This window comes from Rana temporaria, chromosome 3, assembly GCF_905171775.1.
Source record: "Rana temporaria chromosome 3, aRanTem1.1, whole genome shotgun sequence".
NCBI lineage: Eukaryota > Metazoa > Chordata > Amphibia > Anura > Ranidae > Rana > Rana temporaria.
The window spans coordinates 372,105,160-372,249,338 of NC_053491.1; the positions used below are offsets into that span (position 1 = coordinate 372,105,160).

General features: G+C 43.8%; 4 protein-coding genes across 5 annotated transcripts; 1 reads left to right on the plus strand and 3 right to left on the minus strand.

Annotated features, from left to right (window-relative positions):
- The first annotated feature begins 7,080 nt into the window (after positions 1-7,080).
- SLC15A5 (solute carrier family 15 member 5) lies at positions 7,081-46,088 on the plus strand. Of its 2 annotated transcripts, XM_040345501.1 has the most exons (10): positions 7,081-7,685; positions 10,423-10,645; positions 20,465-20,634; positions 31,621-31,841; positions 36,154-36,340; positions 40,084-40,272; positions 40,386-40,517; positions 42,251-42,359; positions 44,324-44,485; positions 46,004-46,088. In XM_040345501.1, exons 1-9 carry the CDS (start codon positions 7,325-7,327, stop codon positions 44,469-44,471), a joined length of 1,740 nt encoding a protein of 579 aa, XP_040201435.1. In that variant the 5' UTR covers positions 7,081-7,324; the 3' UTR covers positions 44,472-44,485; positions 46,004-46,088. The 2 variants fall into 2 exon arrangements, with proteins under 2 accessions (XP_040201435.1, XP_040201434.1); XM_040345500.1 differs by lacking the exon at positions 46,004-46,088 and having other exon boundaries at positions 44,324-44,491.
- Positions 46,089-46,339: 251 nt separating this feature from the next.
- LOC120932794 lies at positions 46,340-67,253 on the minus strand. Its single transcript, XM_040345502.1, has 2 exons — positions 67,042-67,253; positions 46,340-47,373 (listed from the first exon to the last, which is right to left on the minus strand). Exon 2 carries the CDS (start codon positions 47,369-47,371, stop codon positions 46,358-46,360), a length of 1,014 nt encoding a protein of 337 aa, XP_040201436.1. The 5' UTR covers positions 47,372-47,373; positions 67,042-67,253; the 3' UTR covers positions 46,340-46,357.
- Positions 67,254-75,367: 8,114 nt separating this feature from the next.
- DERA (deoxyribose-phosphate aldolase) lies at positions 75,368-108,924 on the minus strand. The gene is made up of 9 exons (XM_040345503.1): positions 108,814-108,924; positions 103,975-104,072; positions 103,670-103,817; positions 97,020-97,115; positions 96,146-96,280; positions 95,661-95,789; positions 77,959-78,071; positions 76,400-76,549; positions 75,368-76,218 (listed from the first exon to the last, which is right to left on the minus strand). The coding sequence occupies exons 1-9, from the start codon at positions 108,845-108,847 to the stop codon at positions 76,162-76,164; spliced, it is 960 nt and encodes a 319-aa protein (XP_040201437.1). The 5' UTR covers positions 108,848-108,924; the 3' UTR covers positions 75,368-76,161.
- Positions 108,925-133,950: 25,026 nt separating this feature from the next.
- LOC120932798 (serine/threonine kinase receptor associated protein) lies at positions 133,951-141,788 on the minus strand. The gene is made up of 9 exons (XM_040345524.1): positions 141,590-141,788; positions 140,888-141,023; positions 137,362-137,443; positions 137,110-137,182; positions 136,790-136,889; positions 136,271-136,408; positions 135,361-135,497; positions 134,671-134,820; positions 133,951-134,296 (listed from the first exon to the last, which is right to left on the minus strand). The coding sequence occupies exons 1-9, from the start codon at positions 141,699-141,701 to the stop codon at positions 134,235-134,237; spliced, it is 990 nt and encodes a 329-aa protein (XP_040201458.1). The 5' UTR covers positions 141,702-141,788; the 3' UTR covers positions 133,951-134,234.
- Between the last annotated feature and the right edge of the window lie 2,391 nt (positions 141,789-144,179).

Here is a 144,179-nt window from a genome sequence, read left to right on the forward strand (position 1 = left end):
GGTACAAAAGAGACTATAACGTATCCTTTCCTCCATTCTCATATTTTTGCAGGTTCATCAGTGAACAAGCCTGGATGAGAAATGATCCCAGCTTCAGCTTCAGTGAACCCAACTTGCCTGCTTCATCACCATCTCCAAGGTATGACAACACAGCAGCTAAACACAGAGACTTTCATAGAGCAATATCTGTTAAAAGGACAGACATCTCACCACCCGTATCCTCTCATGCATACCAGAGTGATTCGAGTGATAAAGATAAAGATCCTAATCGTCAGTGCCCTATTCACAAGAAGCCTCACCCTCTTAAGAAATGCCGAGAGCTGAGAGCAAAGACTTTACAAGAGCGCAGGGAGATTCTCCAGAAACTTGGAGTATGCTACAGGTGCTGTGCTTCTTATAGTCATTTTGCCAAGGACTGTAAAGTTGTCATCAAGTGCACAGAATGCAGCAGCGAAAGACATGTGACAGCTATGCATCCTACCCCACTTACAGACAGCCCACAGCAGCTACCTACCTCCACCCCTCTCTCAAATCATGGCGGGGAGCAACAAAGCCACGCTCTAGCCCAGGAGAATGTTTCTTCTTCATGCACAGAAGTCTGTGGAGAAGGTTTAGATCACAAGTGCTGTGCCAAGATATGCCTTGTTAAGGTATACCCAGAGGGTCAACCTGAAAAAGCTGCCAGGATGTATGCCATAATAGATGAACAGAGCAACAGATCCCTGGTCAAGCCTAAATTCTTTGAGATCTTTGGCATTGAGGGTCATGCCACACCGTATACTCTCAGAACCTGTTCTGGTCGCGTAGAGACTTTCGGCAGAAGGGTCGATGGGTTCATGGTGTCTCATATCGAAGGGAAAGAGGGCATACTCCTACCAACATTAGTCGAGTGTGACCAGATACCAGACGAAAGAGAAGAGATTCCTACTCCAGAGGTTGCATATCACCATCCTCACTTAAGGCACCTTGCTGATGAGATTCCCGCAATGGACATGAATGCTGAAATCTTAGTCTTGCTAGGAAGAGACATTCTTAGAGTACATAAGGTACGTGAGCAGTGTGATGGACCTGAGGATGCCCCTTATGCACAAAGACTTGATCTAGGCTGGGTAATAGTGGGCGATGTATGCTTGGATAGAATGTGTACATCATCTGAGATCCACTCCTTCAAAACTTACATGTTAGGAAATGGACGCGCATCCCACTTCAAAGAGTGCCCTCACCATTATGAAATAAAGGAGAAGCCTCTTGACATCATCCAAGTACCTGATGTCACTCCTATCCTTTGTGATGACAACCTAGGTACCACAGTGTTTTGTACCACAAGTGACGACAACAAAATAGCCTTGTCAGTTGAAGACAGAGAGTTCATCAAAATAATGGACAAAGAATTCTTCAAGGATGAGTCTAACAGCTGGGTTGCACCATTGCCTCTTCGTGCTGCAAAGGTCAAACTGCCAAACAATCGGGAACAGGCTTTATCCAGATTCAACTCACTTCAACGAACACTAAAGAACAGGCCTGAAATGAAGGACCATTTCATTACCTTTATGAAGAGGATCTTTGACAATGAGCATGCTGAGCCAGCTCCACCTCTTCAAATACACGATGAGTGCTGGTACCTACCCTTCTTTGGAGTGTACCATCCACGTAAGCCAAAACAAATTAGGGTAGTGTTCGACTCCAGTGCCAAACATCAGGGCGTATCCCTGAACGATATTCTTCTCACTGGTCCTAACCTTACCAACAACCTTGTAGGTGTACTCATGAGGTTCAGAAGAGAGCCAGTTGCCATAACTGCGGACATTGAACAAATGTTTCATTGCTTTATTGTACGAGAAGACCATAGGAACTTCCTAAGGTTTCTGTGGCACCGTGACAACAACATGAACAATGAGATGATTGAATACCGCATGAAGGTTCATGTTTTCGGAAATAGCCCCTCACCTGCCGTCGCAACATACGGTTTACGAAGGACTGCTCTTGACGGAGAACAGGAGTATGGTGCAGATGCTCGACATTTCGTCGAGAGAGATTTCTATGTGGGCGATGGACTTAAATCTTTACCTACAGCGGAAGAAGCCATAGACCTGCTCCAAAGGACACAAGTTATGCTTTCTGAGGCTAACCTCAGACTACACAAGATTGCCTCAAACAGTGTTGCTGTTATGAAAGCCTTCCAACCTGGCGATCATGCCACAGGGTTTAAAGACTTAAATCTGGGGATGGACATGCCACCTGTGCAGAGAAGTCTGGGCCTACGGTGGGACTTATTAAAGGACAGCTTCGGCTTTCAAGTCAGCTCTGCAGACAAACCATTTACCAGGCGTGGAGTTCTGTCAGTGGTGAACAGCCTATACGATCCAATGGGATTTGTGGCTCCCATCACCATACAAGGTAAATCCATACTTAGACAGCTCTCAGAGACTATCAAAGATTGGGATGCCCCACTACCAATAGACAAACTTTCAAGGTGGGAGTCCTGGAAACAGTCGTTACATGCCTTAGATGGAATCCTTATACCACGCTGCTACACTCCGACTTCCCTTGCCACCAGTCGGAGGAAAGAGCTGCACATCTTCTCAGATGCATCTACTGAGGCCATAGCGGCTGTTGCCTACCTCAAGGTAAGGGATTCAGCTAATCTAACCCATGTAGGGTTTCTGTTTGGGAAGGCTAAGTTAGCACCCAAACCTGAACACACAATTCCTAGGCTTGAACTTTGTGGGACTGTGCTAGCTGTAGAGATTGCAGATTTCATACTGCGTGAGCTAGACATTCAGATAGATGACATCAAATTCTACACAGACAGCAAGGTTGTTCTGGGCTACATATACAACCAGACTAAACGTTTCTATGTCTATGTCAGCAACCGTGTAGAAAGAATAAGAAAATCATCTAAACCTGAACAATGGCATTATGTTCCATCTGAAATTAATCCTGCAGATCATGGCACCAGGCCAGTGTCTGCGAGTGCCTTCGTAAATTCTTCTTGGTTAACAGGTCCTGAATTCTTGTTGGCTGATCCAGAAGAAACCACGGCTGACGTCTTCAGTCTTCTAGAACCCGACAAAGATCCAGAGGTTCGTCCTGAAGTTAAAACCCTTGTCACCAGAACTGAACAAAGATGTGCCTTGGGCTGTCAACGCTTTGAACGTTTCTCCAAGTGGACAAGGCTGGTACGCACCACCGCAAGGTTAGTTCATATTGCACACTGCTTTCACACGAAGCTCACAGATGCTCACTGTCAAGGTTGGCACATGTGCCAAAAGCTTCTTTCTGCAAAAGACATTGCTGAAGCTGAACTGATCATAATACGCAGTGTACAACAGGATGTCTTTGGCTCAGAAATCAGACGTATCCGTGACAAGGGGGACATTCCAAAAAACAGTCCAATTGCTAACCTGAACCCATTCATTGACAATGATGGCACGTTAAGGGTTGGCGGACGCCTAAACAAGGCTAAGTTCAGTGAGCAAGAACAGAATCCTCTCATTATACCTGCTCGCCATCACATCACCACTTTGCTCATACGGCACTACCATGAAAGGGTGAAACACCAAGGTAGACACTTCACAGAGGGAGCCATAAGAGTTGCAGGCCTTTGGATTAAAGGGACTTTAAAGACTTTCATCAGACCTATCACGGAACTCATTTTGCTCTTGCCGTTTGGAGACTGAACTTACTTGGGTATGCTGTTGGATCCTACCTGCGACTTCGAGTATGAAGTATCTGGAACTTTAGTTGTCACAACTTGAAGCCTTATATTATAGTTGTTGTATTATATGCATGTTCTCCATTATGTCTTTCAGGTTTTCAAGACATCAAGCAAATTGCGCTGTTGTTTATTTGCATAACTACCGTTGTATTATGTAAATAGTGGCATTATCATGCCAGACGGGGAGTGTGCTGCCCCAATAGGGGCATAGAATATGAGATGCATAGCCTCAGTTAATATTAGCATTGTTATATAGATTAGAGTTTATATAGTGTGGTTTGCCTACTATTTTCTCATAGCTAAATCTATGTGTTATCCTATGCTGCCATCTAGTGGCCTTTGTTGCAATGCACATGTTTATGTGATTCTTTGAGTTACCACATATTTTCACTGTATGTATGCCCCTCCCTGCTTCCTGTGTGGAGTACTTCCTGTGTCATCTCTTCAGCCAGCAAGCCACATGTAGAAGGACACTCATGTACTCTGCCCAAGGTAGGAAAGGCATCATCTTTTGACCGCACAATACTATCACCATTCATCTGCTGTTCCTGTTATCTGCTGTAACCCCTGAAGTTAAAGAATAAACACCTCTTTTGAATGAATCGGTATTGACGAGTTCAGCTGTCTGACAAGGATTGTCCGCAGTGAGTATATCTGCTTATACAGGCCAGGCATAGAGGTCTCAGCAAGGGATATATCGCTATCACAACAATCGGAGTCAGAACAGTAGGAGAAGGCCCGACCACCCCGCTGGATCTTCTTGGGCACCGAGATGTAGAGGAGATCTCTGCCGGTAGATCTGAGTGATCTGACAAGAGCGTTTATGGAAATGAGAGCAGAAATAGCTAGGGACCAGGCCTCTCATAATCTTACACATGATACATCCTGCCTTAAATAAGGTGCAATAGTGGACCGGCAGCCAATGCAAGGCGCAGAGGACAGGGGTGATATGATCCCTCAATGGGACATCCATGAGTAACCTTGCTGCAGCATTTTAAATAAGTTGAAGCTTCTGCACTAAATTTTTGGCAATTCCAGATAAAGAGAGTTGCAGTAGTCTAGGGGCCGGATTCAGCAAGAATTTACGCTGGCGTATCTATAGATACACTAAAGCTGCGCCGGCGCATCTTCATTCTGTATTCAGAACGCAATATACGCCAAAATTAGGCTAAGATCCGACTGGCGTAAGTCTCTTACGCCGTCGTATCTTAGGGTGCATATTTACACTGGCCGCTAGGTGGCGCTTCCGTCGTTTTCGGCGTAAAATATGCAAATGACCTAGATACGCCGATTCACAAACGTACGTGCGCCCGGGGGAATTTTTTTACGTCATTTGCGTGAGGCTTTTCCGGCGTAACGTTGCTCCTGCTTCTATTAAGTATGGACGTCGTTCCCGCGTTGAATTTTGAATTTTTACGTAGTTTGCGTAAGTCGTTCGCGATTGGGCTGGACGTAATTTACATTCACGTCTAAACCAATATGTCCTTGCGGCGTACTTTGGAGCAATGCACACTGGGATATGTACACGGACGGCGCATGCGCCGTTCGTAAAAAAACCTCAATCACGTCGGGTCACCACCCATTTACATAAAACACGCCCCCCTCATCCTCATTTGAATAAGGCACGCTTACGCCGGCCCCATTTACGCTACGGCGCCGTAACTTAGGAATACAGCACTTGCCTCTCTGATTTACGGCGACGTAGCGTAAATACGATACGCTACGCCACCGTAACAATGCGCCCGGCTACCTGAATCCGGCCCTAGGTGTTCTGAAGACAATCATATAATTTCTGCACATGCACAAGTAAAAGGCCAGACCGACAGGATAAAAAGTGATTACACAGTGAGATTGTGGCCAGTAACCTCTCATGGAATGTGAGCATCAACCGTTACATTTCATGTTATTTGATTTGTGTGTAATACTGTGTAATATCGGATAAACATTGGGGTAGATTCAGGTAGGGGCGCGCACTACTACGGAGGCGCAGTGTACCGTTTTTACGCTACGCCTCCGTAAATTACGTGCGCTACGCTTCATTCACGAAGCAGTAGCTCCGTAATTTGCGGGGGCGTTCCGTGAAAGTGGCCGGCTTAAGCGCGCGTAATTTAAATGATCCCGTAGGGGGCGTGGATCATTTAAATTAGGCGCGTTCCCGCGCCGAACGTAGTGCGCATGCTCCGTCGGGAAACTTTCCCGACGTGCATTGCGGTAAATGACGTCGCAAGGACATCATTTGCTTCAACGTGAACGTAAATGGCGTCCAGCGCCATTCACGATTCACTTACGCGAACGACCTAATTTTCAAAAATCGCGACGCGGGAACGACGGTATACTTAGCATTGGCTGCGCCTGCTAATAGCAGGAGCAGCCTTACGCAGAAACCGACGAACGCAAACGACGTACAATTCGAACGCCGGGCGCGCGTACGGTTGTGAATCGGCGTGAGTATGCAATTTGCATACTCTACGCTGACCACTACGGGAACGCCACCTAGCGGCCAGCGTAAGAATGCAGCCTACGATACGACGGCATAAGAGCCTTATGCCAGTCATATCTTAAGCTGCAGTCGGCGTATCGAGCTTTCTGAATACAGAAAGTCGATACGCCGGCGCTACTTAGCAATTACGCTGCGTATCTATGGATACGCAGGCGTAATTGCTACCTGAATCTACCCCAGTAAATACACCTGCTATACAGAGTTCAGTACAAAACACTAAATAAAGAATAACACATGGTCCTCTTATGTTTCATTTAGCGGGGAATAACTGGAAATTATTTTAATAGCTTTACCAGTAAAGTTCTGGTTTGCTATCCAAGGGAATTAGGCTTGTTTACAATGGTCAATAGATTGGGCAATGCAAAAATCTAACATCAACGTGTGACATATGGGGGAAATATTTTTATCAATGTGTGGAATTCCAGAGCCAGAAACATTTCAGAGCACTAAGGAAGAGCACACAATACTTAGAAAGGGCACCGCTGAAAGGACGGCATTGAAATATTTCCTACAAAATAGAGTATCACCATACCGGACCCGGAAGAATAAAACATCTCCTACAGATCAGAGAATCACCAGACCAGACTAGGTGGAATAAAACATCTCCTATAAGCCAGAGTGTCACCATACTGGACCAGAAGGAATAAATCATCTCCTACGGATTAGAGCACCAAATGGGGCCAGGAGGAATACATCATCTACAGGTTAGAGCATCACTATATGGGGCCAGGAGGAATAAAACATGTCCTACAGGTCAGATTATCACCATACTAGACCAGAAGGAATAAAACATCTTCTAGGGATTTTTAGGATTACAATATTGGACCATAAGGAATAAAACATCTCCTACAGGTATCACCATACAAGACCAGGAAGAATAAAGCATCCCCATACAGAATTATGATTGTATGAGACTAGGGGGTATACAATCCCTCTTACATAACTGAGTAATATTTGGTATGGACTTGGTCACCATCATACTGTAGTATCAATATAAATAAAATACTGGTGACACTACCCTACAGATCAGATAGGACACTTTTTTTGTGTGGAATGAAATGGATCCTCAATTTCAGCTTTCTTATTCATGATCCAGTTGTAACAAAATGCCACTCACAGATTTTTCCTATTTCCGGCGGAGTCGGTCTTTTCACAGAGACAGTACCAGATTTTCTCAGAGTGATGCCAATTTGGAGTCATCAAGATCTCTGGCCAGGAAGAGCCTGCAGCCAATTATTTGTATGTTGTTGGTGGAACTGTGTGAGAGATTCACCTTTTTTGCCACCGTGTGCAACATGATCCTGTTCTGTACGCTGAAGCTTGGGTACCAGCACCACCAGGCAGCCATTGCCAACCTTTGCTTTGTTGGTGCGTCCATGCTAATGCCTGTCCTTGTTGGCTGGGCTGCAGAGCTAATTAATGCAAGAACAAAAATAATCTACATCTGCACATTACTACACTTTGCAGGTAGGTGACCCTGAATTTTTCTAAATACTGTGTAAATGACTGGGCAATTTCTATATGCTCTTGCAAAGTGACTATTGGAAATGTAATATGGACTAGCTATAGCACTTGGTATGAAATATGTGTATCCTGGTGCAAAATATCATCTTGTTCACAGCTAAGGGGTAGATCCACAAAAGGATTACGCCGGCGTATCTACTGATACGCCGTCGTAATTTTAAATTTCCCGCGTTGTATCTTTAGTTTGAATCCTCAAACCAAGATACGACAGCATCTGGGTTCGATCCGACAGGCGTACGGCTTTGTACGCCTTCGGATCATAGATGCAATACTTCGGCGTCCGCTGGGTGGAGTTCTGGTCGTTTTCCGCGTCAGGTATGCAAATTAGCTTTTTCCGTCGATCCACGAACGTACGCGCGGCCATCGCATTCTCTTACGTCGTCTCTAGTCGGCTTTTTTTGGCGTATAGTTAAAGCTGGTATTTTGCGACACATAGTTAGACTTGCCATGTTAAGTATGGCCGTCGTTCCCATGTCGAAATTTGATTTTTTTTTTATTTTTTGCGTAAGTCGTCCGTGAATCGGGATGGACGTAACTCACGTCTAAGTTAATGTCCTAGCGATGTCATTTAGCGCAATGCACGGCGGGAAATTTCGGGACGACGCATGCGCAGTTCATTCGGCGCGGGGACGCGTTTAATTTAAATGAAACACGCCCCCTACCCGCCCAATTTGAAATCCGCCACCAGAAATACACTACGCTGCCGTAACTTACGGCGCAAAATCTTTGAGGATTCGAAAGAACGCCAGGTAAGGTACAGCGGCGTAGCGTATCTCTGATACGCTGCGCGGATCTAAATGTATGTGGATCTACCCCAAAATGTATATTTTTACTGTATATTTTTACTTTACTTTGTAAGATCAGGTCTCCTAAAAATGGGTCATGTTGGAGGATTTAAAATATAGTCAATAAATATTCTCTCCCTGTCCAGAGAAAATGTGTCTCCACTTGGGTGATATAACCTTTTGTCCCTCAGTGAATACTATAATATCCTCTTCCTTATGTCTAGCAGAATACCTGTTGCTTCCTGGTGATAAATCTGTTGACTTAAAGCATTTGTTACCCCCCCCCCCCCCCAAAAAAAAGGTCCTGTTCCTTTAAAGCATGTTATACAGCACAGTGCTTGTGCTGTGTAATTTGGCCACCTGTATCACCTATGATACCTGGCTGATCCCTTTGGCTATGCCCTCCCCCCCTGTAAACTGACCATGGTTTATCATGGCAGCTGAGCCCTGACTCTGTGGTCAGTTTACGTGCCTCCATTATCCGTAGCGCTCCTGTTTATCCTCTGTCCTCTCTCCCTCCTTCCCTCCCTGCCTGTCAGCTAGTGACAGTTCCCCTCCTACTGCTGGAATAACTTTGAAAATCGTATTTAATCCTCTGTGTCTCGTTATGCTAGGTGCTTGCTCCTGTCTCTGCGATTTATAAAGAAAAAACATTTTATACCTTTTATCAGAGCTCATGTGACCAGCCGGCTCTCTCCTCCTCTTCTTGTCCCGACTGACATCAGTGGGGGAATCTCGGTCCCGCACACTGCAGCTGTCAGACAGGGAGAGCAGAGAGGCGGCGGGTCATGTGAGCACCGATCTGCGATTTGAAAACAGGTATAAACAGCATTTTTTTTATATAAAACACAGAGACAGGAGAAGCTGGCATTACAAGACACAGATGATTATATAAACAACCACTTTAACCACTTAAGGACCGCCTCCTGCAGATATATATGTCGGCAGAATGGCACGGCTGGGCACAAGCACGTACCTGTACATCCTCTTTAAGTGCCCAGCCGTGGGTCGCGGACCTGGTCCTAAGCTCCGTGACCGCAGGACCCTATCGCCGCTGGAGTCCCGCGATCGGTCCCCGGAGCTGAAGAACGGGGAGAGCTGTGTGTAAACACAGCTTCCCCGTTCTTCACAGTGGCATCTTCATTGATCGTGTGTTCCCTGATATAGGGAAACACGATCAATGACGTCACACGTCCAGCCCCGCCCCCCTACAGTTAGAAAAACATATGAGGTCACACAAAACCCCTACAGCGCCCCCTAGTGGTTAACTCCTAAACTGCACTGTAGTTTTCACAGTAAACAATGCATTTTTATAGAATTTTTTGCTCTGAAAATGACTATGGTCCCAAAAATGTGTCAAAATTGTCCGATGTGTCCGCCATAATGTCGCAGTCACGAAAAAAAATCGCTGATCGCTGCCATTAGTACTAAAAAATTAAATAATTAATAAAAATGCAATAAAATTATCTCCTATTTTGTAAACGCTATAAATTTTGCGCAAACCAATCGATAAACGCTTATTGCGATTTTTTTACCAAAAATAGGTCAAAGAATAAGTATCGGCCTAAACTGAGGAAAAAAAGTTTTTTTATATCTTTTTTGGGGGATATTTATTATAGCAAAAAGTAAAAAATATTGCATTTTTTTTCAAAATTGTCACTCTATTTTTGTTTATAGTGCAAAAAATAAAAAACGTAGAATTACAGTTGGACGGAGCTGAAAATTCCAGTGTGGAGTGTGGTGAGATCCACAAAAGGTCTTAAGAGATACTAGAAGTCAGTTCCAATTGTCAAAAACTGTAGAATATTAAATTATTTTGGTTTGAATTAACCTAAAAACTTTTTCCTTTTTAGTGTGGCCTTTCTTATTTGCACAGCCATGTTTTCTCTCCACAGGAAACGTCATGCTGCCTGTAGTTGCATTTCCTTTTGAAGATTTTTACATAGACAAACATCATATTGCCCACACCCTGGCCAAGAAACACCAAACACTGCTATTCTATGCCGGATTAATAATGGCAACAATTGGAGCTGGGGGAATTCGCTCCATTGTCTGCCCGATCAGCGCCTACGGCCTGCAAGGCTACAGACAGAAGGAAATAATGTCATTCTTTAACTGGTCAGTAACAACCAATAAACTCTCCTCTGCAGTATATACAGTAGTCTCTCCTCTGCCTGGTGTTTTATACTATGTGCTGGTCTCCAGGGCCGCTGATAGGGGGGAACCACCACTCACTCAGAGGGGCCCAGACAGCAGGAGGGTTGGTGGAGAACAATGCTCTCCGTGTCTCTCACCCAGGTTTCTCCCCCTCTCCCTCCAGCTTTTAGCTGCTGGGTGAGAGACATGGACATGGAGGGATAATGAACCTGGCCAGCCGCCGCTGAGCTCCATCCCTTGCCCTGAGAGGGGGTTGTGCTAGGAGAGGGATTGAAGAAAGAAGATTTGTGCTGGGAGGGGAGATGCCGCTGATTGTGTACCAGGAGCCGATGAGGGAATTCGGGGCTAATAGGAGGGATTGGGGGAATTGTGCAGGCAGGGGAGATTTGTACTAGGAGGAGGAATCGGGGTGGCATTTGTGTCCATTAATAATTTGAAATTATTTTCAAGTATTTTTTTGTGAAAATATATTGTATAGAATACCGTAAGGTGTGTGTGTGTGTGGGGGGGGGGCCAGTCAGGTAGGCTTTACGGGGCCCCATGATTCCTAACAGCGGCCCTGCTGGTCTCTCTACTGTCTATACAATGAGCTGGTCTTTCTTCTGTATGGTGTGATATACAACCGTCTATCTGTGATATAAAGTGTGACCATCTCTCCTATATATGGTGTAATATATGTAGCGCTACCTCCGAAAGAGCCTCTTAGTAATTTTGGGTTTTTATTCCACGTCTCGATTCCATAAACAATCTCAGCTGTCAGCTCCTCTGACACACGTTCTGCAAGCACAAGTAACACTAAAATTTTTAAAATACCCTTCACTTATCTGTGGGGTATTGCCTCTAGAAAAAAAACACAAATACCAGGTTAGGGATACATTGCCTAATCTATTAATGCAGATTAACATAAATGGCACTTTCAACAGAATCAAACAGATCAGGCTAATTCAAACGCAGGCTGCTAAACAGGGTAAAAGAACTATACCCAGGTAGAAAATTGAATAAAAAAAACAACAGTACACTTCTATATTATTAGCTAAAAGCAATATACACTGCTTAAAAAAATTAAAGGAACACTTTTGAATCAGAACTCCTGGGATATTGATCTGGTCAGTTACGTAGCAGAGGGGGAGGGGTGTATACAGAGGGGGTTGTTAATCAGTTTCAGCTGCTTTGCTGTTAATTGAAATTAACAACAGGTGCACTAGATGGGCAACAATGAGACAACCTCCAAAACAGGAATGTTTTTTCAAGTGGAGGTGTCTGACATTTTTTTTCCCCTACTCATCTTTTCTGACTGCTTTTCACTAGTTTTGCATTTGGCTAGGGTCAGTGTCACTACTGGTAGCACAAGGCGATACTTGGACCCTATAAAGGTTGCACAGGCAGTCCAACTCCTCCAGGATGGCACATCAATACGTGTCATTGCCAGAAGGTTTGTCGTATCTCCCAGCACAGTCTCAAGAGCATGGAGGAGATTCCAGGAGAGAGACAGTTACTCTAGGAGAGCTGGACAGAGCCATAGAAGGTCCTTAACCCATCAGCAGGACTAGCTTGCTACATAATTTTTTCACTTTGATTTTCAGGGTATCTTTGAATTCAGCCCTCTGTAGGTGGATAATTTTTATTTCCATCAAATGATGTGCCATCCTTTCATTCCTAACACATTACCCAGTCCATATCAGTATAGATATCCAGCATGAGATTTTTGCCTGTTGAGATCTGATATGTTTTTAAAGTGTTCCTTTAATTTTTTTGAGCCGTGTATAATAATAAATGCATTCAGAATGATAGCAGTTCTATATTAGTTCTGAGTGCACTCTTATGAATAGACAGGGGCAGGACACTGCCTTAACTGGTCAGCAGATAGAACTTTAAGGTAATTATAACTAGGGGTAGTCCTTAGTCCTACGTTGCGTTGGAGCTCGTTGGCACACGTTGTGGCCACCAGTAAGGCCTGCTGGCAGTATTAGAACTATGGGGTCACTGTTAAGTAGCTCCAAGTGGCTTTTTTCCCTAGCAGTGATAGCAAGTAGTGGCTGCAAAACCCGTTCACCATTCTCGGTAACAATGTTAGTTGCCCCTCAAATCAGGCGTCCACCCACTAACGTTGCTTAGGGTGGCTCTGGCAGGCATCAGATTTTCCGGTCCCAGAACTGCTTTCCCACACTGTAGTAGCTTCCAATGGCATGGCATCCCTCAGTCTCTGGAATCTGTAGATGACACCCCACACCTCGTCCTCTCACCACAATGGCTCCGATAACTCGCTGCAGACTCAGGAGATCCCCCAAATTGGGTGACCACGTGTCCTGGATTGACCGGGACAGTCCCGCATTTTGCAGGTCTGTCCCTAGCACATTCATTCCAGGACAATACAGTGTACCGGAATGAAACTGACACAGCCACCCCACCGGGCAAATCTGATGCCCCCAAAAAAGGCAGCCATATCACCTCTTTACTCACTGACAGTACTTATCCTGGCCGGGAATGCCTGGAGGAGCACAATCCCACCCCCTGCTTGTGATTGGAGAAATCATAAATCCCGCCTCTTGTGTCCAATCACTTTGCTGTAATTTGTTACAGCACAAGCTGATTTTTGGGAAGGGAGGGTATCCCTGAATGGTAGTTTGGAAATGTGGTCACCCTACCCCCAAATAACTGGAGGTTTCTGCCAGCTCTCTTTCTCTGACTGACAATCTTGGGCACAGTTGTTCTCACCTCACTCTGTCTTTGCACTGTCCTGTCTTGTCAGAGCCCTTTTTTTATTTTCTGGGCTCCTAGACTTTCTCTCTGTGAAATTACCTCTGCCTCCTCAGACCTTCCTGAAACTCCCCCTTTTTTCCCCAGTGTCCTCTCTGTCTCTCAGTTTTCTGGAAGAACAAGTCAACATCTCCCTATATCTATCTTGTGGTCAAAAGGAGAAATTGCATGACCAAAAGTCTTTCATTGCTTCATGACAAAAATGCTTGTTAAAAAATGCTTGGTACATATATAATATACCTCTGTATGGTGTGATATACAACATGCCAGTCTCTCCTCTTTATGGTGTGATACACAATGTTCTGGTCTCTCCTCTGTATAGTGTATACTATGCCATACATTGGGCTCAATTCACAAAGCTAACAAATAAGGATGACACTTATGTAGCCCCTTGTCCTAAACAGGGGCTACTATGTCAATTTAGTTTTTTGGCTGGGCTGTAGTTAGCTTAAACTCATTGTATAGTTTTTCAACCAGTTTTACCCTAACCTTAAAGTGTTACTAAACCCAGTAATATGAAAAATGCTCCCCCACACAGTCCCCACAGCTTATAAATCTTCTTTTTACATTCAAATACTGCCACTATATACCTTTTTAACTGATTTGTATACCACGGTCACATGGTAAACTGCAGGGTCTGCCTAAATGCTGAGTGTTAAGGTAGGAGGATATTTCCACTACAGCCTGTATCCTCATGCTGTTATGGGAGGCAGATCATCTATGAATCAAGATGTGACATCCCACCCACTGTGTTCTTTTTTAGTTACTGGGCTCAGAGGTGGAGGGAGGGACTACGTTGTCATTTAGGATCTGTATACACTCCTTATGCCGCGTACATACGATCGGTCAAACCGATGAGAACGGTCTGATGGACCGTTTTCATCGGACTAAACAGATCGTGTGTGGGCCCCATCGGTAAGTTATCCATAGGTTAAAAAAAAGCAATCTTGTTTTAAATTTAATCGGTTAAAAATCCACGCATGCTCAGAATCAAGTCGACGCATGCTTGGAAGCATTGAACTTAGTTTTTTTCCGCATGTCGTTGTGTTTTACGTCACGCGTTCTGACACGATCGTTTTTTTTAACCAATAGTGTGTAGGCACGACTGACCATCAGTCAGCTTCATCGGTTAACCGATGAAAACGGTCCATCAGACCGTTCTCATCGGATGGACCGATCGTGTGTACAGGGCTTAAGTGTGATGTCCTATGTGTGATGTCATACAATGTGACCTGAAAAGGTCAGCTTAAACAAGGAAATGTTCTCTTCAGCAATAGAGACCAAACTGAGCATGGGCAGCAGTACTACCCTCACTGTGTCGTATCTGGCCTTGCCAAGAGTGACCCTGCAGGAGGGGGGAGGATCTGTCCTTACAGGATCAAAGAGCCCTTTTACACAATACAGAAAATTAACACCTTAAGTTCCACAGTGAGTATAACAAGCATGCTATTCTGCATATGCAGACCGATTTTACTGTTGTGGGTTTAGTAACACTTTAACCACTTCCTGACCGCATGGGTGCGCAAAAGGGTGTACCCATACGTCCCTTCGTAATCCTGGGCTAGCGGGTGCACACGCGTCGTGGGAGTGTGCCCGCAGATCCCACGGGCTCGATATCCACCGGTGGCCTGCAATCGCGATAATTCGAGGCAAACAAGGCATTTCCCTGTTCTGCCTAGTAACATGGCAGGGATCTACTGCTTCCTGTCATCGGGAACAGTGATCTCTGTCATTTCCTAGGTAGCCCCCCCCCTACAGTTAGAACACGCTGAGGGAACACATTTAACCCCTTGATCGCCCCCTAGTGTTTAACCCATTCCCTGCCAGTGACATTTATACAGTTATCAGTGGCTATTTTTTGCTCTGATCACTGTATAAATGTCAACCTGGGGTAAAATGCTAGCTCTTCCCTGCCGCTGGAGGTGCTATAATGCCTTTGGGGTGTCACGGGGGTGCTACATTTTTAGACTTAAAAATTACAGGCATATGTGTAGCTCTAACCCCTGCAGGGGCTGCTGGAAATAACTGGGTCTCCTTTACCTGTTCAGAGATGTTATCGGCCTTGGGTTCAGTCCCGGAAACACACTGACAAATTTGCGCTCAGTCTAGGGGTGTCTTTTGAAGATTTATTGCAGATCTTGAAAAAATGCAGGGATTGAGAGTGCAGAATACTCAAGGCACAAAATCTTATGCCACGATCGGAATTTCCGATGGAAAAAGTCAGACGGACTTTCCGACCGTGTGTATGCCCCATCGGATTATTTCCATCGGACATTCTGATGAATTTCGTCGGAGTTTAGATAGAGAACATGTAAAAGGGGGGAACTAATGCGCAAAACCAAAACTAACCAAAGGCACTAAAACTCTATACTAAGTAATATACTATTAAAATACTGTAAAAAGCAGCAGCCACTACCAAAAGGTGCTCACACACCGAAGATCAATTGTAAAATGGGGGGTGTAATGGCGCTTACCAATAAATTAAACGATAAAATATATTCCACATAAACGCACAGCAATGTGTGAAGTATGACCAATGTATCCAATTAAACGTGTTCCACTCCTATTTCCTTATATCCCACCATACATCAACAACTATAATGTGCGGGATGGAGATTGTGAATATAATGAAATCCAAAAAATATATAAAATGACTAAAAAAGATTTTCCAGTCAATGACAAAATATTAAATGTGAAAAAAAGTATTTGCAATAAATGACGTGGTAAAATCCAGTGCAAACGATAAATAATTAATAAATAAGTGAAAATACCATCAATAGGATGAATAAAAATACACCTTAAAAAATATTAATAATAGAAAAATTGTCAATAAGTGCACTAAAGTGTGTTAAAAAAAAGAGAGAATAGTGTTCAGACAATTAGTGTTCACAAAAATACAGTATATGTGCTTCAATAAATCTCCAAAGTGCACGGTGCTCCATAAAAGTCCAAAATTTCAAAGTGCTTGATTGAATATTTCCCCAAAAGTGCAATAGTGCTTGTACAAAGATGATACTGCAATCACCGCACGATCATTCAGTGTAGTTGTGCAGATCTTAATAAAGGAAATTTTAGCCTCTCACCTTAGGACAGGCTAGATTAAGCCTATATTGATGTCAGTATGGCCCAGCAGGTTCAGCTGTGGATGTCTAACTCCAGGCCAGCTCACTCCAGTCATCCAACCACGGATCTCCCAGAACGCTCACAGACTGGCACTCAACAGAAGCACAAAAGGGATTCCCATAGTGTAGTAGGCAAGATTATGTTTAATAAAAATAGTAATAACTCACATTTAAAATTCGCTGTGATCAGCATGCAATTGATGACAGAGAAAAAAAGCAGCAGCAGTTTCTCCGCCGCGAGCGGAGATGACGTCACCGACGTCACTCCTCCTCCTCCTGACGCGTTGCGTGACAGATTGATGTCACTTAATCATAGATAGAGAACATGTTCTCTTTTACTCCGATGGAATTCCGCTGGAATTCCGATGTGATTTTGGTCGGACAAAGGTCAGACGTGTGTACAGACTTAAGAGTAAAAACCCAGAAAAAACATTGTTCAAACTGTATTTGGCCCTTCAGTAGCAGCTTCAAAATGAATGCTGAAGAAAGAGGGGGCAGCCAGCAAATCTAAAACCCCAAGGGAGCAGTCACAGTCCTTAGCAGCAACTTATGGTGTCTCTTCCTCAGTTAGCATTTCTGTGCCTGGAGCTATTGGAAAAGGGTCCTATTTACAATGTCCAGGTGGCAGTTCCCAACCAGCTCCCCTGCAACACTCATCAATTAAAGTTTCCCTTTTGCAACTCTGCTTTTACAGGTAGCAACTTTTGGGCCCCCAGCACAGGGCAGCTTCTGAGGCCTAGTAATGGTAATGGGATTGCACGCAGCCCACAGCCCCTTATAAAACTTAAAATAAATACATTTTATTAAAACTTACTGTCTAATAAAGAAATAAATTCACACAAAAATTATATTGGCATAAATTAATGGCCGTGGCACTTTATTGGTATAAATTAAATATTATAAAAATCTTTATTAAACCAAAATTCAATAAATCATAAATCCAATAAATATATATTTGTAAGCTCAGTTATTGGAACTCGAGCCAAAATGAATTAATTTTAAACTTTAAACATCCCCCCCAGAAATCCAGGGTGACTTAAACCACATCTTTTACCAAAGGCTTGACCAACTGTGATAGGAATTCCACAGAGGACCCCTTTATATAGGGGTACCAATACCTTCTAGAAGCTTCCACAACTTCTAATTGGTTAATTAACCACCCATCTCCAATCCTTAAAGTAAAAGGTAACCAAAATACCAAACAATTCGCTAAATTCAGAGAGAGTTACGCCGGCGTATCAGTAGATACGCCGTCGTAACTCTGAATCTACGCCGTTGTAAATTTAGGGGTATTCTGGAAACCACATACGCTTAAATTAGGCTAAGATACGAGCGGCGTAAGTCTCCTACGCCGTCGTATCTTAGGGTGCATATTTACGCTGGCCGCTAGGTGGCACTTCCGTTGTTTTCCGCGTCGAATATGCAAATGAGCAAGATACGCCGATTCACGAACGTATGTGCGCCCGTCGCAATTAGTTGCGCCGTTTACATAAGACATAAGCCGGCGTAAAGATAAAGCTGCTCCCTAGGTAGCGCAGCCCATGCACGGTATGGACGTCGGAACAAGCGTATCTTTTTACGTTATTTGCGTAAGTCGTACGCGAATAGGGCTGTGCGTAAGTTACGTTCACGTCGTAGGCAGTGTTTGACGTATCTTAGGCATTCTATCCGACTCTTGCGCACTGGTATAAAACGTCATTTACGTGGGGTCATGCTTAATTTCCCTAAAACACGCCCACCTCTTCCTCATTTGAATTAGGCGCGCTTACGCCGGCACATTTACGCTGCCGTAACTTAGGAGGCAAGTGCTTTGTGAATACAGCACTTACCTCTCTAACTTGCGGCGGCGTAGCGTAAATACCATACGCCACGCCCGCACAAAGTTACGCTGCCCTACCTGAATCTGGCCAATTCAATTACCTCAAATACTGACAAAAATTTCTCAGCGGAAAATGGGGGCGGGGCTGCAGCAAGCCCATGAAGGCGGGCCCAAATGCTTGATCCCTCCTTTTACATTCTCTGCAACACAGAACATACGCTTCCCCTCCCAGGAGAAAACCCCAGGTGAAGAGAGATTCTCCCAAATATTAATCTTCTCCCTAGTTACACATTCTTGATCAGCCTCTCAGGGATTGTCTAAGGTCAGTTAACTATTCATATTCCAGTGAATGGCAGAATCAATCAGCCACAAGATTTAGGCTTCATTTCCACTGGTGTTTTTACAGCCACTTTTCTGAGCGTTTTTTACAGCTTAAAAACGCCTGTCCATGTTATTCTATGGCATCATGCCCACATAGGCGTTTTTGAGCTGCAAATGGCATAGGCGTTTTTGAGCTGTAAAAAAAACGCGGGACCAGGGCATTCTGTGGCTCCAGCAATAGAGCTGTAAAAATGCCAGACATTAAAAAAACGCTCAAAAACGCTACCGCTGCGTTTTTGAGCTCCAGCTCACAAAAAAAAAAAAAAAATATTTTTTTTTTTACAACATAAACATGGACAGGCGTTTTTAAGCTGTAAAAAAGGCTAAAGAAAGTGGCTGTAAAAACGCCAGTGGAAATGAAGCCTTAGGGATAAACCTGATCAGGTTAAATTGCAGCTCAGCTGGCTACAACAAAGCTATACACTAAATTTAGCCAGATTCGGCACTGCGTCGCTTTAACTGACATGACTAAGTTAGAGAGCCTAAGGCCCCTTTCAGACGTCCGCTCCGCCTGTCCGTTATTACAAGTCCGTTAACGGACTTGTAATACATCCCTATGGGATCGCGTCCGTTAGCGGATGGAGCATCCGCTAACGTCCGCGTCTGTCGGGATCCGGTTTTCGAACGGAAGAAAACCCTATTTTTCTTCCGTCCAGCAGAACAGAACTGATGCAGACGGACAGACGGTCCGTCTGCATCCGGTTCCCCATAGGGCAGAGCGGAGCTGAGACAGGGCGGTCTCTGCACTGTGTGCGGGGACCGCCCTATTCGCCGACAGCTCAGCGGGGATCCCCGCTGAGCCGACGGAGACACACGGAGCGGACCCAGAAACGGTCCGCTCCGTGTGAAAGAGCCCTAATGCTTGTATTAAAGTTTTGAGAACTGAGCCTTCTCTGTATGGTAACATTTAAATCCTAACTGAAATCTCAGATTCACAGTCAGACAGACATTTCATAGTTTCACGTCCACTTTCTTGTTACAATTGGTGTGCTGCGTGTACGCATATGATTGAACCATCTAACAGGCATCAGAGCTAAAGTGGTTAAAAACCTTAACTAATGCTCAGCGAAGTGACTAACCTCAAATGATACACAGAAATGGAAACAAATCCCCCTACATAAGTTGTACCTGTTTATCTGCAGCCATTCAATCTGTAGATCACTCCCAAACCATACAGATCAAAACATTTTTCTCAGCTCTGGCAGCAGGGGGTGGGGATCTGATGTCACAGACTCAGAGCTAGAGTTCCCTGACATCTAAATTAAAGGGAAGGGAAACACCCCCCTCTACATAGTCCTACAGGCTCATATTAAAATACATAGAGCTAAGGCTATAAATCACCTGCTTGTGCGCTGTAGTGGGGCTGGCCATAGCCTTCTAGGCTTTTGTTTCAGGAAAAACAGTCTGAAGTGACTCATGCAGATAGCAGACGAGAGAGGCAAGATCAGAGAGGTGCCACCCTTGGTCCTTTGTATTCAGACTAGTATACACTATAGAGGGGTGTGCGTCGTTCATTTTTCCATGTCTGAGGTTTACAACCACTTTAAGCTGGCCATACACTGGAAAAAGTTTGTTCGAAAATGTTTGTTTCAGTATGGAAATGACTGCTAAGATCAGCTATAGTTGTAAAAATCATTTTGACAATCATATTCATGGTGACAGTAGATATAATATTAATAAATATACACTTGTTTCTGGCAGGTTTTACTGGTTGGTGAATGTGAACTGCCTGGTCGTGTTTCTGGGGATATCTTATATCCAGCAGTCGGTGGCGAAGAATCTTGGATTCCTCATTCCCTTCGTGTCAGTAGTTTTGGCGCTAATCACCATCCACATGGCGCGTAATGAGCTCATCTACCAGCCGGTGAAAGGTCAGTCCATCTTCCATCAACCCTCAGTACCTCACTTATAGTTATAGGTCATTTACACCACCCTATGTGATTCCAGTTTGCACACAGAAGCACCATAATGTATGATTAGCATATTATTAGTAGCATTGATAGTATTAGTATAATTATTAGTATTTGGCAGTATTAGTAAAACTAGCCATATTGGTGGTATTATTAGTATTGATAGTATTAGTAGAATTGGTAACATTAGTAGTACTGGTCGTGTTGCCAGTTTTGGTAGTATTGGTTGGATTGGTAGTATTAGTATTATAGGTGGTATTGTTAGCATTAGTAGTATTGGTAGAATTGTCAGTAGGTGGTACTGTTAATATTAGTACAGGCATACCCCACTTTTAAGTACACAATGGGATTTATTTACTATCACTGGAAAGCGCAAAATCAGGCTTACTTCTGCATATAAACCAATGAGCTTCTAACCCCAGCTTGTTCAATAAAGCCTGGTAATAAAACCTGGAAGCTCATTGGTTTCAAGGCAGAAGTGAGCCTGATTTTGAACTCTCCAGCGATAGTAAATAAACCCTGTGTGCTTAAAAGTGGGGTATGCTTGTAGTATTGTTAATATTGGCCCACCTGACCCAGTGATAGACAGAATGTCAACACATGAGGGAAAACTGGCACATTGCTGAAGAACATGTCTTTGTTATGTAAATCGCTGTGGCCAAGCAGACAAGATTTTCTCAGGTGGTACCAGAAGCTCTATTTGATCACCACTGGGATTTTTTTATGTGATATAAATGAAAAAATTATACTTTCTACTTTTTGGTATACAAAAAAATCCAATAAACTCAATTTTAGGCCAAAATGTATTCAGCCACATGTCTTGGGTAAAACAAAAAATTCAATAAGCGTATATTTATTGGTTTGCGCAAAAGTTATAGTGCCTACAAACTACTACTGGAATTTACGCAGCTTTTAGTTTATGACTGCCTATCTCATTTCTTGAGGTGCTAAAATGGCAGATCAGTACAAAACCCCTCCAAATGACCCCATTTTGGAAAGTAGGAATTTGCCGAGAGGCATGTTGAGCCCATTGAATATTTAATATTTTTGTGATTAAATAATGAAAAAAAAAATGAAATATTGCTCACACATGCCAAGGGTATATGTTGAATTTCACCCCAAAATGTATTATGCTGCGTGAGACTTTTTGGGAACTCCAATAACCAATCACTGCCTTCAGGATTTCTAAGGGTGTACATTTTTTATTTCACTCCTCATTATCTATCACAGGTTCAGAGGCCATGAAATTCCAAGATAGCACAACCCCCCCCCCCCCCCCCCCCAAATGACCCCATTTTAGAAAGTAGACACCCAAGCTATTTACTGAGAGGCATGTTGAGTACATGAAATATTTTATATTTTGCAACAAGTTTTGGTAAAATTACAAAAAGCAGCAGATTGTATTTTGGGGTGTAATTCCACATATACCAATGGCATGTGTATGCAATATATAATTTAGTTACAATTTTGTGTAAAAAAATCTTTGGTAATTTTCCCGAAACTTGTGGCAAAATATAAAATATTTCATGGATTCAACATGCCTCTTAAAAAATAGCTTGGGGTGTCTACTTTTCAAAATGGGGTCATTTTGGGGGGGGTTGTGCTATCTTGACATTTCCGAAACTGTGATAGGTAGTGAGGAAGTGAAATCTAAATTTTACGCCCTTAGAAAGCCTTTCAAAAGTCTTTACAGGTTCCCACTTTAGATATTAGACTCTAGATCTCTCCTCAGCCCTTAAAGCATCTGATGACACCAAGATAGGTGTGATAAGATGCTTTCCCAATTTCCCAATAGCGCTGTTTATATCTGGCGAAACCAAAGTCATGAAATGCTCGTAGCTTCCGGTTTCTTAGAAAAAAAGAGGAAGCTAACGCTGCGCTAAAAAGTGAATAGAAATATTGACTATGTGAAATGTTGTGAAACAAAATAAAGCTGCCAGCACCTATAAGTTCAGTACAAAAAACTTAACTGCTTGCCGACCAGCCGCCGTCATTCTACGGCGGCAGGTCGGCTCTGCTGGGCGAGAGCCCGTAGCTATACGGCGGCTCTTTGAGCCGCCACTAGGGGCGCGTGCGCGCCCCCCGCTCGCCCCCGACTCCCGTGCGTGTGCCCGGCGGGCGCGATCGCCGCCGGGCACACGCGATCGCTCGTTACAGAGCGGGGACCGGGAGCTGTGAGTGTAAACACACAGCTCTCGGTCCTGTCAGCGGGGGAAATGCTGATCTTCTGTTCATACAATGTATGAACAGAGGATCAGTGTTTCCCCTAGTGAGGCCACACCCCCCCCCCACAGTAAGAACACACCCAGGCATACTTAACCCCTTCCCCACCCCCTAGTGTTAACCCCTTCACTGCCAGTGGCATTTTTATAGTAATTCAATGCATTTTTATAGCACTGATCGCTATAAAAATGCCAATGGTCCCAAAAATGTGTCAAAAGTGTCCGCCATAATGTCGCAGTACCGGAAAAAAAAATCGCTGATCGCCGCCATTACTAGTAAAAAAAAATATTAATAAAAATGCCATAAAAATACCCCCTATTTTCTAAACGCTATAACTTTTGCGCAAACCAATCAATTAACGCTTATTGCGTTTTTTTTTAACGAAAAATATATAGAAGAATACGTATCGGCCTAAACTGAGGAAAAAAATGTTTTTTTATATATTTTTGGGGGATATTTATTATTGCAAAAAGTAAAAAATATTCATTTTTTTCCAAATTGTCGCTATATTTTTGTTTATAGCGCAAAAAATAAAAACCGCAGAGGTGATCAAATACCACCAAAAGAAAGCTCTATTTGTGGGAAAAAAAGGACGCCAATTTTGTTTGGAAAACACGTCGCACGACCGCGCAATTGTCTGTTAAAGCAACGCAGTCCCGAATCGCAAAAAGGTCTCTGGTCTTTGGGCAGCAATATGGTCCGGGGGGTAAGTGGTTAAACAAGATAAATCTACAAAGTGAGTGCAGCACTAATCATGATAGTGAACATAATATTGAACATGAGTGAATTAAAAATACATCCGTGCATTTTTTTTTATTATTTACCATTTCCAGTTGAGTTGTGTGTTAATACAATGTAAGCACTGGCTAGATTGTTGATCTAGCAATTTGTGTGCACTGCTGCATTCAGTCTATGTTCATTTGCTAATTGATATGATAAATAAAAAAACAATTATTTGAAAAAAAAATACATCCGTGACTGCCGAAAGAGCCCCCGCTTGGGCTTGGGTGGAGCCTCTGATGGTGACGTCATTGCGCTTTCCTTCCGAGATGGTGGATAGACGAATCATTCAGGAAATAGGGAGAAGCAAATGTAGACTCCGCAGCTCTTTTATGATACAACTGCTGATTTATACACATCGTTCTTGAAAGTGTAATCCATTCTTTTATTAAATTACTTGAATCGATGTACTGCACAATGAGAGCCCTCTTTTTTTATCTTTGAGCAACACCAGACCAGTAGCCGCTGCTCTGGATATCTCATTGGTCCTGGGGAGACCATTATTTCCCTGTGCTGGGTGAGCACGGCTTTCTGGTAATCATTCTTTATTTTTTTTTATGTATTTTTATTTCACTCATGTTTAATATTATGTTCACTATCATGATTAGCGCTGCACTCACTTTGGCTCCAAACAGAGATGATTGGAGCCATTCTAGTCTTCTATCACCACCTACAACGCTGGAGTCGCTGATTTACGTATCGTGAGAGCAAACCCTGTTGCTGTCAAAATAAATAAATCAGTGCTGCAGCTGAATGGCGTACCTGCAAAGCAAACAACGGTAACAATAAATCACAGTATCAATAAAACATTAACTCAATAAAACAACTTTTTTTATTTCAATCTGTGCCAAAAAAAGAGTAAAAAAAATATATGACGAAGCATAGCGGCAACCTGCCACTAATGACCACCCCTGCCCCCGTGTTTTTTTAACTGTAGTGTTGAAATCACCTCCTACAGCGCTGGAGTCACAGATTTATGTATCGTGAGAGCAAACTCTGTTACTATCAAAATAAATAAACCCATGCTGCAGCTGAATGGCGTACCTGCAAAGTACATAATGGTTAACAATAAAACACAGTAACATTACAGTATAACAGTAGGACATACCTGCAAAGCAAACACAATAAAACACAGTAACAATAAAACATTACAGTTAAGCATAAAATACAGTAGCAGAAAAGTAAACAAAGTAAAGTAAACAAAGCAAAACAATATAGAGAGACCAACAAAACGACAACTATTTTTGACTTTTCTATTTATTTAATTTTTTACACCTTTTATTGTAACTATAAACGTTCCAGTTTAGGGTCTCTCGGCCACTAGCGGGGGTTTTCAACCCCCGCTAGTGGGTGAAAAATGGTTAAAAGCGCCTGCAAAGCGCCGCTGCATCGGCCCTTTGCCGGTGGTTTGGCAGCGCTGCCCATTGATTTCGGTGTATACATCGCCCCTAAAGCACTGCAAAGAATCTGCTAGCAGGACTTTTTTTGATACCCTGCCAGCACAGCGCCCCAGTGTGAAAGCACTGGGTTTGCAGCTGATGCTTTTTTCAGGCGTTTTATAGGTGCTATTTTTAGTGCTAAAGCGCCTGAAAAATGCCTCCTGTGTGAAAGGGGTCTAAAGGAAGCTTCACTGTCTTATTACACAGGAGGCTCCACCATAATTTTACTTGGAAGGTGTTGCTGTATTACTACAAGGGGGGCTTTGCTGTGTTGTTATATGAAAGGGTCCACAATATTACTCAGAAAACTCTACAGTATTACTACAAGGGAGGCTTTGCTGTATTATTACACAGGATGCTGCAATCCATCATTATTCTACATCCATTACATCCACTATAATATTAATTAGATGGCTCTGATATAAGGTGACCAGATTTTTTAAATAAATTCCGGGGACATATTTGTTTTTATTTTTGGCGGCAATCAGAGACTTATAGTGGGACTGCGCTATTGCGGAGGACAAGCCGGACACCAAGTGACACTTTTGACACTTTGTGGGAACCAGTGACCAGTGCTAAAAATATGCACTGTCACTGTACTAATGACACTGGCTGGGAAGGAGTTAACATCTAGAGCAACCAAAGGGTTAAATATGTGCCTAACAAGTGTTTTCTTGCTGTGGGGATGTGCTTTTTCTAGGGGAAGGCATAGATCCCTGTCTCTGCTTTGTAGGGATGCAGGATCAATGTCTTCCATACTGACAGGACAGGGCTCTGCCTTGTTTACATAAGCAGACCGCCCTTCTGCCTGTGTACAGAACGATCAGTGGGCACCAGTGGACATCGAGCCCGCCTGACCCGCTGATTAGCTCCGATACCCAGAAATGCAAGATCCCGTATATGTAAATAATCCTGTGCAGTACGACCACCCTGTAGCAGTAAATCTGCTATGAGGTGGTCGACAACTGGTTAGGATCATCAGCATTATGATAACTCACAGGCAGCAGGCACTCTATCATGGCTCTGGCTGGCTCTGTCTTAGTGTGTCATATGACATGGCCGCTGGGTGATGATACATATGACCAATAAGTCAGCACCCAGTAGCCATGTTATGTGACACACTGTGACAGTGCACTGCCAGCCAAAGCCATGATAGAGTTCCTGTGTGTTATGATACCATCCATGATTCCATAAAGACAGACACAGTGCAATGTAGTCTATTCACCCACAAAGCACATCTGTGTTGAAGCCTTGAAGGCACTGGCAGCCCCACGATCGGATCCACTTCCTTCTGTTCCTGCTGTGGGATACTTTCAGCTGAGTTCAGCTGCCTCTCTGCCTGCCTCTTAAGTCTCACTCCCCGGGTCCTGGCTACTACTGGGTGTGGAGCGGAGCTGAGCAGAGGAAGATCACTCCACTGGGGAAGGCAAGGAGATGGGCAGGAAGGCGGCTGGCTGGGGACAGTGTCCTCATTCCAGGGACTGTCCCCAGAAACCGGGAACACCTGGTCACCCTAGACTCTAATGTATTACTTCAAGTGAGGCTCCGCTGTATTATTATATGAGAGTGTACACCAGGGGTCAAGTCCTGGGGAAAAAAGTGTGGGAACTCCCACCCAAGATTTACTCCCCCACCAAAAAAAAAAAAAAAATGATACGCTCATATGCATAATTACTAAACCGCATGTTTTTTTTGTTTTTCGATCCACTGTACCTTAGTGATCCTTTATGTTATTGTCCGCTTCCTCTATTTGGATTCATCGGGTAGTGTGCGGGTATTCCGTCACTTCCTCAATGCCGCAATGTCTTCTGGGAGCTTTTGTCATTGTTCCCAGGAGACATTGCGGTGGTTTGCAGCGAGTTATCGCGGGATTTAGAAAGAAATTGCTCCCAGGAGACATTGCGGCATTGAGGAAGTGATGGAATACCCGATGAATCCATATACAGGAAGCGGCCAGTAACATAAAGGATTACTAAGGTTCGCCTGCCCCTGACAGTGACTCGAGCTGAGCATCGCCGCTTAGTGAAGGATTGGCTCGGGCGGCTCAGCTGCTCTCGTCCTGCAAAGGGAACTGCGTTCCTGCTGTGAAAAAAGTGCAGGAACTCCGTTCCCACGCGTTCCCGCAGGACTTGAGCCCTGGTGTACACCCTCCCAAAAAGTAAGGAATTGTGCTGCAAATTTGAAAATGACTTGCTAAGCTATTGCTAGACTTGCCAGACTTCACAAGTTTGTTGCACAATTACAACAAGTCCGCATTGCTTCACTCCAGATCAACTTTCTTTGCAAATATTCTGCAAGTTTGCTGCAAGTTCTGGTTCAGTTATGTTGTCCAATAGTCATCCCACCACAGGGGTCACTATGGATGATTTTTCATGTTGTAGACTTGCAGAGCTCTTGCTGGAGATTGCCACACAAATTTGCTACAAATTGGAAGTGTCAACTAGAACTTGTGCTTGTGCTCAGCAAATGTACAACTTGCTAGTGAAAATGTGCAGTAAGTTAACAGACTTACAATTCAACATTGCCACAAATGTGTGGCAAGTTATTCCTGATATCTGGGCTGTTGTTACTCAGAATGCTCTGCTGTATTACTACAAGGAAGATTTTGTCAGTGGCCTTTTCTGGACTGACGGCCTGACTTTTCTCCATTTTTTCATAGATGGAGTTTACATTAAATGGTTGTTTGTTTTCCTTTCACAGTGCACACCATCAGAGGAATCATTTCCCAAACACTTCAACAATACCAACAGCTAAATGACGATTATGTTTTATGATTTTGTGACAGGATTGTCCAGACACTGCTGGCTAACGGCTCTCGTAGCGGCATTTTGCTGCTTGTAGTAAATAATAAAGTCTGTAATCTGACAGATGAAGAGCGATGTGAAATCTCGGGAATATTTGCTGCTGTCGCAGATATGCTGGAGTGCGTCCTGTCAGCTTCAGCTAATAGGAGATAAAATATCCAAATGAGGTGAATAAAGACCAAAAAAACATAATACGATTTAGGACTCGGAGAAAGAATTGACTTTAATAGAAATCACATACATATGTGTTGGACACAGAACCCAATATATATGTGTACAGGGGAAGTAATTCCTCAAACACCCCTCAGAGACAGCACCATCTGCATGAAGGTGTGTGAGATTATCTGTGGTAATACAGCAGTCTATGACAGGGCAGAATGCATGGCTCAATGTACCAGTATGTCACACTAACCCTGCGTTACAGCAGGCACTTCCTTCACCCTTACAGGTCTGCAGGAACCCCTCTCTCTTCTGTCCACATAGTAGAATTAGGAGTAGCAGTAGTTAGAACTAGTAAGTACTAGTAAAGTCATAAGTCATAGTATTGGGAGCAGTAAGTATTAGTAGTGGTAGCAAGTTGTAGTAGAGAGAAGAATTAATTGTAGTTGTAGTGGTGGTAGGCAGGGCCGGGACAAGGGGTGGGCAGGAGAGATGGTTTCCCTGGGCACTCTGGTATCATGTGAGGTGGAAGGGTGCTGTGTGGAGATTGGGAGGAGGGGATGGTGTTGGAAGGGGGTACTTGGGGAGTGGCAGGGGGTAAGATGTGTTCTTAGGAAGGGTTTGGGGTGCTAGGAGTGGAGATTTAGGGGCATCTGTGTTGGGAGGGGGAATGGAGGGGTCTGTGCTAGAAGAGGTGATATGTGGGGGTGGGGGGGGTTGTGCAAGTAGGGATAATTGGGGGGGTATTTGTCCTAGAAGGGGATTTTTGTTTGGGGGTATTTGTGCTAGGAGGGGATATTGGGTGGGGGGGGAATTTGTGCCGAAAGGGGGAGAGGATGTGTACTTGAAGAGGAAATTTTAGGGGTAGACGATTTCTGTTAGGATGGGGTGATTTTCTTTGGGGGGGGCATTTGAACTGGGGGGATTTGGGGGATGAGGATGGGAAAGATTTGTACTGGGAGGGGGGATTTCATCAGGGGGTTGGTTTGTAGTGGGAGGAGTATGGATTTATGCTTAGGGGGGGGTAATCTTGCAGGAGAGTGCTCAGCTTTTTTGGGAGGGATTTTAGCTGACATAATGCTCATGCATCTTGGGGGTGTAGAGGTTTGGCATGTTCGCCCTGGGCTCTAGATAACCTTGTCCCGGCACTGGTGGTATGTATCAGTAATTTTAGCAGTAAGTTGTAGCAGTAAATATTAATAACAGTAATAGAAGTAAGTTATATCAATGAGTATTTGTATTTGTAAATGTAAAAAAAATGATATTAAGTTCTATTAGTAACTATTAGTAGTAGTAAATGTGGTAGTCGGTGATATTAATATTGTTACTAGCAGTCGAGTAATAAGCAGGGTTTTTTTTCAGCAGGAATGCCGTTCTGGCACCTCCAGCTCTGAATGTATGTAATGGCAAGGGGTGCTGGGGTGTACTGGAGGGTCTATTAATGCTGGCTTCTGGGGGATTTATTGTTGCTGGAGGGGATCTATTTTTACAGGGGGAGGGTCTATTGTTGCCGGTTAGGTCAGTTGTCGCTGGTAGGGGATCTATTGGTGCTGGAGGGCTCTTATGCTACTGGGAGACAATCGTTGCTGGGAGACATCAATTGTTGAGGGAGGGGTCTATTGTTGCTAGCTGTTCAGAGTCTATTGTTGCTGGCTACAGGGGATCTATTTTACTTCCTATCACAGTGGCAGCACAGTGGTGTAGTGGTTAGCACTTTCACCTAGCAGCAAAAGGGTCGCTGGTTCGAATCCGGACCACGACACCATCTCCCTGGAGTTTGCATGTTCTCCCTGTGTCTGCGTGGGTTTCCTCTTGGTACTCCGGTTTCTTCCTACACTCCAAAGACATGCTGGTAGGTTAATTAGATCCTGTCCAAATTGGCCCAGTATATATGTGTGTACGACTGTGTGTCCCAAGCGTGTCAAGAACCTACAGGGTAAGTGACCGCACTAGCCAGGAAAACACTGGCTGCAAAAAGCGCCTAGAGGCGATTCAGTTTGCAAGTCATTCATTCATATACAAATTACTTAGAACCACAAATTGATACTTGGTTCTGAATCCATTACTGAGAGGTGGGTAGGGGGTGGAACCAAGGAATGGTGCTCAGAGGTTGGTAGGGAGTGAAACCAAGGAATGGTGATCATAGGTGGGTAGGGAGTTGAACCTAGGAATGGTGCTCAGAGGTTGGTAGAGAGTGGAACCAATGAATGGTGCTCGGAGGTAGGTAGGGGGTGGAACATTTTTTGTAAAAATGTGTTTACACTTAACAGGCACATGCGGATGCGGCTAATGAAAAAATTTACATTGTCTCTTTACTGGACTTTTATTAGTATTATCTTTCCAAAGAAAAATCTCCCACTCACACTTTACACTTCACACTTCAAAAATCACGTCTTATTTATGTCATCAGCTTTCAGGAGCACCTATATTTGTGAGCAACTATTTTCAAGAATGAAGCACACGAAGGGCAACGTTAGAATGAAATATCTGATGAGCACCTTGAGAATTAATTGAGAATTGCTACTACATCCATCGAATCAGATATTAATGTATTCGTTTATCAAAAAACAGTTTAAAATATCGCACTAGTTTTTTGTTGTCCTCTTCTACTTTTTAATAAAAAAATATTATAAAAAAATAAGTAGGTACATGGGGCCAAATCCTCAAAATTCCTGCCTAACTTAACTTTTCCCATTTAAGTTACACTGACTTAAAATTTCTACCTAAGTGCCCGATCCACAAAGCACTTACCTAGAAATTTCAGGCCGTGTAACTTAAATGTCTCCGGCGCAAGGCGGTCCTCTTCTGCAGGGGGCGATGACAATTTAAATAAGGCGCGCTCCCGCGCCGGCCCTACTGCGCATGTTCGTGACGTCATTTTCCCGACGGGCAGCGCGCGAAATTACGTTACGTCGGGCTTTGTGGATTGCGACGGGACAATAAAGTTGCGTTGGGTAAAAAAAAAGTTCCGCGCCGGGAAAAAAAATTCAAAATTTAAAAAAAAAACGCGGCGATCGAAAAAAAGATCTGTTTTTACAAGGTGTTACTAGTTTACACTTTGTAAAAGCAGAACTAATTTTACGTATGCAAACGTAAACTTACGCAGAAAACACAAAGCTGAAAAGCTTTGTGGATCTCCGTAAGTCCTCATTTGCATACGCAAAGCGGCATTTCGACTCGAAATGCCCCCAGCGGCAGATGCGGTACTGCATCCTAAGATCCGACAGTGTAAGTCTCTTACAGATGTCGGATCTTCTGCCTATTTTTGGAAAACTGCTTCTGAGGATCAGTTCCAAAGATAGGCACAGGGAAACGCAGGCTGAACAGCAGTTCCGCCTGCGTATCCCTTTTGAGGATTTGGCCCATTATCTATATCAGTGTTTATTAACTTGGGATTTTCCTGACTTTTTGCACATCAAGTGTCCTTGATGTTAGTGCAGTTTATGTGTGGCTCAAGACTATTTTTCCAATGTGGCCCAGGAAGGTCAAAAGGTTGGACAACCCTGGTATAAAGTGACTATAAAATGTTGTGTTTTTCACAGGTGGCTCTCTGCTCATCACAGCTGGCGTCTTCCTGAACGCGGTAAGAATGTGCTGTGTGCGCTATCGTCATGTCGGTGGCCGTGTTTCCTCTTGGCTGGATCGGGCTAAGGAAAATAATGGAGGTCGCTACAGCGAGTACCATGTGGAGAACACAAAGGCACTGATGAAACTTCTGCCCCTCTTCACCCTGCAGATTGTTTACCGAATTTGTGTCACACAGGTGAGCAATCCTCAGTGATATTGGGGGAGGTGAGCAAGCTGCGATGATATCAGTGGAGGTGAGCAAGCCACGGTGATATTCGAAGAGTTGAGTAAGCTACAGTGATATTGGACGAGGTGAGCAAGCTGTGGTGATCTCAAAGAAGGTGAGCGAGCCACGGTGATATTGGGGGAAGTGAGTTAGGTGAGCAGCAGGAGGTTATGATTGCAGTGAACTTCGAAAATCACACATCTCTGTTTTCCCACCGCCAATTCTTTTATCACTAGTGTCCCACAGTACACATTTGTTTTTTTTAGAAAGATTTTAATTTTTGTGTCAGTTCTTTGGTGCATTTCAGTGTTTTACAGCATTGAAATGGGAAGATGCTTGTTAAAATAAATGAGCAAAGTTAAAGTAGTGTCTGTGGAGGTTTGACTGAATATTTCAGATAAGTTGTGACTACTAGTGATGAGCTTAGAGTTTGAGTCGAACTCATGTTCGACTCGAACATTGCCTGTTCGGCGAACAGTGAACAATTGAGGTGTTCACGGCAAATTCGAAAAGCTGCGAAACACCCTGTTAAAGTCTATGGGAGAAATCTAAAGTTTTTCTAAATCTAAAATTTCGAAATCTAATTTTAAAGGCTAATATGCAAGTTATTGTCCTAAAAAGTGTTTGAGGACCTGGGTCCTGCCCCAGGGGACATGTATCAATACAAAAAAAAGTTTTAAAAATGGCCGTTTTTTCGGGAGCAGTGAATTTAATAATGCTTAGAGTGAAACAATAAAAGTGAAATATTCCTTTAAATTTCGTACCTGGGGGGGGGGGGTGTAAAGTTAGCATGTGAAATAGTGCATGTTTCCAGTACTTAGAACTGTGTAATTTCTGAAAGAAAAAAAGTCATTTAAAACCGGACTTGCGGCTATAATGAATTGTCGGCTCCCGGCAATTCAGAGAGGATTCATTCGTAAAAAATAAAAAAAAGCGTGGGGGTCCCCCCAAATTCAATTACCAGGCCCTTCAGGTCTGGTATGGATATTAAGGGGAACCTCGCCGTCAATTTTTAAAAAAAATTACGTGGGGTTCCCCCCAACTATCCATTCCAGACACTTCAGGTCTGGTGTGGATTTTAAATCCACACCAGACCCCTTATCTGAGCACGTTAACCTGGCCGGCCGCAGAAAAGAGGGGGGGACAGAGTGCGCCCCCCCTCTCCTGAACCGTACCAGGCCACATGCCCTCAACATAGGGATGAAGTACCCATGTTGATAGGGACAAGGGCCTCATCCCCACAACCCTTGCCGGTGGTTGTGGGGGTCTGCGGGCGGGGGGCTTATCAGAATCTTGAAGAAGCCTTTAACAAAGGGGACCCCCAGATCCTGGCCCCCTTTATGTGAATTGGCAATGAGGTACATTGTACCCCTACCATTTCACTATTTACACTTCCTTCGTGAAATGGTAGGGGTACAATGTATCCCATTACCAATTCACATAGGGGAGGCCAGGATTGTGGGGATGAGGCCCTTGTCCCCATCAACATGGGGACATCCTCATGCCCTCCCCATGTTGAGGGCATGTGGCCTGGTACGGTTCAGGAGAGGGGGGGCCGCACACTGTCCCCCCCTCTTTTCTACGGCTAACGTGCTCAGATAAGGGGTCTGGTGTGGATTTTTGGGGGAACACGACGTAATTTTTTTTTTTAAATTGACGGCGGGGTTCCCCTTAATATCCATACCAGACCTGAAGGGCCTGGTAATTGAATTTGGGGGGACCCCCACGCTTTTTTTTTATGAATGAATCCTCTCTGAATTGCCGGGAGCCGAGAATTCATTATAGCCGCAAGTCCGGTTTTAAATGATTTTTTTTCTTTCAGAAATGACACTTTGTTCAGGGACTGTTCTAAGTACTGGAAACATGCGCTATTTCACATGCTAACTTAACACACCCCCCCCCCCCTAGGTACGAAATTTAAAGGAATATTTCACTTTTATTGTTTCACTTTTAGCATTATTAAATTCACTGCTCCCGAAAAAACGTCTGTTTTTAAAACTTTTTTTGCATTAATACATGTCCCCTGGGGGCAGGACCCAGGTCCCCAAACACTTTTTAGGACAATAACTTGCATATTAGCCTTTAAAATTAGCACTTTAGATTTCAAATGTTGGCTTCCCATAGACTTTAACAGGGTTCTAAAGTTCACACGAACATTTGGTGTGTTCGCAAGTTCTGGTGCGAACCGAACAGGGGGGTGTTCGGCTCATCCCTAGTGACTACATGGGTCCTGCAACTGCCATATTCCAGCACAAGTGACCAGTTCCTCATATACAGGGCTAGTTATAGAAATAATGAGTGCTGGATTTATCAATTTCTCATAGAATCCCAATAAATAAAAGGGCTACACAAAATGAGTTTGAAATGGTCACAGCAGTGCTTTATTTAAGCACAATAAAACCATTAACAATTTCAAAAATATCCAAAACTCGATTACCATACCAGCAAATAACATGACAACTGCTGGATTCTAAGAAAAGTGGAAGAACCATACCACTTAATAGATCCCACATTTTTCAACTGTAACGCATCCCCTGTAGGAGGCGCTGGTGAATAGGGATCCCCCACCCTGCACAGCCAGGCACACTGAATTTCCACAGGCTCACTTGAGACAGGAAACAATCCAGCAGCTTTGTTTTGTTTTTTATTAGGGGTTAATAAACTTGGATGGGGATGGGATAATTATGGGATGCCTACTTGACTGGAACAACATCTTTAGGGACACTTCAGCTACATACACTATCTGTATTACACTCCTATTCCTCCAGCACATCACTTGCTTGCAGAAACAACTCAGACCCAACTGGAACACTGTTTGATGAATCAGGCAAGGCACTCAGCCATATCAAGAAAAACCCCTTAACAGGCAGGGACCGCAGGCCCCTTTGGTGTGGAGAAAACGTCCAGTGTCCAGCTACATTTCTCTGACTACTGATCCCAGCACCAACCCACCTGGCTGCAGCTGCCTCTTTCACTAGCCCTCCTGGCTACTTCCCATAGTCCTCCTAGACTATCACACTCACCAGCCACCTGGCTGTCTTCTCCCCGGAGATCAACGGGATGTGCTAGCTGGCTCCTGTTATCCTCACTCTAGCCCCCGTGCCTCTGGTCAGAACTCCTCCATGTGTTTTTAGAGGATCCCCCCAGCACCCGAGGTCACCCCCCCAGACTAGGGGGCTACCCTCAAGGGCCACTGACAGCCTCCTCAGCACTCCATCTCCAGCTTCCACCTGAACTCCACACTGCCCCTGTTTGCCTGACCCTGAGTATTTAAGAAGGCCCCCCCTCCTGCCGGACCAATTTGCTGTTGATGTGCTGGGGCCCTCCTCAATACTCCAGGCAGCTCCTCCTAACCTCCCTCCCATTCTTCTGGAAGCTTCTCCAAGGTTCCAGCAAGTAGGGGGGAGGTACCAGAGGTACCCTGATGAGTTATCCAGCCTTCCTGAGTCACTCACCCTGACCCAGATTCAGCCCAGCCTGGCTCTTAGTCAGGCCAAATTTACCTACTCTACAGACCAAACTATGTACAGCCTAATCTAGCACACTAGAGGGTGCTATACAGCCATCTATTTTTTTCACAGACACCCAAAGACCCCCTACCCACCAAGCTGCTGTGACAAATCTTCCTATGATCTGACCTAGTTAACATACAGGAAATGGGGGAGAAAGGTTAAGACAAGTTTTTGCTCTCGTCCATAATTCGGGAATTATCTACCAGCAATCACCACAGCTCCTACCCATGCCATTCCTCCCAACCACTTGACCGTCAACCTCAATTCAGGTAAGGCTTTTTGCACATACACGTTACTCTTACATTTATACTCTTTTTTGGGACTTTTCCTCCCCCCCCCAGTCACTTTCCCCCCCCTTTTCGGGTCTGTCAGTGGAATATTTTTCACTCCACCAAATATTAGCCTGTTGAAGTTTTAATGATGGGTGGATATAGATTGACAGATTGCTGCAAAAAAAAAAAGGTATTGTATTTGCACTTTCCTCTGGTGAATATAATACGTTGTAACTGGCAAATATCTGCAACTTTTTCAGAAAAAAAAACATCAGAAGTCCAGGAAACAGATTTCTCTAGACGGAGCTCATCTTTGTCCCAATTTGGGGAAGTGATCAATAGAGCAATACCTGGTTTTAGGAAGAGGTGACACTGTCAGATGATTGATTACTGAAAATGATTGAATTCTTCCTGTCCCCAATATGTAGCTAGTAATATCACTTGGTGTGTGATCTGCTTGTGTTCTCTTAGGTAACGATTGTGTTTCCCTTTATTCAGGTCCCTTCTGGATTTTTCATTCAATCAATGAATTCAAATCTGAGTGTGAGCGAAGTTGTTTTGCCAATCGCAGCAATGAAAATTGTTAGCATTATCCCTCTGATAATAATGGCCCCCTGTCTAGAGAGTGCCAATGCATATCTGTCTTCCAGACGTGGCTTTGGATTTCGGCCTTCGACCTCCATTGGTAAGGAAAACACACTAAGGCTTCTCTGCGGTAACACAGGCACATAAGAGGCAGATAATTATTAATTATTAAACAGCATGGCAGTGGCACCTGCATGGCATCAGGAATTTGCTGATTGCTGGTGCAAAGCTTTTCAGGCTCCTACAAAAAAAAAAAAAATAGTAAAAGCCCATTTTTACCTGCAAAATGTGCATTTATTTATTTTAAAATAACTCATCCTTTAACACACTATGGATATCTGGGATACCAGAAAGGTGTTTCTTGAAGACTCTGACTGCTCACATAAGGTTACAAATTTACTGGATGTTCCCTCCAATATCAGCATTATTTTTGAGACTTCTATAGGGCCTAAGGGTGCATTCGAACCTTGGAATGCACCCAAGGATGATTACATGTGAGAGAGGTTCTTGGTGATTGGCTTGCGGAAAGCAGCCCCATTGAAAGCAATTGGAGGCTGCCAGCTCCTGCATGTCATCGCTGATAACCTCTCATTGTTTTCAATGGGGCTGTCTCATACGGCTGTTCAAAAAGAGCCCCTGCTCGCATTTATTCCACGTCAGGTGCATTCACAAGTGTGACTGCACCCTGTTACAGCTGGAACAAGGTATACAGGAAGCCGTCCTCCAAGATTTGTGGGTGCCTTGTGTATCCTGCACCCTCAACCCTCCTCCCTGCATGTATTACTGAAACCTACAATAACCTTAAAAATACCTCTAGACTGGAGCCTGAGTTTGTCAGCATGCTACTGGGACTGGAAACAGGATGGGCAGCCTCAGGTAAGGGGGACCAAATCGAATTTTCAATGGCTCCTTCCTGGGTGGGTCATCGATCCATTAATGCAACAGTGTTTGATTGTGGAGGGAAGACCTGGGATTGTTTGCAGTATGTCTCCATCTCTCCAGGGCAGTCTCTTTATCTCTGGGGCAATCAAAAAAGTGTCAATGACAAGTTCTATCTTAGCTGGTACAGGTGAGCCTCCTGCCCCCCCCCCCCCCAGCAGACAATCAGCTTCTATGTTTTATTTTTTTCCCACAGCTTGGAGCATGAAGATTTAGAAGATGATTGGCTGTGCTCCAGTTGACACAAGTTATGTTCCAGACATGTTTCAATAATCCCCCCATAATGTATAGATAAAAGTAACTTACACAAACTTGGTCCCAGCTTTGTCGCAACTGGAGCACAGCCAATCAGCTTTTAAATGGTGGTGTACCCCAAGGTTCAGTGTTGGGACCCTTACTTTTTAATATTTTTATAGATGATATAGGGTCTGGGATTAAAAGTATAATTTAAATCTTTGCAAATAACACCAAGCTATGCATGCAGTGGAATAACGTCCTTACAGGATGTCTCCAACTTTCAAGTCAACCTCAATGCACTGTTTACTTGGGCAGGTATGTGGAAAATTAGGGTTAATGTTGGTAAATGTAAAGCCATGCACTTGGGGGCTATGAATATGCATGCATCATACATACTAGGGGGAGTACAACTGAGAGAATCAATGGTGGAGAAGGATCTGGGTATTCTGGTAGAGCATAAGCTTAATAATAGCAAGCAATGCTAAGCTGCTGTGTCCAAAGCAAGCAAAGTATTTTCTTATATTTAGAGAGGTATAGACTCCCTGTACAAATCATTAGTAAGAGCTTGTAACGGTCACCACCGTTTACGACCTTCCATCCCATCCACGACAGCTTATCTGACACTCCAACCGTCCAACAGACATCAGACATCCCAGAATAACGAGACTTGCTCCATTACTGGTTTCAAAATGAAGACAACTTTAATGGTTTCTTCTCAGCTTATATACAGTACAAGGCATGGAAGTATTCAAAGGGACAATGAAATCTCCACCCCCCCCTAATCACACACTAAGGCTAATTACTAGACATTCCTTCATTAACAGCATAACAAACAAAACACCATCACACAATGATCTCCTTCCAATCCACATCCCCAGACAGACGCTCTGTCTCCGACAAGTACATTCCACACATAAACAGTATTTAGCATACATAATTAGATGTCTAGGAGCAGACCTGGATTAGCACCTCTACACAAGGACAATGGAATGTCTTCCAGGCCCTGACTCAATTAGCATGTCACTAGTCAGGGCTAATCATAGAAATGAGTCATAGAATATTCTTTGCAGGCATTAAGGAATATACTGTAAATCACTGTCCACGCCAAAACAATCCAACATGTGTACCCCATCTTCTGGCTCAATCTGTGCCCAAAAGTCACTCCTGTTACAGAGCTCATCTGGAATATGCAGTTTAGTTTTTGGCACCTATTCACAAAAAGGATATCGGGGAACTGGAGAAAGTGTAGAGAAGGGAAATCAAACTGATAAGAGGCATGGAGGAATGATGAGAGGAACTGAATTTATTCTCTCTTGAGAAGAGGAGATTAAGGGGAGATATGTTTAACCACTTCCTGCCCAGCCTATAACAGAATGACGGACGGGCGGTGATTCAGTTATTCTGACTTGGCTTATATGACGTCCAGCAGTATAACAGCCGCCGCACACCAGTGGGGGCGCGCATCGTGGTAATCCATGGTGCGGTGTGTCAGTCTGACACACTGCTACACCGATCTCAGTAAAGAGCCTCTGACAGAGGCAAGGGACAAGACCGAAATACAATATTGGATGCCAGTGATATTCAAGTCCTCGGATGATAATGCATTAAAAACAGGCATGATTCTGTGATGGACATCACAAAATGAACTCAGGAATACTTCCAAAACTCACTATCTGCCATCCAAAAATGCAAGCTAAAGTTCTTTAAAAAAAATCCATATCTGAATATGCTCCAGAAATGCCACGTCTTTTCTGGGCCAAAGCTTAACTAAAATGGACTGTTGTAAAGTGGAAAACTGTTCTGTGGTTAGACAAATCAAAATTTAACATTCTTTTTTGTAACCATGGGTGCCACATCCTCTGGACTAAAGAGAGGGATCTTCCGGCTTACTATCAGTGCTCAGTTTAAACGCCTGCATCTCTGATGGTATGGGGGTGCACTAGTGTGTATGGAATGGGCAGCTTGTACATCTGGAAAGTCACCATCAACGCTGAAAGATATATCAAGGTTTTAGAGCAGCATAGCTCCCATCCAGGCAATGCGGCATCAGGGGGATCAGGAAGGAATTTTTTCCCCTGCTGTAGCAAATTGGAGCATGCTTTGCTGGGGTTTTTTGCCTTCCTCTGGATCAACTGTGGGCGAAGGATTGTGTATATGGGATTGTACTATTTTTGTTTGAACTAGATGGACTTGTGTCTTTTTTCAACCTGCCTAACTATGTAACTATGTATATACAGTCTGGTTATCTCTGCATAGCAATGGTTGTGGCACATTATGTTGTCACCTTTATCTAGATACAGGTTATGTCTGTCCAGTGATGATCTGGTGCACTACGGTGTCACTTCCATCTTTAAACAGTCCAGTTATTGCCACACAGTAATGGTTGTGCCAAACTATAATGTCACCTCTATATACCTACTGTATTTACAGTCTAGCATTCTCTGCACAGTGATAGTTGTGATGTGTCTATATACAGTTCTGATATCTCTGCTCAGTGATGGTTGTGGTACACTGTGATGTCACCTCAGGTCCTAATATCTCTGTCCAGTGACAGTTTTGGCACCACTATGGTGTCACCTCTGTCTATATACAGTCTTCAGTCTTTGAAAAGATTTATGCATATCTGTCCATTCCTATGCCGTAATAACAAACTCATCTTCCATCCAGTTTGTGGCCAGATTGGAGCCGCCCTGTCACTGCTTGTTGCCGGAGTCTACGAGATCCATCGAAAGTGGTTCCCCGTGGTTGAGCAGACGCTGTCAGGGAAAGTTTTACTGGTGTCGTCCATGTCCTGCCTCCAACTGGCCCCTCAGTATGTCCTGCTGGGACTGGCGGAAGCCCTGGTGGCCCCAGCCTGTAAGTAGTGGTGGTTATCTGTGATTGGGCATATCTGCTATGTGTCAGAAAAGAAGATGAGAATTTTGTGTCATGTGATCAGCAAAGTCCTAAAATTATTTGATTCTCTTTAGGTTCCGTGATAACCTTTGGCCTGGCTCCTAAACGTATCCGCGGTATCTGCATGGCGGTCATGACTCTATTCCAGGCGCTTGGCTGCTTTGCAGGGGCGATGCTAGTTGCAGTCACATTTTTATCATCTGGAGGTAAGTAGGCAGGTGTTAGCAAAAAAACAAGCACTACTGACTCCCTGCAATCCAGTAGAGGACAGTGACTTCCTATCACGTCCTATAGGCCAATGTCTCTCTGCTGCCCTCTAGAGGACGCTGATTCTCTGAAACCTTCCAGAAGCCAGTGACTTCTGCCATCCTCTAGAGCAGCGGTTCTCAACCTGTCTAGTGCTGTGACCCCTTGATAACATTTCCTAAGTTGTGGGGACCCCTAACAGTAAAGTTATTTTCGTAGTGTGGGTTGTCGCCAAGGCAAGACAAGTATTTTGCGTCCCTAACCCACGGACATTTAGCGCTCCCCAAGTCCCTTCCACTCGTACAGTATTAAAACCCCTTATGGTACATTTTAGGATGTACCACTTTTTTTGTTCTCCTTTTTTTTCCCTTTCATCTCTCTCTATCCTAATTTCTTGTTTTTTTTCCCCTCATCCCTCTCTCTAGCCGCTTTTCTTGTTCTTTCACTTATTCTTTCTCTTTGTTCCTCCCCCTCTTTTCCTCTCCCTTCCATGTATTCTGTCTTTTTATTCCTTCTTTTACTCCTTGGTGGGGAGGGGGAAACGGGATGAGTGGCAGTGCTGGGGGGAGTTCTGATCAGTCAACTTAGGTGCTCTTGATCAAGGTCATCTGCTGATCTGAGAACCTTAGTGAAGACTTTTAATGGCAACTATAATCACAGCTAGTGTTACTCACTGTGTTTCTGACTTTGTGGTGTCTTGTAGCAGTTACACCCATGCCAAAATCAGGAGATAGGGTCTCCTCCAGCCCCTCCCACTTCCCTATCCTCACCAGTCAGCTGACCTCTAGTCTCTGCCCCCCAGCCATGCCATGAACTGAATGGGTGGCTGCAGAGAGGCTGAGTGGGCGGCCGCGGGCTCTAGGGACAGCCCTGCTGGGCGGCCGCAAAAAGGCTGGGAGAGCAGTGCGGGCTTCAAGAACAGCCCAGGATTGGGTGACCCCTGGCAAATCATCATTTGACCCCCAAGGGAGTCCCGACCCCCAGGTTGAGAACCACTGCTCTAGAGGTCTTCGGCTGGACTTGCACTGAGCTGACATTTCTAGAGCATTTCCAAGGGTTTTCCAGGGCAGTTATGTCAATTTACTAAGGCACTTCATCCTTTTTAGTAATTTCTATAACAGTTTTAAATTCTGGTAAATAAAAAGCACATAAAAAAAGCACTGTGAGTGTTTTGTTAGGATTGTATGGAAAATATTTTTACTCAGTCATGATGCAGTACCAAGCACAACCCCCTACTGGTTTGCCTGATGCACTTGCCCCTCTTGTTGAAGGGATGTTTATAGAGTCAATGGAAGAGAAGCTTACAATTTACACATACAATTCCTTCCATATGTAATTATAGACAAATTGTCATCATGTAATAGGCCCCATTATATTCAATTAAGGTATCAAGGTCTTAGCATCTGATTTAAATAAAGCTTCACTGTTTAAATAAGATAACAGGACCTTGATTGAATATAATGGGGCGCGTCATAGGACTGCAGTTTGTCTAAGAGTCAGTATGGTTAATTTACTTAATCTATATTGGATGTTATGTAGTATGGTATTCCCAATTTATATCTATGGTAAATGTGCAAGTTCAGAATTTGTTTTTTGCTCATATTTTTATGACATTTTATGTAACATATTACTTTAAGAAAAATATTGGAAAGGTAAAATTGCTGTGCCCTAACATTGGTGTGTCTGTCCTCAGGTGATTGGTACCCAGGAATTTTGTCAGGCGGTCACCTGGAAAGATTCTTCTTTATGCTGGGCTCTGCAACACTCCTGAATTCTTTGCTGTTCTGGCTTATTTCTTACAGGTAATGCCAACCAGAAGGTGCAAGGTTGACATCACCTACCTCCCTGTACACTGCGGGTGATTAACCTTCCCTTAGACTGTAAGCCACCTCTCTACCCCACTTAAACTATAAACTGCTTATCTTCCTATACAGTGTAATATACTTTCCTTCTCTTGCATTCCTCCCCAAACAGTAACCTTTTGCAACCTGTGGTTTTCTAGGTGTTGTGGTGCTACAGGTAATCATGTATTGCACAACTCCTTTATTGGTCATGTTTAATATAATCTGTGATTTCCACCTGTGTTTGTTCTCGTCTGATTAATCTTTGAGATAAAGAGAGCCAGATGGCAATGGACATTTACCGTAATATTATTCTATATAAAAGTATATCCTCAGGGATTTGTGTGTTTGCTGTTATTCGCTTCTATCTCTATAAGCACGGTATCAATCAGTAAGGACCTCATAGAGGCCATCCTGTCTCCTGCCTGATAATAGACATTCTGTGTGAGCTGCTGGAGAAATTAAAACTGTCCATTAACAAAGCTTTTTTTTTTTCTTTATGTAATACAGACAGGACCTTTGTTATATGACAATCTATTTGCAGCACCAAGCTCAGATAAAACAACCTTACTGTCTGACACTTCAGTGCAGAGAGAGAATACAAGAAAATAACACTATTAGGAACTCCTTAAAGTGTTAAAGTGTCCTAAACGCACAACAGTAAAATCAGTGTATATGCAGTAAAGCATGCTTGTTATACTCACTGTGGAACCTAAGGGGTTAATCCTCTGCATTGCTTTTAAAGGCTGTGTGATCCTGTTTTCTCTGATCATCCCCTTCTTTAACTGACTCCAACCTATCTCCTGATAGAACAAAGCATTAGGAGTCAGGCTGCACATGCTCAGTTTGGCGTGTATTGCTAGAGAGCTTTTTTTCTTTCTTGGGAGAGTGCATGTTATCAGCACAGGGCCAATCAGCACTGTCCAGACAGAGGATCAGTGCAAAATGAAAACTCCTCCTATGAGCTTTAAGCAGACACTGATATAAGTTACAAGACTGCTATATACTGCTGGTGAAAAAAAAAAGGGATTTAGCAGTTTATATTTACTAAAATATTTGCATTTCCATGTTCTGTGTACTGTGGGAGACCAGATATAGTGAATAAAGAGTCCTGGGTTCAGTAACACTTTAAGGTAAGGCTAAACTATTATAATGGTTTAGAAATTGTTGACCTGTGCAGTCATGATGACTCAATATAGTGTCGAGGAGGCTGGACACATATCGTACCATTCTCTGACAGAGATCTGCATTTATAATGGCCCTGCCTCATTTAGTCAGTATAGTATTCCTCCGAAAATGCAATACAAATGCAATACGACACATTACATCACTTCTGAATTGTTATTCTGTCGTATGAGAATTTTCGTAACTTTAGCAACCTCTCCATTTTTGATATGAGATTAGCATCCAAAAAATAAATGACTGGTCATTTGTCCGATAATCTCATTGTGTGTACCAGGCATTAGGGCAATCTAAGCAGACAGTTTGAGGTTTCTGGTCAAAGGAAGGCTGGCCAGCCTTGTTGTATACAAGTGGTGATAAGAAATGTGAAATGTCATTAACATGTCAGTTAAACATTTGTTTTAGATTTATAGATGTTGTAAACTTAAAAAACTGACAACAGCATAGTAGAAGTTAACATAAATAGCTGTAAAACTTGTACTTTGTATGAAGTGTCAGAAGTACAAAGATCAGTTATTCTATACTAGCTGCAGATAAAAACAATAAACTTGGCATCATATGATAACTCTGGTGAGTTCAAAGCCCCACATGGCCAGGAACATCCACAAAATGTTTAGATATTCCCCCAAAAATTGGCTTTCATTCAATTATCATTTATTCCAAATCATCAGAGACATCATATATCATACAATCTGCAGATCCCACATAACATCTATTTCATTACAGTTTCTCTTGTCCCATAGGTATGATCATCTGGAGGAAACAAATGATCCTGGATTGTGTCCGAGCCTCTTGGAGGAGAAGTTGCTACTTCATGAAAAGTCACTACGCTATTATGAATCTTTCTTGGATTGGCCGTCTGCATTCTCTCCTGTGGAGACGACATTATAAATGACCCATCCCAGGTATCATGGCTGTAGCAATCCTTGGGCACTAAAATTACAAACTCATGGTATGGGGACTTTAGTGACTTAGAAACAATGAAATTATCTTTAGGTTAATGTACTGCCACCACCATCGTCACCTCCGCACAGAAGGAATAACAGTAGTCATACATGTGGGGGAGTTGAACTTCCATCTTTCTGTGTGACCAGCTGGTTTTCTGATGTTTGAGGATCATCTCAAAATTGCACTAAATGATGAAAATATGTGTTGGCCCTACAGGATCACATGATCAGATCATTGTGTATATGGCCAGCTACAATTTTCAACACCAACCAGATCAGATTATTTTGACTGAAACTTAAATGGGAGAAACAAACAAACTTTACAACATCTACTGACTGGACTTATAGATGTAGCTGTGAAAGGATATGTTCATGCCAGATAATTCTATAAGCCTGTTACCTAGCTGACTTTACAGCCAAGCAGCTAGAAATAGTGGACGTGGGAGCTACCAGTGGTCTCCAACCAATGTCTGAAAATACGGGAGCTGAGCATTGACAGCCACTACCACCATCCCCACCACTTTTACCTCCATCATCAAGATTACCATCATCTCAGACACTTTCTCCACCATCCCCACCACCAATATCTCTGCTACTTCTACCATCATCATCACAACCATCTCCATCATTTTGACCACCATTATTATGATTATCACCACCATCTCTGCTACTTCCACCACCATCAACCCCACTGTTATCTCCACTACTTCCACCAGCATCATCAGCATCTTCACCACCACCATACCCACCACTTCCACTTCCATCATCAGGATTATCATCATCTCTGCTACTTCTATCGCCATCCACATCACTTTCGCCCCTATCATAATAATTAACACCATCTCCGATAATTCCACCAGTGTCTGTACTATTTCCACCAGCATCATCACCAGCATCATCACCATCTTCACTACCACCATCTCCAGATAATCTCTACTACAATCATTAGCATCTCAAGAACACACCAGTTATGCCACTCATGCCACCATCAGCTTATCTGCCTTATTTCCTTGACACTGTCTTCACCACTTCCACAACCACTATCATTTTCACATTCATACCACTTCAGCCACCATTTTGAGCAGCCTGAGCACCATCCACACCAACAGCACCACCAGCTCATCACCACCACTACTGCCACAGCTAAATCTTTAACCCCTACAGGCTCTCGAAACACCTTTATGGAGTCAATTACAGTGAACACAAATGTTTTCAGCACATACCGTATTTATCGGCATATAACACGCACCCCAACTTTAATAGGGACGTTTCAGGAAAAAACTTTCCACAACCCCCTGAGTATAACACGCAGGCACAGTTTACCCTCTATTTTCAGGGTAAAAAAGTTATATGCCAATAAATACAGTAATTATTCTATAGAATTTTAGATTTTTCTTGTGCAAACTAGATCATTTAACTTAAAAGAAACGTGTGAAGGCAGAAATATAAAAATTGCCATTTGACTTTCTTTTTCAGTTACAAGCACTAGGCCTGTCATCAGAACCTGGTTAGAAATTACTTGAAATGAGCATGCAACCAGTGAAGTCTACAACGCCTAAACTCCCATCATATATTCTTGTTCCAGGCCAGTGGATTCCAGAGTACCTTGTCAATGGCAGCTCTTTATTTCTGTCCTCACAGTGAACGTAATTTATGTTACAGTGACAAACTGCAAACATTTTCAAAATGTGATATAGTAAATGACAAACATTGAACTTGTATAATAATGTAATGTAAATGTCAATATTATTTACTGGTAATAATGTAAAATAATATAACTAATGCAGATAGTCGGTCCTGCAGATAGTGTACTTCTGGTAATAGCCTTGGTTATTGATGTGACACATTTGGCCTTGGTAGGGTAGGGACAGTGATTGATAGTTGGGTCTGATCTGGGGGTGTTTGGCTTGTCCATGGCTCAGGGGACATTACGACAATTGGAGGGGGGCTAAGAGACCTGAAAAAGTGTTTTTCTCTCTCTAAGGATTTTAGGAAATTGGATAATTCTGGATCTGATTGGGGATCTGGCAGAAGAAGGTTCCTACTGAGATTTGGGCTATTTGGATGCTTCCTTCCCAGTTGTTTGTTTTGAGGCTGAAGATTTGTAGAAACTTCTCTTAGATCCAAGCCATCTGACTTTTCCATTGTCAAATTTGAATCCTCTTTTTCCTGTGTGTGGAGTATTTGTGCTTTGCTGGTCTGTGTGGCTGCATCTGCAAAAAGAGGCTTTATATTGTTTTTTAAACGATTAGAAGGTTGTTTATAACCAGATGAAATCCCCTTTCTTTGCACACAATTAAAGTTGCAGGCACCAGTAATGCTGTGTCCATCAGTCCTATTGAAGGAACCTTCTAACTGTGGGGGGTTCTTGGACAAAATAGTGTAAGATGCAAATCGATAATTGCACAAAGACTGGGACATGGCTGGTGGCAACCTTTTTCCACAGCACTGGACAAACTCTTTGGCCTGTGGGTTGGAGCTGTTGAGTGTATGACCATTAAGGTTTACTTTTAATGGCCTGCTGTAAGTGTGAATAACAGGGATGTTTTGTACTGGAATGTATTTTAGCTTCCAACCAGAGGTTTGCGCTGAAGTCACATGACTGCTATGGGCATATTGTACTGTAAGACGTCTATTCCTGCCACCATCTGCTATGGCAGGCTTGCCCAGTTTAGTGATAGAGATTCCAGTTACATATAGGTTCTTGTCTCCACATGGCAGGCCCGGGAGCTGTGCTGGTTTACGGACAGTTATAGGATGATGCACAGTCTGCTTGCATGATGAATTTTTGTAGGAAATGTGTCTTCCGGTGCGCTGTGGAGGGGGTGTCCTCTGAAACTCCATTTCTGCAAAGAAGACACAAGAACTTACTATACCAGAAATGCTGTGTAGAGCCGGTAAATACTTTTAATGTATATGGCAGTGTTAGGGTCCTTTCACACGGAGCGGACCGTGTCCGCTCCGTGTGTCCGCCAAAGCTCAGCGGGGATCCCCGCTGAGCTGTCGGCGGATAGGGTGGTCCCCGCACACAGTGCAGAGACCGCCCTGTCTCTGCTCCGCTCTCCCCTATGGGGAATCGGATGCAGACGGACCGTCTGTCCGTCTGCATCCGATCCGTTCCGCCGAACGGAAGAAAAATAGGGTTTCTTCCGTTCGCAAAAGCGGATCCCCGACTGACGCGGACGCTAGCGGATGCTCCATCCGCTAACGGACGCGATCCCATAGGGATTCATTACAAGTCCGTTAACGGACTTGTAATGAACGGACGAACGGTCCGCTCGTGTGAAAGGACCCTTAATTTTTACTTCAAATTTCGTTTTTTGGCATAGTCTTTTGACTAGGGCTGTTACTGATTAAAATTTTCGTGTTCGATTAATCGTTTTTTTTTAATCGATTAATGGACTAATTTTGATTAATTATAACGCACATACAGATTTAACTACTTTTAGCTGATCTCCTTGCATTGCAACTCTGCATTAGTCAGTGGTAAATGTGGTATACACTATATACAATCACCCGACACTAGTTAGTTTCCACAATCCATGACTTAACTTCACAGTTCACACAAATACGTTTTAAATTCAAACTGTAGCACTGACGTAAGTAATTTTTTCTTATTAAACTTTGAGAAAAATGTAGAAAGTTAATTTAACTTTAATTATAAAACGTATCTAGTATATTGACTGTCAGTCACTTTATAGTAGACAAGTAGGCATCACTTTAGCCAGTCACACAGACATACCAGAGTGTTTACATTTTCTGGAAGCAGACATGATCGCATTTTATTGACACTATACCCCGAAGAACTGAACAGTCTTTCGCACGGAACAGATGTTGCAGATACACAAAGAATTGTCTGCACAAAACTGCTTAGGACAGGAAAACGATGGTTATTTTTGCCCCTTTCCCTTGATGGAGCCTGATGCATCCTCCTGCTGCACAGATGCAAAGGTACCTCAATCCAATGGGTGCAGTTTGCTCGCATCCAGAAGGGTAAGTCTCACCGTCCAGGCTGTCCGGTGACGTCAAGAATTTTGATCGATCAAAAGAATTTTGATCGATCAAAAAAATTAAAGATTAATCGAGGAATTAATCTTTAATTTCCTCGGCCCTAATTTTGACTAAAATACATTTTAGTTTTAGTCATCTGAATTAGCTTTGTTTTAGTCCTATTTTGGTCGACTAATATCTCCAGTACATTTTAGTTGACTAATATCTAATGGGTTTAAATAAATTGTGATGCATTACAGTGCCTTGAAAAAGTTATCATACCCCTTGAAATTATCCACATTTTTTCAAGTTACAACCAAAACCATAATTGTAATTTATTGGTATTTTTTTGTGATAGACCAACACAAAGTGCCACATAATTGTGAAGGGGAAGGGTCTGTTAGAGAACCTTAGTGAACAAACAGCATCATGAAGGCCAAGGAACACACCAGACAGGTTAGGGATAAAGTTGTGGAGAAGTTTTAAGCAGGATTAGGTTATAAAAACATATCCCAAACTTTGAACATCTTATAGAGCCCTGTTCAATCCATCATCCGAACATGGAAAGAATATGGCACAACTGAAAACCTACCAAGACATCGCCACCTACCTAAATGGACAGGCTGGGAAAGGAGAGCATTAATGAGAGGTGCAGCCAAGAGGTCCATGGTAACTCTGAAAGAGATGCAGAGATTTGCAGCTCAGGTAGGGGAATCGAAGACAGTACTCTGGTCAAACGAGAGCAAAATTGAACTTTTTGACCTAAAAGCAAAACGCAATGGCCCGGATTCACATACATCGGCGCATATTTATGCCACCATAGCGTATCTCTTTTACGCTACGCCAGCGGAGCGCACAGATGCAAGCACTGGATTCACAAAGCACTTGCTCCCACTCGCTGTTAAAGATATGCTGGGTTTCCTCGGCGTAAGCCAGCGTAGGTGGAAGTGGGCGTGAGCCATGCTAATGAGGCGTGACCCCATGTAAATGATGGACTGAGCGTCATAAAGATACAAATAACGTATGGGGCATGCGCCATCCCGTGGACGCAGCCCAGTGCGCATGCTCAGAATCACGTCGGAAATACTCCTTAAGATACGACGGATCACTGCCTACGACGTGAACGTAACCTACGCCCAGCCCTATTCACGTACTACGTAAACTACGTAAAATCCGACGGCTGTGTTCCCTGGTCCATTCCTTAACATGACCTGCGCCTCCTATATGAGGAATAACTTTACGCCGGACGTAAGTCTTACGCAAACCGCGTATATTATGCCCTGGGCGCAACTACGTTCGTAAATCGACGTATCTCCCTCATTTACATATTCGAATCGTAAATCAATGGGAGTGCCCCTTGCGGCCAGCGTAAATATGTGCCCACGATAGGACGGCGTAGGAAAGTTACGTCGGTCGGAAGAAGCCTATTTTCAGGTGTATCTCAGATTGTGGGCACGGCGCATACATACGACAGCGCATAGATAGACTTACGCGGCGTATCTCGAGATACGTCGGCGTAAGTGTTTCGTGAATCTGGGCCTATGTGTGGCAAAAAACTAACACTGCACATCACCCTAAACACAACATCATCACCATGTTTTTCTTCAGCAGGGATAGGGTAGCTGGTCAGAGTTGATGGGAAGATGGATGGAGCCAAATACAGGGCAATCTAAGAAGAAAACCTGTTAGAGTCCACAAAAGACTTGATACTGGGGTAGAGGTTCACATTCCAGCAGGACAACGACCCTAAACATACAGCCAGAGCTACAGATCAAAGCATATTTATGTGTTAGAATGGCCCAGTCAAAGTCCAGACCTAAATCCAATTGAGAATCTGTAGCAAGACTTAAAAATTGCTATTCACAGACGCTCTCTAGCCAATCTGACAGAGCTTGAGCTATTGTGCAAAGAAGAATGGGCAAAAACCTCACTGTCTAGATGTGCAAAGCTGGTAGAGACATACCCAGGAAGACTTGCATTGCTGTAATTGCAGCGTAAGGTGGTTCTACAAAGTATTGATTCGGGGGGCTGAATACAAATGCGTGCCATACTTTTCACATATTTATTTGTAAAAAAAAAATGAAAATCATTTTCCTTTCAATTTACAATTATGTGCTACTTTGTGTTGGTCTATCACAAAAAATCCCAATAAAATACATTTATGTTTCTGGTTGTAACATGACAAAATGTGGAAAATTTCAAAGCACTTTAAGCCTGTCTCTAGAACCGCCAAAATCATTACTGGAATAAAAATCTAATAACATGTTATTATTTATAGTATTAAGATTTGAACATGCACTACAGACACAGATTTAGTCAGTGTGAAATATAACATCTTTATAAATGTAGTGGGTGATCCACTATGACAAGTGGACTCCGTTAAGACACAGGCTCTCCTGACAGGGAGAGCGCGCCTGTCAGCTCTGTGGGGGATATTCCCCCCTCCTTCTCTTCACTGACTGAATCTAATGTAATGCGAGTGGCGCTCGCTCAGGCATCCGCCCACTCTCTGCTTCCTCCCATGTGCAGGAGAGGAGCCCGTTTATGGAGCCAATAGGGGGGATTGTAACAAGCTGCAAAAGCAGCTGCAATGGATTCTGGGCAATGTAGTTCCCATACAAAATGGCCCCATAGCCTTGTATAGAGACAGGAACTACTTAGACCAGCATTCTCTGAAGCCCCATACACACTATCAGTTTTCCTGATGGTTTTCTCTTCAGGTTTACCAAAACCATCTAATATGAGGTCAAACCTTAAGCGTTTCAATTTGAATGCAATCAGGCAGGTCCTTGTACTACATGGTTTTGGTAAACCTGAAGAGAAAACCAGCAGGAAAACTTATAGTGTGTATGGGGCTTTAGAGTAAGAAAGGAGAGACTCCATTTTGATTTTCCTGAGGAGAATTCAGACAGCACGTGGCAGAGGAAGAGATCAGACCTAAAAGAGAGATGCTGACTTCCAGGTGACTTCACTGCGCGATTTAGGCCTCCGCTCCCAGTGGGAACATCCAGCCTGAGAGAGGGGAATCTCAGGTGCACATCCAGGCGCAACTTCACCGATGGTGAAGCATTCCAGTTTATGACCAGTCGGGTCGCCAGGAGAGCGTACTTGTTCCAGAACATTCGTTTGGGCCTTGACCGCAGAATTGGGTGACGGGGCCTTTGCCCTTTTGCAGGAAACAGGGACACTGCACCACAGAAGAAGTTAAATGGACGATGTATACAGATATCATTGCTGTTAGTCATCTTGCTGACACTTGTAGTGCCACAGGGCTAAAGGATAAGGTCATCCATTCCCAGGGACACTGTATACAGACACCATTGTCCTTTCACCTTGCTGAGAAAGATCCTGCTTTCCTCACTTGATAATCTGGGTCAGTTGTGGGGTTTGGTCCTGCTATTGTTTAAGTGCACCAACGAAAGTGGCTAGCTGAAGACACAAAGTCTTATCTTTTCTTCAAAAGGACTGAAGCTACTAGTGCCATATGGACCCGCACACACACATATTCAGTGTGGACAGTTTATCTAGGAGGTTAAGTCATTACATTTTGATTTGAATAAAGTGTTTAAAGTTGGGCCTGTGGTGTGGGGGACAGAAGCGAGAGGCCTGACATGAGAGGGTCATTCCTCTGCTCTCACATATTGAAGTGTTTACCTCTGCTCTTGGGGGTTATTCTCAGGTTTTGAATCCCTTGAAAGCAGTCGGAATATGGTATTGAGCTTTATTGCTCTTAATCTCAGTTATTGCTTTACAATTGCATTACTTGAATATACTGTATATGGTTACCATTTGTTACTCATTTCCACAGAAATATTGCAGTAAAGACAATTTCTGTGTTATATCATAACGTGTTTGTTTCTTATTGGCCTTGCACTTACACTGTTGAGAGGCAGAATATGGAACCGAAGCAACTCCTCCGGGGGGGGGGGGGGGGGGCGTTAGCGGTACATAAATAAAAACCAAGTTTCATAAACAAACAAAAATATTGCTTTTTGACAACCAGAAATGCAACTTTAAAATAAACCCCCCAAAGAAAACTGTAAACTCTGTTGGCTGTAATGCCATTGCACACATTACCTGAATATATTAAGAAAACCACAGTAAATATGAAAAGCCTTTTTTTCCTTCAACAGCTTAGTAGATGCCCCCTATTTATCCTAATGTGAGTGCAGTGTTAATTTTTACGTCAAATTTCGATGTAGTTTTAGTCATAGTCTCTTGATTAAAATGCCAATTTAGTTTTAGTTGTATTTTAGTCATCTGAATTGTTTCAGTTTTAGTCGTATTTTAGTAGACGAAAATATTTTAGTCAACTAAATTAACACTGGTATACGGAGGAGCTTGGAGCTATGTATAGGCAGGTACATGTGTGTATACTGAGGGCCTGGTATATATGCATATGAAAAAGGTACATGTATGTATTAAGAGAAAGTACATATGTGTATCTAGAGACAGCACGTGTGTATATGAAGTAGGTAGAGCTATGTATATGTTGGAGGTACATGTATGTATATTTAGAAGGTGCATGTGTGAATAGAAAGAAACTATAGCTACGTATATAGAAAAATTACATGTACGTATATGTAGAAGATACGTGTGTATATTAAGTAGGTATGAGTATGCATATGAAGAAAGTAGAGCCATGTACTGTATATGGTGAAGGTGCATATATATATATATATATATATATATATATATATATACTGTGTATATATATATATATATATATATATGGAAACAGTACTTTATATGTAGGAGGTACATGGATGTATATAGACAATATATATGTATGCACATGGAGAAAGTAGAGCTAAGTTAATGGAGAAGGTACATGTATGTATATGGAGAATGCACATGTATGTAAAAAAAAGAAAGAAGGTACAGTATGTTTGTGTATATGGAGATGATATACACTGCTCAAAAAAAAGGAACAATCAGGAGTATAGCATCAAGTCAATTAACCAAAGGCATATATACTGCGGCAGGGCAGTCCTATTGTGTGAAACCATGTACCCATATGTCGTCTCCTGCAAGAGTCAATGTGGGCGCGTGCCCACAGCACAACGGGGCAGCCGTGAAGTCCGCAGGGCTACCTGCGATCGCTCCTCAGAGAGAAAGAACAGGGATCTGCCTGTGTAAAAAAATCAGATACCTGTTCTGTCAGGGGAGTACAATGCGATCGTCTGTTCCTAGTGAACAGAAACAATGATCTCCCTCTTCTCTCAGTCAATCCACTCCCCCCACAGTTAGAAACGCCTCTCTAGGACACACTTAACCCCTTCTCTGCCAGTGTCATTTATACAGTGATCAGTGGCTATTTTTAGCTCTGATCACTGTTATGATGGTCCCAAAAAAGTGTCAAAAGTGTCTGTTATGTCCACTGTAATGTCGCAGTCCCGCTAAAAATTGCTGATCACCGCCATTACTAGCTAAAAAAAAATGACATAAATCTAGACCAGTGGTTCTCAACCTTCTAGTGCGGTGACCCCTTGATAAAATTTCCCAAGTTGTGGGGACCCCTAACAGTAAAATTATTTTCGTAGTGTGGGTTGTCAGCACCCAAGGCAAGACAAGTATTTTCCGCCCTTAACCCATGGATATTTAGCACTTGCTGAGTCCCTTCCACTCATACAGTATTAAAACCCCTTATGGTACATTTTAGGATGTACCACTCTTTCTCTGTTCTCCTTTCTTTCTCTTTTATTTCTCTCTATCCTTATTTATTGTTTTTTTTTTCCCCATCCCCCTCTCTAGCCATCTTTCTTGTTCTTTCTCTCCATTTTTCTTTGTTCCTCCCCCTTCCATGTATTCTCTATTTTTTTCCTTCTCTTACTCCTTGGTGGGGGGGTGGGGGGGAATGGGATGAGTGTCAGTGCTGGGGGGAGTTCTGATCAGCCAACATAGGTGCTCTTCATCAAGGTCATCTGCTGATCTGAGAACTGTAGTGGGGACTTTTAATAGCAACTATAATCACAGGTAGTGTTACTCACTGTGTCTCCGACTTTGTGGTGTCTCACAGCAGTGACACCTATGCCAAAATCGGAGGTCTCCTCCAGCCCCTCCCACTTCACATTCCTCACCAGTTAGCTGACCTCTAGTCTCAGTCTCACAGCCATGGCGTGAATTGAAGAGGCTGAGTGGGCGGCCGCAGGCTCCAGGAACAGTTCAACTGGGTGCCCACAGGTTCCAGGGATAGCCCAAAAAGGCTGGGAGGGCGGTGCGAGCTTCAGGAACAGCCAAGGATTTGGTGACCCCTGGCAAATCATCATTTGACCCCCGAGGGGGTCCCGACCCCCAGGTTGAGAACCACTGATCTAGACGCTATAACTTTTACGCAAACCAATCAATATTTGCTTATTGTGATTTTTTAACCAAAAATATGTAGAATACATATTGGCCTTAACTGATGAAGAATTTTTTTTTTAACATTTGTTTTGAATATTTATTATAGCACAAAGTAAACATTTTTTTTTTTTTCAAAATTGTCTGTATTGTCTTCAAAAATAAAAACCACAGAGGTCATCAAATACCACCAAAATAAAACTCTATTTGTGGGAAAACTTTGTTTGGGTACAACGTCACACGACCGCACAATTGTCAGTTAAACGACACAGTGCCGTATCGTAAAAAACGGCCTGGTCATTAAGGGGGTAAATCCTTCTGGTCCTTAACCACTTCAGCCCTGGAGAATTTGCCTGCCAAATGACCGGTCCACTTTTTGCGATTAGGCACTGCATCGCTTTAACTGACAATTGCACGACCGTGCGACGTGGCTCCCAAACAAAATTGACGTTCTTTTTTTCCCCACAAATAGAGCTTTCTTTTGGTGATATTTGATCACCTGTGCGGTTTTTATTATTTGCGCTATAAAACAAAAATAGAGCGACAATTATGAAAACAAAATATTTTTTTACTTTTTGCTATAATAAATATCCCCCAAAAATATATATAAAAAACGTGTTTTCCTCAGTTTAGGCCGATACGTATTCTTCTACATATTTTTGGTAAGAAAAAAAAAAAATCGCAATTAGTGTTTATTGATTGGTTTGTGCAAAAGTTATAGCGTCTTCAAAATTGGGGATAGTTTTATGGCATTTTATTAATATTTTTTTGTTACTAGTAATGGTGGTGATCAGCGATTTTTATCATGACTGCGACATTATGGCGGACACATCGAACACTTTTGACACTATTTTGGGACTATTTACATTTATACAGCGATCAGTGCTATAAAAATGCACCGATTACTGTAAAAATGTGACTGGCAGGGAAGGGGTTAACCACTAGGGGGCTAGGAAGGGGGTAAGTGTGTCCTAGGGAGTGACTCTAACTGTGTGGGGGCGGGGTTTACTGTGACATGACACTGATTACTGCTCCCAATGAGAGGGAGCAGACGATCAGTGTCCTGTCACTAGGCAGAACAGAGAGATGCCTTGTTTACACTGGCCTCTCTCCGCTCTGCCGCTTTGTGACACGATCGCGGGACACCAGCAGACATTGAGTACGCGGGTCCCACGGTCACGGAGCTTGCGTGCACGCGCCAACACGGCAGCAGATTTAATGGGACGTACCTGTATGCCCATTTGCCTGTCCGTGCCCTTCTGCAGATGTAAAAGTGCATGCGCTGGTTGTAGTTAAACTTCTGGGCTATTGATCTGGTCAGTTAGGTAGCAGAGGGGATTGTTAATCAGTTTTAGCTGCTTTGGTGTTAATGAAATCAACAAGAGGTACACTAGATGGGCAACAATGAGACCAACATGTAGTCACACAGGTATCAAAATTCAGGCAGCCCCTGCTGAACCGGCCGAATTTCAGTCCATGTACGACCAAGCTGAAATGTATCTGAAACATTTTTTCATTTCAGAGTAAAGTGGGAAATACTGTATTTATCGGCGTATAACACGCACAGGCATATAACACGCACAGGCATATAACACGCACCCTAACTCTAAGGCCCCATACACACGGGAGGATTTATCCGCGGATACGGTCCAGCGGACCGTTTCCACGGATAAATCCTCTCGAGGATTTCCGCGGATTTCTATGCGATGGAGTGTACTCACCATCCCATTGAAATCCGCGCCGAAATCCTCTGGCGATGACGTGTCGCGCCGTCGCCGCGATTATGACGCGGCGACGTGCGCGACGCTGTCATATAAGGAATTCCACGCATGCGTCGAATCATTACGACGCATGCGGGGTATCCCTTCGGACGGATGGATCCGGTGAGTCTATACAGACCAGCGGATCCATCCGTTGGGATGGATTCCAGCAGATAGATTTGTTTGGCATGTCAGCAAATATTCGATCTGCTGGAATCCATCCCAGGGGAGAAATATCCGCGGAAACAGATCCGCTGGAGTGTACACACCATAGGATCTGTCCGCTGAAACCCATTTGCTGGGATTTTTCAGCGGATGGATTCTATCGTGTGTATGGGGTCTAAGAGGGAAGTTTCAGGAAATAAACTTTCCATAGCCCCCTGCGTATAACACACAGGTACAGTTTACCCTCTATTGTTAGGGTAAAAAAGTGAGTGTTTTACACCAATAAATACAGTAATTAGAACTTCTGTTGAGTTTTACTGCTGACAATAACAACCTGCTGTGCACAAGTGTGCTGTTCAGCCGCTCACTAATCCACTCTTCCAAGTATAAAAAGGCTACCACGTTTTACTGCCCTGCGAATGTCTCGATACCATAGCACTAGAAAAGCAAAAAAAAAGAGGGTGAAGAGATTTCCCCTCATTTCCTGTCTGCAACAAGAACAATTGTTTAATAGAGTCACAGAAGGCTAGAAACCCTTTTTTATGTCTGTGTCTCTGTTTCAGATTTTCTTTTACTTCCCGTCTGGTAACATTGTTGTCACTGTGACATGAAGTGAGGGGAAACAGAGCCCCAAATAGCAGTAAAGGTGGCCATGCATGGATTAAAATTAGGACGGCTCAGAAGGGACTGGCTAAATTTCAATCCTTATGTGGCCACTGTGGTTGAAGATAAGTCGATCTACCGATTTACTTATGTTCAACTACCCTATCCGTGTTTTCTCCCTCGATCAGTGCCACATCCCTGATCTGTGTATTCTGACTGCAGGGGAGTCTCCTCCTGTCAGAATACAATGACACATCAGGGAGGATTCCCCCATCCAAATCCAATGTGTGGATGGGGAAATTGGGTCAGTTCTTTTACTGACCCCTAGTAGAATGAAAACAAAAAACCTAACCCATGTATAATGTACCTATACTGTATGTAACCCATGTATGGCCAGCTTAAGGCCTGACAGGGGTTCTAATTCTTCCCCCCTCTATCCAAGATTAAAATTAAAATTTTTGATTGGACTTACACTTTAAGTCCAGGGTTAATGACTACATAGTGTGCTGGTATTGCATTATGGGTACCACATTGTACGCTGAGGGTTGTCTTCAGTCCATGGGAAGTCATGGAGAAAAAGACTGGGAGAGACAGAAATCCATTTATTACAATTAGAATAATTGCTCTTCTCCTCACTCCGTCCATCTGTTGTTGGAATCGCCAGCAATTAATCTGCCAAAGTTTGCGTTAATGTAAAAAGAGTCTTTGAAACCTCTTTTAATGACTTCATTCTTATTCATCATACACCTTCTCCCCATTTACTGCATCTTCAAAAAAATAAGAAGATTGCTTTAAAAACACCTAGATACAGAACACATAAAAAAAATAAGAATACAACTGACCCAAAACAAATGTACCTTTTATTGTGGAGAAATGGTAAAATGGACAAAAGACAGGCAAAATGTGAAAGCAAGGAGAAAAAAAGTAAAAAAGAAGAAAAAAAAAAAAAAAAAAAAAGCTGGAAGGACTTTATAAACAGCTTAAACAGAACTGCAAAATCCCATCAAACAAACTGGGAAAAAATTCAATTTCCAGGCCCTATAAAGAAGCCCTATAGTGTTCAACTTTAATTTCTGCAATTCTAGGTCTGCTACAACAGCGCCACCTGATGGAGAGAGGCACCATGTCTTTATATTGTCCAGCCTAGGTGTGCAGTGTTCACATACCAAGTACATTACTTAAACCCAATTCACGCCAGGATAAGGATTGTTATTTCCAAAAAATGTACTTAAAATTACATTTAAGGATGTCAGTCACGTGACTGAAAATAAAGATAATTATCTTTGTGAATTGAGCTTATTGCCTGTGACCACACAACACTAATCGTGAATAAATGTGGTCTGTAGAGTCATTACTGGGGTATTCGGCTGCAGTAAATTTTGAGTTACATTATAATTGCAATGAGAATTTATTAGGTTCTTAAAAGAAACCTGTCATGAAACAGAGTCACCAGCACTGTCATACTGATCCACTGGATTGAGTAGTTTCATTTGGAAGGAGTATGCAAATCAGTATCTGTGATTTGTCTTGCTGCATACTTTTCCCTTCTCAGTGACAAGTAAAGTGCTGAATCTAGAGAGGATCAGCAGTGTGACAACAGTGAAAAATACAAACTATTGTTATTCAAAATCTAAATGGAAACTGTTTGTCATTCAGTTTAAGGTGGTGCCTCCATTTGCCATCTCCCCTCATGGCATCATTTGATTGGTAACCTTCATCTGTCCAGTTTGTAGGCTTGTGCAATTCCATTTCGTAACGAATCGAAATTCGGACGAATTTAGCAACTTTCGGAGGTTCGGAAGCATTCGAATTTCCGAACAAAGCAATTACGAATAAAACCAAATCCGAAATAAATTATAATCGCAAATAGCGAATGCCCAAATGCCCTTGGCATAATTCGTTGTTGCGTTAATGCGGCCTAATTCAACAGCAAGTCGACTTGCTGTGATCCCAACCACATATCCAAAAATAACACTCTCTGCTCCTCCCTCACCGTGCTCAACTCCCTCTCAAAATGGTGTACAGGGGCGGAGGCTATAGCCGCATGTCAAAAACGAAAGTATAATACGAGATTTCGAATCGTTACAAATAACTGCAATGTATTTAGAAAAGTACAAATCCATTCGAAGCATGTTAGGCAGTGCCATTGTGAGAGAGACAGGGAAAATTACGAATCAACGAACCAAAAAAAAAGTTACGAATCAACGAAAAACAATGTACTCTACCGAAAGTACGAATTATAAATCAACAAAAAATAAGGCTTACATTAATACGAGTCATTCCGATTCAACGAAAAATGATGCTCGCGAAAATAAGAATTAGTCCTAACACGAAAAATCCCGTTTAGCAAAATTACGAATGATTATGAATCAACAGGATGGAAAAGAAACGAAACTAAACAAATTTTTCCGTTGTGCACAAGTCTAAGTTTGTCCAATATCAGCATCTGTTGGCCACTGTGCAACCTTTCTCCTAATTATTATAAAAGTTATCAAATCTTTCATCATATTTGGCAAACAATCATCCTATCTATGGCCAGTGATATCGCCAGTATATAGTGACCTAGGGGCAGATTCACATAGAATCCGCGGTGGCGTAGTGTAAGCCATTTACACTACGCCGCCACAACTTACTGGAGCAAGTGCCGTATTCTCCAAGCACTTGCTCCGTAATTTGCGGCGGCGTAGTGTAAATGGCCCGGCGTATGGCTGCGTAATTCAAAGTAGCCCAGTGCGCATGCTCCAGCTCACGACACAAAACGTCAATGAAGCCTACGTGAGCGTCATTGACGTAAAGTCCTATTCGCGAACGACTTAGTAAAACGACGGAAAAAGACGACGCTGACCCGACGCGATACTTAACATGGCATACGGCGGACTGGCGTAAGGTTACCACTCATATCGCAGGGGTAACCTTATGCTTACGGAAACGACGACGAGGCGGCGCAAAATTGTTCGGAAATCGGCGTATAAGGCTCATTTGCATAGTCAAATGAGAAATTAACGTAAACGCCACCTAGCGGCCAGCGTAGAATTACATCGAAGATCCGACGGTGTAAGTGACTTACACCTGTCGGATCTACGCCGTATCTATGCGTAAATGATTCTAGGAATCAGACGCATAGATACCCGGGGCCAAAAACAGAGATAAGACGGTGTATCTTGAGATACACCATCGTATCTCTTCTGAGAATCTAGCCCCTAGACTTTCGATGTATAGGACTCCTGCACATGTCAGTGCCATTGCACAGCTGCTCAGAGGCTGTCTCTGTACATCTGGGTGGAGTTGGACACCTGAAAACCAATGAATTATTAATACATATTTGTGCTGATATAAAACCACACCCCCTTCCTCCTAAACCCCACCCCAACCCTTTCCCACTCTATCACAGCTGCTGAAAAAAACTTTTCTACAGCTTCACCAACGTGCAGGAAGGGCACCAACTGCCACACAGGGGCAGGGGGTTTCTACACCCCACATGTGACAATAAAAATGATTTTCTGACCTTGAGTTGGAGAGAAACTTTTAGCTTGTGTACGGACTTGTGTACAGACATAAAAATGCTCTCAGAAAACATTCTCTTTTCAGTGCCAATTAAAAATATAATCTGAGCTTAAAGAGCCTGAACGGTATCAAGAGGCTTCTCTGGATAATTACAAGCTGGCCAGTGCAGCAACGTTATCAGGATCTGTAATCTGCATCAGGGTGGAGAGGATGGCGATTCACTCTGCTGCCGGCTCAGATCAACCAGGAGACAAATGATGGATATTGTCTTCTAAAAGGGGCCCCATTTCACCTTCACAGATCTAACCAAAAACTGAATCAGCAATGGATTACCTTCTCCCAGGATCAATAATCTGATGTCAGTCAGTCAGGTCGGTCATTATAAAATACGAGAAGGATGCTGTGCTGCTCCGATGCTCCGCCTTTAATTAACTCGATATTAAAGGGAATCTGAGTCTAATCCTGACAAGGCTGATTCCCAGGGGATGTATCCTTCAAAGCCCAATCGATTCGTCTCATGCTAATTATTATTACATCAATTTCCATGAAAGAGCCTCAACTCCACAATCATTTTATATTTTATGGCCTGTGGAGTCTCAGGAAGGTGTAACAATAAACACTGAAAATGAGGGCAAAAAAAGGCCTATGGATGGTCAAGGAAAACAAGAAAACACGGGTTGTCTCAATTTCTCTGCTCCATCAGCAGTCAGTGTTCATCCTATATTGGTTTGCCTTTAATGAGATTTTAGCTTTTGTGCTTAGTCCTCATTCTGTTGCAGTCCTGTTTTTTTTTCAAGATGTTATTATGGTTATAATAAAGTAAAAATAAAAAATGACAACTTCAAAATTGAGTCTTTATTAAATGTATCCAATTGATGGAACCATCAAAATCACAAAGCACAGGCAAATGACAGGAGGCAAACACAGCCAAAGGCTGTATAAGGCTCCATTCACACTCATTGTGTGACTTTGGACACTAAAGCTGCATAACAAGTCACACCCCATGTTTTTCAATGACAACCAGGGCTGGATTCCAGACAAGGCCAACAAGGCCAGGCCTCGGGGCGGCAGTAGGTGCAGGGGCGGCACTGCAGCTGAGAGGAGAGGACACTTTCATTTCGGGAGTCCCTCCCGTCATGTCACGGATGGTGAGAGGAGAGAAAACAGAGGGAAGAGGAGGCCACCTCAATGTAATTTTCGGCAAACATCCCCCCACCCCCGGTTCCCAATGTCATTTTCTGCAGCAGCACCCACGGCCTCTCAATGTCATATTCGACAGCAGCACACCCCTGCTTCCCAGTGTCCTGCCTAAAAAGTCCCCCTGCGAATAATGTCCCCCCTGTACTGCGCAGACGGGGGCGGCATTGAAGGACCCGGCCTTGGGGCAGCAAAGGGAATAAATCCGGGCCTGATGACAACCATTCAAATATGTGCGACTCAAAGTTGCAGCAACTTTAAAAAGGTTCCTGCACTACTGTGATCCGACTTTCATGTGACTTCAGTGCCATAGGCTGCATTGTAAACCCTCAAAAGTCACATGAAAGTCGCACCTAAATGTTATATGTGTGAATGTTGCCTGTTATAATTGGTCAAAGAGTTGCATCCAAGGGACACCCATCCAAAGTTGCATCCCAGATCAAATACGACAGTAAAAGATGCCTAGGATTGCACACCCTAATGGACAGTAAACACTGAAGTAACCGGTTCTAAAAATGACAAACTGCAATGTAAAACATGCCAGAGAATCTAGTAACAGAGCCAAATACCTACCCCATAAAACACAAGATAACAGACTTCACTTTGTACTAGAGCAGGGGTCTCCAACCTTTTCAGTAAAAAGGGCCACATAGTATATTTTACAAATATTTGCTGGCAGAATAAATCAGTTTAATAAATTAGTCCCCCCATCAGAGTCCCTCTTTACATCAGTATCCCTCATACATCAGGGGCCCCATCAGAGTCCCCCTATATTAGGATCCCCATCATAATCCCCCCTTACATCAGTGTCCCTATTGGAGCCCCCATTTCATCAGGGTCTTCCCTTACATCAGGGTTCTCCTTAACCACTTCCCGCCCGGCCTATGGCCGATTTACGTCCGGGAAGTGGTTATGAAATCCTGACAGGACGTTCTAGAACGTCCTGCAGGATTTCATGCCGCGCGCGCCCGTGGGGGCGCGCATCGCGGCGATCGGTGATGCGGGGTGTCAGTCTGACACCCTGCATCTCCGATCTCGGTAAAGAGCCTCCGGCGGAGACTCTTTACCACGTGATCAGCCGTGTCCAACCACGGCTGATCACGATGTAAACAGGAAGAGCCGCCGATGGCTCTTCCTCACTCGCGTCTGACAGACGCGAGGAGAGGATAGCTGATCGGCGGCTCTCCTGACAGGGGGGGTTAGCGCTGATTGTTTATCAGCGCAGCCCCCCCTCGGATCGCCACACTGGACCACCAGGGATGCCCACCCTGGAGCACCAGGGTGGGCAAAAAAAAAAAAATGACAGAAAAAAAAAAAAAAAAAAATGACAGAAAAAAAAAAAAAAAAAGCATAAAGAAAAAAAAAAAAGATGCCAGTCAGTGCCCACAAATGGGCACTGACTGGCAACCTGGCAAAAATCAGTGCTGCCACCCCAGTGTCCATCAGCGCCACCCCAGTGTCCATCAGCGCCACCCCAGTGTCCATCAGTGCCACCCCACAGTGCCCATCCATGCCCAGTGCCCACCTATCAGTGCCCATCTGTGCCACCCATAAGTATCCATCAGTGCCGCCCATGAGTGCCCATCTGTGCCGCCTATGAGTGCCCAGTGCCGCCTATGTGTGCCCATCAGTGCCGCCTATGTGTGCCCATCAGTGCCGCCTATGTGTGCCCATCAGTGCCGCCTATGTGTGCCCATCAGTGCCGCCTATGTGTGCCCATCAGTGTCGCATACCAGCGCCGCCAATCAGTGCCACCTCATCTGTGCCCGTCAGTACTACCTCATCGATGTCCATCAGTGCCATCTCATCGGTGCCCATTAGTGCCGCCATATCAGTGCCCGTAATTGAAAAAGAAAACTTATTTACAAAAAAATTAACAGAAAAAAATAAAAACGTAATTTTTTTTCCAAATTTTCAGCCTTTTTTTAGTTGTTGCGCAAAAAAAAAAAATCGCAGAGGTGATCGAATACCACCAAAAGAAAGCTCTATTTGTGGGGAAAAAAGGACGCCAATTTTGTTTGGGTACAGTGTAGCATGACCGCGCAATTGCCATTCAAAGTGCGACAGTGCTGAAAGCTGAAAATTGGCTTGGGCGGGAAGGTGCGTAAGTACCTGGTATGGAAGTGGTTAAAGAAGGATGAAGAAAAGATCATAGGCAGCCTCTGCTGATCTGATTCCACAATATGTGCACATTGAGGATATGCCACTGACTCTAGTCACAGGCTAGATAAAATCTTGTAGTGAGCTGGATCTAGCCCATGGGCTAGTTTGGAAACCTCTTTACTTGAGCAGAAAGATCCACACTACACTAACATAAGTAGCGGCTGATGCTCCAAAAATTTTTTTTGGGGGGGGGGGGGCGCAAACTGAAAAAAAAAAATCATCAAGCGCAGCTACTGTGCCCAACAAGCGCAGCCACTGCGCCCATAAATTGCCACCACTGTGCCATCAAACGCAGCTACTGTACCCATCAAATGCTGCCAGTGTGCCTATCAATTGCCGCCAGTGTGCCCCATCAAATGCTGCCAGTGTGCACCCCCGCCCGGCACTTACCTGTCTCTGCACTGTCCTCCACACTCCAGGTCCTCCATGTCTTCTCCCATCCTCTTCCTGTCATCTCTGCTATGATTGGATGCCTGATAGGCATCCAATCACAGCGCCTGTCGCTTCCGCCAATCAGGTGACAGGGTAACCAGACCCGGTGCACCCGATTGGCTGCGAGGCGGATCGACAACACTATGTAAACAGGGAACGCACAGCATTGTGTTTGCTGATTACCAATTTGGAAGCCTATTAGAGCCGACGGCTCAAATCAGGCACTTACAAAAACACCCCGGCCGCTATAATTCAGATGCCCGGCGCCTGACAGGGGGCCGGATACCTGAATAGGGGGCGGCAACAAGCAATGCATGAATCTATCTATTGATGATAGAGCGGTGCAGAAGAGAGGGGGCGGCACTCCTGCGCCCTATATGGACACACCGCCACTGACTAACATACACTCATCACCACTGATAAATCCTTATCCACCTGACTGGGATGTGCTTGTTACCCTTTAATCTCTCGCTAATATTCCTTAATTTACCATCAATGACTACAATGGAATAAACTCCATATTACACAGTTTAAAGAGTTTGGATGAAAACATCAAAAACCTATTCAGAACTGCTGTTTGGCATAATTTATATTCTGTATGCAGAACCTAGCTAGAGGAGCTTACAGTCCAATTGACCTTTTAGGGCAAACACATTGGGCCAGATTCAGGTAGAATCACGCAATATTTGCATACTATACGCCAATCACAATGGCCGCGCCCCCTAGCGGCCAACGCAAGAATGCAGCCTGGGATGTGAAGGCATAAGAAGGCCTGTCACATCCTAGGCTGCAGTCGGTGTAACGAGGTTCCTGAATCAGGAGCACTCGTTACACCGGAGCAAGTAAGCCCTTGCGCCGCGCAACCTATGGTTGCGTGGGCGCAAGTGCTTCTTGAATCTGGCCCATTCAGTTTCAGGATATTTTTGTATGTTAGGAGAAAGATGGTGTACACAAACACAGCTAAAATGTACAACCTCCATGCAGATAACAAGAGTCAAACGGTACTGAAAACACTACATAATGTGCTCGGGCCCTCCCTACTCACACCCATGTCCTGTGCCTCATCCAGTGGCATAACTGACACCACACCAGTCCATGTAGATGCTGTGGGGACTGGAGGGGGTACCAGTTCTATTCTGGGTAAACTGCTGAAAACGGTATTATCAAGTGGACCTGGCTTGATAAATGGCAGTCTAGGTTTTAATTGGGATTCGCTTGCTAGGTCCAACATAGTACCAGTCAATATGGAGAGCCTTCTTCATAGGAGACCCCCAAGCTATTCTGACACTGCTAGGACTGCATCCCACCATTTTAGAGATCAGTAATTTAAAGGTCAGTAACTTGTGCCAATGACTATCACTATAAGAAATAACTTTCACTGACAACAAGGTACAGGGGTAATCTTTTCACAGACAACAAAGGTACAGGGGTGACCTACGTAGATTATGAGATGGAGCTTTCCCTGACCACCAGTGTGTATGTGTTGGGGGAGGGGGTGGGTTTCCTTGACCGCCAACATATAGGAGAGGTCCTACTAACTAATATAAAGCGTGTGGACCTACCCCCGACCACCATGTAAAAAGAGGGCATTTCACTGATCTAATTAGTAGGCACGTTCCTTGATCACCAGTATAAGGTGAGGGGGGTGGGGATTTACTGTCCACTAATATCCAGTTTTTTTTTTCCTGGCCTTCACTGTAAGGAAGATGCTTTTTACTGACCTGTAATGTAAGGGGCTTTCCTTCACTACCAGGGGGGGGGGGGGGGGGATCGACTTTCATTGACCGACAAAGCAGGTGGGTCTTTTCAAAAACCACCTATGTAAAAGAGGGCTTTCCAGTGACTTTTATTATGAGGGGAAGCTTGTCCGGAATATCAATTTAAGAAGTAAAAGGGGGAGATTTCCACTGACCACCAACATAAAAGGAGGTTTCCAAACATCACTAGCTTAAGGTGGTGGGGTATTTCTCTGCTACGGGTTCTTTTGAATTCCAGTTCTTCCCTGTTTATTGGCCATAGAATTAAACCTGTTTTCTGCAGAAGCTGCATTTGCTTTACCTTAGGTTTTAGGGTATTTCGGATAGTTGATATAAATGCACCATAGTCAGGTTTTATGAGATTAGAATTGTGAAAAGGTTTGGTGTCGGGTACGGCAATCGGACAATTCTCGTTACATCTACCTCTGTGAAAACTCAACTTACTAGCACCACCATGATAACAGGCACAGAGGGCTGGAGTTAAATAACACAACTCCAGAATAAATCAACACAAAATAAACCAATGGTTGAAAAAAACAATTACAGACTGCGACTCCCCATTCTTGCTTATCATTAAGGTAGCAAGTCTCAGACATCTCACCTTCACATGTGTCACTTCCACAGTCCTAGGCCTCTGGTGCCCCTACTCGTCCTCCATACAGAGCCAGCAATAATACATCCGTGTCTCAGTCACAGTCCTTATAATACTGATAATACAGAACCGCACATTCAGGAGTGGCAAGGGCGACTTAACACTCATTATCCTGCGACTGGTGACACTGACTGTCCTAAGGGAATTGAGCCGTAATCTCTCCGGAGAGATCGCTATTTTTACTGTTACTAATGGAGTCGCTTCTACCTCTGGAAAATAATGATGAAACATTCTCCAAAACAACCACAAACATGTGCTGCTATTTCTCTAATTTCATTGGAATAACCTAAAGTGTTGCTTTTTTGAACAGTGTTTTACTTCAGCGTCAGTAGTCATGGGACTTTATTATAAAATAATACTTCAGAGTAAACAGTATTCTTAGTAAGATTTTACAACCTCCAAATTAAGAGAAATAAATGTTGTCTTGTTAAAGACATTTTTATTATGGCCCATACACACCGACCAGCCGTAACATTATGGCCACTGACAGGTAAAGTGAATAACATTATTTCATTACTATGGCATCTGAAAGTGGATGGGATATATAAGGCTACAAGTGAACATGTTGTCCTTAAAGTTGATGTGTTAAAAGCAGAAAAAATGGGCAAGAGCCAAAATTGTAAAGGCTACAACTAGGTCAGAGCATTTCCAAAACGGCAGGTCTTGTGAGATGTCCCTGGCGTCCAGTGGTCAGGAACTACCAAAAGTGGTCCAAGGAAGGAAAACCAGCCACAGGTTCATGACCAGTCAAGGCTCATCGATGCAAATGTGAAGAGAAGGCTGGACCCTGCAGTTTGATCCAATAGAAGAGGTCAAATTACTAAAAAAGGTTAATGCTGCTTTTGAAAGGAAAGTGTCTGAACACACAGTGAATTGCAGTTTTCTGTGTTTGGGACAGTGCAGACTGGTCAGAGTGCCCATGCTGACTCAAGTCCACAGCCAAAAGCCCCTAGAATTGGCATGTGAGCATCAGAAAACACAGTCACTTCCAGCGCTAATAGGTCTTCCAAGGTGTGGCGTAACAGATATTCGATAAAATGGTAGTGTGAATGGTATCCCAAAGCTAGGTGAATGCTGCCTTCCTCAGATGGGGTAATCCGAAAGGAACTACAAGAAAAACAGAAATGGAAGGCGCACACAACTAGTGCATTACCAGAGATAATTGCGGCTTTGAGTCCAACCAGAAGCGACGGTTCTGCCAGCTGGAGAACCTGTCGTGGTTGGAGGTAGATGGGAAGCTGTTGCCACTAAGGGACCATCCACCTTATTACCAAGGGCCACAGCGAGTAGCTGAAGCAAGTACTGGAGCAGAATTCTCACCAACTGGGACGGTGAAGAATCTGGAAACTTTAGTGGGTATCAAGCCAGGGACCCAGCCAGCAGAGGTGATGCTTGCAGAGAAGCCATGTGTGTCAAGCCAGAGACAGAGCAGGCCAGTGGGGTGAAGCTTGAGAAGTATCTTGAGTGCCAAGCTAGGGACCCAGCAGACAAGTGGACTTGACGCTTGAGGAAGATACTACAGTGACGATTGGAGGAGCTCATGGGATTCAGTAGCAGTGAATTATTTAGTCTAGTGCGAGAGAGACTGGGAGCTCAGTGGGCTGAAGAACTTCAAGAAGTGATTGTAGTGAAATTGAAGGAATCGTTACACTTTGTGTTAGAAACTGTTAAAGACTGTTGCCATAAGAGACAGCATTCCTACACTTGCAGATGTGGCGTCTTGCTGGATGCCTTTCCCTGCATGGCTGTCCTCCTGTTGAAGTCTGGGGGTCTGCTAATTAAACCTTGCAACTATCTAAGAGTGCCCTGGCCCTAACCCTCGCTCCCAAAGTTCTGATAAGAGAAAAAAAATCACTTTGCATTCAAGAAGTGTCTGGCGCCCAATGAATCTACCTTGCATGACACCCACCATATACAGAAGGATGTGAGCTATATATGGCCCTGGAGGTTCTCAGACTGAAGGAGGCCTGAGACCTTGCTACAAGGGGGTATGAGAAGATTTTTATGGGGGTAAACACCAGAGAAGAGGGTACGAGAAAACTTAAATGGGGGGTAGATACCAGAAGAGGGGGGGGGGGGGGGTAAGAAAATAAATATGGAAAAAGACAAAAGGAGGAAGGGGTATAAAAATATTCTCATGGATATAGACTCCAGAAGAGTGGGTATAAGAAGATTCATGTGAGAGTAGACACTGGAGGAGGGGGTATGAGAGTATTCTTATGGAGGTAGACACTAGAGGAGGGAGCCCAAAAGCCTCAGTTAGAGAAGACAGGCCTGTGATCCGCTTCAGCCTATTGGCTATTAGTAGAAAATATCATTCAGTCTTTCCCGGCGGATCCGTTCGCTTTCTCTTGTTTGGAAGCTGAAATATTTATCAGGCGAAAGGCTCGTTTTTCTGCACCTGATGTTACAAAGTTGAACGCTGCACTCTCCGGCTGGCAATTAGCCAACGTGAGCTCCTGTGTCAGCGCTGGGACAGAGGAGACATGAAAGAAGATTTCTGCTTCTCTTCTAGAAATACATTATTAAACAAAGGAGTCTTCTCAGAAAGAAAAACAAAGCCGGAGCAATCTGCCCGGCGTACCTTGTTATTGTGCTCATGGAGCGCCTCAGAATCGCCGGCGTGTCACCGCTGCCACCCGGCACTAAGAGGAGAGATAAATATACTTTGTTTACAATTAAGAGCCAGATGTATATGCCGAGTGCCTAGTAACAGTAGCCAGTCGGAGTTTCTCCCAGCGGGGACAGCTCTCCGCAAACTGAATTATGTAGGAACTCATCAGCTTCGCAATGTTCTGTGACTGCAAGAAAACATTGTATCCATAAAGGAACAACATGAAACACGTTTGTTTTCTTTAGAACAACATTCATTAAAGAGCAAGAAAGAGATTGCCGAACATCAATGTGACTGAACCTTTGTATCGCCCGTTGCCGAGAACAATGTTCAGAACATCTTCTGTACCGGAAAACACTTTGCAGAATACATCATTTTCTGTATGGAGATGTTACAGGGTGGAGCTTCTCTGCTTAGATTCGACTTGATAAGTATATAAAGGCCTTGCAGGCTTCTAGGCAACAGCGAGTTTAATAGGGTTTTATCCATCTTTACATGAATACAAATAATCGCCCCTAGCTCCAAAGTCAAAAGTCTGGGAGTCACGTTTGACACCTTCATGACAATGGACGCACAAATAGGGTCAGTAGTCAGCGGATCGCACCATTTGATGCGCCTACTACGCAGACTCATTCCATTTATCCCCAAAGAAGACGTAGCAGTCGTGGTGGGAACAATCGTAAATTCCAGACTGGACTATGCAAATGCCCTTTACCTCGGGCTCCCCAAGTACCAAATCGCTCGTCTTCAAGTCGTACAGAATACGGCCGCAAGACTTGTGACTGGGAAAAAATCTTGGGAATCAATCTCACCTTCACTGAGATCCCTTCACTGGTTGCCAGTGAAAGACAGAATTGCATTCAAAGCACTCTGCCTGACACATAAGTGCATCCATGGGAAGGCTCCTAGATATCTATGCGACAAGATTAAACCGCACAATTGCAACCGCATTCTGCGTTCCACCGACCAAAAATTGGTCATGGTTCCTAAAACCAAATACAAATCTAAAGGAGAAAGAAGGTTTGCTTTCCAGGGCCCCAGGCTTTGGAATGCTTTACCAACCAGCATTCGGTTGGAGCAAAACCACCTGTCGTTCAGAAGGCAGATCAAGACTCTGCTTTTCTGATGGCATGAGACACAAACAACCAGCGCCCAGAGGCGATTCAGTTCGCATGTGCCGCGCTATATAAATTTTTCATTCATTCATTCATTCAATACAAATATAATTCTAATTCCCCCCAACCACAACTGAATCCTATCCCTGACTCCTATGCACTGCCTAATTGTAATCTGACCCTTAAACCTCTTCCAAACCCAACTCGGCCTTAACCCTAATCCCCCAACGACAACTGAATCTCACTCAGGATGCCAATGCACAGTCAAACCCTAATCTGAGCATAAAATGTTTCCCTAACCCAAATCTAAACCTAGTTTTAAACCTCTAGTTTACCAAAATTCAGCCATAAACCTAACCTCCAACCACATCTGAATTTCAACCCCAACCCTTATACACAGCGTACCACTATTTGAAAGGTGAAATATATTCTTAAAGCGGAGGTTCGCGCCATCCTACCGACACAATGCCGGTGTTTTTTTTTTGTCAGCACATACCTCTTAATCCCGATTTTCACCGCACGGCAATCCCGCGGGAGTGGGCGTTCCCAAGCACTGCCTGTGATTGACAGGCTTCCGAACGGCGCATACTGTGCGTCACAGGTTGCCGAAAAAACCCGAACGTCGGTGCGGCTCTATACGGCACCTGCGCACCAACGTTCGAAAGCTGTGACGCGCAGTATGCGCCGTTCGGAAGCCTGTCAATCACAGGCAGTGCTTGGGAACGCCCACTCCCGCGGGATCGCCGTGAGGTGAAAATCGGGATTAAGAGGTATGTGCTGACAAAAAAAAAAAAACACCGGCATTGTGTCGGTAGGATGGCGTGACTTTGTATGATGTCAAAAAATGTTTTAAAGGGTGAACCTCCGCTTTAACCCAGCCATAATCCCAATTCCCCACCAACTACAACTGGATCTCCCCCATGTGCACAACTGATCCCTAATCTGAACAAAAATTCCCTTAACTTGCCTCTAACCACACCTGAATCTCACACCTGACTCCTGCGCACAGCCTAACCCTAATCTGAGCCTGAAACCTTTACCTGACCTAACCCAACCCAGCGATAATCTTAATCTCCCAGCAACAAATTAATTTTTTATTGAATTGTTTTATTTAAACAGAGAGAAGTACCACAGGGACAACACCATGAAGTACAGAGAGTAAGCATAGAAACAGTCATAATACCATATATACTCGAGTATAAGCCGAGGCACCTAATTTTACCACAAAAAAAATGGGACGTATTGACTCAAGTATAAGCCTAGGGTGTCCATCTGCATGCCTCACTGTGCCCATGACTAGGCTGACGTTTAAAATGGGAGTCTATGGAAGGGGTGCCGGCTTTGGAAAAAAAAAAAAAAAATTGGTGCTCCCCGGCTGTAGGTCCCCCAGACAACAAACTTTGCACACTTATAGGGAAAGAATGGGGCTACATGTGTGCCAAGTTTCAGGTCCAGTAGACCTACGACCGGCCGGTACCGGTTCCCAGAATTCGATTCGAGCCGAAGGGGGGCATTTTCAGCACAAAAAAAAAAAAAGTGCTGAAAAACTCAGCTTATACTCAAGTATATACGGTACATAGTCATAGGTGGTGATACAGCTCATTACAATTCGTAATAATACAGGAGGATAGATTAATGATGGGTATATTGTGCCATTTTAGATTGTACATTTGGCCTAATCTTCTTGGTACATACTTTTAGTAGACCTAGTATGCAATCCCTTGTCCTATGAAGGTGTTATTGTATATTTGGCGGGTATATACAGTGTCGCTCCATGAGTCCACGAACATGGATCCACAGAATATCTACGTTCTCTCATACCTCATTGAGTCGTTCGCAGAATAGGAGTATGACAGGAGCGTTTGCGCTCTTTAGGTGGCAGTGTCGCTTCCCGAGGGCCTGACCCTCTTCCGAGAACACAATAATGTTCCAAAGTGTCCAGGTTTTGGAGTACTGTTCTCACCTGTAGTGGGCCGTGAGAACCAGGTCCTATAAATTAATTTTACCCCAACCCCTTATGCACAGCATGACCCTAATCTGAGCTGAAACCTCTCATTAACACTAACCCATCCATACACAACCTTAAAAACCAAAAAGGTACAACTGAATTGTACCACAATCAGTAGATACAGCCTAACCCTAACTTGCGCTAGAAACCCTGATCCAACCTCCCCCAACCCTGAAACAGCCATAAACCCAATTCCCCCCAGCCACAACTCTGGGAGTAATTGTAACTGCCAGCCTTGCAATGCCTCATGGGAAATATAGTTCCACAACAGCTGGAGAGCCCCAGTTTGCCTACTCCTGCTGTAGTGGTTTACAAGGGTTGTATTTTTGCATGCAAACAACCTAAAGAACTCCACGAGGGGCTAAAAATAATACTATCTGATGAGCCGACTATAAATATTGTTCTTTGTATAATAACCTCCCAATATATGCAATCCAAAAGTTAAAATTAATTTAACTTCTGGTAAATGGACTATATCTTTAACAAATGGAAAATAAACGCCCTGCTGCGAACAGAAGTTGTAAACGTGCACAGTGATTCAATCTTGTATCTCTTACAGGACTCTTCCAAACTCATTCTACACTCTACCATCATAGACATACATAAAGCTGATGATCAACTCAAAAAAACAGGATCAGTGTCTGCGGACAGTGGTCAGCCATCCCAAAATAAAAGGACCTCAAGATTCCCTTTGTATGAAGGATTATATTTGTGCACCTACCCCCTTCCCATCACTTTTTGTTCCTCTGTCTTGTACAGTAACCTTGGGTGTCGTCGTCCTCGTTTCCAATCCATTCTCTCTGCATGTGGGAAGATGGCTAAGCAATGGAGGCTTTCTGGTAAAGGTCTTCTGGGAGAAATACACTGAATGCTCAGCAGACTCAGTAGGCCCTGTAAATCTGGGGATCACCAAGTGAGCATTGAATAAAAATTATATATTGCTACTCAGTCGTTTTACTTTACTAATATTTACCATAAATGTGTGGAAATAATAGCAGCCCATGCCAGAACAAGTTAGGAATTGTACATGCATCCATTGCTTTATATACCAAATCAGAAGGGACAGGCTGAACACAAAACACCATAATATGGGTGTACTGCACACACAGTGCACAACATCCTGACATACCACACCCACAGTGTATAACATCCCAAGGTACAAAACCCATAGTGTATTACATCCTGACATACCATACACACAGTGTTTATATACTGTGGGTGTAGTACCTAACTGTTTTAAACATCCAAAATATACTGCACCCACAGTGTTTAACATCCTGAGGTACCACACCCACAGCATATAACATGGCGATATACTGTAACCACCGTATAGAACATCTCAACTTACCGCACCCACAGCATAAAACATCCCAACATACTGAACCCACAGAATAAAATATACACAAACACACACACCCCCCCAAGGTACCACACCCACAGTATTTAATACCCAAATGTACCACACCCACAATATATAACTCCCCAATGTACCGCAGTCACAGTATACAACATTCCAACCCTCAGTATACTGTATAAGCGTACATACTCATATACTGCACTCATCACATACTATGACACACTTGCATAAACCATGTGTACCATATCAATGTAACACACTCATCTTATATGACACATCCACAAAGCAGGCACACAACATACCGAACATACTGGGGTTGATTTACTAAGGCGACATTCACACCATCCATTTGAATGGGCCTCCCTCCGCTCCAAAAGAAGCTCATGTACCACAAGTATGCACAGAGCCAGGAGTGTTTGCGGTCGTGATTTTTGCCACAATTGTAGCACGATTTGTTGCTTGACAATTGTGGCAAAATTGCCCCCCCTCCCCCGCATTTGGAGTGCCATTAAGAAAGAATGGCATCGCAAACACACTCTGCCGCAATTCTGGAATCATGGGCATAATCACTGCAATTCTGTCTGCGATCCAGAACGTTAAGGTGTGAATGGAGCCTAAAACTAGAGGGAGTATTAAATCTTGTGCAGCCGTCAATGGAAGCCAATCAGCTTCTAACTTCAGCTTGTTCAAATTAAAGGGTCACCAAATGATTTTTTTTTTAGCTAAATAGCTTCCTTTACCTTACTGCAGTCCTGGTTTCATGTCCTCATTGTTTGTTTTTGCTCTGATGTTGCTGTAACTCGGCTCTGTTCTGGATACTTCCTGGTTGTCAGTTTCCTTTGGACCACAGTACTGGGAGCTTCTAGTTTCGTTTTCAAACCCAACACTGCTCTATGGCTCTGTAGAGCACAGAGGCAGCATAACATGCAAAATTAGACTGAAACTAAAGGTACATTATACGATTGTTTATCTATTTTTAATCTTTTTAAAAGGAATCAGTTAACTATTATGTTTCTATACCCTGTAAACAGTCATTTGAGCAAAAAAAATAAAAATGTTTCCTTTACAACTCCTTTAAGCTTTGACAATAAAACCTGGTAGCTGATCAATTTCTATGCAGATCTGCACCAGAGTTTGCACCAGTTTTAGTAAATAAACCCCACTGCATATTACACAGGAAATGTGTTGGAAGTAATTTTACTGACAAAATCAATGCACGAAATGTATTTGGATTAGTGAAACTGCTACAAGTTACAGTTTATTGCATATGCTATATGAGACATTCTGCTGAAGATATAATAATATCAGGATAGATCAGAAGAGGTAGGAGAAAATCAGTTTACCGATTAATGTTCAGATTTAAAATTACAACAGTTACAAGTGCTAAACGTCTTTATAAGCTCACAAATTAAGAAGGAAGCCCTTACTGCATGCTGTACATCACATGAACACCACAGTGGAAAACAGCCGATGGCAGTTTTTCTTGGAAACCGCATTGATGGGGGCTGTCATTCCAACATGATGGGAATCATCACAGTTCATTTCCAATTCAAGGTTGTTTATCACCTCAGTCACACCCCTCTCTGTGTGGGAGCTTAAGCCTGAGCACAGGCAGCGCTCTCTCAGAGCGATGGCAGAAAGGAGCGCCATCTCTTTAGAGCAAAGGCACAGGGAAGCCCAGTCTCTTTAGAATGAAGGCGAAAAAAGAGGGAATGACTTCTCATAAGAATGAAGGTGGGGAAGAGTACCCTATGCTTCAGTGTAAAGGAATGTAGACAAGACAATCTCTGAAAGACTCTACTGCCTCTCTCACTGCCCGGGTGGGGAGAGTGGCAAAAACAGGAGGGAGGGGCCATCCAAGAATAGTCCAATTAAGTCCTGAGGATAAATATTTTTTATGAGGTATTCATTAAGTCTCTAATTTCTTCCTTCAGCTTTTCTGCTCTTCTGCCAATATCTGCTGCATCTCGGCCACTCAAGCCATTGGGAGGTCATGGTGCGCTGCGTACCTGCCTGTCACGTGATGGTAGATCTGTCCCAAAAAAGTCAAAACAGCCATGTTAATAATAATAATAAGTACTATAAACAATTACATTTTAATGAACACTTTTGCTTTAGACTAAAGACAAATAAAAATCATGATAATTCTGATTTGAGTTGGGATCAACGATCACGTGTGGAGGTCAAACAACTCGTTCAGCGCTCTACTGTACCTGTCTTTCAATATCCGACAGCAGTGTACTGGCTCCAATACGGAAAAGTTCTGGCATTAGCCACACATCGCCCAGCTCTTCCTTGATCAGAGACAGCCATACCAAAGCCTCCTTCGCACTACGAATGCCTCCAGCGGGTTTAAACCCTACCTAACAGAAGACATAATAAGCCTCAAATAAAATAACAAAACAACCAGACCATCATTTTCCTCATACTGTATCTGACACAACCTCCAACCCCATCTTACACAAATGTAGCCCCTCCCTCCAAGTGAAAGGACCACCATACCTGCCTTCCCTCATACCTGACAACACCATCACACTCATCTTATGTGGCATTTGCCATCTACCCTCACTCTAACACCATCCCCCTACTGTGTAAAAGTACACTCACTACTCTGTATAACAGGACTATTCCATCCTGTGTGCATACGGTTGTGGCGTATTTGCAGGGCGGTTGTGGCGCATTAGTAGAATGGAAATGTTAGCTGGTTGCTAAGAAGCAGGCCGGGAAGCCGGCCGCCACGTCCTTAACAACCAAGTCATTAGTCATCGGCTGTCAGCAAGCTTCCCTGCTGACAGCTGAAAGAAAGAAAAAAAAAAAAAAACACACAAAGGGTCCCCCCAGTCCAGACCCTTATCCAAGCATGCAGCCCAGCAGTTAGGAAAGGGGGGGGGGGATGAGCAAGAGCCCCACGCAGGACCATTTCTCCGGTCTTCCCGGCCTGCTCCTTAGCAACCAGCTATTGTAAGCACTTATGGTGCAGATTTAACAAGCCAAAGGAGCTTGTCAACTTCACTGCAAACGTACATAGGGAGTTTAAGGGGGCGTTTTTAATGCTCATTAAAAGCTCATCTCCTGCACCTATTCACGTGCATTAACGCTATAAGAGCGTTTGATAAGGGTCAGTATTTTGAGCAAGTGTGAATGAGCCCTTACACGCCTACTACCCTTTCTTGAGTGGCCAGACTGCCATTCCCCTCCTGAGTAACTGGCCCTACATTCCCTTCCAGAGTGACTAGACCATCATAACCCTCCTGAGAGACCAGACTGCCATTACCCTCCTGAGAGACCAGACTGCCATTACCCTCCTGAGAGACCAGACTGCCATTACCCTCCTGAGAGACCAGACTGCCATTACCCTCCTGAGAGACCAGACTGCCATTACCCTCCTGAGAGACCAGACTGCCATTACCCTCCTGAGAGACCAGACTGCCATTACCCTCCTGAGAGACCAGACTGCCATTACCCTCCTGAGAGACCAGACTGCCATTACCCTCCTGAGGGGGGGGGGGGGGGAGTCATGTGGCCACCTGGCTCCTAAGGTACTAGACCCACATTCCCCTTCTGAGGAACCAGATGACCATCCCCCTCCTGAGGGACAAGACTGGAAGTCATCTTCTTGGTCTCCGCCATAGTCTCTTCCCCGTCTGTAGTACTAGAGTACACCTGTGTGACAGGACTATCGCTATCCCCCAGTTTTAAAACTGGGGGGGGGGGGACAAAGCTTAAAAAAACAGTATGAACCCACGCCCCCCCCCCCCCCCCTCCGATTTACCTTTATGCCAGTCTTCCAGTAATAATCCCGAATTGCTCGAACCATGACTAGGGCGACAGGGTAAGTAGCATTTACAGATTCCTTCCCAGTGGAAGTTTTGATGAAATCAGAACCTGCAATGAGATGGACAGAGAGCTTTATCAAGGCATCAGTCAGCAGCGGTGGCTGGTTTTGTGTCCTCAGATTTAGAACATCTACACAGATTGGTTAATTTCATTTTGCTAAAAAAAGGGAAAAAACAGAATGTTACTTTGGTAGTGTCTTCCCCAATTTTACTCCTTTATATTTATTGGAAAAATCCAAAAGCTGTTTTCCCCAGTTTTTTTATGTTACGCCATTTTAAAAGGCGAAATCCATTTCCCTAATATGGTTCAACTATTTATAAACAAGATCAGTTATATCCCCTCTTTTTCTCTCCAAAGTTTCCTTTTTATTAAGCACATCCTTGGTCAGCTGAAGTTCATTATTTTTATATTTTGAAGGAAAACAGTAGAAGGCATTTCCTTAAGATTGGGTCATTGTTTTTTGCTGTTGTGTTGTTTTCTCCACTTGAAAAGGCTTTTTTTTGTATAGAAGCAAAACCAGCAAAATACAATATCTGTAAAAGTGGAATACTGTGATTGATTTATAGCCCAAAATATTTGGTCTCATCACAGAGATGGAACATAATGCCCAAAACTGGTACATACATTCAAAATCATTAGACTGCCACCATCACTACTATCAGTTAGCACAGGGGTAGGCAACCTGTGGCACTCCAGCTGTTAGGAACTACAAGCCCCATCATGCCTCTGGGAGTAATTGTAACTGCCAACCCCATCATGCCTCTGGGAGTAATTGTAACTGCCAACCCCCCATCATGCCTCTGGGAGTAATTGTAACTGCCAACCTTGCAATGCCCCATGGGAAACGGTGTTCCACAACAGCTGGAGCGCCACAGGTTGCCTACCCCTAAGTTAGCAACTGACACCCCAGATACTAAGAATGTTCAGAAAAAAAAAAAAAGAAAAAAAAAAGGAAGGAAGATGGATTGTTTCAGAAATTATGTAAATATTGCAGATAACAAACCAAATAATACGCTGTTGTAAAATATTCCCCCCCCCCCCTTTATCCACCTCACCTGATGCATACATGGAGTCAAAGATCAAAAGCCCCTCTTCACTCAGAACATGGAAGAGACCAAACACGAGTGAGCTCACCCCTCATCACCCAGAACACAATGGAGACCAGATATCAGTCAGCTATGACTTATCATCCAAACATGAACAAGACCCTACACCACTTCATCACCCAAAACATGGAAGAGACCAGACACCAATCACTTACCATCACCCGGAACACAGAGGAGACCAAAACACCAATTACTCCTCATCACCTAGTACATAGAAAAGATCAGACACCAATCACTTCTCACTCCTCATCACCCAGTACACACAACACACCTCTCATGACATTACAAGCAAGAGATCATACACCAATCATCTGTTTCCTCATCACCAGGAAAATTGGAAGAGGCCCTACTTAAATCATCTCTCACTCCTCATCAACCAGGACACAAATAAGAAGCCAGTCCCCAATCACTTCTCACTCCTCTTAACTTGGTACTTGGATAAAATGAGTCACCAATGACCTTTCGTCCCTCTTGATCTGGTATGTAGAAGAGACCAAATACCATTCACCTCCCAACCATCATCACCTAATACATGGAAGAAACCCTATAAACAATCACTTCTCACACTTCATCACTCGGAACAAAGAAAAGACCAAACACTAATCATCTCTCATCACCCAAAACACAAAGGAGATCCTACATCACTCACCTCTCACTCTTCATCACCGGAAAGAAACATGGAAGCGTTCACACACTAATCTCTTAACATCACCCAAACACAGAGGAAACCAGACACCAATCACCGCTCATCACCTGGTACACAGAACAGATAAGACACCAATCCCTTCTCACTCATCACCCAGTACATACAGACATACCTCTCACCTCTTTTCTCATCACCCTGAAAATGGAAGAGACCCTACACCAAAGATGGTGCTGCTATAAAACCAAAGACAGTACAAAACAGATTATAGCGCGCACATGCAAAAATGACATTTATCCTGCAAGGCCATCAGTATATAGGAAGAATCCCTTCAGTTCTCGAATATAGAGGAGTTTATCTCCCAAGGTTGAGACATTAGGTTCTTTCATTCTATTAACAGGTTAGGACCAGGGCCGGATTAACATAGGGGCTATTGGAGCTGCAGCTCCAGGCCCCTTCCTCAAGATGACACTTCTCTCCTACATGTAAAAATCATCATTTGTTTTTTGCTAGAAAATTACTCAGAACCCTCAAACATTTAGAGATTTTATATATATATAAACACTAAAGAGCCCACTAACATGCCAGGTTTTATGTATTACCTTGGGGAGATACAGACTAGAATACTGCAATCACTGAGCAGCAAATCATATCACCTGTGACGTATTTCAGTTATCTTGCAAATCTGGCCTGTTAGTGGGCCCTGAGGACAGGGTTGATGACCACTGTCCTAAGCGATGCTTTAATTTATTTTTACAGGTTACATGTTTAGAGTTACAGAGGTCTAGTGCTAGAATTATTGCTCTCGCTCTAACGATCATGGCGTGTGTAACACCCTCCACACATCTCTCCTGTACATACTGCCTACTGTCATACCCTCCACGCTCTTCTCCTGTACCTACTGCTCACTGTCTTACCCTCCACACTCATTTAGTGTACATACTGCTCAGTATCATACCGTATAAACTCCTATCTGGTACATACCACCCTCTGTCATACCCTCCACACTCCTCTCCATCACCTGCACATACTTCCCAAATTTATACCGTCCCTACTCCTCTCCTACGCCTCTTACCCACAAAAACAGTTCTTTAAAATTATACTGAATATCCTTATTACCAGCTCTAGAATGGACACACTTGTTAGTTCAACTAAAGGAAATCTTCTTAGTCCTCATTTGTTCTGCCCATTATTAGTACTTATTTAATTTTGTAATTTCTACTGTGATGTATAGAGGAACTCAGCTACTCTAAATATAGCACTTGTAAAAAAAGTGTCCCTTAAAAATATTTTTGAAATGTTGACAACTATGCACTTTCGCACTGTCCAAGAGCCACCAGGTCAGTAGGGGGCCCCAGAACATGGAATAGACCAGACACCAAGCCCCTCTCACCACCCCCATCACCTGGAACACGGAACAGACCAGACATCACTCATCTCTCACTCTTCATCACCAATAACATAGAATGGACCCTACACTATCCACCTCTTTCATCAGCCAGTACATAGAAGAGACCCAACACTAATCACCTCTCACCCTTTATCAGCCGGTACATAGAAGAAGCCAGATACCAATCACTTCTCACTCTTCATCAACAGGTACATAGATCAGACCAGACACCACTCACCTGTAACCCTTCATCACCCGGTATAAAGACACCCAATATCAATCCCCTCATACCCCAGTACATAGAGTCCACGCAACAGTCACCTCTCACCACCTATTACATTGGGAAGACCAGACACCATTCACCTCTATCCCCTCAATACCCAGTACATTGTGGGGATCAGACACAAACTGACCCCTCACCTCCGCACCCCCCCCCCATTACCTAGTACATAGAGAAGACCAGACACTAACCACCTCTCATCCCTGATCACCCAAAATGTAGAGGTGACTAGACACCAATCAACTCAGAGACGTGACCAGACCACATACATGGTTGGCTAGGTTTCCCCTTACACACCTAATCACCTGTCTGAAGGGCAAACAAGAAGCTTTCTGCCTTGACCATTATATGGAAGTCACTGAGCTATGTGGCATATTGAGGGGCAAGCTGATATCAGGCACCCCACCCCCACACTGCGTTAAATCATCAGGCGCACAATGAACGTTCTATGCTGGCTGAGTAGTTCCAGCTTTTATAAGGCCTATAATTACCAGTCTCCCTGGTACAGTTTCATTAAAAACTTTCATTAAACAACAGCTGCCCCTGTATATGGTCTTCTAATCAATTTGGTCAAACAGAATGACTTTTAATCAGCTGTTGATAAAAATAGAAGATGAAATTTTAATTCTAATAGATTAAGCACAAGCTGAAGACAGTCTTTAGAATCCATCTCATCCTGTTCTCCAGTGGCTTTAATGACTATTCAGCAACTCATTACTAAATAGAACAAGATGAACATTTTCCAGTTCATTAAAGAAATGTACTATGTATTTTTGCATTGTCCTCATGATTCGTTACAGGGAGTCTTAATTACATGATAATGGATAATGGTTATTAAATGCAGTCTGCTATAATGAAGCACTATTCATTTGTGTGCCGCAGAGACAGCAGAGAGGGCACAATAAAATTACTACCTTCAAAAGATTAACGGATCAAATTATTATTCAATTCGCCAAATCTTTTTTAGACTTTGTGGAAAGAAGAAGAGATTAAAAAGTCGCATTATGACTGAACAGTCCATTCTGTTTCTCTGCAATATCTTAAAAAGGTATTACTAACATAAATAGCTTAAGCCGCGCGATTAGCAAAACACTATAGCTATAATACTGAACACCAGGGATGTTAGAAATGGTGGAGTACACAGTAATAATCCCGCTAGCCTTTTTACCAAGAACTCGCCATTCTTGGCACATGTGATCATCAAATTCTCGGCAGCACCAAAATAATAAATAAAAGAAAGCAGCCTCTTTATCTGATTGTACAGTTTATGAATCCAAGACATTCACTGATAAATTAAACAATCCAGAATATATCCTTATAACCCTTAAACCCCACCCCAAAAAAAGAAAGAGGGGAAGAAGGGCATACTATTTTTTTGGGGTCAATTTCAATTTAAATTGTTTAAGTTGAACTCGAAACAGTTTGATGCTTTTTACTCTATAGTAATTGTTTTATATAAATATATATCATCAATTGCAGCCTACCAATCCTTAGCTGTGGTAGCTGCATTTGTTTTTTCCCTTTATTTTCACCTGGTGGTCCTGCCAGTAACACTTTGTCTTGTCTTAAGCCAGCAATTCATGGATTGAAATTCAGCCAGTTCAGCAAGGACCAGCCAAATTTTGACCTACATATGGGCACCCTGGTTGTAAACAAGCCAAGATATTGTTTCCCAAACAATTAGTGCCACAAGTTATAAGCCGGCAACGTGAATCATTGAGTTCTGCTGGCAGGGAAGGATCCCTGTGTTCCCTGCCGGCTGAGCACATTAGCGCTGCGGGAGGCATTCCCCTATCAGCACTGAATCAAGCAATCTTCTTTCCTTCCACCACCTGTGGTGGAAGGAAAGCAGATTGTATAATGAACGGCCTGCTTTAGGGTATCTGCATACTGGATGAAGTAGTAGAGCAGACACCTTTGGATGGCAGCACCGTCAATCTGGGCGGAGGGTAGTGTTAGGCAGCCCATATATATTTATCAATTTTACTTTCCTTCCACCATGGGTGGAAGGAAAGAAAGTTGCTTGATGCCTCCCCCCCCACCACCAAATATCGATCATGTATGGCTGGCTTTACACTTGCAAATTTAGCTGGACTTTTTTCCTTTGGGAATATAAGGTTTTACACATCAAAAGTGCATCAGTGTGAAAGGGACCTTAAAGCGGTTGTAAACCCTCCTATCTTTTTCAGCCAAGGAAGCTGCCATCTTGGCCTTTGTTCAATCTTCAACTGCCATGAAGCTGCACATGTGATCAGTTATGACACCAGCCATTGGATGGTTTGACAGTTTGGTTGAGAGCACAACCAATGTGCAGTTAGCATTCCCGGCATGCCGGGAATGTTAACAGTTTTTTTAAGTGTTACATCGATGGGTTTACAACCGCTTTAAGCTGCACAAAACCGCATCAAAAGTACATCAGTGTAAAGGGCCCTTAGTCCCAATGCACACAGGCCATTTTTACTGCCACACTTGGCAGCCTGACGCTTTTTTTTTTTTTTTTTTTTACAGCATCAAAACTCCATGTTGTGCCATGTGTCCATGCACACATAGGCTTTTAGTGGCATAAAAAAAAAACATAAGGCCAGCATATTCTGGAGCAGCAACGTTTTGACAGCTCCTAAACGCTACTAAACTCTCTCAAACTCTGCTAACCGCTGGTGTCCAGCATTTAGCAGATTTTATTATTTTTTTAAGCGGAGGCAGCCAACATCATTAAAAGAGAAGTATGGGTTGTTGTTTTTTGTGGCTTACCTCGTTGGAACGAGCAATAGACTGATGCTGCATCTGTCCCCCCGCATCTCTGCACTGAGAACCGAACCACCGAACACCACGATGTCTCGGTCCTCACTCCTCCCACTGTCAGTCAGCATGGCTTCTGCTCCACTGATCGGCGCTCATTGGAGCGCTGAGCAGTGGAGGGGCGGGGAGTGGCCATCTCAGCGGCTCACTGAGACTGCCATCAATCAGGGCAGCTGGTGGATCCCGACTTGTAGGACTGCTCTCTGTTGAAAACGAATCTCAAAAGTGGAAAACGAATTGCACTCCTGTGACCCAGAGGAGAAGCCCAGCCTAAAAAGCTCAGGCTGGACTTCTCCTTTAACTGATGAGTCATTAGCTGTCAGCAGGATTCCCCGGCTGACAACTGAAGAAAAAAACGAAATTGCTGGCAATACAAAAATTAGAAAAATCCCAATCCATACCAGATTCTTATCCGAGCATGCAGCCTGGCAGGCCAGTGGGGAGGGGCGGTTGAGTGAGCTCCCCCCTCACCCCCAAACCATATCAGGCCACTCTGCGATCTAGTTATGGACTAAAAATAAACGAAAAAAGGGTGGAACTCCGCTTTAAATAACTAGAGGGGCATACCATCAGGGTGATATCGTCAGGTGGCACTGCCCTCTTGTGATGTCACCAACCCAGCATTCCCTCTTTTTTACATTGCCAGAAATAGCTTTTTGTTTACATTCAGCTGTCAGTGGGGAAACAAGCTGACAGCTGATGACTCATCTGTTGTGAAGGACACAGCAGTCGGATTCCCAGACCACTCCTTAACCACTTAACCCCCGGACCATATTGCTGCCCAAAGACCAGAGCACTTTTTGCGATTCGGGACTGCGCCGCTTTAACTGACAATTGCGCGGTCGTGCGTCGTGGCTCCCAAACAAAGTTGACGTCCTTTTTTCCCCACAAATAGAGCTTTCTTTTGGTGGTATTTGATCACCTCTGCGGTTTTTAGTTTTTGCGCTATAAACAAAAATAGAGCGACAATTTTGAAAAAAATGAATATTTTTTACTTTTTGCTGTAATAAATATCCCCCAAAAATATATAAAAAAAAAACTTTTTTTTCCTCAGTTTAGGCCGATACGTATTCTTCTACATATTTTTCTAAAAAAAAAAAAAAAAAAAAAACGCAATAAGCGTTTATTGATTGGTTTGCGCAAAAGTTATAGCGTTTACAAAATAGGGGGTATTTATGGCATTTTTATTAATATATTTTTTTTACTAATAATGGCGGCAATCAGCGATTTTTTTCGGTACTGCGACATTATGGCGGACACTTCGGACACATTTTTGGGACCATTGGCATTTTTATAGCGATCAGTGCTATAAAAATGCATTGGATTACTATAAAAATGCTACTGGCAGGGAAGGGGTTAACACTAGGGGGCGGGGAAGGGGTTAAGTATGTCCCTGGGTGTGTTCTTACTGTGGGGGGGGGGTGGCCTCACTAGGGGAAACACTGATCCTCTGTTCATACATTGTATGAACAGAAGATCAGCATTTCCCCCGCTGACAGGACCGAGAGCTGTGTGTTTACACACACAGCTCCCGGTCCCCGCTCTGTAACGAGTAATCGCGGGTACCCGGCGGCGATCGAGCCCGCCGGGCACGGGAGTCGGGGGCACACGCGTGCCTCCGGCGGCGCGCATGCGCTCCTAGTGCCTGCTCAAAGAGCTGCCGTTTAGCTACGGGCTCTCGCCCAGGAGAGCCGACCTGCCGCCGTATAATGACGGTGGCTGGTCGGCTAGTAGTTAACAACCAACTATTCACTGGCTGTTAAGGATGCCGGTGGCCCTATTCCTTAATGCTGCAGCTACTAAAAACTTAGCTTAACACTAGGCCAACACTACTAAAACATGCAAGTTTTTTGCTCTGTGTGTGTTTTACAGCAGTTTTTAGCCATCTAGTGTGCATGAGGCCTTACTGGCTTGATCACAAAGTGAAAATATAGAAAGAAAAACAGCAAAAAAAAATAAAAATAAAAAATGCAGCTACCACATCCAAGAACTGGTGAGCTGAAATGTAGTACATGTTTGTTTTTCAACATTTATTTAATAAACACATGAACATCAGATCTTTATTCAAACAGTGCCTACAGATAAAAGGTGATATACTTGAATAAGAACAGAGGAAAATATTGTCTTTACACTCATTTATTCAACAGAAATGCCAGATGTAATGGTGTATCAGATTTGATACCCTTGCAACTAAAGCTGGTATTGTCATGTAGAAGAAATAACCCCTTAACTGCCCACCAGTCTCAAGACAGCGACAAGTGAAACATTTGCAATATGTTTGTGGGCTCCCCTGTATGAATTTCAAACTGAAATTTCATTTCAGGAAATATGTTGCAAAAGCTCCCTGCACAATTTCAAAATAAATGAAACCAACGCTTTAACTAGGGCAGTACCTAACCCTCAATTTCTTATTTTTTTTGAGACATTTCTTAGTGAATTGCTAGTGTGTTTCAGATCATTATTTCTGGTTCAGATTCAACTTTTGTACAGATGGTCTCACATTCTTATTAAGCACACTTTGGTATGATGCAGAATGTACAGTTGATTCAACTTCAAGCCACCCAGGCTCTGAAGCAAAGCACTCCTAATCCATAATAGTTCCACCACCATCCTTCACAGTTATTATGTTAAATACTTTCTACAGTTTGCAGCAAACATTTCTATTGTTACAGTGACCAAACAACTATCTAGCCTTACTAGCCAACCTGTTTAGTCGCACACATGTCCGGCGGTGTCATCCCAACTTCGGCCAATCACAGAACCGGAGCCCGCAATACCCAGGGAGCGATGTCGCCAGCCAGTGTACGTGGACTTCAATCCAAGGTGAGGGTGCTATACATACTAGCTCATTATGCCTTTGTCTTGCAGGATTTTCCTTGTTTGTGCAGTGGGTTACAACCACTTTAAGGGCAGGCTTGCTTGGAGGGAGCCCACCCCTCCTCAAAAAAGATACAGGGATGCACAGGACCACCCAGCAAGGGCACAATGGCAGCTGAACGTATCCAGTATGTCCCCACATCAATTTGCCAACGGTACAAGCAAATTGCAACAACCCCAAACTATAACTGGCCTTTGTAGCAAGAAGCACATGGTAGGGCAATGCACATCAAAAATAAACAAATTCCCAGCACACTAGCCAGCTAGCCTGCAACAAAACCAAATTGACCCTGTTAACAGTTGACATTAAAAACAAGACGTTCAGTTGCACACATTTGCAAACACATGTGTAAGCCACAGTGGCAAGGTCAAGGCACTTCAGTGTACTGTGGTCCTAACTCTATAATTCTGAGAGTCTCCCAAATTGGAGCACATACAGCAATGGACAGATTAAGGGCAGGTTTGTCTGGAGGGAGACCACCCCCCCTGCAAGGGAACAATGGCAGCTGAAGCTATCCAGTGCCACCCCACCCCACATACACACACACACACACACACACATACGATAAAGTATTTCCATGTGATATGGGGTGAATGGATGGCACAGAAGCCACGGCTTGTTCACTGTACAAATCATACCTTGGGCTGAGTAACTCTATATGATGGGGTAGTGTGGGGGAGGGGGGGGTCACTGCCCAGGCTCATGTCTCAGGGTTCATCTACTGAGCTCTATACAACTCTTTTTTCCCTGTTTTTATTTTTTTTATTTTTTTTAACAGCAGGAGGCAGGAGAAACATGGTAAAAAAGGAGCCCACAGCTCCACCGACAGTCTACGCTAGAACACAGATTGGTTGCCACCTGACTTGAGAAATCAAAATGAGCAAAAAGAGGTTGAGACACTATCACATCAGGTATCTATATAGCTGTATTCTTGAGTATGAATTAACAGTAGATAAACCAGCAATATTTAACATGTTTTGGGGGCCGGACAATCCGTCTTGGTCAGGGCTTGGTGTAGATACAGTATATAGAGCTCCTATATTGACTATGATACAATCTCTTGGAAAGGGATCTCCATCAGAAGAGATGCAATGTGTGCATCATTTCCATTGTGTCGGTTTGAAGACCTTGGTAAAAGCATGGCTTTGCTTTCTCATGTCAGGAGGTACCCACCCGATAGCTCATGACTGGTGGGATAATTCTGAAGAAGCAAGAGAGGTGAAGGAAGTACAGATCCACAGAATGCATGAACCAAAAGCAGGGAGATTCTTGCACTGCAGGTTCTTACATACAGCTTTCTCTCCAGCAAAAAGCACAGGAGTGACTTTACCAAATCTCACTCCAAATCTAGTGAGACAGTCGGAAGAAGCAGCGACTTAGATGATCCCACACTGCAGATATACAGCTAGGAGGCTACGGAAAAGGACTGCCTATTTTTTCAGGAAGAATACAAGATGAAAAAAAAAAAAAAGGGTTCTGCTTAGGCACAAATACTTCTAAGTTCCCTATAATGCATTTCTGACCATAATACATAACGGAAAAAAAAAAAACATTTATGTATCTATCGATATCTTTCCACTGTATCAAGCCTTGCTCTGCAGAACCCAGAAGTATACCTGTATGTAAATCCCAAATAAAAGAAGCACCAGGTCTCGCATTAATCTTCCCAGAAACAGCCAACAATTGAAGGAGGCGTTTCAAAATAGTTCTAATAAGGTACAAAGAGGGCCATCATTTACAGTATAGTAAGAATTGTGATATTATTCTGGAAATACTTTTTCACACTTTTTTCCTCCGTGTGAAGCTTCATATTCCTTTCTAAGCCCTTGTTCACACTGACGCAGCTTCAAAGTCACGTGACTTTGTATCCAACATTCCTGCGTGACTTCATCATGGCCTGCATACGACTTCTTTAAGGCCCCTTTCACACTGGGACGGGGGCAGCGTCGGCGGTAAAGCAGCGCTATTTTTAGCGGTGCTTTACAGCCGTTTTTGCGGAGGTTTTTGGCCGTTAGCAGGATGCTTTTAACCCCTGCCAGTGGCCGAAGAAGGGTTAAAACCACCTGCAAAGCGCTGCTGTAGCGGCGCTTTGCAGGCGGTTCGGCCGCACAGCCCATTGATTTCAATGGGCAGGAGCGGTATACACACCGCTCCTTCACTGCTCCAAAGATGCTGCTGGCAGGAGCTTTTTTAACGTCAACTGGAGCGGTATACATTCTGGCAACAAAAGCAGATCTATAGGAGACATTACTATATCAGAATATTGCCATACAAAAGTGTACACAAAGCAAAGTATTCTTTTTTTTTTTTTAAAGTGTATTTTGTGCGTGTACTCGAGAGAGGAGCCAGACTGCCACCTTTCTCCATGCCCCGGGTGGCAATGGCGGGTGTGTGAGGGGGTCCTCCCACACAGCCCGCCCTACCTGCTCCGCTTTGAAGCCCAACGGGGCAGAGGGACTCCCTATAAGGGAGCGAGAGAATTTAGCCCGCTCAACCAGCCCCGTTAGTCCTTCGCCTCTCTTTTTAGAGACCGTGTGGTCAAAGTGCATGCATGTTAACCCAATTTCGAGTGCGTGTAAGTGTGGTGGTTTTTGTGGGAGGGGGGTGGGCGTACTAAGTGCAAGCTTACCTCGCATAGCACACCCACCGGGAGCCGGGCTGAGACCACCAAACTCAATTCACATGTAGCTGAGACCGGGATCCGAACCTCTAGCTGCAGAGGTGAATGGCTTGTCAGCGCAGTGCCAATCGCGTTGAGCCACCGCAGTATTCTTAACATGCATTACCTACATCATAGAGCAAAGAAGTGAACCAAAAAATAGGCAACATTTTGGCCACCTTACTGAAGGCCCCCCGAAATGTCTATTTTATTGGTTCTCTTCTATGATCCACGGTGTTGGTAATGCATGTTAGGTCCAGGGTTGCCAACCGTCAGTAAATGTACTAACAGTTTGTAAAATCCTTAATTTTTGCATCTGTCCATAACGGACATACAGACTACACGTCCATAATGGACATTTATGGACAGATGCAAAAAATTACGGATTTTACAAACGGTTTGTGAATTCACTGAAAGTTGGCAACCCTGGTTAGGTCATCTTTGCTTTATGTATACATGTTAAATGCTAGCAGACAGCACGTAGGGTCGAAGAATTGCCTTCCGTCATGGGGAGTCCCCAGAATCCTGTACAGGAGTGAAAGATACGGGTAAAGCAAATGCTGGTTATCTAGGATTCAATATCATGTGTCAAAGCTCCATCTACAGTTCAGCCATAATACTGCATAACATAACATCTCCATCTAAAGGCTATCCATAAGACACCACATCACCATCTGGAGTCTATCCGTATTACTGCAGTATTCATCACAGTGCCATCTAGAGTCTGTCCATAATACTGCATTATACATCACAACACCATCTACCGATTATCCACCAAATGTCAGCACCATCTACAGTCTAATCCAGCCCTTCTTAATGTTTTTACCATGGAGAACAATTTTGGAAATAAAACTTTTAAGTCTCAGGAAATCCCCACCAAAAATTATATAAGCAATAATGACGATTCATCAGTGGTCCCCTTTACTTCTAGGAATGAATGGCATAGTCATTCCTAGGTGTAAAGGGGATCACTGATGAATCATTTCATTACTGTGCTGGAATGGCAGGGGACATGGTTTGTTATTAATAAAGTGACTTGCTTACACAGTTAGAAAGGATTAGATTAAGGACCAGTTCACACCAAACGCAGTTCCGTTCAGTTCTGTGCGCTTTTTTCATACACTAAAAATGCATGCACAGTGTTTTCCCATGTATTCCAATAGCTCTAGTTCACACCATGCAGTCAGTTTCCGGGGAATGAAACCGACTGCATGGTGTAAACTAGAGCCATTGAAATACATGGAAAACACTGTGCATGCATTTTGTGCAGAAAAAAAAAAAAAGTGCACGGAACCGAGTCTGGTGTGAACTAGCACTTAAGAATACCTGTCCTGAGAGAGAGATGAAGGCTGCCAATGCTGATCTCCATGTCTAAAGCTAATATCAGTGTGCAATACTTTGCTATGTAGGTCAATTTGGCACTAAAAGCTCTGCGTCAACAATTTCTGGCTGCTAGCACCAAACCCCAAAAGTACTGAATTACTGAAAGCACCAACAAGAACATCCGTTTGCCGTGTCTTTCAGATCTGACTCCACAACATTCACAGAACTGCCATATACTTCCGTGCAGAAACTCTTCATGCTCACATCACAATACTCCCTAAACCCGGTAAGGACCCGAGCTTGTGTGGTAGTTATCGCCCAATTTCGTTACTAAATTTTGATGCCAAATTATACGCTAAAGCGATCGCGCTTAGACTCCTGCACCCGATTCCCCAATGGATCTCAAATGACCAAACTGGTTTTATCCCAGGTAGGGAAGCGTGGGATAATTCTCTTAGAACGCTGTCCCTGATTTCTTACGTGCGCGGGTGCTCCCTGCCCACGGATGCTGAAAAAGCATTCGACAGGGTGGACTGAGAGTACCTGATGTCTACATTACTGCACCTTGGCATGGGTCCGAACATGCTGTCGAGAATTTTGGCACTCTACCAATCACCTACAGCACAGTTGAGAATTAATGGTACACTGAGCGAACCGTTCTCCCTGTATAATGGAACCCGGCAGGGTTGCCCCCTTTCCTCTTTGCTCTCTCCTTAGAACCCTTCCTAGCGATGGTACGCAATGACCCCAACATTCACGAAATTAAAATAGGCACGACGGAACACAAATACGCGGCGTACGCGGATGACATTCTTTTTTATGTTCAACAGTCCCTTATTACACTTCCCAATCTCATGGCGGCCTTCATTAAATTTGTAAACCCTCTCCAATTTTAAAATTCATTTATCCAAATCGGAAATTTTGAACGTATCGATCTCCCATAGAACGGCGGCATTATTGAAACCTTCTTTTCCCTTTAGCTGGCAATCCCACTCATTGAAGTACGTAGGAATTTACCTCACCCCTAATCCGACATCCTTGTTTCTTACGAATTATATCCCCTTACAAAAATTGACTCAGTTGGCCCACTCCTGGTTGGGACGCATTAGCATTGTAAAGATGAATATTTTGCCCAGACTTCTCTTTCTGTTCCAAACGATTCCTTACAAGATTCCTCCTGGATTCTTTAAGATATCTGCATATTTATAGATTGCACCATGTATGGAACCGTAAACGTCCCAGAATTGCTTTTAAATGGTTAATTAATCCAAAACACGGTGGAGGACTTGCACTCCCGGACTTTAAACGTTACTTTCTAGCCATTGCACTGAACCGTATTTTGGATCGGAAATTCCACAAGGCCTCCAACTCTGGATACAACTGCAAATAGATATGAGCGGGGTGGAACAGTCACCTCTCATCTGGATACCTGGCAAATTCTGTAAGTTGTCCCCTACAGTCTCACCACTTACCAAGTCAACTTTTGCAATGTGGGACTTGTGCAAAAAGCAGAAATGGCCCTATAACTCCCCGCTCATGCAACTAAGTGGCCATGACTACTTCCCGCCCGGAATATCGATCCCAGATACAGCAATTGGATCTTGGATACACCCCTTCTATTACACCAAGTGATTTAGGCCACTGGTATTCACCCTATATCTGACTTGGTACCAACGACACCGATTTCATTTATGGACCGATGGAAACATCACCTACTTTTGAAATTGGTTAAGTCTCTTCCACATCCGCTGCGTTCAGAGTTGAAGCTAAATCCTATAGAGAGCTTACTTGTTGGGGACCGACCTCCTGATAAACCCATCTCGTTTTTTTTATCAGGCTCTTTTGCCTTTGCCCCCTGTTGTTCAGCAGACGTTCCTAGCTAAGTGGGAACGAGAGCTCCAAAGCTCATTATCTGGCATTCAAAGTTCTAATATACTTCAATTATCACATGTCTCAGCCATCTCTTCGAAAGCAGCGGAAGTTAATTACAAACTATTGACAAGATGGCATTACATACCGGTAGTGCTTCACAAAACGTTTCTGTGGCGATCTCAGATCTTTGCTGGAGGGGTTCGGGGGACTCATGCCCATATTTGGTGGTTTTGCCCTTTCATTAGGCCATATTGGAAAACTGTTACATTGGATCAAATAAATTCAATGCAGGGTTGTTCCCGACGAAGGTTGGGGTAATACTGTTTCATTGTATGAGTGAACCAATAGCATCGTATTAAAAAAAAACAAAAAAACGATTACACCCCACCTAAGTCGCTTATCCCAAAATTTTGGAAACAAACGGTTCCCACGTAGCGCCAATGGCGAGTGGTGGTGGATCGTTTCTACTATATGGAAATGAGCACGCTTAAGCTAAGAAACAAATCTGACTTGGCTAATGAGATATGGTCCTGTTGGTTCGCCTTTAAGGATACAGCTGCATATGCAGGCATCATGGCCCAACAGGGATAGTAGGGGGAAGCTGTATAGACATATGAGAACAGTTTCCTGTGTAGGCTGGATAACTCCCCTCCCTTCCTCTCCCTCCCCCCCCCCCTCTCTTTTCTTTTATTTTCCTTGTCTTTCTTTATCTCCTCTCTTCTTAAGGTTTCAAAAAATTTGGCTTTATTCTCAGGCCGTAGACTTTTAGCGGATCTTCTGTGATGGCCGGCCCATGCTTAAGATGGCTATCCAAGTATATTTTTGAGGTGCCCTTGTTAGGCCTCAGCCACATGTTAAGATGTAATATTGTCAAAAGTGTCATGTGGGGGTACTGTACCTCTTACAAGTATCTCTACGTTTGTAACTTGTCATATACCTTCTAATAAAAACGTATTGAACAAGAACTGCCATATACATCCATGAGGAAAAAGTAAGGAATGTTAAGTATGGTTTTCACACTAAGAGCAATAAAGGCTCCCATTGCATGAGCGAGTGCACTGTGGGTCAGCAGCTGGAGTACCATTTTTCAGCAATATTACACCTATGAAAATGTCATTGGACTCGCCTCCTTTCCCCTTTATCCCGATAATGTCCATGGACTCCCCTCCCATTCTCTTTATATTATAGTCAACTCCTGATATCCTTTGACTCACCTCCTATCCCCTTTATATTATCCCTTACCCCTGATGACATCCCTGAACTCACCTCTTATCCCCTTTAAATAATAACCTGCAGTGAGAGAAAAATAGAGCTGCGCTACGTGAAAAATATTTTTTTTTTACATTTTAAAATAAACAACATTAAAATAGTCCATTGTAGACATTTAACACCATTGTGTACAAAGAGTGAAAAGATGTGTATCGCTTTAAATAGTCCTTGTGATATTAGTGACCATAAGTGTACCTCCACCACATAAATTGCATGCTTACCAGACAGCAAGCATATGACTGCTTGTGGCTTAATACCCAGCCTGGCTCTTTATCCTTATGAGATAAGGGACATGACAAATGGAATCAAGGTAGCTTCACATATGATAGAGCAGAGCAGGTGATCTGACCCCTTCACGAGATCAGAGATGGCCAGAATCCTTTTCAATAGGTATACTATGTTCCAGTTTAAGCTAATGCAAGTACTGCTGCCTCAGGTGCCACCAGTTCCTTTAAAAAAAAGTATTTATACCCCTTGAAAAATTTCCTACATTTTGTCATGTTACAACCAAAAAGCATAAATGTTTTTTTTTTTATTGGGATTTTATGTGCTAGACCAACATAAAGTGGCACATAATTGTGATGTGGAAGGAAAATGATAAATTGTTTTAATTTTTTTTTTTTTTTTAAATAAATATGTGAAAAGTGTGGTGTGCATTTGTATTCAGCCCCCCTGAGTCAATAGTTTGTAGAACCATATTTCACTGCAATTACAGCTGAAAGTCTTTTTGGGGATGTCTCTACAGCTTTTTACATCTAAAGAGTGACATCTTTGCCCATTCTTCTTTGAATCATGTAATTTTTATTGTAAGAGTTTTACAACAAAACAAAAACACACAGAGCAAAAAAAAAAAATTAAATTCTTCTTTGTAAAAATAGCTGTGTCAGATTGGATAGAGAGAGTCTGTGAACAGCAATTTTCAAGTCTTGTCACAGATTCTCAATTGGATTCAGGTCTGGACTTTGACTGAGCCATTCTAACACACGAATATTCTTTGATCTAAACCATTCCATTGTAGCTCTGGTTGTATGTTTAGGGTCGTTGTCTTGCTGGAAGCTGTATTTATACTGAGATTAAATAACACACAGATGGCAATTGGTTCTACTAGATTTTAGTTAAGGGTATCAGAGTAAAGGGGCCTGAATACACACCACACTTTTCACATATTTACTTGTAAAAAATTTGGAAAACGATTTATCATTTTCCTTCTACTTCACATTAATGTGCCACTTTGTGTTGGTTCATCACATAAATTCCAAATAAAATACATATTTATGTTTTTGGTTGTAACATGACAAAATGTGAAAAATTGGAAGGGGCATAAATACTTTTTCAAGGCACTGTATGACCCCCCCTGACCCTTTAGTAAATATAAAATTGTTTTGTTTTTTTTCTGCAGGAAAGCTGGTATGACTCACCTGCCATCATGGCAACAAGACTGGCCTTGTAGACATTGGTAAGTGAGCCCAGCTCTCCGGTGCCCAGGATGGTTTTCATGTGTGCCTCTCCACAAGCTTCTCGGAACAGCCGAATCTCTTCATACAATTCTGAAAGTAAATCAGATGAATTCTTATCACTTAATAGTCTCAGATATATTTCCCAAATGTGCCCCTCATTCTTGAGCCAAACTGACAAGATGGAGCCCTTTCCAAAAATGTGGCTTTCTGAAAAAAGATTGTAGAAGAGAAAAAAATAAAAATAAAACACCATCTGATTTTGAGTGGTCACGTCTGGAAAGTGTCCCCAATCAGACCTCTGATGAAACAGAAACCAGTCAGGACATGGAGCTGCTGATGACCTTCACAGGTGAATGCACTGATCCACCTACCCCAGTTAGAAATGGATTTACTGAGCACACCACAGGCACACTACCAACCCACCCTACCCTTCCAGACACACCTACCTTTCCAATGGCCCGTGAGCACCAAAGTCCTGTTAATAACAATGTCGATTTCAGAAGCTCCATCGTCTACAGCTATGCGGACCTCTTCCAGACGGGTCTTTAAAGGGGTCTGTCCGGCTGGAAATCCAGTAGCCACTGCAGAATGAGGAAATTAAAGGGTCACTCTGTCTAATATGTATATTTCAGTATTTTAAGCCTGACATTATCTTTTAGTTCTCAGAGACTCTATTGGTGAGCTCTCTCTGTGCTGAGTTCTTAGCTCTGCTCACATGCTGTGTCTATTATGTCTATTATGAGAGGTTCTCGTCCCTGTGCTAAGGTTCCCAGGTCTGTACACCCGCTGTGCCAATTGAAATGAGTTCTCTCCATCCCGGTGCTGACTTCCTGAGTCTGCATACCTGATGTGCCCATTATGAAGGGTTCCCTCCATCCTTCTTCTGGGTTCCAGGGTCTGCATATCTGCTGTGCCTAGGGTTTCACATCATCCCTGCCTTGAGTTCCTAGCACTGTACACCTGGTCAGTTCCCAGTTCTGCACATCTTCTGTTGGTCTGCATACCTACTGTGCCCACTGCAATTGTTTTTTTGTAATTCCCAAGTTTGACTTTAACCCCAAAACTGTACACTTACCTTATTTTTGAAAACTACCAGCACCATGCTGAGATCTTACAGCACTGAGATGTTGATATGGACACCAACTGTGCTTTGGAAGGTGTACAGTACCAGAAAGATGCTGAAAACATCAGTACTCATGGTTGTCACATGAGAGGTGACTACTTCAGGAGTTTAGTCCACCCATAACTAAGAAGTAAATGCAAGGTGGATTCATGCTGATGCTTGGATCACACAGATCTAAAGTGTTACATGGTACCTACCTGATGCCACTGGTATATCACAGCCTGCATCCTTCAGCGCCTTCACGGTGTCTTGTACGCGGGCCGAATAGACGCATACAGCACCCGTGTGCACACCTGCAGGAAAAGATACTCATGTCACTTAACGCTCAGATGTGAACAGGTGCCATTGAAATTAATGGGATTTTGCTTGTTTGGCGTTTTATGAGCTGAAAACGCTCAGGTGTGAATGCAGCCTTAAAGAGGAAGTAAACCCTGATGGGATTTACTTCCACATTTGCTCACTGCAAACCCTGCAAATTAAAAACAGAATGGGCTAGTATGCATCGCATACTAGCCCATTATGTGAAACTTACCTGCAAACGAATCCTGCACTGTCCCCTGTGCAGGCTGCATCCATCTTCTCGCCCCTCTTCCTTCCAGGGCCATAGACTTCGGCTCTGCATCTGGCCGGAGCCTCCAGTAAACGGCACAGTCTAACTGAAGCAATGGCATTACACTGCCATTGCTTCAGTGCGCATGTGCCGAGGATTTAATTTTATTTATTTTTTACTAAATTGTTCCTCTGTTTAACCCCTTTATTAACCCTAATTTATTTTAAATAATTTCCTTATTCTCCTCCATTTAATTTGTTTCCTGCTGATTTTTTTTTATTTATTATTAATTTACTTCCATTTTATAAACAATTAATAATTACAAAGTTTGTTTGCTTTGTTCATTAATATTTTTACACCTTTAGCATATATTTACACACTTTAAAAAACAGTAGTAAAGGCAGAAGGCTTTTTATACTATGCATTAAAATAAAAAGCCTTCTGTGTGCAGCAGCCCCCTCACACTTACCTCGGTCCCTCTCTGTCCAGCGATGTCCACTAGTGTTTCAGCCGTCCAAGATTCTCCAATCTTGGACGGCTGAAGCCAATCGGGAGAGGGGCCGGGGCTCCATGTCTGAATGAACACAGGGAGCTGTGACACGGCTCTGGTGCCCCATAGCAAGCTGCATAAGGAGGACCAACCAGGGTATACTAATGTAGAAAAACAAGACAGAATTGGCAAAATCTCTGGCCAGGGTGGCCAATACCCTCCAAAATATTAAAAACATTGATGACAACGTTGTCACAAAATACGCAACAAATCAGTGTTTGGGTCACCCTTCACTAGAATAACCAAACAAACAAATATGGAATCCAACTGTGAGGAAATCTCACCATTGTGGGAGCACAGGAGGCACAAACTATAGAAGAAAACTTCACCATTTTGGGATGGGCGGGGGGGGGCACAAATCTTTATATAATATATCTATATCTATATCTATATATTTTTGTTATTACACACACACACACACACACACACACACACACACACAGTGCCTTGCGAAAGTATTCGGCCCCCTTGAACTTTGCGACCTTTTGCCACATTTCAGGCTTCAAACATAAAGATATAAAACTAAATGTGTTTTGAAGAATCAACAAGTGGAACACAATCATGAAGTGGAACGAAATTTATTGGATATTTCAAACTTTAACAAATAAAAAAAAAAAAAAAAACGGAAAAATTGGGTGTGCAAAATTATTCAGCCCCCTTAAGTTAATACTTTGTAGCGCCACCTTTTGCTGCGATTACAGCTGTAAGTCGCTTGGGGTATGTCTTTATCAGTTTTGCACATCTAGAGACTGACATTTTTGCCCATTCCTCCTTGCAAAAGCGGTCGAGCTCAGTGAGGTTGGATGGAGAGCGTTTGTGAACAGCAGTTTTCAGTTCTTTTTCCACAGATTCTCGATTGGATTCAGGTCTGGACTTTGACTTGGCCATTCTAACACCTGGATATGTTTATTTGTGAACCATTCCATTGTAGATTTTGCTTTATGTTTTGGATCATTGTCTTGTTGGAAGACAAATCTCCGTCCCAGTCTCAGGTCTTTTGCAGACTCCATCAGGTTTTCTTCCAGAATGGTCCTGTATTTGGCTCCATCCATCTTCCCATCAATTTTAACCATCTTCCCTGTCCCTGCTAAAGAAAAGCAGGCCCAAACCATGATGCTGCCACCACCATGTTTGACAGTGGGGATGGTGTGTTCAGGGTGATGAGCTGTGTTGATTTTACGCCAAACATAACGTTTTGCATTGTTGCCAAAAAGTTTGATTTTGGTTTCATCTGACCAGAGCACCTTCTTCCACATGTTTGGTGTGTCTCCCAGGTGGCTTGTGGCAAACTTTAAACAACACTTTTTATGGATATCTTTAAGAAATGGCTTTCTTCTTGCCACTCTTCCATAAAGACCAGATTTGTGCAGTATACAACTGATTGTTGTCCTATGGACAGAGTCTCCCACCTCAGCTGTAGATCTCTGCAGTTCCTCCAGAGTGATCATGTGCCTCTTGGCTGCATCTCTGATCAGTCTTCTCCTGGTATGAGCTGAAAGTTTAGAGGGACGGCCAGGTCTTCGTAGATTTGCAGTGGTCTGATACTCCTTCCATTTCACTATTTTTCGCTTGCACAGTGCTCCTTGGGATGTTTAAAGCTTGGGAAATCTTTTTGTATCCAAATCCGGCTTTAAACTTCTCCACAACAGTATCTCGGACCTGCCTGGTGTGTTTCTTGTTCTTCATGATGCTCTCTGCGCTTTAAACGGACCTCTGAGACTATCACAGTGCAGGTGCATTTATACAGAGACTTAATTACACACAGGTGGATTCTATTTATCATCATTAGTCATTTAGGTCAACATTGGATCATTCAGAGATCCTCACTGAACTTCTGGAGAGAGTTTGCTGCACTGAAAGTAAAGGGGCTGAATAATTTTACGCCCAATTTTTCCGTTTTTTTTATTTGTTAAAAAAGTTTGAAATATCCAAAAAATTTTGTTCCAATTTATGATTGTGTCCCACTTGTTGTTGATTCTTCAAAAAAAATTACAGTTTTATATCTTTATGTCTGAAGCCTGAAATGTGGCAAAAGGTCGCAAAGTTCAAGGGGGCCGAATACTTTAGCAAGGCACTGTAATTTATATATATATATATATATATATATATATATATATATATATATATATATATATATATATATATACACACACACACACACATACACACACATACACACACATAGTTGTGGGAGGGGCAGGGACACAAACTACTATTCTGCCTATATGCAGGCTCTGCTCCTTTAGTGTGCATAGGCCGATAGAGAATTGTGAGCTACATGCCAGGTTACCGACAGAAAGTTCCCTTAATCCAGGTCTATTCTGGCAGAGACTTGCGACAGTTTTCTATATTGTCAGAAATGTTGTGATTTCTTTGTTAATTAGGTGAAGAATTTACGCCAGTTTCTATTTCACTCTGAAATAAAAACTGGCGTAGGTGATGCAGATAACCTTGAACAGGTCTAACCAACCATTGTGTTAATGCGGAGCATGCCACTAGAGCCACTAGGTGGTTGAGAATAAATTGAAGGTTAATACAAGGGTAGGGAGTAATGTTGAGGGTTATGACAAGTGTAGGAGGTTATGTTAAAGGCCAAGACAAGGGTAGGGAGTTATCATGAGGGCCAGGACAAAGGTAGGTGGTTATGTTAAGGCCAAGACAAGGGTAATTGATTATGTTGAGGACCAGAACAATGATGGGGGGTTATGTTAGGGCCAGGACATGGGTAGGGGGTTATGTTAAGAGCCAGGACAAGGGTAGGGGGTTCTGTTGAGAGCCAGGACAAGGGTAGGGGGATATGTTCAGGGCCAGAACAATGATAGGGGGTTATGTAGAAAAGGAGAGCTGTGGGACTTTAAATGAGGCAACCGCCATGTCAGATATGAACAGAAACATAAAATATTACAATACATAATTTATTGTTACATTGTATCAAAATAAATAGGTAGTCACATGACTTACACTAAATCTGCTGCTACATAGCATGCAATACAAATGGCAATTCACATAATTATACATAAAAATAAATGGGTTAAAAAACATAATATAATAGGGACAGGTAACTTAGGGCATCTAGTGGCACTCTACGCATTTCCTGGCATTACAGCCATTCATCAGGAGTGTTGTAACGTAATATACTGGAAAGGAGATGGACAAGAATTAATAATAATACCCTAAGGGGGGACATAGAGACTGTGTCCCAACAGAGCGGGGACAAACTTAGATACTCACTACATAGCCCCAAGGCCAAGCCCGGTGTTCCGCCAGGGAGATTGGGGGTGACAGGCACGATGTCTCCCCCGGGGTTGAGACGGGGGAACACACAAAAGACGGAGAACAGCATCCAGAGCACAGCGTGGTGGTCACAGCATGATCCAATGAACTATGTGTGCACAAAAAGTGCATAGTGTTCCCGAGAAAAAACATCAAAAAAAAATGTCAAAAAAGGAAAAGTTTAGGTAAATGTGTAGAAATGTAAGTTGTGTGAAATGTGAAAAAATGTCTAGGTGTTCCCACAAGGGGACTACATGAGGGGGTGTATGTAAAATAAAACCAAAAAAAGGGGGAGAGAGACATACCAAAAGAGGATAGCTGAGCTCCCAACGATGAAAGTAACCAGTATGTGAATTCAGTATGTGCTTCCTTGTGCTTGAATCAAACAAATGAACCACCGGCTGCTCAAAGGCTACTATATACTCCCATTCTCAGGGAGGGGCCCCATCAACGTCCTGCCTGATTGGCCATACTGCACAGTAGATGTGGGGAGGGGAATCCCAGCTGCATGTGGAGAAACCATCAGCAGTGGGTCTCCACTAAGGATGAGCTCCAGCGTGTTCGCATTGTACACGTGCAGAGCCCGCCAGTAAGTCTGCACGGTGCTGCGCTAATCACAGCCAGGGAGACATTTCCCGATCTCTGCAGCCGAGCATCGGGACAATGTCTCCCTGGCTGTGATTAGCGCAGCGCCGTGCAGACTTCCTGGCGGGCTCTGCACGTGTACCATGCGAACACGCTGGAGCTCATTCTTAGTCTTCACCCATCTCGTGCATGGCTAAAAGTGGGGGTTATGTTGAGAGCCAGGAAAGGGGTAAGGGGTTGTGTTGAAAACCAGGACAACGGTAGGGGGTTATGCTGAGGGCCAGAACAATGATAGGGGGTTATGCTGAGGGCCAGGACAAGAGTAGGGGGATATGTTGAGGGCCAGGACATGGGTAGAGGGTTATGTTGAGAGCCAAGACAAGGGTAGGGGGTTATGTTGAAAGTCAGGACAAGGGTAGGGGGTTATGTTGAGAGCCAAGACAAGGGTAGGGGGTTATGTTGAAAGTCAGGACAAGGGTAGGGGGTTATGTTGAAAGTCAGGACAAGGGTAGGGGGTTATGTGGAGAGCCAAGACAAGGGTAGGGGGATATGTTGAGGGCCAGGACATGGGTAGAGGGTTATGTTGAGAGCCAGGACAAGGGTAGTGGGTTATGTGGAGAGCCAGGACAAGGGTAGGGGGTTATGTAGAGAGTCAGGACAAGGGTAAGGGGGGGCTTATGCTGATGTCGCAAGTCATTTGGCATTACATCCTCAGGACTGGAATATGAGTTTTCCACACGTATAAATTCAGTTTGTGCTGAAAGCACCTGTGTCTAAAAGCACCAAAGTTATTTCACCCAAAAATGACACACAGATATAAAATATATGTATAGTCAAAACTAGGGTTGTCCCGATACCACTTTTTTAGGACCGAGTACAAGTACCGATACTTTTTTTCAAGTAGTCGCCGATACCGAATACCGATACTTTTTTTAAATGTGTCCCCATATGCAGCCATGTCCCCCCCATATGCAGCCATGTCCCCCCACAGATGCAGCCATGTCCCTCTAGCCATGTCCCTCACATATGCAGCCATGTCCCTCACATATGCAGCCATGTCCCTCTAGCCATGTCCCTCACATATGCAGCCATGTCCCTCACATATGCAGCCATGTCCCTCTAGCCATGTCCCTCACATATGCAGCAATGTCCCTCTAGCCATGTCCCTCACATATGCAGCAATGTCTCTCTAGCCATGTCCCTCACATATGCAGCCATGTCCCTCTAGCCATGTCCCTCACATATGCAGCCATGTCCCTCTAGCCATGTCCCTCACATATGCAGCAATGTCCCTCTAGCCATGTCCCTCACATATGCAGCAATGTCCCTCTAGCCATGTCCCTCGATGCGGCGGCGCGATGCGGCGGCAGCGGTGGGGGGGGGAAAGGGGGGGGGAAAGTATTCTATTTAGGTATCGGGGGTATTTGCGCGAGTACGAGTACTCCCGCAAATACTCGGTATCGGTCCCGATACCGATACTGGTATCGGTATCTGGACAACCCTAGTCAAAACCTTCACCTCCTGTGTTAGAGACACAATATTTTAATTAACATTTATACATTTTTTGCACTTACAGGTTATACCAATGGGTAAAATGGATTCGACCTAAATATAGTTTCTGTATACATTTTTTTTTTCAATTGTCACCACTACATTTGTTTTCAAAGCAGTGAGAACGCGACAGAGGGTCTATTTCCATGCTACTCTTATAAAAAAAAAAAAAAAAAAAAAAAAGAAGGAGTTTTACCTTTACATACACTTTAAGTTGCAGGGGCATGACTACTCCCAGTAAAAGGTGACCATACCCAGAAGGAGGTAAACACTTGCAGTGCCTTAGCCAGCTTTTCCATACCCAAACATCAAAGGAATGATAATTTTGCTCTACATACCGCAGTCCTCCATCTTAATGCTTTGCAGGAGATCATTTCTGATTGGATGTTTTGCCTTGAAGCAGAGCCTATGGATGTTGGACGGTGTGTCATCTCCAGATAGAGTGGTGAGGTCAATACAGGTCACAGCCTTCAACAGCCATGCGGCCTGCAGGAATAGCACAATTACAATCACACAACATCCCAGCCAATCAGTAGCTAATCATCACAGAACAACCCAGCCAATCATAGTAAAATTCACGCAGTGTAAAAAAAAAAAAAAAAAAAAAAAAAGACCACCACCAACACACAATAGAGCCATTTACCTGCCAGTCTTTCTTCACAGTTCGGCGAGTCTGAATCTGCTCTGCACGGCGAAGGACAGCAGGGTGATTGACCCGAACTCTGGAGATCCAGCCAAGATCTGGAAGAAAGGTGGACATGTTTTTGGTCCAGGAATCTCTAAAAATAATGTATTTACAAAATCTGTATAAAAGGATTTATCTAGGACACAGGTGTCAAACACAAGGCCTGTGGGCCGAATCCGGCCCTCCAGGCCATTTCATGTGGCCCTCACACCCTCCTTGTCTCCGCCCCACCTGGTCTCAGCAGTCAGCAGCAGAGAAGACAGGACTCCACCAGATCCTGCACTTCTCTCTCCAGCCCTCCTAACAGCAGCAAGGGGGTGCACTGATGTAACGGATAGTGGGGGGGGGGGGAGCTCAACTTCTGATGGTTGGGGGGCTCTTGACATCTGATGCAAGGGGGGTAGGGTGCTGATACAACCGGCCCTTTGAGGGCAACCATAATACTGATGTGGCCTGCAAGAAAATGGAGTTTGACACCCCTGATCTAGGACAATGAAAAGCGGCAAAGTTGTGCAAGCAAGCGTACTTTCAGTCATTTATTGCTCAGCCTATATATCTGTACACCAGATAGTGGCAGAAGACCCCACCATGATCACTTTATTGGAAACTTTAGTAAAATAATGAAACCATTCATTTCCTTCCTTTCCAGCATAATGGTGAACTGGTGATTTCTGTCTATTTTAGCATTTTCTGAAATGACCCAAAATTCTGCAGTTCATTCAGAATGCTAAACCACTCCTGGATCGACTTCAATCGACAACGCCTGGCATTGCGCTAGAAGTTGGATACAAAAGGAGCAGAATACAAATCTTAAAGTGTTTCATCATCCTCAGCACACAGTCCCTGGAGATGGAGGTATAGCGATGAGCCCCCCTCAGCGGCACGTCTTTGTCCTTGTTCTGGGCACAAATTCAAGCAATGTCGTATTTGTAAGGAAAGATGAGGACAGTGACAGACAACAGCAGGGAAAAGACACAACGAGCTTAGAATTGATTAACCAAAAAAAGAGCTGCAAAACACATTTTTTATAGGACACCGTGAGGCAAGACTGCACACTGACCCCACAAGAGAAAAACTGGAAGTAAAGGGACTTAGATACTAATTACATAAAAGATATAGAGAGTTTATAGAACATCTGATCTGAATATTGCAGATTATTACTGACACAGGCCAAAAACTGGATTTAGAATAAAATGAGATGTCAATAGAAATACTGTTCACATTCTTAATAGAAAGAGCGTGATAACTAACGTGGATCACAAGGTCCATTTACTAGAAGAGAGAGCAAACAATCCTCATGACTTAACCACACAGTCACTGACCTTTCACCCTGTAGATAGTCCTAGTACAAGCCAGTGACCGCTCACCCTGCAGATAATCTCATACACAGTCAGTGACCAGCCAACCTGCATGTAATCCCAGTATGCAGCCAGTGACCAGCCAACCTGCATTTATTCCCAGTATGCAGCCAGTAACCGGCCAACCTGCATTTATTCCCAGTATGCAGCCAGTAACCGGCCAACCTGCAGATAATCCCATACACAGTCAGCGACCAGCCAACCTGCATGTAATCCCAGTATGCAGTCAGTGACCGGCCAACCTGCATTTAGGCCGGGTTCACACTGTCGCCGCATAGCAGGAGTCCCGTGCGTGCTGGTTCACCGGTTCAGGTCCGATTTCAGCCCAAAATTTGAGCTAAATTTCAAACCTGAAACTCACCAAAAAAGCACAAGTTTTTCCGGCACACCGCACCGGACCCCGCTGCGGAGATATGTGAACCGGCTCCATAGAGAGCCATTCACATTCTCCTGCTATGTGAATTGAATGCAGGGAAATGCACATTCAATTTGCATAGGTGTGAACCCAGCCTCAATCCCAGTATGCAGCCAGTGACCGGCCAACCTGCATTTAATCCCAGTACGCAGCCAGTGACCGGCCACCCTGCAGATAATCCCAGTATGCAGCCACCCTGCATTTAATCCCAGTACGCAGCCAGTAACCGGCCAACCTGCAGATAATCCCAGTATGCAGCCAGTGACTGGTCAACCTGCATTTAATCCCAGTACGCAGCCAGTGACCGGCCACCCTGCAGATAATCCCAGTATGCAGCCAATAACTGGCCACCCTGCAGATAATCCCAGTACACAGCCAGTGACCAGTCACTCATCAGACGATCCAGGTACGCTACCAGTGAACCGCCTACCCTGCAGATATCCCAGTACCAGTACATAACCCAGCCTTGTGCCCCTCCTTTGCAAAATACATACCCAGCTCTGTACCTCTCTTCCTCCATAGTGGTACATACCCAGCTCTGTGCCCCTCCCCCCTTCACCCTCAGAATGGTACATACACAACTCTGTGCCCCCCTCTGTAGTGGTACATACCAGTCTCTGTTCCCCATCTCCCTCCTTCCCTAGAATGGTACATACCTAGCTGCTTGTCCTCCTCCTTCCCTATAAATGATACATACAGAGCTTTGTGCCTGCTTCATCCTTTATAGTGGTACATATCCAGTTCTTTTCCACATTGTGTCCACTATATTAATACATACCCAACTGAACGTCCCCTCCCGGTACATACCCAGATCTGTGCCCCCCTCCCCCAATGTAATACATACCCGATCTGTGCCCCTCATCTCCCCCAATTGTGGTACACAGCCAGCTCTGTGCCCCCCTTCTTTAGAATGGTACATACAAAGCTCTGTGACCCCCTTTTCCGCCATTTAGCTGAATATTTACAGTTGCTCTGATCCTTCCTCCTTCACCAGAATGATACATAACCAAATGTGTACTCCCCTCTTGTCACAGAATGGTACATACCAAGCTCTGTGCATCTCTCTTCCTTCATAGTGGTACATACCTAGTTTCCCACAGCTCCACACCACAACACCTGGCATGTCGCACACAGTTCGCTCCACTCCTCACCTCCTGTGTTGCGAGGTGCCAGGATATCAGATCCTCTGCTGTGGCCTGTGTGAATCTCCTTATGCCGGCACAGACTTTCTTCCCCTAGGCACTCTACATAATGCTCTGTGCCCTGCTGGAGACAAAGCGCTCACCCCTGGCCATGCACCTGATGTGGCCTTATGGAAAGGGGCAGAGCCTATTGTCCAGGTAATCTGATGCTAAGCATCAGGTTGCCTGGGCTGGAGATTGCAACCTGGCTCAGGTAATGTATAAACTACCTGGGCAGGGGCAAACAGTGGGCAATCTCTCTCTGCCAGACCCCCTGGATGGGCCTCCAGAAGTTGCCTCTAACTCCAATTGCCCAGCCAACTCTCTGCCTGCACCCTCTGCCCAAATTTGTGGCCATCCTCTCCATCTATTTCTGAACCAGCCAACACCTGCCTGGAATTTTCCTCTATGGACCATCCTGGACAAGTCCTTTATCACACAGACCACCTCCCCATCTACCCACAACTGTCGGGCATCCTCGGTGTGCGACCTTAAACCGTTTTATATGTGCCGTGCCATATTGCCCCTCTGTGAATTGTTAACCCTTGTTGTGCCATATTACTGCCCTGGGGATCAGTTCCCCTGCACTGTGCCGTATATTGTTACCCTGTGAACCATTAATCCATACTGTACCAAATTACTGCTCTGTGGACTGTATACCCTTGCTGTGCCATACTATTGTCCAGTGGACTAGCTCTATGTGCTGTGTCCTATTGCCACCTGGAGGGTACATTACCAAGCTCTGTGCCCTACCCCCCTTCTTCCATAGAATGGTACATACACAGCTCTGTGCCTGCCTTCTCTGCTGTAGTGCTACAATATCCAGGTCCTTCACTATACTGATATATACCTAACCCATATCCCCCCCCCCCAGAATGGTATAAACACAGAACTGCCCCCCTCCCAAAATGGTATATACAGAGCTGTTCCCCCCCCCCCCAGAATGGTAAATACACACAAAGCTGCCACCCCTTACCAAGAATGGTGTATACCCATCTCTGCCCCACCACTTCTTCCAGAATGGTACATACCCAATCTTTGCCCCTTCACCTCCAAAGTGCTACATACACAACTCTGCAAACCCCACCTCCCCTGAATGAGTAAATACCCAGCTCTGTGCCACCCCTTCTCCCCGAAAATGGTGCATACCCAGCTATGTACTCTCGCCAAGAATGGTGCATATCCAGCTCTGTACCATCACCAAGAATGGTGCATATCCAGCTCTGGGTCCCTCTCCTTCCTTAAAATGGTACATACCAACCTCTGTGCCTTCTCTGTCCCCAGAATAGTACATACACAGCACTGTGCCCCCTTCTTTTCAATATTAGTACATACCCACCCCTACCCCCAGAATAGTACATACACGGCACTGTGCCCCCTACTTTTCAATATTAGTACATACCCACCCCTACCCCCAGAATAGTACATACACAGCACTGTGCCCCCTACTTTTCAATACCAGTACATACCCACCCCTACCCCCAGAATAGTACATACACAGCACTGTGCCCCCTACTTTTCAATACCAGTACATACCCAGCTCTATGCCTTCCCCTTCATGGTATATACACAGCATTGTGCCCCCTCCTTATCAATATTAGTACAAATCCACCCCTTTAAGGTACACACTGAGCTCTGCAACCACCCCCCTCCATGTTGGTACATACCTAGCTCTGTGTCCCTTTCTGCTCAGAATAGTACATCCCCTGCACTGTGTCCCCCCTCGATAGTAGTATATACTACTTGTGTACACCCTCCTCCTTCATAGTAGTAAATACCTAGCTCTATCTCCACCCCCCAGAATGGTACATGCCCAGCCCTGTGCCCCCTAAATGGTACATACCTAACTCTGTACCCGGGTTCCTGCCTCCTGACATGATGCCAAATTGTCGATAGAAGTAAGCAGACAGAGCGCCACCCCTTCTCCAACCAATCAGAGCCGCGAAGGCTCACGTGACCGACTGCTTCCAATCCGGGTCCTGCAGCCCCATCGTCCCGAGTTCTGTACGGAAACATATGACTCTCACTGACTAGGAAGCCTGAATGAGACAGGAGGTGGTGACACGTGACCCGAGCAGGCGATACAATGTATAAAGGACAGAGGTGACAGGAGATACACAACTGTCAGCTGTCTGCTCAGCACTGACATGTAGCCTTCCTTTACACAATAGACGTCTGAGGTCGGTGCTGTCAAATCCCAGGGAACAACACCTGTATGAGAAGCCTCAGATGGAAGCTGCTGTCCCCAGCTACATATTGGTTTGGTGGGGGTAGTGATGTGATCAGGAGTGAAGCTATCAGTCCGGTGTGAGGCCACCTGGTGGTATCAAATAAGACTGCTCATCGTCATCAGCCCCCCATCTGACCTGTCTTTAGGGGTCTTCAGTCACAGATCCTTTACTTCCTCTGGCACCCCAATTCTTCAGGGAGCAGTGCCACATAATGTCATGACTTTATTCTTTCTGTGGGTGGGGGCGGGGCCTTGACACCCCAGGATCACAATAAATGGGTTGAGTAATGCTGGGTGTCATGCAACCTGACAGGAGGGGAATCCTTCAGCCAGAACTACTTTCTATTAATGTGGTCCTGGGGACTATTTTTGTTCTCTTCTTTTTTTATTTTTTTAACCACTTCCTATCGGGGCCAATTCTGACACTTCTCTCCTACATGTAAAAAAATCATCATTTTTTTTTTTTATATATATATATATATATAAAATTACTCAGAACCCCAAAACATTATATATGTTTTTTTAACAGAGACCCTAGGAAATAAATGGCGGTCGTTGCAACGTTTAATGTTACACATATTGATTTTTTAAATACGTTTTTTGGGGGAAAAAACGTTCACAAATTAAAAAAAAAAAACGTAAAGTTAGACCACTTTTTTTTGTATACTATGAAAGATGATGTTAAGCCGAGTAAATAGATACCTAACGTATCATGTTTTAAAATTGCGCACACTCATGGAATGGCGCCAAACTTTGGTACTTAAAAATCTCCACTTGCGACGCTTTAAACATTTTTACAGGTTACCCGTTTAGAGTTGCAGAGGAGGTCTTGGGCTAGAATTGTTGCTCTAACACACGCGGTAATACTACACATGTGTAATTTGAATGCCGTTTACATATGTGGGAGTGACATGTATGCGTTCGCTTCTGTGCACGAACATGCGGGAGGAGGGGGGCTTTAAAAAAAAAAATTCTTTATTTTACTTTTAGTTTTTTATTTTACACTTTCTCTTAAAAAAAAAAAAAAAAATGTGATCACTTTTATTCCTATTACAAGAATGTGAACATCCCTTGTAATAGGAATAGTGCATGACAGGTCCTCTTTATGGAGAGAAGTGGGGTCTATTAGACCCCTGCCTCTCTCCCTCAAGCTGGAATGGCCGAGATCCCAGGCACTGTTTACTTCCGCCGGCTGGGACCTGAAGTCATAATGTTGCGCCTGGGCCTCCAAGGGTCATAGAGATGACTAGGGACCATCTGGTCACTGGAAATATCTATGCTCAATGTCCGACGGCGACCGATTAGTTCTCTGGCTCGCCGATCGCGTGGGCAACCCAGGAGAAGCACCGGAAGGAGGCGGCGCCTGTAAGAACGATCAAGCGGCTGAACTGCTTCTATGATTGTTCTTACGGTGCAGACATCATTCAGATCTCCCCACTCAAAGTCCAGGACGTCATATGACGGCCTACAGGTGGGAAGTGGTTAACCTGGGTTCGGGTTCATTCAGGCTGGGTTCACACTTGTCCGACAAACGGTCCTACATTGGGAGCCTCATGTATCATGACGTGTGAAAATCAATGTTTCCCTATGAGAGCTGTCTTAACTGGTCCTACACAAGTCGGTCCGACTTTGAAAATGCTCCCTGTACTACTTTTGGTCCTACATTGATCCTACTTCAGGCCCATTGAATATCATTGAAGTCGGACCAAAGTAGGAGCCTTGTCCTAACCATCTGACTTTTGACATCTGACATGTGATTACACAGCAGTAAAAGGAATTTATCTCACTCTGGGATTGTTTTGATTGGTCAAAGAACAAGTCAGACTTAACAATGTTACGCATATGTAATTTGTAACATGTTCATGCGATTTTGTGGATGCAATTTTTGTCATTCAGTATGCTTGATATTATATCACAAGGCATAATAAAAAATGCTCCTTGCTAAGACTGCTCTTTGTCATACACTTCTCATTGCAAGTCCTCAATCAACTCCCCCTTTTTGTGTTGGAACCCAATTAAGCAATACCATATACCTTACATGCTCACTCCGCATGGTGATTGGCCTCATTTAAAGTCCCGCTGACCAAACTTTCTTTTTTTTATTTAGTGGGTACCATTATGTGAAACTGTAATAAAGGAAAAATTCAGCGCTGGAATAATACTACAAACCAAAAAAATTGCAAGCCAGCACTAAGGATCAATTCATATAAAAAGTCTCAAAGGCATAAAGTGTAACAGATAGTGCAGCGCAGATGAAATAATAAACAATACAAATATTAATTAATAAATATCAAAAGAAGTCCATAAAGTGCACAAGTGAAAATAAATCCAAAAAGTGCTCCAATATAAAAGTGACTGAGTGCAGTAAATCGAAGATCAGTGATCCACAGGAAAAAGATCCTCCACCAATGTAAATTAGGAAAATTTATTCTTACCTGAAATTTTCTTTTCCTGTAGTCCGTAGGCGGCACACAATGGGTTAAGCTTTCTCCTAACCCCAAAAGGAAGAAAGAGTTAAACTAGCAGTGAGACAAGTTAGATTTAATTGATTGCCCATAGTGGGACCACCTGTCCCTGCCCTATAAACTGCCCCCAATAACACCAACACACGTATTTTATGCAGCAATAGAGTAAATTTAATGGGAGGGAGAGCTGTGCCGCCTACGGACTACAGGAAAAGAAAATTTCAGGTAAGAATAAATTTTCCTATTCCTGGTCGTCCTACGGCGGCACACAATGGGATTTGCAAAGCAATGAAAAAAAAAAAAAGGGGGGGGATCAATGGTTTAAAGCCGCCTGAAGCACTCTTGAGCCAAAGGCCGATCCCTCGGACGATACTACATCTATTCTGTAGTGCTTTATGAAGGTGTTCGGAGAAGCCCACGTCGCCGCCTTACAGATCTGGTCCATTGGAATATGATACCTCTCTGCCCAGGACGCAGCTGTAGATCTTGTAGAGTGAGCCTTAAGGAGAAGAGGGGAATCTTCGCCTTCCAAAAGGTAACAGTGTTTGATAGTGTCTCTTATCCACCGTGCCAGTGAAGATTTACTTGCTTTTTTCCCCTTGTTTGGGCCTTGGAACTGTAGAAACAGGGCCTCAGACTGTCTGAACATCGAGGTTCTCTGCAAGTAAGCAGAGATGATCCTCTTTACGTCCAAAAGGTGTATGTTATCTTCAGATCTATCTTTGAATACAGGCAACACAATTTCCTGATTGATGTTTGAGGAGGTGGAAACCTTGGGGAGGAAACCCGGCATAGTTCTAAGGACTACTGCGTCCGAAAGTAATCTGAGATAGGGCTCCTTGGATGACAGGGCCTGCAGTTCACTTATTCTTCTGGCGGACGTAATTGCTACCAGAAAAGTGCACTTGAATGTGAGGAACCTTAAGGATGAACTCTCCAGAGGTTCGAAGGGAGGTAATGTTAACCTTCTTAGTACTAAGGGCAAGCTCCAAGCTGGCAATGGTTCTTGGAAGACTGGTCTTATTTTATTAATTGCCTTGAAAAACCTGCTGACGAGAGGAGTTTTTGAAAATATTCCGTTCAGGCAGGAGTTAATAGCAGTCAGCTGGACCCTTAGGGTGTTTGGCTTCAGGCCCTTTTGGAAGCCCTCTTGTAAGAATTGTAAGAGAGATGCTACCTGTTCAGGAGAGGATGAAGTCCTGGCGCACCAGGCGGAGTAGAGGGACCATATCCTGCCGTAGACTTTCAAGGTAGCGGGCTTCCTTGAAGCCATGAGGGTAGCTATAACCTCCTGCGACAGGCCTTGAGCTGTCAAGGATCTGCGTTCAAATTCCAAGCCGCAAGCTGGAGTTTCTCGAGGTCCGGATGTAGCATCCCTGATTGGAGAAGAAGGTCCTTCTGGATGGGTAGTTTCCAGATCTGGTTCCTTGCCATATTCAAGGCTAGCGGAAACCATGCCCTCCTGGGCCAGAATGGTAGGATTACTACTGCTCTCACCTTCTCGTCCCGAATCTTCTGCAGTACCTTCTGGATCAGCGGAGTCGGGGGAAAGACATAGACAAAAAGTTTCCTCCAGCTCATTGAGAGAGCATCTATTGCTAGCGGACCCCCCATACTGGACAGGGAGCAGAACCGGGGGAGCTTTTTGTTCTGGGAATTCGCCATAGCATCCATCTCGGGTAAACCCCACTTGGAGGTGATCTTCCTGAAAACCTGAGGGTTTAATTCCCACTCCCCTGGCAGGATCGAGTTTCTGCTGAGCCAGTCCGCTCTCACATTGTCTACACCCCTGATGTGGGTGGCCGTCAGGGAAAACAGGTTTTCCTCCGCCCAGAGCATGATGCGGGCACACTCCTTCTGCATGGAGGGGCTCCGTGTTCCTCCCTGTTTGTTCAGGTAAAAGACTGACGCCAAATTGTCTGACTGTACTTGAACCGACTTGTGGAGAAGTTCGGACTTGAAGTGAATGAGTGCCTTCCTGATCGCAGTAAGCTCTTTTAAGTTCGACGACATCTGAAGCTCTCTCCGAGACCAGGCCTCTTGCACCCAGTGGTCCCCTACATGGGCACCCCAGGCTGAGCCTGAAGCATCCGAGGTGAGGACTGTTTGAATCGGAGTCCTGAGGAGTCTGCCTCCCCGGAAACGTTGAGGGTGTATCCACCAGACGAGGTCCTTCCTCACTGTGGGAGAAATGATGATAATCCTGTCCAAAGAGTCTTGGCTCCTGTCCCATTGGGACAGGATGCAGTTCTGAAGCATCCTGAAGTGGGCCCTGGCCCATGGAACAGCTTCCAGGGACGAAGTCATCGTACCTAGGACTTTCATTGCCTTCCTCACTGAGCAGTGATTGGATTGTAGGAGATCCCGCACTGCCTGTTGGGCATTGGAAGCCCTCTGAGGAGAAAGGAACAGCTTCATCTGAAGGGTGTCTATTGTGAACCCAAGGAAGGAAATGACTGGAGTAGGGATCAGAGAGGATTTCTTTATGTTCACGATGAACCCGTGAGAGTCCAGCATTCGGAGGGTCTCGAGAAGATGTTGTCTTAACACAACTTTCGAGGGAGCCCTGACTAGCCAATCGTCCAGATAGGGTGTCACATATATCCCCTGTAGGCGAAGGACTGCTGTCAGGACCACCACGACTTTTGTGAAGACTCGAGGTGCTGAGGTGATGCCAAATGGTAGGCAAGTAAACTGATAATGGAGAATCTGATGGTTGCAAATCAGAGCTAACCGTAGATACTTCCTGTGAGATCTTAGGATAGGGATGTGCAAGTATGCGTCCTGGAGGTCGACTGACGCTAGGAAGTCTCCCTCTTCTATGTTTGCAATGGCAGACCGAATCGACTCCATCCTGAATTTGCGTTTCACGAAAAACTGGTTTAGGAAAGAGAGGTCTATTACTAGCCTCCATCCCCCGGAGGCTTTGGGAACTGCAAAAATTGGGGAGTAGAGGCCCTGGAATTTCTCCCGATCTGGAACTTCTTCTAGAGCATGCTTTTTTATAAAATCCTCCACTAACTCTAGAACTACTGGGTTGGAGGGTTTGTTGAGCGTGAACCTCTGCGGAGGAAAAGAACTCAGCTCTAGGGAGTACCCTCTGGAGACGATGTCTGTTACCCAGGAGTCCGATGATGTCCTTTGCCAGACCTGAGAAAAAAACCTCAGCCTGCCTCCTACAGGAGGAGATGCGTTGGTGGCGTCAGGCTTCTTTGGGCTTGTTGAAAGGCTGCTTTTTGGCCGCGGTTGCATCCTGCTTTTTCTTATAGAACGGTCTTCTGCCCCGAAAGGAAAAATTCTTCTTTGGGGAGTATCTGGATCTTCCATAAAAAGGTCTATTAGGCCTCCTCCTCTCTACGGGAAAAGATGCGTCCTTCTCCTCATTGTAAGATTTAAGGATGTCTTTCAAATGAGGGCCAAACATGGATGAAGGGTGAAAAGGCATATTAACAAAACTGAATTTAGAGGATAAATCACCCGTCCATTGCTTTATCCAAAGCGCCCTTCTAGTCGCATTAGATAAAGCGAGGGATCTGGATGAAAACTTTAGAACATCTACCGGGGCATCACATAAAAATTCCGCGGCAGACTTCATCATATGAACATCTTTTAGCAAAGATTCTCTAGACACCCCCTCTTCTATATCTAATGATAATTGACTCAGCCAGACCCTTAGTGCTCTAGCTACTGGAATTGAGGAGGCTGCAATTTTTGAGGTGGAGGCTGCAGCCAGATAATTCTTTTTGGCTAAGCTATCCGCCTTGCGTTCTAAAGGGTCGGACAATTTGGAGGATTCGTCAGAGGGAAACAGCGATTTTTTTACCATCCGGGCAGCCGCCAGATCCAGCTTGGGTGGATTTTCCCATTCGGACGAAACCTTAGAATCCAACCTATAAGAGGTTTTAAAGCGGGCTCCTGCATCAGTTTTTTTGTCAGGGTTGGGCCAATCCTTCTTGAACCAGTCAGCAAGAATGGGGTGAAACGGAAACTTCATATCTGGGATTTGAGGAAAGTAATATAATTGGTCTTTCTTCGGCCTAGCCGACACATCCTTGGATGACTCTATAGTGTCCTTGACCGCCGACAGCAGCTTAGGAACTTTGTCTTTGGGTAATAAATACAAATCGTCATCTAGGTCCTCAAATAGTATCTCCTGATCCGAAGAGGAAGCACTACATTCCCCAGAGGAGATAGTTGCAGTGGGGGAAATACCCCTGGAACTTCTCTTTCTTTTCCTGGGCACCAAAGAGTCCTTAATTTCTTTAAAGGTATTGGACATTTCCCCTTTAAACCACGATAGAAATGAGTTGGTATTGTCAGACGGGTTTAAACATGATGCACAGGTGTCACTTGTATAAGACTCCGGCATGGGCTGCTCACATTTGCTACAAAAGGTGTGTTTGGACTTTCTCTTGGCTTTACCAGAGGACGCCATCTGGGAAAAAGACAAGAGATAGAGAAATCCCTCTTTAGAACTGCCAAAGCCTCCACACTGGTGTCTCAACAGAAATCCCAAGACATGCTCTTACCTCTGACCGGCCAAGGGATCTGCTGCCTAAGGCTGAGTGTAGCCATAGCAGATCCCTGCCGGCCAGAAATAGTGTGGACACTCAGACCGGAAGTGACGCGGCCGCGGTATGTGGGAAACCCCCCAGAGCTGAGACCCCTCTGTTATCCATACCATAGCTAAACTAGTAGTGAGACCGATAATGTATGTCCCCGAGTGGGTGTAGAGAGGTAAACGGTCGCCACAGGCGCTTACCTTACCGTCCCTCCGGTCTCTAGACGCGATCTCCGGAACTCCCGGAAGTGCGTCATCAATACGCGCGGTCCACTGTGACGTTTCCGGCCTGTGGAGCGCAAACAAGCCTCTGGTATCCATGTAGCCGTTTGGACGGGGAAAGTATGGCGGCCTCTCGGGAGATACTTCCTGCTGCCGGACCAGAGGATGATGGGGCACAGGCTGAGGGACCGGAGATAGCACCCGGTATACAGCCTCCCCTCCGCTCAAGAACCCGGAAGCACCGGGGGTGAGCACTTGCCTCACGACTTCTTCTTCTTCTTCCAGGTATGAAGAAAGAAAAAAATACGTGTGTTGGTGTTATTGGGGGCAGTTTATAGGGCAGGGACAGGTGGTCCCACTATGGGCAATCAATTAAATCTAACTTGTCTCACTGCTAGTTTAACTCTTTCTTCCTTTTGGGGTTAGGAGAAAGCTTAACCCATTGTGTGCCGCCGTAGGACGACCAGGAAAGATGGCCTCTCACCTCAGCCATTCGACCATGGCTAGGTCACATAGCATATTATACCTCCAAGGTATGAGCAAAGCACTTCCAGATCCCAATAGGCAAACAGCAAGCAGCAGCACAACAGCTCTGCCAGTTTCCGAATCCACAGGGAGATATATGCAAACAAGAGAGGGGACAGACTAGTGCTCTCTGTATACCAAACTCAATTTTATTAAAAACAACATAAAATGAACTCACAATAGATGGCACTCATAGCCGAGTGTAAAGCATAAAAGCATGTCACGGAGCTCCAGGCTTCCGAATCCACAATCAGTTCACAGATCAGCGTGTGAGGCGGCGAGCGCGGGTGACGTCACGTGACTCCTCCCCCTTCGTACGTTACGTCCCAGTAGGCGGGACTTCATCAGCATGGGGCGGAGAGATCAGCGCGCACGTCCCGCAGTGTTTTAAATAGTGTGTCGTTGCCATAGCAACATAACACAACAATAGAGACCTGCCTACCTGCGCCATCTAGTGTCTCTTAAATAGAAGACAGCTGGCAAAACCTAGCACATTGCCAAGCAAACAGGAAAAAACAAATGGTCAACATTAAAGAAGACCGGCAAATACAATATCCATTAAACAAGGTCATTAAATTATATTACATGACGTCAGCCACGGTCGCCTCCTCATTAACATATAAAAATGATAAATATTATGAATGACGCCATAAACATTCAATCACTACTTTGCATAGCAAAAATATTTTCACTATCATGCAGCATAGTACATAAGTATTAATATTAGTTGATAATACAACATTCCATCAGTACCAATATATAATATTAATAATATACAGTATGTAAAATAAAAATATATGAATAATGTATAAAAAATGCATATAAAATTTATATAAAAATATATAAAATTCCCCAATACACAGAATAAGTTAATTAATAGTCAAAATGCAAAAATTATTATTACTAACGATTGGAAATAAAACAATTGAGATCGAACTCAACGTTAAGGCCAGCCGGGGAGGCAACTTTTGTTTCGTATATCCAGAAAGACTCCCGACGGCTAAGTTGCCGGATATAGTGCCCACCTCTCCAGTGCTTGGTGACCTTTTCGATGCCCCAAAATTTGAGACCTTTAGGGTGCCTATGGTGGCATTCCCTGAAATGCTTAGATACACTATGGTTTCAAATACCACGCCGAATATTGCTAATATGTTCTCCCACCCTCACGTGTAACTCACGTGAGGTGCGCCCAACATTTTGCAATCCGCATTGGCACTCGAGCATATAGACCACACCCACAGTCGAGCAGGTGATCAACTCCTTAATTGGATATTCGGTTCCAGTAACACTAGAAACAAAGGACTTGCGTTTTTTGATGTTAAATTTAGCATGTTTGCAAGTCGCACATCTGCCGCAAGCATAGAAACCTGACAAAAAGTTAAAAAGTTTTGGTCGAGGAATAACTGGCGGGTCAATCACTCCTGGAGCCAAGCGGTCCCTGAGAGAGGGGGCCTTCCTGTACACAAATTGAGGGCGCTCAGGGAGAACAGGGCCAAGAACCACATCCCCTTTCAGGACAGGCCAGTGTTTGGCTACTATTTTTTCAAACTTTTTGTTTTGTATGTTATAATCTAATGACATTTTATAATTGACTACTTCTGAATCAACATTAGGAGGTCTATCCTTTATGATCAAACTCCGATCAGTATTCCTGACTTTTTCGATCTCCTCCTTGATCACAGGCATTGAGTAGCCCTTAGCTACAAATCTAGCGGCTAATTCCTGAGACTGCACTGTGTAGTCAGATTCTAATGCACAATTCCTACGCAGCCTTACAAACTGGCCACGAGGAATATTACACAGCCACAATCGATGGTGGCAGCTTGTTAAAGGGATATACCCATTTCTGCCTACAGTCTTAAAATGATTTCTAGTGACTAATCTGGACCCAGATTTAAAAATTTCCAGATCCAAGAAGGTCACCTGCTCCGAGGAGACCGTCCAGGTCAGGACAATACCCTTAGCATTGGAGTTAAGTCTATTCATAAACAACTCCAATGAAGGTAAGTCACCCTCCAAATCATCACCAGATCGTCAATATATCTGCGGTAGCAGAGTAACTGAGGCGGCGTGTCCTGGAAAACCACGTCTCGCTCCCAGTGGGCCATAAACAAATTGGCCACACTGGGAGCGAAACGGGCTCCCATCGCAACACCGCACCGCTGGAGAAAAAATTCCTTATTGAACCCTCCAGGGGGTCCTCCCCTGTCCTAAAAAATGTTGTTGATTTGTGGATTAAGAAAGTGAGGGATTCACAGTGTATCCAGCGAGGTATTATCTCGCTGGAGCAACGCAATGATATTGTGATTTGCCCGGCTGACAAGGGGGGGGCCTAGTGGTCCTCAGCAAGACCTACTATTATGAGGAGATGTGTAGGTTGCTGGGTGATCACAGTACCTACCTCTTGTTGCGGGGTGACCCCATGGTGAAGTACAAGAATGAACTTCATTTGTTGATAGAAGAGGGCAAGGAATCAGGTGTCCTCAACAAAAAGGAGGCTGCATATCTAGATCCTTATTATTGTCGGACCCCGATAATCTATTTTTTGCCCAAGTTACACAAAGACGCTGAAAGACCCCCAGGTCGTTCAATAGTAAATGGAATTGATTCCGTTACATCCCGGCTGGGACAATACTTGGATGTTTTTTTACAACCGTTGGTCTGTAAGGTTCCCGCTTATTTGCGGGATACTAAGCAGATTATTCAAATCTTGAATTCCATTCCCTGCACAGACAACACTATACTAGTGACCGCTGATGTGGGATCTTTGTATACCATAATTGGGCATGATGCAGCTTTGGCATCAGTTGCATGGGCTTTGGAGGCCACTGATTTGAAACCAGAACATATATGTTTCCTTTTAAACAGTTTGAGATTTTGCTTGGAGAGCAATTACTTTTGGTTCAATAAGGAATTTTTTCTCCAGCGGTGCGGTGTTGCGATGGGAGCCCGTTTCGCTCCCAGTGTGGCCAATTTGTTTATGGCCCACTGGGAGCGAGACGTGGTTTTCCAGGACACGCCGCCTCAGTTACTCTGCTACTGCAGATATATTGACGATCTGGTGATGATTTGGGAGGGTGACTTACCTTCATTGGAGTTGTTTATGAATAGACTTAACTCCAATGCTAAGGGTATTGTCCTGACCTGGACGGTCTCCTCGGAGCAGGTGACCTTCATGGATCTGGAAATTTTGAAATCTGGGTCCAATTTAGTCACTAGAAATCATTTTAAGACTGTAGACAGAAATGGGTATATCCCTTTAACAAGCTGCCACCATCGATTGTGGCTGTGTAATATTCCTCGTGGCCAGTTTGTAAGGCTGCGTAGGAATTGTGCATTAGAATCTGACTACACAGTGCAGTCTCAGGAATTAGCCGCTAGATTTGTAGCTAAAAGCTACTCTATGCCTGTGATCAAGGAGGAGATCGAAAAAGTCAGGAATACTGATCGGAGTTTGACCATAAAGGATAGACCTCCTAATGTTGATTCAGAAGTAGTCAATTATAAAATGTCATTAGATTATAACATACAACACAAAAAGTTTGAAAAAATAGTAGCCAAACACTGGCCTGTCCTGAAAGGGGATGTGGTTCTTGGCCCTGTTCTCCCTGAGCGCCCTCAATTTGTGTACAGGAAGGCCCCCTCTCTCAGGGACCGCTTGGCTCCAGGAGTGATTGACTCGCCAGTTATTCCTCGACCAAAACTTTTTAACTTTTTGTCAGGTTTCTATGCTTGCGGCAGATGTGCGACTTGCAAACATGCTAAATTTAACATCAAAAAACGCAAGTCCTTTGTTTCTAGTGTTACTGGAACCGAATATCCAATTAAGGAGTTGATCACCTGCTCGACTGTGGGCGTGGTCTATATGCTCGAGTGCCAATGCGGATTGCAATATGTTGGGCGCACCTCACGTGAGTTACACGTGAGGGTGGGAGAACATATTAGCAATATTCGGCGTGGTATTCGAAACCATAGTGTATCTAAGCATTTCAGGGAATGCCACCATAGGGACCCTAAAGGTCTCAAATTTTGGGGCATCGAAAAGGTCACCAAGCACTGGAGAGGTGGGCACTATATCCGGCAACTTAGCCGTCGGGAGTCTTTCTGGATATACGAAACAAAAGTTGCCTCCCCGGTTGGCCTTAACGTTGAGTTCAATCTCAATTGTTTTATTTCCAATCGTTAGTAATAATAATTTTTGCATTTTGACTATTAATTAACTTATTCTGTGTATTGGGGAATTTTATATATTTTTATATAAATTTTATATGAATTTTTTATACATTATTCATATATTTTTATTTTACATACTGTATATTATTAATATTATATATTGGTACTGATGGAATGTTGTATTATCAACTAATATTAATACTTATGTACTATGCTGCATGATAGTGAAAATATTTTTGCTATGCAAAGTAGTGATTGAATGTTTATGGCGTCATTCATAATATTTATCATTTTTATATGTTAATGAGGAGGCGACCGTGGCTGACGTCATGTAATATAATTTAATGACCTTGTTTAATGGATATTGTATCTGCCGGTCTTCTTTAATGTTGACCATTTGTTTTTTCCTGTTTGCTTGGCAATGTGCTAAGTTTTGCCAGCTGTCTTCTATTTAAGAGACACTAGATGGCGCAGGTAGGCAGGTCTCTATTGTTGTGTTATGTTGCTATGGCAACGACACACTATTTAAAACACTGCGGGATGTGCACGCTGATCTCTCCGCCCCATGCTGATGAAGTCCCGCCTACTGGGACGTAACGTACGAAGGGGGAGGAGTCACGTGACGTCACCCGCGCTCGCCGCCTCACACGCTGATCTGTGAACTGATTGTGGATTCGGAAGCCTGGAGCTCCGTGACATGCTTTTATGCTTTACACTCGGCTATGAGTGCCATCTATTGTGAGTTCATTTTATGTTGTTTTTAATAAAATTGAGTTTGGTATACAGAGAGCACTAGTCTGTCCCCTCTCTTGTTTGCATATATCTCCCTGTGGATTCGGAAACTGGCAGAGCTGTTGTGCTGCTGCTTGCTGTTTGCCTATTGGGATCTGGAAGTGCTTTGCTCATACCTTGGAGGTATAATATGCTATGTGACCTAGCCATGGTCGAATGGCTGAGGTGAGAGGCCATCTATTTACATTGGTGGAGGATCTTTTTCCTGTGGATCACTGATCTTCGATTTACTGCACTCAGTCACTTTTATATTGGAGCACTTTTTGGATTTATTTTCACTTGTGCACTTTATGGACTTCTTTTGATATTTATTAATTAATATTTGTATTGTTTATTATTTCATCTGCGTTGCACTATCTGTTACACTTTGTGGGTACCATTATGCCAGAAGTGGTTATGCTCCATAGCAAAATCGAATAACTCCATCACAAATCTACAGTGTGTATTAGTTAAAGGGGAATTCTGTGACAAAAAATATTGAACCGCTTCATGCCCTAGATGGTGGGAGATGGACGTATACAATGATGCCACATCTGCTGTGACCAGCATATAGGTGGGTTTCCACTCAATGTTGTCAAGAAGATTTATGACATGTTTAGTGTCTTTTAGAAAGGAGGGGGTGCCCATCACCAGTGGTTGCAAGTAAAAATCAATATACTTGCCTATTGAGGTTATGGAGTCAATACCACTGATGATGGGCCTCCCCGGAGGGTTTAACAGGGTTTTGTGTATTTTTGGTAAAATATACATCACCGGTAGCCTTGGTGCTAGAGGGATTAGATCAAGGATCCCCACACTACGGCCCTCCAGCTGTTGCGGAACTACACATCCCATGAGGCATTGCAAGACTCTGACATTCACAGACTTGACTAGGCATGATGGGAATTGTAGTTCCTGAACAACTGGAGGGCCGTAGTTTGAAGACCCCTGGATTAGATGTTCTTTTTCTTTTTGGTTAAGGATACCCATATCATAACCCTTCAAAATGAGAGCTTTCAACTTTCGTTTGAAGGGTATAATAGGGTTCATAGGGAGGATTGAGTAGGTTTCAGAGTCTGATAGAATTCTCGTCATCTCTGCTAGGTAAGAGGTTTTGTCAAGAATGACAATGGCCCCCCCCCCCCCTTATCTGCAGGGCGTACTACAATGTCCTTCCTTTCACACAGAGATTCCATTCCTATTTTTAAATTGGGATGGGGTTGAACGGGTTTGACCCTTAGTTCTTCGAGATCTTTCAGTAGTAGATCTCGAAAGACATTTAAATTTGGAGCCTGGGTGCTAGCTGGATTAAACAGAGAGGCATTAGCCATCCCTGAGTGCATAACCACAGGATTGTTTCTGAGTAATTGTCTAGCAGGGTTGCTTAGGATGTATCTCTTTATATTAAAGCGGATGTGCCATGGGGAAAAAATATTAAAAGCCAGCAGCTACAAATACTGCAGCTGCTGACTTTTAATATTAGGACACTTACCTGTCCTGGAGTCCAGCGCTGATCGCAGCAGAGCACGAGCGATCGCTCGTCTCTCTGCTGCTCCCCCCGCCATCCACGCTGAGGGAACCAGGAAGTGAAGCGCTGCGGCTTCACTGCCCGGTTCCCTACGGCGCATGCGCGAGTCGCGCTGTGCCCGCCGATTGGCTCACACGCTGTGTGCTGGGAGCCGAGTGTTCCCAGCACACAACGGGCGACAGACGGGAAGTCAGAAAAACCCGTCTTTTGCCCGTAGCGTGTGGCCGGAAGTGGGTGCAAATACCTGTCTTTAGACAGGTATCTGCACCCCCCTCCCCCCTGAAAGGTGTCAAATGTGACATCGGAGGGGGGGAGGGTTCCGATCAGCGGGACTCCACTTTAGGGTGGAGAACCACTTTAAGTTTACAAGTGAATTTCTGTATATCAACAAATGTCTGAAACTTGTTCAGATTCCGTGATGGAACAAATTTCCAACCCTTGTTCAGAGTTGTCAACTCATCCGTAGTGAGTTGCTGTGAGCTAAGGTTAATGATACCGTTATTCACTAGGTCCTCCTCTGCCTGTTTGGGGTGTAGTTTCCTCCCCCCTCTGCACCCTCTCTTGCGTCCCCATTTCGTTTGTTTTGGTTTCGGGTGGCTGGCTGAAAATCCCAAGCAGAGAGATTTGTCCCATGCTCATTTTGACGTGAGCGGGACAGCTCGTGACTGTCGCCAGCATTCAGAGACCTTCCCTGGGTTTCACTCATTAAGGGCGCAAATCTATTATTAACCACATTGACATGACCATTGGAATTGTCATTCCTGGTGTGGGGGTAGGCTCCTTGGTTGGAGTAGTCAGTTCTCTCTGAACGATGTCTCCAAGTCGGCGATTAGGGCGGGGGAGATTATTTCTACCATTTCCTCCGCTCCTGGTATTAGGGTAATGTTGGGGACCCCTTCTACCGGAACCAGGGGTTTGTGAGCATATTGTGTCCCATGTCCGATTGGAGTCATCCCCAGGTTCAGGTCCCCTTTGATCAGTAACAGCTGGTTGTGATCCTGCTGTATTTCCATTTGATGAAGGGGGAGCAGTAGTGACCTCTTCCACTTTATAGTCCTTCAAATCCCTAATGTATTTTTTCTTTTTCTTTATTTTTTGTTCCATTTCCTCCTTAATCAAAATGGCTTTTAGCGCATCTGATTCATGTGAGTAATCAGGATCCGATTTATAAGGGGTAAGTTTGTTTTTGATGATATCAATCTCATAATCTAGCGTAGCAAGCTTTCTTTTTTTCTTTGCTATGAGGAATTGTAAAAAGTTAACCCCTGCCTCATTGAAGTATTTAAACCATTCGGCTAATTCACTGTCATCTTTTTGGGGATTAACCTCCCATCTAAGACTCCGAGGGACCATGTCAGCTTTGACATATTCCTCTAAATATGCTATATCCCAACGGGTATGAAGTTTAATGACAGTGAGATTTTTTAGTTTAAAGAAACAACCAGTCAGATCGTCTCTGGGGTCATCACTACCATCAAAAACTTCTGCAGTGTTAAGGGCAAGTTGTGATCTGTAATCAAAGATATCCATTATGGATGCACCAGCAGCAAATCTGGTATATCAAAAATAAAAATGTGTAAAAGGAAGGGAAAGGGGGATGGGAAAAATTTGCGCTTAGTGATTTTTTTTATATATTAGTGAAACAATTAAGATAAGGTCCTGGGAGGGACGTCCTGCTGCTAAACACTACAACTTAGATATAAAGTGTGAAGAAAAATGTGCATAAACAGTGTAGCGCTGGACAACAGCATATACCTTATAAATCAATATATAAAACAACAAGTATAAACAGTGTTAAACTATAAGTGATAAAAAATCATTTGAAACTTAATTCAATAGATGAATTAATGAATTCATTCAATTTTTTGTCACAGAATTCCCCTTTAACTAATACCCACTGTAGATTTGTGATGGAGTTACTCGATTTTGCTATGGAGCAGAACCACTTCTGGCATAATGGTACCCACTACAGACAAAGGGTGTGGCCATGGGGGCCAAATTTGCCCCCAGTATGGCCAACCTTTTTATGTCCAAGTGGGAGGAGGACATTATACTCCTTGATAGATCACCAAATCTCATTTTCTGGAGAAGATTTATCGATGACATTTTGTGTATTTGGGATGGCGATGGGGGCTCGGGTTGATTCATTCATCTCCATCCTTAATTCCAACGATAGGGGGTATTGTCCTGACCCACGAAAAAAGCTCTAGCAAGATTCACTTCTTGGACCTAGATATTTCTATCGTTGAGGGCAGGATTGTCACATCAAAATGTTTTAAACCCACAGATAGAAATGGTTACATATCACTCGATTCATGTCACCATCCTTCATGGTTAAAAGCGGTCCCTAAGGGTCAATTTTTGCGTCTCAGACGAAATTGCACGGACCTCAATGAATTCTACAGAGAAGCAGAGATTCTAAAATCCAGATTTCTAGCTAAAGGCTATGATGGGGCAAACCTTGATCTCACTATCAGAGAAGTGGGCCATAGAGATCTTTGCAGCCTCTTGGTTGACAAACCACCAGAGGCCATCATTAGGGAAGCTTTTGGCCTGGCTTTTAGAACAACCTTTTTAAGCCAGCACTGGGCCATTAAAAGAATCATCAAAAAGCACTGGCCAGTCATCAAGAATGACAGGATTCTGGGCCCTCTTCTAACTACTAACCCTAGAGTTCTCTTTAGGGGTGCCCCAAACCTCAGACACTCATTGGCACCCAATGTGTTAGATATTCCGTCCCAACCTATGTTTTTTGGTGACTTTAAGGGCTTTTACCCCTGCAAAAAGTGCAGGGCCTGCAAAATCAATGCCCTTCAAGGAAGACGATACACTGATTTTACTTCTACAGGCACTGGTAAAACCTACCCAATTAAAACGTTCATAACCTGTAGTACTAAATGCGTAGTATACCTTCTAAGGTGCCCCTGTGGGTTGGAATATGTGGGACGCACTAGAGCTGCACGATTCTGGCCAAAATGAGAATCACGATTTTTTTGCTTAGAATGAAGATCACGATTCTCTCGCGGCGTAAAATCTTTTACATTTATACAAAAAAAATGGGCTAACTTTACTGGCTAGTTTTTTTTAAATTCATTAAAGTAATTTTTTCCCAAAAAATTGCATCTAAAAAGACCGCTGCGCAAATACAGTGCAACATAAAATATTGCAACAACCGCCATTTTATTCTCTAGGGTCTCTACTAAAAAAATATATGTTTGGGGGTTCTAAGTAATTTTCTAGCAAAAAAAAATAATGATTTTAACTTGAAAAGAGCTGTCAGAAAAAGGTTTGGTGTTTAAGTGGTTAAACGTTCCCCAATTTACATACAGAAGTTTATTCCTTTGAAGTGATACAATGTTTAGACTTAACTTTCCACTGATTAAGAATGTTTTTAAACTTGGTAGGCTGCCCAGACTTGGCAGATTGCCCAGACTGACTTTTGGCCGAGAGCAGACAGTCAATTCTTTGCATACCAAAGTGCAGAGAGGAAATTATTTTCATGTCAAAGATCGTGAAACCCTGTGTCAAGAATTGCAACGGGAAAAAGATCGCGATAACGATTCTTGATTAATTGTGCAGCTCTAGGACGCACCACGCGTAAAGTACAGGTCAGATGGGGGGAACACATCACCAATATCCTGGCAGGATTTGACAAACATAATGTGTCCAAGCATTACGACTTAAAACACAGCAAGGACCCCAAGGGGAATGTTTTCATAGCCTTGGAGAAATATGTTCCCCATTGGAGAGGTAGTAATAGCAAACGATCAATCTCCAGGGCCGAAACAAACTGGATACATAAGTTGGGATGTCATGTACCTGGGGGACTCAACGTTGAGTGGGACATCAACTGCTTCATCCACAACAGCTGAGGGTCTCACTCACGTTTGAGTCAACCCCTAAAACCAGGTTTTATTTCATTTTCTACTCTTTTATATTTGTATTATATTAATGTTTTTAAATGTTTTATAGTCTTTATTGTACTTTTACCACTATATGGCATTTGGGTTGTTTACTCTATTTTGTGTTTATTTATACCCCCATATATGCATTTTTATGCTTATATTTTTTATACTCATATTTTTATGCTTATATTCTGCTCAAAAAGAGTATTAAATATCCACACTTATGCTGGAACTGTTCACTAAGCTATAAAGCTTAATTCCACAACTAGGAATATACCTATAACATTAGGACCAATGGGAATCCTTTGGTTTACTGTTTTTCTTTAAGCGGTAATACCCCTTTTTAACCACAAGATGGCACAATGATTTCCATTTATAATTGAGTGGACATATCAGCTTATTATTCTTTGAGCGGTAATACGCTTTTTTACCACAAGATGGCATGATGATTTCCAGTCATAATAAAGGGGTTATATCAGCCTATACTATGCTCCGTTTCACTCCCGCCTCCATCCAATGAGTTAGTCCCACTCATTCTTTGGGCTGTTAAATAGCGTGTGCACATTGGCGTACGTGTGCCCCTGATGATGTCATTACGACGAAACGATCGTCGGGCAGACACACTCGCATTGCGCATGCGCTAAACGGCCTTAGGCGGTCTGACATTCATACGGAGCTTTTTTATCCTTGCAAGGACTTTTGTACTACTCTCTATGAATGAGAGTATTTTTATGCTGTTCAACTTTTATCCTTTAAATAAATCCCCTCGTTTTTTTACGCCTACACTATGGGATTGTCATTTTCTTTTTCCCTACATGGTGTTTGTTAAACACATGCTCACACACATCAATGCAAGTTCTATCTGGAAGCAGTGGTTAACCCTATGAGGAGCTGTGGATTTCACCTTCTAACTTGTGGAGAGATGTGGATTCGTTACTGACACCTGAAAGGATCACAACCTCCTGCTATGCCTGTTTAGACTGCTCCTGAAGGGGATCAGTCACAGGCTTTCTGGTAAGCCTTCATTCTTAGTGGTGTTGGGTCACTGATGTCTGAATCTCCCTCCTTTCTCACCTGTGGATCTCCTAATTGGACTTTTTAGTGCTTGCATTTTTCATCATCTGAAAAGGAGTTATTACTCCCTGCTCTCTTCTGTGGACTCTATTTGTTTTGCACCTCATATGCTGAATTGGTCACTTCAATTTACACTGTTTTATTATCATATTATCTGTTGAGATATATACAGGTATTTTGACACTTATCGCTCAATACTATATTGTTGGCACAGTGTTACAATAACCAATGCATTTTTAAATTTTGTGCACTCATATATTGAATTAAAGCGGTAGTTCACCCCCCCCCCCCCCGACACGATTTTACCATCGAGACAGGCATTGTAGCGCGAGCTACAGTATGCTTGTCCCGATTTTTTTAACCCCGGACTCACCTTGTAATCGGACATCGTAGATTTCGGCTCCCGCGGGGAATGGGCGTGCCTATGGAGAGGGAGGATGATTGACGGCCGGCCCTGGCACGTCACTCTCCCCGAAGACAGCCGGAGTAGGTCTCGGCTCTTCACGGCGCCTGCGCACAGGCTATGCGCACGCGTCGTGAAGAGCCAAGCCTATTTCGGCTATTTCCGGAGAAGCGTGACGCGCCAGAGTCGGCCGTCAATCATCCTCCGTCTCCATAGGCACGCCCATTCCCCGTACAAGGTGAGTACGGGGGTAAAAAATTCGGGACAGGCATACTGTAGCTCGCGCTACAATGCCTGATTTTATGGTAAAAGAAAAAAAAAATTTTTTTTCCGTCGATAGGGTGAACCCCCGCTTTAAGTTTAAATGCTTTGTTTTGCACCTCATTTGCTGAATTGGTCGCTTTAATTTACACTGTTTTATTATCATATTATCTGTTGAGATTTATACAGGTATTTTGACACTTGTCGTTCAGTGTTACATTGTTTGCACAGTGTTACAATAACCAATGCATTTATAGAGATTTTGCGCACTCATCTATTGAATTAAGTTTCAAATGATTTTTTATCACTTACTGTTTATACTTGTTGTTTTATATATTGATTTATAAGGTATATGCTGTTGTCCAGCGCTACACTGTTTTTGCACGTCATTCAGTAACTGCCTGCCCAGATCGGAGATAAAGGCATATAGTGTACCGAGAGTCTTTAGGATTCAGGCATTGAATTTACCAACAAAAATAGGTGCAGTTATTTATTTTTTTTGTCAAAAAAAGTTGAACTTGGCTTTTAACCGCTCATGCTTTAGACCAGTGTTTCTCAACTCCAGTCCTCGGGGCGCACCAACAGGTCTTGTTTTCAGGCTTTCCATTATTGTGCACAGGTGATTTTATCAGTTTCACTGCCTTAGTAATTACCACAGCAGTTTGATCTGAGGGAAATCCTGAAAACATGACCTGTTGGTGCGCCCCGAGGACTGGAATTGAGAAACACTGCTTTAGACATACTACATACATCCAAAAAGAGCTTAACTAGTTAAAATACTCATATTTATGGAAATCCCCATCGATGATCAGACAATGACAACCATACCAAGGACATTATGCTGATGGAAGACTTGACCAGCTCAATAAAAGGGCACAACCAACACATTTCCAAAACACTTGGTACTACTGCTTGATGTTCTTGTGTACAGGTGAATATAAGAAATTGCTTTCTTGAGTTCTACTTTCTTCCGCTGAGCATACATTTAATGTGTTAGGAGAAGAGCTTAATTTTTACATAAGTATGACCTTTTAGTTATCGGGGTGCTTTCTGGTTTCGGAGATGGTTTACCTATCTGCTGATTTAAACCCGTCTCTTTCCCTAACTACACCTAAAAACAACCTAGTTGATAGGGGTTTCAAAAATCCCTGTTAACATGTTTGGGGTCGCACTTACCCCTAATACTTTTCTTACCATATATTTTTAAATTGTAAGGTTTTGGTGTACAGCATGATTTACTTACACCAGCTATACAATTTGAAATCTGCCACACTCTAGCTCTAGTTTTTGCGCTTTTTAACCCCCTCTAGCGGCCAGAGAGTTAAAAGCGCCACTGCCCATTGAAAGAAGCTTCTTGCAAGACTTTTTTTGATGTCCTGCTTGTTACTAGCATACCTTGTTTTGTACTACTTATTCTAGTTGGTTGTACCCAGATTTTGCTGTAGTTACCCCTCCTGCCCCTGTATATGCACCACTTGATATCATTCATGCTGTATACTGGTCGAGGTCTTTTAAAAAAAAAAAGAAAAAAGTGGGGGGGCGCGGAGGAGGTAGGAGGATGCATATAGCTATACTCTTTCAGCAAAAAAATTCCAGCGTAAAAATTGTCAGTTTTGGAGCATATTTACAAGTGTATGGCCATAACTTATTTACTCTGGCCTCTAGAAATAGTTTTCATTTATGTGCATAAATTATGCTAGAAAGCTCCTCTTTGAACATAGGTTTAGAGCATTTTTTTTTTTTAAATGCACCCGTCCTGTGCTCTAAAATACGAGCCTAAAACAGCAATGTGCACTGGCTGAAATAAAGCTGTAGAAGCATAAAAATGTTTTAATTAACAGCCCTTTCACACTGCCAGCATAGGGGCCTCGTCAGTAAAGTACCGCTTTACCGTCGTTTTTGCGCTTTTTTTTTTTAAAAATTCCCGCTAGCGGCCAAAAGTTAAAAGCACAGCGCAGCAGCCCAGTGTGAAAGCACTCTGGCATTGCAGATTAGCCTTTTTTTTCCCCCAGGCGCTATTGTTAGCGATAAAACGCCTGAAAAACACCAGTGTGAAAAGGGTCTTAAAGTGATGATTTTTTTCTGCCAGTGTGTAGGAGGCTTCATATACTCACAAGCAAACATTTATCTGCTAATTGGATTTCTTGCAGGGTCAACAGGAGTATTATTAAAACACCTTCAGGGGCATATTTAGCAGACCAAAAACATAATAAAAATTTAGGGTCATTGTTAGAGTTTACATACTCCAACACGTATATGTAACATTAAAGCAGGCCATACACGGTCGAATTTCGAACAAATTTTATTTTCAAAATCAGAAAGTTAATTTTTGTGATGCCACCATTGATTTTCGAAATTCGGCCGACCAAGCCATCATGTTGCTACAGAAAATAATTTTCGTGGCTGGTTATATTCTTTTTCCTCTGGGAATTTTTTTTTCCTTACACATGTGCATTTTTTTTTCTATTACATTTCTCGCACGATCCTCCCATCACCGATTAGAAAATAGTTTGTTTTTCAAAAAATTTCCAACATGTCCGAGTCCTCAAATTTAATTTCTGCACGAAAATCGGCTGTTGCTGCAGCCCACTAACGGTGCGAAATTCGTACGAAAATTATTTGATACGTTTTTCGAAAGAAAATTTGAAATTCGAACTGTGTATGGCCGGCTTTAGGAGCCATGTCTGTGGCCAGAGGCAGCTACTGGCAAGAATCGAATTAAAAAGCTGTGCGAACAGCTGCAGCTGTCAGAAGTGTACTCTATAGAAATCAATGGCCAGCACCGCCACCGTTTACCTGCAACCATTCATCTGTACACTTATATGTGTATAGAGACTCTGACCGACCTTGGACACAGCTAATCAGCCAGTTTTGTATGCAGTCATATCAGAGTTTGCGGAGTTTAGAGGCACTGAATGCAGCAAACAATTTTGCAGATAAAAAGATTTTGACTACAGTCACAAGGCAGTAACATTTAAATTATTAAAACCACATGCAAACTACTGCATCTACATTAACCAGCCCTTAGGACATATACAGCAGCCTTGGCCTAAGCGATTATATTAGGATCACTGCTGCAGCCATTAACCACTTAAGCCCCGGACCATATTGCTGCCTAAAGACCCAAGGTGTTTTTACAGTTTGGGACTGCGTCGCTTTAACAGACAATTGCGCGGTCGTGCGACGTGGCTCCCAAACAAAATTGGCGTCCTTTTTTTCCCCACAAATAGAGGTTTCTTTTGGTGGTATTTGATCACCTCGGCGGTTTTTATTTTTTGCGCTATAAACAAAAATAGAGCGACAATTTTGAAAAAAAATGCAATATTTTTTACTTTTTGCTATAATAAATATCCCCCAAAAACATATATAAAAAAAAAAAAAATTTCCTCAGTTTAGGCCGATACGTATTCTTCTACCTATTTTTGGTAAAAAAAAAAAAAAAAAAAAAAAAAAAAAATCGCAATAAGCGTTTATCGATTGGTTTGCGCAAAATTTATAGCGTTTACAAATTAGGGGATAGTTTTATTGCATTTTTATTCATTTTTTTTTTTTACTACTAATGGCGGCGATCAGCGATTTTTTTCGTGACTGCGACATTATGGCGGACACTTTTGACACATTTTTGGGATTTTTGTCATTTTCACAGCAAAAAATGCATTTAAATTGCATTCTTTATTGTGAAAATGACAGTTGCAGTTTGGGAGTTAACCACAGGTGGCGCTGTAGGATTTGGTGTACACTGTGTGTGTGTGTGTGTGTGTGTGTGTGTGTGTGTGTTTACAACAGTAGGGGGGTGTGGCTGTAGGAATGAAGTCATTGATCGTGTCTTCCCTATAAAGGCGATGACGCGATCGATGCGCCGACACAGTGAAGCACGGGGAAGCCGTGTTTACACACGGCTCTCCCCGTTCTTCAGCTCCAGGGAGCGATCGCGACGGAGCGGCTATAAACAAATAGCTGCAGCCGTCGTCCCGGATCGCTCCCCGAGGGGACCCGACCGCCGCAAGTCGCGGGGGGGGTCCCGATCGGACCCCCCCACCCACGTCTAGGCAGGGACGTACAGGTACGCCAATGTGCCTGTACATGCCATTCTGCCGACGTATATGTACATGCGGCGGTCGGGAAGTGGTTAACCAAGTATCGATCTTTAAAGCTGGCATTGGCCTTTCATTAAAAAGTGATCCAAGTGGCGCTACAGCCACCCGATGACTTTTTCAAGGTGCAGAACTGTCGAGCCAGAACTGCCACATCCTTTCCTTACCCTCCTCTGATAAATTAATTCATCACTTCTATTTTTTTTACTAACTGTTAGTGGCTGGACAAGCATCCAATTATTATTATTATAAAATACAGGATTTATATAGCGCCAACAGTTTGCGCAGCGCTTTACATCCAATCAAACCGATCTCAGTTTGAGCAGATGTTTGAGGGCATAGAAAAGACCAGGGGGTCTAATAGAGTACCAGTCACTGCCAATGCTATCACAAGGGGTGTTGTTCATCCTTTGTGATAGCAACAGTTAAAAATTGATTGTTTAGTACATTGGGGGGAAAAATAAAAATACAAAAATAAAACGGAGAAAGAAATTAGGCTTTGATAACTCTTGAAAAATTCTAGTTTTCTGGCTTCTGCATTTTGTAGTCTGGCCAGGAACAAGTCAGAAGGGCAAGGTGGATCCACAGCTACCCAAATACAACGACTGATCTAAAAGGATATGCACAGGACCCAGGTATCATTCCCAAAAGCCACAATGGCAGTTCAGTTAACAGATTACACAGAACACATCTGGGGAGACCAAGCTCCACCCACAATCAGGTAATTATAGAATTACCACCCTCTTACCCAGAACAGGGACGCAGTTATACAGTCATTCCCCATACACTTTATTCACAGAAGTGGAACTACAATAATGATAAATGTCACAAAGTGGTCAGAATCAGGCCGGAGTCAGACAAAACTCCCAAAAAAATGAATCTTTTTTTTTCCCCATCTCCGAACAGTCTACCACATGGCTGGAATAACTTGTGTGTCCTCTGCCAATCTGCTACCTCCAATGCTGCTGCTGGGAGGAGTGCGCACTTCCACAAGCGTCTGCCATTTTCAGAGTCTCGATATCTGCACGTCTCGCAATGCCGTTCGAGGCACTTCAGGCTTTAATTTCAGCAGATGTGTTGTAGATTGAGTCTGAATTCTCAGAGACCAGCTCCTCTGCGAAGACAAAGACAACAAAAATGACAATGCGGAAGGCATCACGCTCCAACAATCCCCATTAAAAAAAAAAAAAAAAAACCCACACACGGTTACCATCCACATATTTAAGTCACACTATTTTAATCTTTTTTCTGAAAAACACAAATCTTGAAAAATTCAACTTCACCTCCCGATTCTGTGTAATGTTAGTGAGAGGCTGTGGGAGTTAGGTTTACCAGGATTAACCCTTGCTCTTCTGAGCGGGTAGATACAATTTGTAAACTATAGGTGCACACTGTCCTAATAAAAGGGTTAAAAATCCTAAAGGCATGCGCGATACATTAGATGTAAATGCATTGAAAAAAAAAAAAAAAATGATTTTTTGGCTTTACCTGGCAGAACACATTTCCACAATCCATACGTTTTTCCCACTGCTGTCTGCCAGAGGCGTAATGTACCGTCTTCTGATCCGCTGGCGTACAGTTCCCCGTCTGGGCTGAAGCGCACACAATGGACTGGACCGAAGTGACCTTTGTAGGATTCTGCAAGGAATAATATCACTGAGCAAATCTGCCAACCCAATACCACCAAGCAGGAAATTACTGACTTTCTGGGAACCCCAAAAACAGCTCGATACACATCAAATAAAGAAACTCTAGAAGAGTGCCACACAGACCAACCCCTTCTAGAACCCCTAATATCACTGAGCAGAAGACAGCCTCTCCTTTGCAAGAAGCCCAACATAACCAAGCAGAAACCTACCTACACCCTGCAGGAAACCCAACAGTCCAATACACATTGGACAAGGTGGAGCTTTGGAAAGTGCAGCACATGCTCTTACCACCATCCCCTGAGATGACAAGCAGCTTGTCAAACTCCACTAACTTCTGAGGAGTTTTCAATTCTATATAACATTACTCACTGAAAATGCTAGTTCTGACTTGTTATGAGCAAGTGTATTCACTGTTGCAAGGTGCAGAGCTTTCCCCTGAGCAGCTTTGTGAAGTACTAGAAGTGGCGATTCTTTACTGTCAGAGCCCAATTCAGAGAGTGCATGCGGTGATCAGAACAATGGTGCATACCCAGCTCCTCTCCACTGCTGTAGTCGTACTTGTACAGCTTGAAGTCATCTCCTCCTGCCACAATACAGTCTCTCTCTGGATGGAGCGATGCAGAATGGATGGAGGCCGGAGCTTCAAACGACTTGATCAGCTCAAGACTAGGAAGGAAACAGATTTAAAAGTTAACATTTCCAGGAGTATTGTCGCATGTTTGCTGGCAGGCCAAGTTCAACAAGCATTTTTTTTTTTTTTAAATGTAGCCATCAGCCCAGTTACATGACCAATATTCTCCAGGACATATGGCTTTCATGGATATCTTCTATGAAAAACCCAGACATTTTTCTTCAATTTTTTTTTTTTACCAATGCAGCATTTACATTTGTGAAGCCTCATAAAATTATCCCAAAATATAGTCAACAACCCTCAATTAAAATTACACATCCCAATCAGGTTAAAGCGTTAAAAAAAAAAAAAAAAAAAAAGCCAGGACCTCCTATGGCTGTTCCTGGCTTAGCTCCGGTAGATGGTAATCTACTGGATTTCAATACTTAGTACATTTATGTTTTGAAGCTTATTGTGGAATCAGAGTTTCATGACTGTGAAGTGTCCATAGGTGATGGCTATGTTCATGTATATATATATATATATATATATATAAAAAAAAAAAAAGTACAGTGAATACATACATTGACTATAATGCTCTGGCATTTTGTACTGTTTTTTTTATCCCTTATATAAAGTTTTGAGATAAAATAAATAAAAAAAATATATATATATATATATATAATAAAATAAGAGTCAGAAGAAATTCTACATATAACAGATCATCTGCAGCAGGGATAATTCTGCAGTGTGCCCCTCCTTGTCAAGGGGCAATGACACAAAACAGATTATCCACAGTGTGTCTTTACACTCACAGCTCTTCACATACCTGGATGTATTGTACAGCGCTATAGTTCTGCCATATGTGATTAGCAGCGTATCCACATCTGGAATGTACTCCATACTGCTGACCGATAAATTAAAGTTAAGCGTTTTTATCTCTGTCATGCTGGCTCGGTCCCACAACCTGCAATGACAAGAGCAGAAAGGTTATATCGACAGCATCAGAGGTGGAGAGCATCTAGACTGACGATTAAGAGAGCCAAACCCAACAAATTCCACAGACCAACCCGTATGAATATACGCATTGTGGGCTCCACAGATCAGATCTCGATGCAAGACTGCAGAGTATACTAGAGCCTAAAAGGCTAAAGCCAACTTACAAACCATTTTACAACTACATTTAGGGTGTAACATGGTGCCAAGCTGACACAACCGCGTCCCCCCATGACAGTGTGCATGGGTTCTCTTGCATAACAGCTGTCACATTTAACCTTTGTGTAGTTCATGCAGCGTCCAGCAGGGAGAGCCACGCCTCCAATGACTGCAGCACCAGATTATAGCTTACCTCACAGTTTTATCATCAGCTGCAGAGATGATCTGCCTTTCATTGTTATACCACAAAGCCTTCTTAATAGCCGATGTGTGACCCCCAATTTGCTCAGGATCTACGAGAAAAGGTAGAAGTGTCAGTTTTAGTGTGTCTCCATTCCCTCCGGCCCAACATAGTGATTGTCTGTCTGTAAACAATCTGTACACAGTGAGAAAGACATTCAGAAAGGAAACCACAATGGAGATCTGACCATCAGAGCTGCCATTCACCACCTACCCCTTCACCAAACAATACAGAGGAAATCGGTACACCGCCACCACCCACATCACACCTACCAGCTTCCGGCTTGTTGAGGTCATAAATGCGCAAAAGCTTGTCTTGTCCTGCTGTCAGAAGATGAACGCTGTCCTAAAATAGAAGGCATTAAGATCGTAAGCTCTGGCGACCACCCCTTATATACCCCCTAAACATGTTCTATATTCATGCATTCCCTGTGTAACCTACTAAAAAGTGCCCTGAACACAGCACTAATAAGAAAATTTACCACCTAACAGTAAAACTTTTATAGACATGACAGATGCATTTACCTCGGTGAAGTTCACACTCTTTACAATGTGCTTGTGAGCCAAAGTGAACAACTCGTCCCCTGTGACTGCATCCCAGACTTTCCTGGAAGAGAGGACAGGAGAGTCAGTGGAAATAAAATAATTAATATTAATACCCAAGACAAAGCTAGGTGTGTGAGATTTTGATTCAGGATTTACATAGCACCAACAGTTTGCGCAACATGAGTGTACAGTTACAATTAGGGCCGAAACAACTAATCGATTTATGAAAATTGTAATCGATTAATCGGCCAGTAACATAATGGGGTTAAAACAACTAAAAATAGAGAAAAATGTAATTGCGCTAAACCAAAAGTGGTATTCCTATTAAGAAAACACATGTGCGGGGCATAAAGCCCAGTGTAAATCAAATATGCCTGATAATATATTAACAACAGACATCAATAAATAAAGTGGTACATATCAAGGTGCAGTAATTCATATTGACAGATATAGCTCCAACCGACTTGAAAACTAAACCTGTAAGTGAACATACAAATAAATATACACCCCATCCATCTAATGCAGTGCAAATAGCAATTAAAGATGGAGATGAAATTAATCATAAAATGAAAGAATCAAAAAAAATTAGGTAATGTCCCAGTGAGTGAACACAGTCCATAGATGAGCTCCAGTTTAAACACCCGTGCACAATGCGACTAATGAATGCTTGTGATCCCAGAAAGCCTCATGTGAATCCACCACCGTTATTCAGAAATCTGCTTACCAGATACAAAGGTCCTCATGGACCAAACCCAGCATATCACTCCAAAAGGGAACTGGTTAATGGTGTATCCACGATATAATAGAACTTCACATATAGACTCAATGGCATGGATCATATGGAAAAGAGAAATGCTCAGCAGTCCAAAGTCTTGAGAACTTGTTGCAGCTGCTGCACGTTTGCGTGTCCTTATCATAACTAAAATTAGCCTTTTATAGTACAAAAGAAAATCGCTACTGTAAATATTACTTTCACTGTCCCACAGTAAAAAAAAAATGAACCCCTTACAGTAGCGATTTGCTCTTTTTGTACTTATTTTTTTTAACACCATTATGTTACTAAACATCTCAGGCCTGGGTCACACCTGTTTTTTGTAGAAACGCACTACAGTTCATTTACATGTTTTCCTATCGGACACATTCACATCCATGATTTTTTTTCAGCTGCTGCGTATTTGGAAAGGGCAAGGACTTTTTAACGCGAAACGGTGCTATTTTGTTTTTTTTTGGGTCAATATACTTCAATGGAGAAGCTGAAGAAAAGCATGTAATGTGTTTTTGTGGCAATTTGTGCTTTGTAATCTCCCCCCCCCCCAAAAAAAAATAACTTTTTTAAAGGCTATTATCCAATTAATCGAAACAATAATCGACCAACTAATCGATTATGAAAATAATTGTTATGCAGCCCTTGTTACAATATAGGACCAATTTAGAGGGCTCTGCTCATTATAGCTTTCAATCTAAGATAGGAAGGAAGATAATTAAGGACTTGTATTGTTGACTACATGTGCCTGTCTCCTATACCCCTATCGGGATGATACCAGGCCTCGGTTATATATATTATGTACCTCATAGCACAGCCAATCAGATGAAATCTGATTGGCATTTTCACTTCTGTCCCAAATATAAATGGAGTATTGACACCTTCACTCCCCAAGACACATCAGGGTCACCTCAGTACTGTAAAAGAGGTGAAGCCCCCCCAGTAGGGTTGCCACCTTTTCTTCAAGTCAAACCCCAAACACTTTAGCGGCGCACTGCAATTTTTTATAGTATAAACTATACATATATTTTGCCATTAAATAACGTTTCTAATCATATGAAGTTAATAACAATAGTCCCCCTTTTGCATCTGAACTCACAGAGTTCCCTTACACTGTAAGGGCGGACTTTGCAGACTCTGTTGTAAGGGAGAACACTGGGGCCTCCAACATAAGGAATGCTCTGGGAACCCTGAATTAAAGGAGTTGTAAAGGAAATCTTTTTTTGCCTAAAATTAATGTCTGCAAGGTAGACAGACAGAATAGTGGAATGCTTCTGTTAAAAAAACTACCTATTAAATTCCTTCATCTATATCACCTTCGGCATTCTAGTTTCTGTTCTCTCATTCACTTCCTGGTTTGCATCGCTCATGTAAGAGCTACATTTCCCAGTATGCATTGCGGCACGCCCAGTAATTCACACCTCCTTGAAGTCTCTAACATGTAGAGAGCGTCCTGCCACACAGATGTAGTTCCCAGGAGGGGGTGAGCACGTCACTGACCACCGCAGTAAAGCCTCCCTTCACAGTGGTCAGTAAAATCAGACAAGCAGGAAGTGAACAGAACAGAGAAGAAATAGAGCAACTTCTGAGCAAAAACGAACAATGAGGAAGTGAAAAGAAGAATGTCTGCAGGTAAAGGATGCTTATTATGAAAAAAAATGTTTTCCTTTACAACCCCTTTAAAGCGGATGTGCCACGGGAAAATAATATTAAAAGCCAGCAGCTACAAATACTGCAGCTGCTGACTTTTAATATTAGGACACTTACCTGTCCTGGAGTCCAGCACCGATCGCAGCAGAGGACGAGCGATCGCTCGTCTCTCTGCTGCTCCCCCCGCCATCCACGCTGAGGGAACCAGGAAGTGAAGCGCTGCGGCTTCACTGCCCGGTTCCCTACGGCGCATGCGCGAGTCGCGCTGCGCCCGCCGATTGGCTCCCGCTGTGTGCTGGGAGCCGAGTGTTCCCAGCACACAACGGGGGGGGGGCAACGGGATGTGACGGAATGCCCGTCTTTTGCCCGTGAATGCCGGGCCGGAAGTGGGTGCAAATACCTGTCTTTAGACAGGTATCTGCACCCCCCTCCCCCCTGAAAGGTGTCAAATGTGACACCGGAGGGGGGGAGGGTTCCGATCAGCGGGACTCCACTTTAGGGTCTAGAACCGCTTTAAGGAAGAACACTGAGAACTCTGATCTGATGTAATGGGAAACATTGTGGCCTCTGGTGTAAAGGGAAACGCTGATGTAAGGGGAGCTCTGAGAAGCCCGATTTACCTCAGTGTACTTACTCAGAGGCAGGAGAGAGAAGGGGTGGGGGGGGAGACGAGATGTCAGTCACAGACAGGGATGGCTGGTGAGCTCACTCACCCCTTGACAGTCAGCACCTCTCATCCAAATGTATCCAGGGCTGCTGGACTTTAAATCTCCGGCCCCAAATTTCCTTTTATAAAGCACAGCACCAGGGATTGGAGTGTGGGCAGACAGAGGGGTAGGAGTGTTTTTTTTTTTGGGGGGGGGGGGGGGGGTTGATAGTGCTGGCTTTGGGCAGTGTGAAAGAGTAACAGACACTCTTAGCTTAGACTAACTGCAGCCAGACACCTGCTGGGAAGCCATAGTCCAGTCAGTCTGAAACCTGGACACACTATTCCAAACACAAACTGTCCAGGTGAATCCTGGACAGGTGGCAACCCCCCCCCCCCCCCCCCCCCCGGCCATCCAATCGGAATCACCTAGTCGCTATACTTACGCAGTGAAATCTGCAGCAGCTGTAGCAGCTTTCGTAGCATCTTTGTTCAGTGTTGCCCCCCAGACTGCCCCCTTGTGGCCCAGAAATGTTCCAATCCAATCTCCAGTGTCACCCTGACGTAGCATGGGCTTCCCATCTGCAAAAGGAAAGAAAAATAAAATTGTCAGTCACTGGGGATGCTGGGAAATCAATCATATGAGCTGACCTCCCACGAATAGGCTTGTAGCCTGGCTGTATCACTGATCCTCTGGCTGCTTGGTCAGTGAGACACTGACCCACAAGATAGATTAAATTACAATCAAGTTTTACCTTGTTCTCATATCCACAGTTCCACTCTGTGATGATATGTTTTTAAATTACTGACCCAGAAGAATCCAGGACATTATGCCTGACTCTAAGCTGCTGGCCTGGAACAATGATGGCAAGTACTGAAGCCAGGAGGGTTAGCATTACAGCCAGGTGAATGGGCAATGCAGAGCAGCCCTTTATGATGCTGATAGAAGAGAGAGAAGAGGGGCACTGGGTGCAGGGAAGGTGTGTGGAGGAATGAGGCCGTGGATTGGAGGTTTATTGGTAGTCTGCAGTATGGAGGAGAAGGGCTGAGGGGCATAGGTCGGAGGAGTAATATTAGCATGACTGGGGCAGCATTTGTATTGGTTGGAGGGAGCCGTATGGTGAAGCGGTATTAGCCGGCGGTCTCACCCTTGCATGCGCTGATAAGGAAGAACCCGTACGGTGTGACCCCGGAGAAAGCCAGGTCCACCACAGGCCGGGTGTGACCGGAGCAGGTCAGCGGAGTTTGCCGCATTGCCATCTTTGCGCCGAATACAACAGCTGCACACACACCGTCTCGCTACCAGAAGGAAGGGAACCGGAAGTGACGAGGCGGAAACGCGACTGCCATGATCGATGAGGGCGAATATGACGAGGAGCTCTGTCCAATCAAAGAGCGCGCAGCTGTGGCGTGTCCGTCCTCGTGTGGGCGTGTGGTAGAGGCGAAGGCGGGGTTTCGTGTGAGCTGAAAGAAGTTTTGTTGCCTGTGGTAACCGCGGTGGATTTGCTTTGACTGAAGGCGGGGCTTTCTACCACGCGGTTGTGTGTAAGAATTACCCTGTATGTAGCCTATGGAGGGTGCTGCTGAGCAGCGACTTCTTCAATGTGCCCCTAGAATCAGCTCATAGACCTCCTAAATTTACCCCATCGACCAAAGACCCCTACAGTGTACCCACTGACCACAGCTAGAGACCCAATTTAGCCAATGTACACAGCCAACCATGGCCTCAGACCATCCAACGTATCCTGCTGACCACAGCCAGAACCCCCACAAATGTACACTGCCAGCCAGAGCTACAGGCAACCCCCCCCCCCCCCCCCAGTGTGTACCTTGCTGGTCACATCCCAATATCCCAACCAGAGGAAAATAATCTGTTTACCAGAGACCCCCAAATCTACTCCACCAACCTTTGCTAGATATCCCCTTAATCTGCCCCACTGACCACAGCCAGACCCCCCCCCCCCCAATCTACTCCACCAACCTTTGCTAGATACCCCCTTAATCTGACCACAGCCAGACCCCCCCCCAATCTACTCCACCAACCTTTGCTAGATACCCCCTTAATCTGACCACAGCCAGACCCCCCCCCCCCAATCTACTCCACCAACCTTTTCTAGATACCCCCTTAATCTGACCACAGCCAGACCCCCCCCCCCCCAATCTACTCCACCAAACTTTGCTAGATACCCCCTTAATCTGTCCCACTGACCACAGCCAGACCCCCCCCAATCTACTCCACCAACCTTTGCTAGATACCCCCTTAATCTGCCCCACTGACCACAGCCAGACCCCCCCCCCAATCTACTCCACCAACCTTTGCTAGATACCCCCTTAATCTGCCCCACTGACCACAGCCAGAGACCCCCAACCAATGTACCCTGCTGATCACTGCCAAAGAACCCCCCTATCTACTCCACTAACCTCAGTCAGATAACCCCCTAATCCAGGGCTTGACAAATTTGCTTGGAATCTAGGAGCCAGGTTTTTTTTTTTTTTTTTAACGACCGACAAAGCTTTACGTGCGGCTATACTGCCGACAAAGCGCTGCTACAGCAGCGCATTGCGGGCTGTTTTAACCCTTTCTTGGCTGCTAGCGGGGGTTAAAAGCGCCCCGCTAGCAGCCGAAATGCGCCGCAAATTCTCCCATAGCGTCGGCGGCAAAAAAAGCGGAGTTTTACCGCCGACGCTATGGGCAGCTCAGTGTGAAAGGGCTCTAAGGGTCCGATCAGGTCCGCCTGAAAAACTGACAGGCGAACCTGATCAGACAGGGACCAAGCAGGGAGACTAATAAATGAATTTTAATTAAGAAAAAAGGCTATATGAAGCTATTTAAACCAGCCGCCCCACACTCACCATTAGGCAAAATGCGCCAGATGACGGCTGCAAACACTTCCTTTTCTTCTCCACTTTGGGAAGGAGATGGGCGGGCAGTAAAAACAGGCAGGAAGCCTCATTAGCATTGCTGGTTTTCGTCTTGTCATACCAACGGCCACCACAAGATGGCGCCAGATCACTGAAGGAAGCATAGGCCTGCAGCCTCAATTACCAGCCGGCGCGGCCCAACGCAATCGTGCGGGGGGGGACGGAGACAGAGAATACCCCAGCTGTGCCGCCCCAGATCGCTAATTCTAGTCGCAAATGTGACCTGGCGCCCAGGGTTTGTCGAACCATGCCCTAATCTACCCTGCTGACCACAATCAGATGTAACCGACTGACCACAGCCAGAGATCTCCCCAATGTACTCCACCAACCTCTACCAGCTACCCCCCTAATCTGCCCCGCTGACCACAATCAGATGTATCCCACTGACCACAGCCAGAGACCTCCCTAATCTACTCAACCAACCTCTACCAGATACCACCCCCCCCCCCCCAATCTATCCCGCTGACCACAATCAGATATATCCTGCTGACCACACCCAGAGATATCTCAATGTACCCCACTGATCACAGCTAGAAACTTACAACCAATGTATCCTGCTGATTACTGCCAAAGACCCAACTAACCACAGCCAGAGACCCCCCCCCCCACACTCCGATCTACTCTGCCACATAACCCCCCTAATCTATTCTGCTGACCACAATCAGATGAATCCCACTGACCACAGCCAGAGGCCTCCCAATGTACCCCCACCGATCACAGCTAGAGACTCCCAACCAATGTACCCTGCGGATCACTGCCAAAGACCCAACTAACCACAGCCAGAGATCCCCCAATTTACTCCACCAACCTCTGCCA

Coding starts and splice junctions, on each gene's coding strand:
- SLC15A5 (XM_040345501.1), top strand. CDS start 7,325: ATGCCACTCACAGATTTTTCCTATTTCCGGCGGAGTCGGTCTTTTCAC. Junction 7,686..10,422: donor CACATTACTACACTTTGCAG/GTAGGTGACCCT, acceptor TTCTCTCCACAG/GAAACGTCATGCTGCCTGTA. Junction 40,518..42,250: donor CACATTTTTATCATCTGGAG/GTAAGTAGGCAG, acceptor GTCTGTCCTCAG/GTGATTGGTACCCAGGAATT.
- LOC120932794 (XM_040345502.1), bottom strand. CDS start 47,371: ATGGAGTTTCAGAGGACACCCCCTCCACAGCGCACCGGAAGACACATT.
- DERA (XM_040345503.1), bottom strand. CDS start 108,847: ATGTCAGGAGGCAGGAACCCGGGTACAGAGTTAG. Junction 97,116..103,669: donor CATTAAGATGGAGGACTGCG/GTATGTAGAGCA, acceptor CTTTTCCTGCAG/GTGTGCACACGGGTGCTGTA. Junction 96,281..97,019: donor TGATATACCAGTGGCATCAG/GTAGGTACCATG, acceptor CTCATTCTGCAG/TGGCTACTGGATTTCCAGCC.
- LOC120932798 (XM_040345524.1), bottom strand. CDS start 141,701: ATGGCAATGCGGCAAACTCCGCTGACCTGCTCCGGTCACACCCGGCCT. Junction 141,024..141,589: donor CCTTATCAGCGCATGCAAGG/GTGAGACCGCCG, acceptor TTCCTTTTGCAG/ATGGGAAGCCCATGCTACGT. Junction 135,498..136,270: donor GCGCTGTACAATACATCCAG/GTATGTGAAGAG, acceptor TTTCCTTCCTAG/TCTTGAGCTGATCAAGTCGT.